Genomic DNA, 144179 nt, shown 5'->3' on the forward strand with positions numbered 1-144179 from the left:
ATATTATTGGGGAGGCATGAATAATGGCAACAGAAGGTCACGTCGAGCAGGATCACGGCATTGGCGCAATTAAGGCCTACGACACAGGCACAGCCTCAGACAGGACCACAGCAACAGCACAACCAAGACCACAATCCAGGTGAACTAGAGGTACAGCATCAGTGCAGCCACAGCACAAGCATGTCCATAGGCGGGAACACAGCATCAGCACAGCCATCACCACGATCCAGGCACAGCCAAAATTGCAGCCAGGATCCGGAAAACTACAAATCAGCTACATCCTTCAGCGAAAATAACCAAAAGTGAGATGCATTTCAAATGAAAGACATTTATTTAGACATTTTTGGCCCATATGAGCCACAAAAGCAAATTAAGAGTTTTATACCAAAAGGAAATATATCTGCGTTAAGCAAAATGCATGTCACCCTCTATAATCTAGATTTTAAAGGTAGTTTCATGGCAGTTATTAAAATGTCATTTTAGAATGCAAATCGTAAAACTGAGTGAAATCATTGCATGGTATTTCAATGCTGAAGATAGAAAATTGCATGGCATGACAGAGTTAACCAGTGAATCTCAAGAGGCACATTTTGGAGTTAATTAGAGCCACTGGCTATATATGCACACTATATGCTGCCGAGTTGTCAGATTTAAGTGTCTGACTTAGGGGGGATGTTTTTAAGTGAGATCTGGATCTATTTTCTCCGATGGTTTACACTTAGCAGGTTCTAAAAAAAAAAAGAATGAAATCTGGTGTTTAATCAGCTCACGTTTACACTGAATATGATAGTCTGACAGGACAAACCAACACAGAAAACACTTAGGAAGGAATGCAGGAGGTTGACATAATACAAGTTTTTATGGTTTGTTTTACATGACTGGCTGCAAGGACACAGATAAAGAAAACAAATCTGCAGAGTGGTTGATTCTAAGTAATAACTGACCATTCACTATACCTGCTTCCCTTAGTTCCTGTTGCTACGCCTGTATCTTACACAGCCATATGTGGTACATGATGGTAATAATACAGAAATTCATGATAACCATTTGACACACTGTGTTCTTGATTTCAGACAGTCCTTAGATTTTAAAAGTAGCTTCCAATTCTTCCAATTGACATGACAACTGTCACTAAATTGTAGCTAACTAGCTCATAAGGCTAAAGTTACCTTAATGAGTTGGTTGACAATGCTGTCTCTAGAAGATTCTTCTTCTGAAACATGCAAGTGATAGCTACATGCATTTAGACTGAGTGCTGACAGACTGAGGCTACAGCTGCTGGTCGCTGCAAATAAGTCACTCACCATTTTTAAAAAAAAAATCTAAAAAAAACAACAGCATTGTTCTTGTATTGTAGTGACACACTTGAAAAATGGAAAATGTAAGATCAGGCTGTTGTTTCTTACTAACATATCGACCCATTCTTAGTCTCAGATTGTTTAACACCTATGATTTGTCAAACCCCTCAGCATCTGATAACGATGGTCACTCTTCAGCATCTTCATGTGAGGCACAGCTTAAATACATTGGAACACCTGGTTAACACATTGTAAGATGGTCATGGTGAGGCTTAGGCAATACAATTACTTGGTTAGGTTTGGAAAAAGATCATATTTTAGGTTAAAATAAGTAGGCCTAGGTTTTTTCTGCAACAACAGTGACAGTGTGTGAACTGTACACAAGTCACTTAACATTACATTAAAACAACGACTTTGTTTTATATGGGACACAAACTTTAGTCTCCTGGGTGAAAGTCCAACTTTGTCTGGTTCATCTACCTCCCCTCCTTGTGGCCTACATGAACTTTTGTGCTCTTTATACCACTGAAGTTGCTCTTTGTGTCAAATTTTGCTGCAAATGGGTTATAAAAATGAGTTGAAAGCCCGTTGCTTGTCATAAGACAGCCAGTGGGTGAATTTGGCATTGATGTCTCACACCAAAAAGCGTAATGAAGAGTCGGCATTTGTCAATCAGGGAGTGAGAACAGGCTGATCTCAACATTGTCATGCTGTGTTTAGCTTTAATACTACAAGGCTAGTTAGCCAAACATGCTATGTTTATAGCTTACATTAGAACAAATAATCCATTCCATACACTTTTCTCTTTGCTCATATGATTTTGGAATGGCAACAAAATGCAACCTCATCCAAACTTTTCACATACAAATCTCACCCCAAGATACATCCTCATGCAGGGTACTTCAGCATGTAGGTTGCTATGACTGGACAATCATTATTTGGGGGAGGGTTTTAGCCAAGGCTCTCAACAACCTTGTACAAAGTTGGCTATCAGCTCATAAGGATACTTTTGTGCTTTGACTTAAACAGCAATTTATTTGATACTTAAAAAAATGAAAACATTTTGTCCATGTTCCTATGTAAGCATCATTCACTAAACTGAATCTTAGCATGAAATGGTTTTAATGACCTCAATTTAGAGTTAAGAGTTACGATATTGAATATTGGCCTGTGAGACTGATATTGAGACAGAGCAAAACAGGCTAGAATCCCTGATTTAATGTCCTGTCAGGAAGCAGGTTAGAAAACAGAAATGAAAAAAGGACTTTCACTTTACATTTGTATGACGCAAAAGCAATACAGAAACCTTCAATCTGCACCATGAACAATGTGCCTCATTCACCAATATCTTTTTTATCAAGATTTTTGTAAATTTCTTAAGAAAGGTCCTAAGATAAGTCCACATCAGATTCAAGATGCGTTCTTACACCGCAGAATTGTTCACGCCTGTGTTATTATTATGATGGATGCCATTATAAATGTAATTTGAATATGTGTGCCATTTGATCCTACTTAACATAGGTAAATTCCCATAAAAGGGCATGAGACTGCAGAGCTGTGTGCACACGAGTGAGAACATGAAGAGGACCAAAAAACAAGATCAAGATCAAGAATGCCCAAATGAAAGACTGAAAAAAAAAGTGTAATAATTCCTGAGCTGGAGTTCAGCTACTTCTGCAGGAGGTGCCAAATGAGCTGTCATATCTTATATAAAATTCACTACTGGATATAAAATGGCACAAAAAATGCATTGAATGCTAACAATATACGTTAATCAACCACCCACACCAGAGGACAGAGACAAGCACCCTAGTGGTCTCTAAGGTGTATTTATGTATGTTAAAAAGAGAGAGGGAGAGAGAGAGATGGAGACAAAGTGGACTATATCATTGATTCTGCAGGTTATTTATAACTTACTCTGAATGCTGCTTCGTCACTTTTTGTCCTGCCCGCCTGAACCACCCGTCATATTTTTGAGCATGACCAATCAGTAACTATTGCTAGTCATGGTTCTCATTAGCATAACTGGTGTGAACTGAAGTGTTCTTACAAATAATAATTAAAAAAAATATAATAGTTATATTACTCCTATAGTATTATACAACTGTAGAATTGGAAAAAAACACAATAAGCAATTATTCTGTACAGACATATTGGCACTCAAATGTATGTAAGAATGCTCTTAAGAGTGTGTAGATTCTGCTCTTAACAAAGAACAAATCCCAAATTAGGAAACAATGGTGAAAGTCAAAATCTTCATGAAAACTGCTTAAGTGGGTTTCAAGAGGAAATTTTCTTCTTAACAATGATTGGTGAACAAGGCCCAGTGTTCAAAACTCATCTTCCTTTCTATGTGGTAAAACTCGAAATACTGAAAAGGGAAAACCAGAATTATTCCATATAGACAGAGCTTACACTGAGTTTGGACACTGGGAAAACAGAAACACAGACACAGAATAATCCACATCTCGTACCATCAATACAACTTCAAGTCATTCCATTCTAACCTCAATGCTGGTACACAGGCTACACTGGCTAACATGGCAGTTCCAAGTGTTTGTTCATGAGTTGATCTCAGATAAACTTTACCTTCCTGCCTCCACCCCAGCTGTCTCTGTGTCCCTCCACTGACATGATGTTGCAAAGCAGTAACACACAAGGCAGGTAACAAAAGTTTGTGACAGAGTGGGTGGTAAATCCCCAAAATATACACCAGCAAGAGTAGAGGAATTACTGATGCTTAGCTGGCAGAGTAAACCACCTTGCCAATAGCAGCAGGATTTCCTCAGAGTTGTGGGTGGTGGCTGGTATATTCTTGCTTCTCTTAACAAGACCAGCAATATAATATGCAAAGGCTTTGGTGCAAACTATGCAGATCAAAATCGGTACTGAGAATAATCTAAATTCATGGAAAATAATGTCTTTTGTGAGTATAAAAAAAAACAGGAGCAGAAAATAGTTTCAAAACCATCATGTGGTTAAGGTGAAGTGAAGCAGTGGGATGTGCTGGTCAGCGGCTAAGAGCACCCAGTTCCCACAAGGCTTTAAGGAGTGAGTGGTCGGTTGGCAGAGGCAGGGTTCCCAACACTGCCGATGACGTTCTGTCCAAGGCTGCCTCAGTCACCCACATCGCTGTCCTGGTCTCCTATGACCCACAGAAAGTGAAAGCTGAGTGCAAGTAGGGCAGTGCCCAACAGGTCACCCAGAGCTGTCAGATAAGGAATGGAAAAACTGTCTGGGTCTTTGCCACTGCGCCACATGGAGTGCACCATCCAGTCTGCTATACACAACAACAGCAACACCTGTAGAGAAACAAAGGATTGACTGCTTTGCTTGTTAAGATACAGCAAGAATCATTTAAAACTATTAATTTTTTTAATTTAGGATCATCATCAGGTAAAGATGTTTAAGACCAACATGTTCTCATCCCGTCAAGTCGTCGAATACCAACAAAATTGTCATACCCCTCTGTCTAATAGCGTGGCATGGGTTGCACAGTTGAACATTGTAACATCATAACAATTGTGTTAAACACCTGTGGTTAGGTTATAATTTTTTTTTTTAATACTATTTTTTGGAGGTTTTCCCTTTATTTTGACAGGACTTGTAGAGTGAAGGAGAGAGAGAGGTAATACAGAAGCAAAAGTATGCATGCACATCCAATCTAAACCTTTAGCAGGGGAACAGAAGGTAAGTTAACAGTCAAAAGGCAAAAAATGGCTTGCACACTGCAGGGCTCTAGAACATTAGGTTGGAATTGAACCTGCAGCTGGAAGGACATAGCCTTTGTACGTGTGGCACCCTGCTCTACCAAATTAGCTACTTAAAAAAAAAAAGATAACGTTTTATGTTAAAAATAAGTATGTTTGTTAGGTGATGTCACATAATAATGTTCGTGAGTAGTGTTTATGTGCACCAACTGTCTGTAAATTGTGTCATGATATGTTATGATTTTACATTTCACACTGGACACAAACTGCTGTCTCTTGGATGAATGTCTGCTTTTGTTTGACTCATTCACCTCCCACCCTGCACGCCTTTCTCGCTCCTTATATCATATCAATTGCCCTCAGTGTCAAGTTTTGCAGAAAACTTTACTTTGAAATTGGTTGAAAGCCAGGTGCATCTCAAAATTACACCAAAAGCTGCCTTTGGTGTCAATGTCACATGCCAAAGGCCGTGAAATGGCATTATATCACACTCTGGGACTGTGAACAGGTTGCTATGAAATGCAAATACCTGCAAAACTAATGACTTTCCCAGCAGCCTCAACTGTGCTTTGTGGCTAAACTGTGAGGGTGAACATGGTAGACATTACACTTGCTAAACATTGGAATGCTAACATTATAACTGTGAGCATGTTGGCATGCTGATGTTGGCATTTAGCTCAAAGCACAACAGTGCTAGCCTCACAGAGCTGCTAGCATAACTGTCTACTCTTTTAAAATATAGTAAAGAATAATTTGGCAAAAGAAAGGATAAGGAGAGGTAGTCTGAGTGCAATTCTTAACCGAAGAATAGAAACAAAAATCAAGATGGAGACAAGAAAAAAGTTTTGTTGGAAAGGCTGGGAGTCCAAAATGCTGTGCACAATTGCATAAACAATTAAACTGTATTGGGAAGATAGAGGAGAGGGAGTATTGGACAGAGCAGCAGACCGAGAGACAATGCATGAAGGGAAAGGTGCCGAGAGAAAAAGATAAGTCTATTATAAGATAGGGGCGAGTCTATAATTTAAGAGGAAATGAGCTGTCCACAGTAGGCAGTGCAAACATTATAAAAACAAGTTTGGCAGTCTGACATGATAAGAATACAAGCAGTGATGATGGTATCAAACTAAATCAGAGATAATTGATTATGATTATATGTAATTTCCTGTCTAGGAAACAAACCAACTGATGTTTGAGTAGTGACTTGTTTTTGAGTGTGGGGGAATTTTTCTGATGGAATGTGTATTCCCATTGAACACCACAGCCTCCGTTTAGTCATGACATGATGAGAGTCTAACAGGTGAACAAGCTTCTAAAGCTGCCTATCCAGAAGCTATGGTGTCACGGCTGTTTTTTAGTCATAATGACAGGGTGGCACAGTTGAACGTAGTAGCATCACTTGCCTCAAACTGTCAACTACAATTTATCATTTACACTATACAGATTAACATAGAGGATATTAGTATTTTTCTCACACAAAAAAGAGGGAGGAAGAGAGAGAGAGAGAGACTTTTGCATAGTTTCAGGCATTCAGCTTTTCAAGGATTAAGACCCATCCAAATTCCACATTTTGGCAAAAAAAAAAAAAAAAATGAAAGAGACAAATGTAATGAAGTGGTGATCCATCATGCAGTCCCTTTCTCATTCTCCATCCTTGTATTTGGCTTCTTAATCATGTCTGAGTGGTGCAAGAGACAAGAGTGTCTACATGATAAAGCAATTTTATACCCTGAGATAGCCTCATTTGCTTGCATTTGCCTTAGTGTCAATTTCTGAGAATTACAAACCACTTACATTGGTGGCTGACATATGCAGCTGAAAATGAGACTACGACTACTGTTCTGTTTGTGGTGGATGCTGGTAGTGCAATAGATTGATTGCAATTCCACTGGCCATCTAATAAACAGTCCTTGACAGAGGCCAGAGCAAATCAGAAGAAACTCTGGTGATTTCACAGAGAATGAGTTGGGGACACTGATAGCAACATGAATTGCAAATCACTTGCAAATGCTATCTGCCCTGTCTCAAGTTCTTATTCACAAAAGATTGCACTAATAACATTACAGTGCTACCACCCATATTATTTTGCAGCTGTGCAATTTGCCCATTTTTAATCAAAATGCAATTGTCCAGGTGGCTAAGTATCAATGTTGACTTTGAGCCAAGAACACAGTAGGCAGTAGGCAGTGAAAAAACTGGACTTGCACTTGTAAATGTCCTTTCTAGTCTTTTGATCACTCAAAGCACTTTGACACTATATGAAAAAATCACAGACTCGTGGCTGAGGCTACCATACACGGTGCCATCTGCTTATCAGTTAAACATTCATACACCAACAGCACAGTCATCAGAAGCAATTTGGGATACAGCCCAAGGATACTTCAACAAGCGGATTTGTGGATGACTCGCTCTACCTCCTGAGCCACAGCCACCCTAGAAAAGTGACATTTTCGGGCAGCAAGCTGCAGGTCTTGTCCAACAAGGTACAGAGGCATTCCTCAAGACTTCAAGCAAGAAACTGAAACAATCTGTTTTTGGGATTCAGTTTGTCATTGCAATTTAGTCACTGTAACTACATTTGGCCATTAGTGCCATGATTTCTGTGAATTAAACTTTTTTTTTTTGCAATAGGTGTTATTTGCATAAAAAGTGGCCAATTGTGTACCAAATGTACACGTTACCTCATTTGTATGTGATATATATGTGTCTGTGTGTGTGTGGATGGGTGTGTGCGCGCGTGTTTGTGTGTGTGTGTGTGTGTGTATGTATGTATGTATATACGTATACATGTATACAGACAGACAGACACACACAGACAGACACACACACACACACACACACACACACACACACACACACACACACACACAGAGGTGTGTGAAATATGTCACATTACAGACACAGCAGAGGTTCTAACTTATGTTTCACAGGACCTTTTATAGCTGTTGGCTGAGTGTTAAGTCACATTTTGTGGTCTTATTCAGTGGATAACGTTTGTTCTTCCATGTCTTTTACATCAAGCTTTTTAAATTCATAGACTTAATAATGAACATATGAGCTGAGTGGAGATACACATGCCCTAAATGTCTGTCTTTTTTATTGTTCTGGGATTTAACCAGGCCAAAACTGTTTTTGCTCTCATGTTTTTATTCAATTCCAGAGAAACACATCAAAGAAATCCAGGTAAAAATTCTGTACATGAGTATATCCACTGAGACTGTTAGAGTGTCTTAAACACTGGTATTGTTGGTTTGTATATGACCATGCACTGACTCCATGACTTTTGGCCTTATTATTAATAAATGTCCCATGAACGTTACATTACCATGGTCATACATATTCATCGATGGTAAACTTTGCATGACCCTTTCACAGATAGAGATTCTTGACTTCCAATTTGCCAATCTACTCTGACTTTCTCTAACACCTCTGAGGCTTAGTGCACTACGCTGCCTTGGTTTATTTTGGGTTTCAGCCTTTTTGTCTGAATATAGTGTATGTTTCTGCTCTTGTTTAGTATGTCCTTAGTTTAACATTAACTATGGATTTGTGCAAAACCATCACCCACTGTATGCTGTAATTGTTGTGGTCTGATATTTGGCTGTGTTTTGTTATGCGGGTGTCTGACTTTTCTCTCCCTGTCTTCGCAGAGTGAGCACTGAGGGGCGGGGCGATCTCCTGGAGCACAGGGCGCCCTGCACACCTGCAGCTTGTTCTGCCCAAATTGGCTGGCTTTATAAGCCACGCTCCCTTTGTCTCCTGTGCCGGATGATTCCCCAGTGTTTCCGCGTCTCGCTCGTGCTTCCTGCGATCTCCTGCCTCTTGCCTCGTGTTCCGCTCCTGCCCTTTGTTAGTGATCGAAAGTTTTGGGTGCATCATCTCCGTTTACTTTGTCGTTTTTTAGGTCTGCTGTTTTTTCCCATCTCGATGGTGATTTTTAGTTCGCTCCTTTTGTTGTTACTTTTCCCTTCGGGTGATTTTTGGTTGATCAGTTTCTCGCATTTTTGTTTCTGTGTACCGCTTCCGGATTTGTAATAAAAGACTTGTTTGTTGATACTCTGCAACTGGGTCCTGGCGTTTGTGACTGACCATAACAGTAATGTGCAGACCTCAGATAAATTTAACTGCGTTCTTCTTTTCCACTCAGGGACTGTACCGTCTCCCATAATTTTTAATGTCTTTCAATGGAACATTATCAAACTACAGCATGTGCAATTCCTGCTTACCATTGCTGTTAAAGAAACAGATGGTTACAATACTTTTTACTTAAATTGAATGACATTATCAAATAATGCCACGGACATCTTTGCCAAATTGTGTCTGACACCATGTTGGGTAAAGAGAGAAAATATAAAGCTATATTGTTGGGATTGCATATTTTACATCAAAAATGGATGTGAAACCATCCTAAGAAATGTTAGGCATTTGAATATTTGAAATTCAGGTCATGTGCAAATTAAACATTTACTGCTTTATCTAGGATTACTGTGGGATGTTTACACCCAACATCAGAACTACTCCAGCATTTCAGAACTTCAGAAGAGGGAACAGGTGGCACGGCGGTATTGTGGTTAGCCCTGTGGCCTCACAGCGAAACGGTTCCAAGTTTGAACCCAGGGTGGGCGGCCCCCCAAGTCAGTGTGGGTTTTCTCAGAGTTCTCCAGCTTCCTTGCCCCAAAAAGGTTATTTGGTAACCCTAAATAGCCCTTACAATGTGAGCATGAAAGTGTGTCTCTTTCTCTGAGTCAGCCCTGTGGTAGTCTGGCATCCTGTCTAGGGTGTACCCTGCCCAGTGTCATCTTCCATGGCTCCTGCCACCCTGAACAGGATAAACGATTACAGCTAATGAAAAAGGGACCTGTAAAAACACTGCTGAAACAGTTAGTTTGTTAGTTTGAAAACTCCAGGGCTGACTTTTTATGTCTGGACAGGCAGAAATGCGTCACAGGCTGCAAAAGCAGGGGCGCCCCCATCGTAAGTGAGGCCACGCTGCCGGACAAGCTAAACACATTCTGACCACAGCAGATGTGAGAAAACTCTTGCTGACAGTGAATATGAACAAGACTGCCGGTCCAGATAACATTCCTGGATGTGTACTAAAAACTTGTGCTGATCAGCTAGTTCATGTTAAAACTGACATTTTTAACATCTCACTCTCTCAAGAGACTGTTCCCTCCACATCAAAGACAACATCCCTGCCAGCCTGGACCCTCACCAGTAGCTTTCAGAACCAACAGATCCACAGAGGATGCCATATCTACTGCTCTTCACTCAGTCTTCACTCACCTGCAGAATAAGAACAGCTTCATCAGGATTCTGTTCATTGACTTCAGCTCAGCATTCAACACAATTTCTCCCATGAAGCTGATTGGAAAACTTAACACTCTGGGCTTCAGTACAACACTCACGCGACTGGATACTGGACTTGCTCACATGCAGACCCCAGAGAGTTCAGATTGGCAGTCACATCTCCGCTACTTTAGTGCTCCACACCGGAGCCCTCCAGGGCTGTGGAACTCCCTCCTGTTCCTCTTGTACACCCATCACTGCACTCCCAGACATCAGGATAACTCTATTATGAAGTATGTGGACAAAGAACAACCTACTGCTCAACCTTAGTAAAATCAAGGAGCTGGTTGTTGAGGCAAAGACACACACCCCTGTCTACATTGCTGGAGCAGCAATGGAGCAGATGAACAGCTATAGGTTCCTCTGAGAACTGAGAACCTATCTGGTCATCACACAGCACCATCCAGGTTAAAAAAGCACAGAAAGGTTCTACTTCCTATAGAAACTTAAGAGGGCTAAATTCCAGAGCAAGATCCTGGTAAACTTCTACAGATGAACAACAGAAATCATACTGACTGGAAACATCACAAACTGGTTCAGACAGGAAGGCTCTACAGCGGGTGATTAAAACTGCCCAGAATATTACTGACCTCGGTGAAGAGAGGTGCCAGCACAGAGCCCAAAGGACACTAACATTGTGTCAAATTTAAAGCTGCTGGCTAAGGCTAAGCCTAAATTTGGTAAGATCGTTATTCACGTCGGCGGCAATGACACCTGGTTACGCCAATCAGAGTCACTAAAATTAACGTCAAGTCAGTGTGTGAGTACGCAAAGATGATGTCGGACACCATAATCTTCTCTGGACCCCTCCCCAATCTGACCAGTGATGACATGTTTAGCCACGTCATAATTCAACTACTCGTTGTCGAGGTGGTGTCCAGCAAATGATATGGGCTTCGTTAATAACTGGCACTCTTTCTGGGGAAAACCTGGTCTTATAAGGAGGGACGGCATCCATCCCATTTTGAATGGAGCCGCTCTCCTCTCTAAGAATCTGGCCTAGTTTATTAGAGGCTCAAAGTCACGACGATCCAAAGTTGACCCGGGGCAATGTCGCAGTCTTACACGCTTATGTGAGCTTCCTCAAGCACAGTCACACACTGATAATGTTATAAAAACTGTCCCCCGACCACTTCATTTGTTTTAATTTAAAATAAACAAAAGGGGAGTTGTACAAGAAAATCTCATAAAAATTAAGACATCTGCTGTTAAAGAGCATCATAACAGGAGAATTAATTGCGGACTTTTGAACATTAGATCCCTATCATCTAAGGCTCTTTTAGTCACTGATTAAATATTGGATAACCACATTGATTAATTTTGCCTCATGGAGACCTGGGGGGTATTCCATGATGCTCACTTAGCATAAAGTCTGACTTAAATCGCCAAGTCCTGCTTATTTTAGTGAGCATTCCGTTCCATCAACGTGGCTCACGTGAGTTCTGAGTAACCATAGCAATTTCTATGGGCGAACAAGTCTGCTCCTGACCAGACTAAAAGTCAAGATAGGCTTAAAGGTCCATCCATCCATTATCTTCCGCTTATCCGAAGTTGGGTTACAAGGGCAGCAGCCTAAGCAGGGAAGCACAGACTTCCCTATCCCGGCCACTTCGTCCAGCTCTTCCCAGGGGATCCCGAGGCAGTCCCAGGTCAGCTGAGAGACATAGTCTCTCCAGCGTGTCCTGGGTCTTCCCCGGGGCCTCATACCGGTGGGACGTGCCCTGAACACCTCACCAGGGAGGTGTCTGGGAGGCATCCTAATTAGATGCCCAAGCCACCTCATCTGGCTCTTCTCAACGCAGAGGAGCAGCGGCTCTACTCCGAGCTCCTCCCGGATGACCGAGCTTCTCACCCTATTTCTAAGGGAGAGCTCAGCCTACGGAAGAAGCTCATTTCAGCCACTTGTATGGGCGATCTTGTTCTTTCAGTCACTACCCAAAGCTCGTGACCATAGGTGAGGGTATGAACGAAGATCGACCGGTAAATCGAGAGCTTTGCCTTTCGGTTCAGCTTCCTCTTCACCATGACAGATCGGTGCAGAAGCTTAAACGTGTATCAAAGAATGTCCGACGGCCAGAAACAGAGACACCCAAAGGACTGTTCCACCAGGTAAATCTCCGTGTATATGTCACTCACTTCATGTAATAAAAATAAAACAAGGTAAGCCAATAAAACTCACAACTCAGGACTCCGAAAAACAGTAAATAAAAACCTTGATCACATTGTAAAGGTCACACATTACATGCAACTACAAGTGAAAATAAGACAAAAAGGATGTCATTACATTACAAATATGTACATGTATATGGCGTTTAACCATTACTAAATTCACAATTAGTTATATGAATCACTTTTAGTAAGTGATCATATAAAGTAATTTATTTCTTGATATAAAGTTACTACACATGGTATCAACTGGAACCAGAGCGATATCTTGCAATATATCCTTGCCTTATTCTTGCTGTCATATAATGAGAAACACTTAGTGTACAAAGAAATAATTTGACATCACACTTTTACCTTGATTACTTTGTAAAAGTCACACATTATATGCAACGACCAATAAATATAAGGCAAAAAGAATATGATTACATTAAAAAGCCCTCTGGCATTTCAGTGTCTGCAGACACAGTGTCCTCGTCAATGGCCCTACATGCACTGGGGCCATCTAACTGTAAAAAAAGAAGCCCTGATGTGATTGAAGCAAGGGAGGACAAGATTTTTATGACATGAACAGTGCTTTTTTTAATACGAAGAAATAGGACCTACTTACACATGACTCAGGTGTGCTGTGGTCAGCTGTGACTGGGGGATCAGGCAGACATATGGTGTCTCCTCTCTCTGACAGGCATACCATTAGTTATTAAAATTGAAAGACACATGGAGGGAAAGTAGTGGACAAAAGCCTATCTTCAACATAATTCTGCCGGTCACCTGGGGGGATAATTTCTGTTGATGCCCCCCCAATCCCTTCAACCTGGGGCCATCCTCAATTGAGGCTCAGTGCCAGCTCCTCTGCTGTGGTGAGCTCCTCAGGTGGGGGCCCCCCACCTGTAGCATGACCTGGGCCTTTTTTTGTGGCTACGAATGCACATATCATTTTTATTTTCTGAGTTATTGTGAGAGTAGTATTTACATTTTACTGAAGGCCACTTACCACTGTGAAAGATATTTTTATATTTTATCTTGACTTATTGCCAGGTTCGCATTTGGCTGCTGAGTTGGCTTCTGTTAAGATGTAATAAGGAAGGATGAATGGTAAAGTCAGGGGTTACTAGGTTAGTGGGGTTCATACACTCACCCAAGATTATTAGTGCAACAAAATTATATACATATACACCTTAATGTGCTTTACGGAGGAGCATAGGATAAATTACAGTCCATTCATTGTCTGTGCCATAACCCTTTGATGGAATACCCCCCTGGCTTTGTCCTGATAAGTATGTTAGCCTAAATGAATGCACTCCTCCTGGTCATATAATAGTCACGTTGCTCGAGACACTGGCTGAGGACGGGGAGTCGCTGCTATTTTTGATTCAAGCTTAGTTATTCACCCTAAAGCTAAGGTAAATTATAGTTCATTTGAAAGCCTTTTCCATCCTGGAAAACTCTACAGCCACTTCTATTTGTTGTAGTTTAAATGGTTGCACCGATGTAATCGTGCTTGACGCAACCCTCTACTGCCTTTAATATGAGCAACGCCTCCACTATCAATATACGCATGGGACTCTTATCAACATGCACAATATAGAGTGCATTTAGTAATTTCACACCTATCGTTAATGTAAAATGACATGTGTCTGTTTCCATTATTGCTGTGCATCTCTCCCCCTCTCTCTTCCCCTCTCTCGTTCTTTTTCCTTTTTGTAATGTTTGTATTTCAGCTGTTATTTACGACATATATTGCTCGTTTGTCTGTTCTGGAAGAGGGATTCCTCATCATCCTCTGTCGCTCTTCCTGAGGTTTCTTCCTTTTTTTTCCCCGTTACAGGGGTTCTTTTTTGGGAGTTTTTCCTTAGGTGATGTGAGGGTCTAAGGGCAGAGGGATGTTGTACGCTGTAAAGCCCTCTGAGGCAAACTGTGTTTTGTGAAAATGGGCTTTATAAAAAAAACTGACTTGACTTGATATAAAACAAAGATAAACACTATATATGTGTTTATATCTAAATATAAGCAGGTGTTTCTATCATATGTAGTCGGGCTGTGAATATATAAAAATATGTGACCTCCTGACTCTTACATGCACACCTTGAAAACAAATTTCCTTTCTGGGACAATAAAGACAATATTTCTGTCTGATATCGCATATCATTGCATACCTAATATGTGTACTATTTTCAACATACTTCTCTCTTGACATATATACGGTGGCCGACAAGGGCAAATGCACTGCATATAGAGAAACAAGCTGTATATACAGAAACAAGTTACATATACAGAAACACGCTGCCTATATTTAAACATATGCAAAAGAAAAACACTACAAATACAGAAACGCGATTCATAAATGAAAACAAATACAAAAAGCTGCATATCCACTCACACAACGTAAGTGCTCCAGCCTTCTAGGAGCGCTGAGCTTCCACCCGAGAGGCAGACAATTCGGTCACACTATCTGCACCTAAAAATCAGTTGGGCATCTACATTGGTTTGTAAGGTAGAGTAGAGAGGGAGTTCATGGTGCATTCAAAGGCACCTTGTAAATTCAGAATTCGGTGACATCGCACGGACACACCAACAAGACAATGCGTGCGCACACACACACACACACACACACACACACACACACACACACACACACACACACACACACACACCAGCTGACAGAAAGGCCGACTCGCTCTCCAATGGGGAGTTCAGTGGCAGTGGGACTACATGTAATCACTCATATTTAGCGGGTTTTACACATTTTTAAAGAACCTGCGTGCACAATTCTTCATATTCCAGACATTAATACAAATCATGGCACACCTGAAAAAGTAAAATAAGTCATTTATAACCCACAAGTCCTTTCTTCATATTATCCTAACTCTGCTAAAACAAAAATGTACACACGTTGAATCCCTCAGGCATTGCCTAAAAACATTATCATCAAGGAATTAACAGGATACATGCACCTCCTTATCCTCCTTCACTACTACAACACATCTGTCACAGAGACTTGTTGATGTTCTCACTAACAAGAAAATAATGTTGTTAAAGTAATGTGTTTCAAAATCATCATGGAAACCAACAGTTCCAAAAAGATACAAAAATGATCTTGCTGAAGGTCATCTTGCATAATCACAGATTATGTTCAGCCTTGCAAGGTTAATGTGAACCAAACCAAATCAATATAATTTCTCCAATCATGGACCATATTCTATCTTCTACAATAGGCATTCTACATAAATATCTGGTGTTTATTCAGTCCGCATACATCTACATCCTTGCTGCCTCTCCCCAACCCCTTCCTGCATGAGCATTTAGCTTTGAGTGAACTATAAATCTTAATATCCTACTTCATCACCCCAGGGGGTGTTTGAGCTTCAAAATGGTCTGTGTTACAAAGTTGTTCCAGAGCAGAACCTAAGTAGAGCCACACTGGCAAACAAAAAAAAAACCTGATGTGAGTGTCTTGACTAAATTAGAAGCATTTATAGCATTGTATAATTGAGTTGTTGACGAAAATCAGAACAGAATCATGCAGCTTTTTTTGAGTATTTACTACCTGAAAGTCATTAGACAGTAACTGGACATGGATAACTACATCCAATAAGACATTTTTGCCCAGAACAGGGCAAGCTAAAAACACAACATTTCAGTATTAGAATTCATTTTATGTTGTTTTTGTGTCTACCTGATGAATGCAAGTAAATACTTCCTCCTCTTTTTTCTTCCACCATGACAGCCATGACACTGAACAAAAACAACTTGCTAAAAGATGCTAAAAAGTCCCGTGGAGCTGAGGGGAGCTGCACAGTCTGGTGATAATTCACCATGAATGACCCTTTTCATGTTATACATACTAATTTGATCCATTTTCAATATCAAGGCATGGATTAGTGCAGCTTCAGTACAGGGTCTACTCTTTTCTCACTCTCTTTTGTTTTGGGCCAAAAATCATCTAGCTTTATAAGAATCTGGAATGTGCTTGAGTACTTTCTCTTGGAATGATGAGCTATAAATGTAAAACATACTATATTAGAATTCTGAACCTTCTACTATATGAAAGCACACTGGCACTACAGTACTCTCATGCTCACCTGCAGCATAGCAGCAGCCAGGTAGACAGACATGAAGATGGGAGTCAGGGTGGTGTGTCCACTTTTCATCAGGTGGATGGTATAGAGGAAGATCAGGTGCCCAGGAATCACCAAAAGGAAAAGCACCTGAGCAGAGCGATGATTGGCTCCTGAGAACACACAAAAAGGATGGGGGAGGTAAGGGTAAAAAGTGAATGTGAGGGAATCCTCTCTCTGCATGAGCAAGTAATCTGTCTAAAATTATGCACACATACAAAATACATCACTGAATTTGTTGACCATTTGTGCTGTCTGAATCCCCCACAAACTGTCTCCAGGATTCAAAGTCCTTCTGATTTTCATTCTAGACTTCTAACAAGAAATTAAGTTACACCTGGGACAGTAGGACATCACTTTCCGATGCCCGGCAGGACAGGGAACTAAAAACCACTGTATCCTTGTGTGTGGAAGCCAAATAAAATGTGTGAAGGCTTATCATCTGTCATTAGCATAGTATTAAAGGTGTACTTCATCCCACAAATGAACTCTGTAAATTACTTACCATGTGATACCTTGAAATTGTGAAGAAAAGAAAAAAAGCAAAAAAAAAAAAAAAAACAGTCTTCATGAACTGAGGTAAAGGGGCCTGCGCTTAACAACAGCAAAACTATCTTCAAACAACTTCCAAGTCTCAATTATCCAGCTGTATGCTCAGTACATTACAAACACCTACAGTTTAACTAAAACATTGCTAGGGATGTCCCCAACTCCAAATTATCTCAGTCAAATCAGATTTGGCTGTTAAACACAAATATTCAATGATTCGTTTTGTTTTTCCATATAAAAACAGGCTAATAGTGCTAACATCAGATCGCAAATGTGCAACAACATATTTTGCCAACACAACATCCAACAAAAGCCAGAGACTGTAGCATATTAAGTTGCTGTGAGCTGGAAATTCACCATTTCTAAGCGGAAGAGAGCAGATAATGTTCAGAGCCTTACAGTGCAGTCTCTTTTCCTCTGTGCCACTGCTGTAGCTGTTATAGTAGTGGATTTATTGATTAATCATTTAAAAAATAAAATGATTTATTATTAACAAATCAATACCAAAATATGTAACTCATAACCTAAAATTATGACTCAGAAAAATATGAATTAGTAAAAAGATGAAGAAGAGTAATGGGACTCAATTTCTGCCATCAGAGACAATGAGTTTTGTATTGAAAAACAAAATATAAAATCTCGGCGCACCACTTATTAAAATAGAAAGGTCAATGGCCAATAAGCCTTATTAATTAATCTAGTCTCATAAAATGAAGGCTGCTACAAAGTTCTTTTTCCTGGTGTACACTGACCTGACATTTATACACACACAGGCCAGAGGAGGAGGGCAATAAGAGCAAAAGCAAAAGACAGAAGACCCAAGACTGAAGACCTGCCACAGACGGCTGCTCCCTTAAGGAAGAGAGGTTAGAGTTGAGAAAGGGGTGGTCCTGGGAAATGGAGTGTCAGGGCTTTGTTGTTGGTGTGGCTTAGCCTTACCATTTAGTTTAATGTGAGCTTGTCTTTGAGCATGTGTTATTGCTGTTTTAAAGTGAGATTAAATGGACTCAACTCAACTCAGTCTCTTCGTCTCGTCATTCTGGCACTACCACAATGAGAGGACTATCAAATACAAAGTTGAGGCGTAAAAACTTGTATGCACATACATGAAATGCATACATCAATGTGAGTCTGTATCAAGAGTCTTTCATCTTCGGTGCTAGGCAACCTGTCAACAAAGAGTTAAGAAAGGGTGTGGAATGTGCTCGTTGGCTGCACAACACAAGCATAAATTGCCAGGTGTCTTCGATGTAGGGATCTCTTAATGTCTTTATGAGTCTTTGCAGGACCTCAGTTGTCAGCTCCCTGCCCTAAATGAGTCGTAAATTAACTCAAAACTGTCCAGTTGGGCAATAAATTCTGTCTCTACAGGATGAAGTCATACGTTCAACAGGGTAATTAGATCTATTAGCTGACCAAGAGGTCAACTAAGGAATTTGTATAAGAAGTTTAAGTCTGAGTTGGGATGTGAATATTTCCTTATGTTCACTAATTGTCCTCATCTTCCACTACACTGCATGACGTCTGCTTCAGCCTCTACCAAAGAGTATCGTGACAGTCACAAGCACTCACTCCGCAGCAAAGTCTGGGGACCAAAACATCACTGCACAGCACACTTACTAGCAAAAAGCCAATAAAACACAAACAAATAAACCTGACTACTGGATTTGAAGCTATCTCAGTCAACTGATGATTCAAATATCCGTCTTTCAAGGGGCAATACTATGCTTCCACATAAACAGTCTCACACACTAACTGGTTGTGTACCTTTGCTGTTTATGTGAAAGCATTTTAAACAGCATTGTTTTAGAGAAAACACATTTGTTTGGAAGTATTAAGCAAACGACTGTATGAATGAGACTTAGATTATGCTGCACACGTTATGTGAAACGTTTTAATATAGACTTTCTCTTGTTAATCTCTTGTCCCCTTTGACTTCAATTCATTCAAGTATTCATCAAGTATTTTTTGGGGATTCTTCTTTCACCGTGCGCAAAAATCAAAGATGTGTTCCTTTACTTAGAGCAAATAATAAATATAGGTGGTTCTCCCTATCATATTAGAGTTGGACAGCTACATATGCGCCGATTTAGCATGCATAACCCCCATCAGTTTTCTAAAACTGCACTAACACAATTAAACTAACTTAATGAGTTGACTGCAAACAAACAATAACAACTCCTAACAGCAAAATACAACTATGATCCAGCCAGCGGTCACTTGTGGCAGTTCTGTTTTGGGATTAGGTTGTACAAAAAAATGAGAAGAGTGAAGGGGAAGCTATTGAATTTTCTTCCAGAAGAAGATAAAGTGGCAACATATACATCAGCAGGAAAAACAAAAAAGGAGTTCAAGGTCAGGAGGCCACATAAACAGCCCTGTCCATGATCCTGAAATGATGGCAATTCTAGAACCTCTCCTGGACTGACAAACAAAATATCTATCAATCAATTTATTACAAATGATAAGCACCACGAAATGCACTGAAATTTAACAATCAATACTAGTGAAATTATTGAGTAAATCACAGGCCAAATGCACAAATCAACACAGACACCCCTGTGGCTGTGAGATACTACTGCTACAAAATGCTTATAAAGACTACTAGAGGTCTGACTGTTAACAAGCCAAACACATTACAAAAGACAAGACCTAAAGCCGTAACACACACACAGCAACCACACAAGCACAAACTGTGAAACACAATCAGTTAACCATCAGCACGTAGACCTACACAACCATTAAATAAAGTGGATTTGCTTTTCACTCACCGAAGCTGATGGGGCACTGCTGGAGGCACTGAAAGAAGTGGAAGTCACACCAAAACAGTAATATTACTCACTGTTTTGGTGTTTTAAAATTGCAAATTTGTCCATTTTGTTGTCTAGCTGAGGCACAATCTCAGGCCCAGGTACACAGGGCCGTAACTAGCTATGAGGCCACAGAGGTCCGAGGAAAAAAAAAGAAGCCCCCAAACAGCATGGTAAACACATAAACCCATCAGACAGCTTTTAATTTGAAAAGACAAGCAGTGCGGGTGACGCAGCAAGTTATCTGATGTATCTGTGACGCAGTCATGCACGGCGGGCCGTGGTAAACAAGAATCTTGACAGGAAAATGACGCGTCAGCATCAACTACACTGAGAGCTGACAGGTGAGGTGAATGACAGATTTTTTATGAGTATTATTTGACTGTCGCAACAACACAGACAAACAGCAAGGAGCACAGGGAGGAGAACAGATTGACAGAACAGATTACAGAGAGAGAAGACACTACACAGAAAAAAGAACAAACTACACGGAGACTTTTTATATCCTTTACTAAATACAAACAGGGTTCGAATTATGGGGGAGTTAGGGGGAGCTTGGCTTTCCTTAAAGGCGCACCAGCTCCACCTAAAGCTTATTTTGAGACATTTAGGGGGAGCCATGTGCATAATCTCCATGGAGGATTGGGAGTCGCGGTTAGACAGATGACTTCTCAATGCCGGTTCAATTTTGTTTTGGAGGCAAGCAATCTCGCATGCGCAAGTGGCACAGGTGCACCCTTCTGCGATCCATATTGGTCACAGACGTGCTCCTCTGTAGTTATTCAGCGAGCTGTCAGCGCCTGGATAGCCACGTGTTTAGTACGGTGTTCAGGTCAGTGATGATGCCCACATGCTCAGAGGGGAATCTTTTTTGATAGATTTATTTACCTTTGTGATGTGCGTGTCTGACTGCTTGAGTGTGATTCCACAGAATTTGCCGTCTTATAAAGCCTGAGTGAATTTTGTCTCCACTTCACTTGGTCTTTTCATCAAGTCCTCCAACTGGTCAGGAATGTGATTTACAATGAGCCATAATGACATATAGCCTTCAAAATTTTCTGTTATTGTCAAAAAAACCCTGTAAATTCAATTAACGCGACCTATGAGAACTGTTTTAGTGTTCAGCCTTCTACAAATGTTGCAAAATGTTGCTCTAACTTTACATATAATTGATCCTAGCCTTTTAGCCGTGCCCTGGTAGGGCCATGGACAGCTCCATCAGCACCATGAAAATTGCTGAGAGAGAGCACATAGGTTCTTTATTCCATTTGTTGCCAATTACATAGGCTATTATTATCCCAAATTCATTTGTAACTTGTACTTAATGATCTTCTACACTAACTTAATTGTTTAAATGCATCTGGTAGAGGTGCGCACCAGAAAATAGGGCTCCCCCAAAAAACAGTGTATACTTCGAGCCCTGAATACAAAGACACTTAAAATTAACACCACATACAGCTAAGTATGTATAACCCATTAAGGCAACCTGTAAATAGCAATTGCTCCTCACGGACTCCCTTAAACACATACACGTTTGCAGGCAGCTTTATTTATAAAAATATTTTTGCCAACAGGTCCCTCTGTATGTCTTTTATTATAGATGAGTCTGTGTTTAGTGTATAGCTAGGGGTGTGTACTTGTGTTTGTAGGTGTCATTTTGGTATGAATTTGGGTCAAACTAATACAAAGGGTCTCTTTACCTATCACCTTAATATATCTGAATGGAAATGGGTTTCTAGAGTCCAGACAATAGAAAATTATCTCCCTTCTCTCTCTCAAAAGAACATTATGGTTTTTCTAAACTTACTACAAAGTAGCCTTCCATAGAAAAACTATAACCTCACCATATAGGATTATTATAGGATTATGAGCAGCCTACTTTAAAGTAACTACTAGCTACTAGCTACAATGGTCCAAACTGATGTTAAAATACATAATTTTTTGTCGAATAATGTGAACATTCAAGGCCGACCTCCACCCCCCCACCCACCCTTAAATTGTAGACCTCACTAATTTCTAAACCCTGGTTATGACCCTGCAGAAATGCTAATAATCATCTGTCAAAAGTGCTTTGGTTCTTTGGTGTGATTGGCTTGTCAGTGGAGTGGGACAAAGTGGAATAAAACCTATACATTGGCCGTCTAACAGTGCTTTCAACTAAATGTCTAAAACTGAGTTGCAGGTAACATCTTGTATGTTGGCCTCAGCCACCAGTGTGTGAATGTGTGCGTGAATAACAGCGCAAATACTGACCTGTACCGCAGAATGTGCGGCAAGGATAGTAGCAGCCCTTGGCCTCGTCAGGAACCTCTCCAGGGGCACAATGGAAATGCAGGTGAGTGGAGATCCTGCTGGCCTGAATAGCAACTAGGTTACCCCCGATTCCTGGAGACAATAGAGTTCATGGGTCATGATTGGAGCAGAACATTCAGTGTTCGGTTGAAGTAAATGAAGAGACCGCGTGAAGGCAGGTAAATATACCCATTTATTATCACTTTTATTTATCGTTGTTTTTGAGGCTGACACCAGTATTACATTTTTAACGTAGTTAAAAGATCTGAGATCTTCACTTAAATTTAGTCATCAAAGAACTGTTACCTAGATATTTACTGAGCATGTCAGTTTATGGTTGAAAACTTAACTTGTTTGTGATGGACAAACTCTGTAATGATGACGCTGTTTATAAGTAACTTCAAACATATTTTTGGCAGCTCTGTACTGTGCATTAGAAATTATTAGTCATGCCCTTTTAATAGTAATGGTCTTAAAAGAATACTTCACCCACAAATTGACCATTTGTATATCAATTACTCAACCACTTACAATCAATTCATGAAGAAAACTTTGCTCTTCTCACATGCTTACACAGTTAATGAAAGATTAAAAACGAGAGAACACTATCACTGAGTATTTAGTGTCCACATATAACAATAGCAAACCTACGCCCAGAATTTGAGTGGAGAATAAGCGTCACCAGCTATTTATCTCAATGAACCAACTCCTAATATTCATGTAACAAACAAGGGACCACCTGTTACTCAGTTTTTAATCATTTATACACAGTTGGAAGCAATCTGGTGTTGAGTGTCTTTTCAAAGGATACTTTGAGCAGCTGGGGATCGATCCACCCAACCTTCCGATTGGAGGACAGCCCGCTCTATCACCTTAGCCATAACTGCCACTGGCTATGACTTCTGAGTTTTCATTACATGTGTTTATATAGTATAATTCTTTTCTATATTCCCCAGAATAGTCTTTCACCAAAATTTCCTTTTCTGTTGGTTCCCCGGGGCAAGCGATTGCAAATCAAACAGTGACCCTGAAGACATTTACAGCAAAGGAAGAAGCAGCGCTAATGCTGTGACTCACCGTTAATAACCGGGGTGTACACTACGATGCCAGCCAGATTTGGGTCAGACACTGTTTTGTCTAGGATGAGCCCCCCAATGCTGCAGAACACAACAAAATTGGATCATTAACTGGTGTTAGCGTGTGTGTGTGTGTGCGTGCGTGCGTGTGTAGAGCATTCTTCATCTAAATTATGTCCACAGTAAATTTGTGTGCTTCTCTATAAAAGGCACTACAACTGCTTCATCAGTGGCAGAACTGGTAAACAGTAGACAGCGACAGAGGTCTTGGAAAACTTGTGCATGTTGTTTTTTGTTTCGGCACCCATGTAATCAAATGAGAGCGTGCACACTGCCTGGCTGAGCAGCGCTTGTCAGGCGCGACTCAGCTGCTTGTCAGCTGTAGCACATCTAGAGAAAGGTGGTTCGCCGTCTTATTACGCGTGACGCGCGTTTGTCAGCTGTCAGTGAATATGATGTTTGAAGAAATACAAAGATGGCTGTTATGGGTTTTACTCGAACTTCCCCGCTTCCCTTTCAAAACAACACCCGGACAGGGTCTCCATGGACAGATCCCCATAAGTTGCTGATACAAGGCACTTTATTTTGAAATATTCACAGGACCGTGTTGTCGGCAATGCTGGAACTTTAAATAACTTCTTAAATGAGCGGAAATTGTGCTTATAAATGTGGAAATACAGTACTAATATCTGCGGGCTGTGACGCAGCAGTAACATAGCAACAACGCTGCATGTGTGAACACCACAAGCATGAAACATGCTGCTGCTTGGCGAGGCTGAAGTCTCACGCCCGGGACACATTGGACGCCGAGAAGCAGAGCCAGTTTCCTTTCGGCGCCTATGTTAACCGATGTGTCGTTCACACCAGAAGCGCCGCGGCGCGCACCTCCTTGGTCGGCTCGCGCCCTGCAGCGATCGTTTCGGCGTCTGGTCTAATTTACGCGCGAGCCGCGAAGTCAATCAAAGAAACAATGCTGGTAATATACACTCCTTGTGTGTACTATAGCCTACGACATTCATTTACGGATAAATACTCATTACTAAGAAGTGGACAAACATGTACAGTTGTCAGGAAAACATGGCGTTATAATTTTATGAGGTTAATTACTTACCCATGATGAAAAAACAGCTCCAAATGTGAGTAGACAACAGCTGAGGAGCAGAAGCGCTTGTCGACCGGCGCGGACAAATGCGCGTCTGTGGTGAACGGGAGGGCTCTGGCTCGCGCGCGATTTTCGTCGCGCGCTGCGACGCATCGCTTCCTCGTCCGGTTTGTTCCTGGCGTGAGCAGCGCCGAACGTGCTGTTTTTTTGTTTCGGCACTCACGTTATCAAATGAGACCATGCACACTGCCTGCCTGAGCAGCGCTTGTCAGGTGTGTCTCAGCTGCGTCAAGCTGTAGCAGATCTACAGAAAGGGTGGCTCGCTTTTTTTTTTTTTTTTTTTTACACGTGACGCGAGCGTTTGTCAGCAAGAATAGATTGTGAATATGGTGTTTTGATGATTATGATGATTCTAGACCACTTTTTACTGCAGTTTAAAAGTCTGTCTCTGTCACAGAGATGAGGAAATACAAAGACTACTCCAACTTCCCTGCCTCCCTTTCAAAACAAAAGCCCTCCGACACAATCCCATCAGTTGCCGATACAAGGCATTTTATTTTGACACATTTACAGGACAGTGTTGTTGGCAATGCAGGAGCTTGTATAACTTCATAAATGCGTGGAAATTGTGCTTGGGAAAATACAGTACTAATATCTGCGGGCTGTGGTGCAGCGGCGGCGTTGCAACAATGCTGCATGTGTCAACTACACACGCTCTCCTGACGTGCACTGTGTAAAACGGGCCTAACCCACTGGGCTAAGCTGTTAAGCATTTTAGAAGCAGACCGTCCTGCCAGCTGATACTGTAGACCATATGAGACTGGGCCTATTTCGTCATTTTCCCTTGATTTTGTGGTCATTTTTCCTTGATTTTAGTGATTCTACCATGGCACTTTGGTGGGCTGCAGCCTGCAGTCCACCCACAGCGAATTAGATCAAAGAATTTCGGCCGTTTTTCAGTCAAAAAACAAAAAGCTCATCTTTATAGCTATCCAGATCAGTAAGAATAAATACAGTTAGGCATGAAAAAGATATTAGATGTGTGGCTTGTTGTTTATTAAAAACATATCAATCTTATCTTATCTCTCTGAGCCAAACAGTAAGGGCTGCGAAGGCTTTGTCCCGCCTCGTGTCCCAATTGGATGAAAATTTCAATGTCCACGTGTGGCTGGTCATTTTCTCCAGCAATCATTAGTTTTGTTGTTTTTTCCGGGAAATTTTAACACTTTTTTTACATGGAAAGATACCCAAAATAACGGAGCAGCAAGACAGAGCTCAGCAAAAAGCAAGACCAAGATGGCAAAATTATGGTGAACAGTTGAAGAGGCACTGCAATCATTTCTGCTGCTCAAGCCTGGATATTTATTCAGTTCAAGTGACGTTAATGTTGTTTTTTTTGTATTTTAAAGGAAACTGGGCAACGTTTCCAAGACTGAGGGAAAAGACATGCCCTTTGACCCAATGCAAGGGTAAGATTTAAAGAAAAAAGCTGAATGCACTTTGCTGAATGAGATCAAAAAGGTCTATATCAGCCATAATATCTGTGTTGTGTAACACCACAGAGCAGTTCTCATTGTACTACATGTGTTTTCAGCTGCTGGAAGCAAGGAGAGCTGTCTTGGCCAAAGAAGAAATGGATGTTTGGAGAGGAATCACAATAGGCATGATATCAGATGAGGGCAATGGCACAGCTGACGGGGAAGCTGCAGACTATGCGGCCACCGTCCTTAAGAAGCCAGGAGCTCTCTGAACTATGTGCTGTTCTTCAGAAGAGACTGGAAAGGAACCCAAAATATGTAGCAACACACCACAAAAGGCTACATATTGGGCCGCCTTTCATTTAGACTTCAGAATTTAGCCATATAGCCTGTTTCTATGGAAGTAAATTTGTCTCATCTGCTTTTTAATTGAAAAAGACATTGAATTTTGAGCACTGAATACATCTAAATTATGTATCTGAATGTTTTACCTTCTACCACATCATGCCACATGTAGACCTCATCTATGCCAGACTTCAGAAGAGGAACATTGATTCGGTCCATATTAATGGCTGCATCCAGTAGTTTCAGCAGGACATTCAAAAAATCCTGTTTTTAATATGATCCATAATTATTTGCTCTCACATTCTTATAGCATTTTTTTAAGTGCAATGATTTTTGTTGTCCACAAAAATTCCCTCCATTCCATGGTTAAGCACAGCAGTGGCCTTCAGCTGGCAAAGAAGCGTCGGACACTCAGTCCAGAGGAACTTGAGAGGATTGCAGCAGAGGTGGGTGCACTGTATTTTGTAGAAATCAGTAATTTGGCATTTTGATAGTGGTAAGATTACTTACAAATATTACTTATAAATAAGTAAAAACATCAGAAGATTGATCAATTGATTTGTCAAGGTGCAGGTGTTTTTTCATGTTATTAAGCAGCGAAATATGAAAACAAGTTTGGCAACCAAGTAGTTTTTGCACAACTTAGATGTTGTGACGTACATAGAGATGCATAATATGGATACAACTACCTTTTTCTTGAACCCCTCCTTCCTTATACAGTATAAAATACGTAATCCTATTAAGACTGCTTTTTTACCTGTAACTTAACTCAACTTTGAAAAGAATTAAAACTTTTCACAGAAACACCATGGCACAGGAGAGACTGAATGCACTGGCCATGCTGTAAATGAAGAAGAGACTGGTGACTGAGATGGCAGACTTCAACCAGAAAGTCATAGACAGGACAGAAGGAAAGAAGGGCAAAATTTATGTTTAAGTAGTGCCAATGGCTGAGGGTTAGACAGCATTAGAAAGCTGTTTTGGTTTTAGATTTGAGGTGTGGTTTATTTTTGCTTTTCTGCTCAACTATGTTCCATTTATTGTTGGCATTTTTAAATATGAAATCCCAGTTTGATATTAGTGAACTATCTTTTGGTTTTATAATGAACTTGTAATTAATGTAAGGATAGTTAGCCTTTATTCAGAAGAAAAAAGGGAATAAACTCTGATTAACTCTACACGCTACATTTTCCTTCTTATTAATGCTGTGATCATGTGGACATTATAGCAGCTGTCAGGTGTGCAGTGCCAGGATAAATTGAGCCACCCCCGAATCCTTTAGCACCAGCCGCCACTTGTGTCAGTTATTGTCTATTACTGAATCCTACACAAACAAAGCACACAAGTGGTTTAAAGAAGAGTTAATATACTCATAGAGGTACCTGGGTTTGCACTGGCTGACATAGAATAACCACAGCCCTTGACTTCTTTTTTGTCCTCTCTGGGGATGAGCTTGAATTTCGGCGTCAGGTGACCAGTGGAGCGTAATGTGATTGGCTAGATGTTAGTTTGACTTGATCTAGAATCAATTGCTTTTCTCTAGGTTCCCAGCTGTTTACACTGAATTTTGTACCAGGTATTTTGGCACCCGAATTTGGCCTATCGAATTTAAGCAACTTGAATTTAGTCAGTCAGTCAGTCATTTTCTGTAACCGCTTGTCCTCGTAAGGGTCGCGTGGGGGCTGGAGCCAATCCCAGCTGCCATCGGGTGGAAGGCGGGGTACACCCTGGACAGGTCGCCAGACTATCGCAGGGCCAACACATATAGACAGACAACCATACACACTCACAGTCACACCTAAGGGCAATTTAGAGTCACCAATCAACCTGAGCTGTATGTCTTTGGACTGTGGGAGGAAGCTGGAGACCCTGGAGAGAACCCACGCAGACACGGGGAGAACATGCAAACTCCGCACAGAAGGGTCCCCGCCCAGACCGAACCTCATTCCAACCGTGTTTCGAACCAGGTTAAATTGAAAATTTGAAATTAACTTGAAAATTAAAGGTGAAATTTAGTTATTGAAAATTTAAAGAGTTAAATTCAGTGGCAAAAAGATTCAGATACATAATTTCAATGTATAAATATCCAGTGCTAAAAATCCAATGGCTTTTTCAATTCAAAATCAAATGAGACAGATTTACTTCCGTCAGGAGTGTGTGACTTCAGCCTTGCCGAAATGCAGCATGTTTCATGCTTGTGGTGTTCACCACAAGATGTGGTGCTGCCCGCAGATAATAGTACTGTATTTTCATATTTATAAGCACAAATTCCACTCAATTATGAAGTCGTGCAAGCTCCTGCACAGCCGACAACATGGTCTTGTAAATGTTTCAATATAAAACGCAGCTGTATAAGCAACTGATGAGATTCTGTCCACAGAGATATCATCAGGACTGTCAGCGCTTTTGTTTTGAAAGGGAAGCAGTGAAGTTGGAGTAAAACAGCCATCTTTGTATTTCCTCATCTCTGTGACAAAGAGAGACTTTTACACTGCAGTAAAAAGTGGTATGAAGTCAGTAATCATCAAAACACCATATTCACTGTCTATTTCTGCTGCCAAACGCATGCGTCAAGCGTAAGGCCCCTTTCACACAGTACGCATCAGGAGCACAAGACGTCAGCCTGGCCTAACTGCTGCATGTTTCGTGTGTGGTGTTCACACATACAGCATCATTGCAACATTGCTGCCCGCTGCTATTAGTACTGTATTTTCATATTAATAAGCACAATTTCCACTCATTTATGAAGTTGTGCAAGCTCCTGCACAGCCAACAACCTGGTCCTGTAAATGTTTCAAAATAAAATGCATTGTATTAACAACTGATGGGATTCTGTCCACAGAGACACTGTCAAAGGGCTTTTGTTTGGATAAGGAAGCAGGGAAGTTGGAGTAAAACAGTCGTATTTATATTTTCTCATCTCTGTGACAGAGAGACTTTTAAACTGCAGAAAAAACTGATATAGAGTCAATACAATAATCAAAACACCATATTCACTTTCTATTTCTGCTGACAAACGCACAGGTCACGAGTAAAAAAAATCGGTGAGCCATTGTTTCTCTAGATTTGCTGCAGCTGAGATGCACCTGACAACCGCTGCTCAGGCGGGGGAGTGTGCACGCTCTAACTTGATAACATGGGTGCCGAAATTAAAAACAACACGCTCAGTGCTGCTCACGCAGTCCTGGCACGCGTTGTGTGAAACGGGCCTAAAAAAAAATCAGCAAGCCACCATTTCTCTAGACGTGCTGCAACTGACACACAGCTCAGACTCACCTGACAAGCACTGCTCAGACGGGCAGTGTGCAAGCTCTAATTTGATAACATGGGCTCTGAATCAAAAAACAACACGCTCAGCGCTACTCACGCTCTCCTGATGTGCGCTGTGTGAAATGGGCCTAAGGAACGGTGGCAGAGACCAGGGGGGCATATGCGCAGATAACAAATATAACCTGTCTACACCTGCATGACTGCATTAATATAAAACAACTGTTCAATCTTTGGCATGTTTTTATTGAAGAACTTTAATGAACAACATGTTCTTCAGTAGTGCAAACAACAGTGCAAATTAGTGCAAACAATAGTATTGTCATCCTTTTGAATAAAAATAAAATAAAACAAATCTTATTAAAGAACTTTCTTTTCAAGGACAATTTTCATAATCTTTTACCATTAGTGAAATATGTGGTAGTTATTCTCTGCCGAATCACCACTTTCAAGGGTTCAGATACAATGGAAGCCAATAGCAGTGGTGAATTGGCAGGAAGTATTTATCATATTTTTCACTAATGGTAAGAGATTATGAAGAAAGAATGACACAATGACTTTTGTATCTAGGCAACAATTTCAACTTCTCCTTGATCAATGAGAAGCGCATTCCAGCCAGAAATAGACAGTGAAAATTGAATTTTCATGATTATATTTACTCTATACCACTTTCTACTGCAGTTTAAAAGTGTCTCTTTTCCACAGAGATGAGGAAATACAAAGATGTCTCTTTTACTCTAACTTCCCTTCTTCCCTTTCAAAACAAAAGCCCACTGACAAATGAGTTGAATTTGTGCTTATAGTTATAAATGTGGAAATATGGTACTCACAGCTGCCGGCAGCAACCTGGCAGCAACCTGGCAGCAACGTGGCAGCAACGCAGCAGCAGGGATGCAGCAGCAGCAATGTTGCAGCAGCGATGTTGCAACAGCGCTGCATGTGTGAACACAACAAGCATGAAACTGCTGCAGATTGACGAGATTGCTGACGTTTGTTGTGTGAATCCAGAGCCCTTTAAGAGAGTGCACTATGTGAAACAAGCCAGAGAGAGAGAGAGACTGTAGCAGCAGCAGCAGCAGCAGCAGCAGCAGCAGCAGCAGCAGTCATATGCAGGTTTGTGGGTTTTTTGTGCAGTGGGAATAAGTCTTTATTGTGTCTACTGCTTGACTATTACCTCATTCCCACCGCAATTAGCAGGTGCACACAGGTTTTCTTAATCACGAATAAACCAGCTAAATATCATAGTGTGTGTGCGTGCGCGTGTGTATGTGCATGTGCGTACGGAGCGACTTCATGGACAGGCAGGAGAATAGGTAAACAGCAGACAGCAGCAGGAACGGAGATCTTTGAAAAATTTTCAGTGGTTTCTTCTTGTCATTTATCTCTTACTTATTAAGTCCGGCTTTCAAACAGATGTGCAGATGTGTTTGTATCAGTGTTTCTACGCTGTATCGGAAGACACAGACCATAATTAGTGATGGCCCAGCTAAAATTACCACATTCACTCGGGTGTTGTGTTCCCATCAATGCCAATTGGAGCCGGAGGTAAAAACTCAAAAAACGATAAAAACTCATGTCTACTACAGTCATTGGACCCGGGTGTGAATGTAGATTGTACACATTCCCACTTCTTTAAAAGCCTGATGTTAGTGGGTGTTATTGGTTTTTTTGTGAAATGGGAATGAGGCTAATGGAAGCCTGAAAAATGTGATATCACCTGCATTGAGCATTGAGAGGGGAGGGACAAAACTGTTTCCCTTCCTACAGGCGGCATAAGTAAGGCTGCCAGGCTCAAGGGGACCCGAGGGTGTATGTACTCAGGTGCTGCAATTTGTTTAGGGGATCAGTCATCAAGTAAAGCAAGTGATGGGAGTTGCAGACACAGAAAAGCAGTTCTTTCCCTTTTAATGACTAAACACACACACACAAAAAGTTCAATACGCAAACACACACACCTGCTGATGACCATGGCAGTGATGACTGGCTCCCATCCAGAGTAAAGCAGGGTGCGGCTGGCTGGGTGCTTGGAGGAGATGACGATCCATAGAGGAGTAAGACACATGAAGAAGGCGCAAACCACTGATGACACATACGGGTAGGTATCTGGGAAGGAAGAGATGCATTCATTCTTCTTTATTCATTTTTATTTTTTAGAGAGCAGTTTTTAGCCAATCCCAGCATGCACTTGGGAACTGGCAGAAAAAAAACCAAGGTACTGTACTGTTCAAGCCTGTTGGTAATCCAACCATGGCTGGGGACACATTTTAGTAGACACTGACAGAAATGTGAATATGCAGCCATATATGGCTCTATATCTCCTGCCAGCAGCTAGAAGTATGCCTCTCTAGGCCACATGTAAGTGAACATGTACAGGGGTTGCTCGGCTGGAATTTAATCAACCAGTGAACTAAAATAACACAAAGGTCTGCACAAAGTAGGGGTGTGCGATATGACAGTATAAGATCATGAAGATTAAGAATGTGTCCAAGATCCGCCATTGTTGATCATTGTATTGTGCTTCAGTGCACATTCGATCTGTTGTAGTTCTATGCTCATACATGCGACGCATCCAGACTTTTTGGCTGGACAGCAGAATGCGTTTTGGCTCTGATGGCAGCCACGGGCAGTGCAGTCTCCGCTCGGACCTGGGGATGAGTGGAGATGCAGAGGGAGGATGTGTTAATGATCAGTGGGTACAGCTGTGTGACTGTGTCTAACGTTATAAGTGTATTGTTCTGCATTTTAACATATTACAGAATTGCCAACTCTCATGCTCCTGGCATGTGACAGACGCTTTCACTGTCAGTTTCACGCTGTCATTACACCAAAGCAAATCTCCCGCCAAAAGTGTTGAACAATCATGTAATGCAGTGAAGGACTGACTATAGAATACAGCTGATTATTTGACAACCGAGGGGCGTGTCATGATAAAGGATCAAACAGCTGATCGCCCGACAGCCCAGCGCAATTAGACAGACAAACAGAGCGGAGCTTCCTTCAAAGCACCAAAGTGTCTGAATGAACACTAGAGTGGAAAGTGACTTCTTTAGACTTCTAAAGACTATTTTGTTTCAGTTTAAGGTTTAGTCAGACTTTGGATGGAAGTATTTAGAGTGCAACACTCCGTGTCTAATCCAGCGGTTTTCACTGAGCTCTCATTATTATTACCAGGGGCAGACGTAGTGATTTGGGGGCCTGGAGCCACAGGTACATTGCCTTATTTTCAACCTTTCTCTTAGTTTAATATGAAATATCCCTAAAATATGTCTTCAGTGTACTCATAGTGGTAAATAAGTCTCTGAAGGAAAAAGGTTGGGAGCCACTGTGCACGGTCTAGCCATATACTAGGTTTTAATCTTGTCTTGTTTTTTCTCAGCTGAAGCACACTATTTGCTAGTACGTTTCATACCTTACCTATAGATACACAGATAAATCAATCATAGCAATCCGTCGAGTCTTGAGTTTCTTTCCTCTCCTTCTTTATTTCACAAGTGGGAAGTCATCGATTAAAACTGAAAAAACAAAGAGTTTGCCCCCCCCCAAAAATTCAACAACGATAATATTTTACCTGACAAAATATATGGTTCCCATCAAAACAGTGGAAAAAAAATTGCACACAGATTAAAATCTGTTCAAAAAGGCACTTTGGCCTACATGTTCTGTTATTCTTTTTTTTTTAGGGCTATATTTTTTAAATTGGGAAATTAGCTTGATTGTACTATGCATTAACATGCATTTTTTTGCTGTAGAAAACCTCTCCAAAGTGTTGGGAATCAGAAAGTGAAAAAATAAACATTAAACCTATTATAGTTAAAAAAAAATCAGATACACTTTTCCAAAAAAAATCCCATCGTTTTTTGTTTTGCAGTTTGTGTATCCCATTATCTGTGCCATTCTGCAAAGCAGCTCCTTTCTGTGATGCTGCAGAGGGTCACATCACACCCCTGACACTTCAGAGAGGGCCCTGATTCTCCTGCCCACTCTGCCTGCAGTAAACACAGAGTTTACATCCTTATGAGGCCCTGCTGCTTGTTAGACTGTCTCCTGATATACCTTTGTCTCATTATTATTATTATTATTATTATTATTATTATTATTATAGGGGCTACCAGGGTTTATTCTAATGCACAAGGCGCTACCAATAACACAAAGTGATAGATACAGTAGGATTAGGTCAATCACAGTGCAGTTTGCTTCAGATGACGTGTGGCAATTAAAAGCAGATACAGAGTCGCACGATCTTCTGATTGGATGGCAAGACCAAAACAAACCTCTGACCTCTCCAAAGGAACTATGGGAAACCAATATGCCGTTTAGCATCAATGCTAATATACTTTTATCACCAAAATATGATTAAAATATGGACGGAAGATCACAATATCGGAGCTGTCATCACAGATTTATTGAACAACGTCCCGTAAAGAGCTACGATGCATCAGAGGCATCCCCCTGAACAGCACAGCCGGCAGCTTTACGCTGCTGAAAAAAGTAAGATGATCCGACCTATAGTCGCAGAGTTGGGACACTTTAGTGGAACACATTTTAGTCGGAGGGTTAACAGATGGCAGCTTTTCTTTGTAACAATTAAAAGCCTACTACTCTATGCTGCAATTCTGCTGCTGCTGTATGTAGCAGATACTTGCCATTTATAATTGTAGCATCCTTGTCCAACTTAGTATTGATTTAAAAAGCAAAACCATGGTGGGGGCGGTGGGCAGGAAATGTCCAAATACTGTGTAGCACCGGTAACACGGACTACAGCAGCATGAGTTGGTTCATCTCTCTTGAACCTGAACATTTACTCTATTAATATTTACAACAGATGCTGCAAATCCACCATCCACCACTCTTTCGTCACAGCTTGAGGTTTTGAGGTTTTTTACTGAAATTATGCTCATCAGGAAAAGAAAATCAATTCACTGATTTGTAAACTCTACCCCTGCTGATTCTGCTACCTGGTGGAGGTTTTCAAATGCAAACATCAGGACAACATCCAGAAAAAAGGTTTAAAAAAAAAAAAAAAAAGCTTAGCTTAAACTAATATGCCAACTGCATGGATAAGCAAGACTATCTCTGCATCTCATGAGGAAAAGAGCCAGTCTGTTTTTGCAACTGGAAAGCAGCACTGCTACAGAGTGAGGCAGGAGGGACCTCTACTGGCTGACTAAAGGAGGTGTCTCACCACAAGGTAAGAAAGTAAATAAAGTAAGTAAAATCCATTCATAGAGCTCTTTTTACAGACTTGGGTCACAAGGTGCTTTACAAGGGCAATATACAACATAAAAGAAAGAAATCAAAGAAGATAAAGTGGCTACCCAAGCCACATAGTTAAAAGTGCAAAAGTATTTGCACAGTATATAATGAAAAAAAATCATAATACACAACAAGAATGCACAAAATATTTTTAAAAAGCCAGAGCTAATGCTATAGGCAACCCAAACACCTCTCTAAACAGGTGCACCTTTAACTGGCCTTTAAAAGAAACCAGAGACAGCAGACTGTAAGGGTGCAGGCAGAGCAAGTAGGTGCTACGGCCTCAAAAGCTTGATCACCACGTGTCTTAAAGGAAGTATCAGAGACAGACAAATTGTTGTATTTGGTCAAAGAGAGCGAGTTGAAAAATATGAGTAAAGTAGTTCAGCCAAAGAAGTGAGAGCCTGACCATGTAGGGCTCTGTACTTGAGAATGAGAATTTTAGACTGGATCCTATATGTGACAGGGAGCCAGTAAGGGGATTTTAGTATAGGGTCAGTGAGGTTTTGTTCTACTTCAATGCAAAGCTTATTATTATTATCATTATTAGGACTAGGACAAAATTATATACCATTTCAGCAACCTCGTGTATGCAGTGTGGTATACTGCAAAAGCAACAACAAAAAAAAAATCCATTCCATCATAGGCCTAAACAAGCGTTGTATTGCAAACCCAGATAATATTAGCAGCGCTGTGCACTTTTTGTTTGCATAAATATAAAAACAAGCCAAAAATGAAAACCCTATGATACTGCAGATGAGATCAAGGGACCAGTAGCACTGCGAGGCTTGCCTGCTGCACATTCACTCTGTAAATGGGGAAACAGCAAAACAAACCCACCTTGAATGCTGCATGCTAGAACTTTGGTTAATGTTGGATAGTATTTACTATAGTATTTGGATAGGCAAGTCTAGACAGCAAAGAGAAATAGAGACGTTAGTTAAGGAAAGGAGACAGTTAAGAAAACAGTGGAAAAAGGCTACAGACGAAGAGAGGGAGGGAATCAGTGTTTTGCAAGAGGAGTTGAGAGACAGGATAGCAGCACTTAGAAGGGCAGAGCATCTTAGGAAAAGAGGAGAAGAAAAAATATGCAAGGACAGCTTTTTTTTTTAAGGACCCTTTTAAATCTGCGAAAGGTTTGTTTAATCAGGAAAAGGGGGGGGCAACTTCTGGCAACGAGGCTAGAGGTTGAAGAATATTTGAGAAAGACTTATTCAGACTTAAAGGAGAATAGGAGTGGAGGTCTTCCACCTGATATGTCTCCATTAGGAGAGATAAGTCAGGAGTTGGATGTTAGGCCACCTAGGTGGAAAGAAGTTCAGGAAGTGGTTAGGCGTGCAAAGGCTTCTTTGGCTCCAGGGCCTAATGGAGTCCCCTGACTAAGTGCCTAAAAGCGCACCTGACATCCTTAAGTTTCTGTGGAAACATCTAAAAGTAGTTTGGGAGAAACAAATTATCCTAAGAGCATGGCAGGGGGTGTCTTCATCCCCAAGGAGAGTCCTCAGATCTTAGCCAGTTCCGGATGATTTCTCTCCTGAATGTAGAGGGGAAGATTTTCTTTAGTGTAGTAGTTTAGAGATTAGCTGGGTACTGAGAAAGGAATGGGTTAATAGACTCAGCGGTGCAGAAGGCGGGGATACCAAGTTTTTCAGGGTGCTTAGAGCATACTAGCATGACCTGGCACCAGATTCAGGCAGCCAAGAGAGAGAAAAGAGACCTGCATGTAGTATTTTTAGATCTGGCTAACGCGTTTGGTTCAGTGCCACATAGCCTCATTTGGAGTGCTTTTGAGTATTTTAGGGTGTTAGGAAAAGTTGTCAACTTAGTGAAAGCATATTTTCAGGACATTAGATTATGTTTAAGTACAGTAGATTTCACAACAGACTGTCAGACGCTAGAGATAGGTATTATGGCAGGATGTACAATTTCGCCATTGGCATTTACAATGGCGATGGAAGAAATTATCAGGGCATCCAAGTGGGTTGTAGGTGGGGAGAGACGTTAAAATGGGATGTGTCTTCCACCAATTAGGGTTTACATGGATGACATGACACTAGTAACTAGAACAGTGCCATGTACAAAGAGGCTCTTAGAGAAGGTAAATAAGAACCAAGTGGGCCAGCATGAAAATCAAGCCAAGTGAGTCTAGAAGTATCTCATTATGTAGAGGGAAATTAAATTATAGGAAATTTATCATAGATGATGGAGAAATTCCAACAATTAGGGAAAAGTCTGTGAAGGTTTGGGCAGGTTTGGGCAATTTAGAAAAGATGTCGCTGAAGGACTGGATAGCATAGATGAGTTAGGTGAAACACTGATGAAAGGAGGTTCCCACCTGGTGACCCCAAAGATGTGTTAGTCTTCACTGCTCTCTGACCTTATATTTAAGCCCTAATAGCCGATTGGTGACCCTAGTTTCTTTAGTGTGTATATTCCTGGAGCACAAGTTTCTTGTGCTCAGCTGAAATCCCCGCTTTCGGCCCGATCCGGCAGGGGTGGTATCAAGTCCATTCAGACCTGCCACCCTGGTTCTGCTTCCTCTTTCTTTCTTTTCTATTATTGCTCTCTGGCATTCATATTTAAGTCGTTATTGCTGATCAGTGATCCTAGGATCCTCACTGAGTGCTTATCCTTTTCTGGAGCACAGGTTTCTTGTGTTTTAGTTGAATACCAAGAATTTTTCATAGTGCTATAATCAAACATGGTTTCCATGAAAGTTAAAATTTACAATGGTAATACTAACCCGTCTGCAATTTTCTTTGTGTTCTTTGTGCATCCAGTAACTGTTTAATCACTAGTTCCAATATATTTTATCTTTCTGATACAGTGGGAACCCCTTGTAGTGATAAGAGTTTTAAATAGTATCAAATGTTCCTATAGTTTCTTTTTTTTCCCCCCATTATGTCATGTATGAAATGACGCAAAATAAACACTCTAAGTGGACTACCGGAATACTCTAGGCAAATTATTTAAAACACCATGTAGAATTGATTCAGTTTAATACATATACAGTAGGTTTGCAGCTGATAACTGCAACCACTTTGGAGCCTCGCTCAGTGTCTCACTCACAGCACTATCTGATGCCAATACCAAGACTGAGGTGCTCCAGTGAGCATGCAAACTCAGAACTGTGTGTCAAACATAAGATAGCAGACGAAGTTGTTCTAAACATCACAATCGCTTGTGCTGTGTTCATAAGATGAGCAACACAGCATGAGGCAACAAGTCATCTACAATGGGAAATGGTGACTGGAAGCAGTGTTTTCCCTACCATTATGGGATAACTTTTATTTTATTCTAGCATCATTCATTTTATTTTATTTTATGAATAGCACAAATTCACAACAGAAGTCATCCAAGGTCACTTTTCACATAAAATAGGTCTAGGCCATGTTTTTTATTGAATAAACTATATGCTTATGTTATTTATCTAATTTATGTTTCAGTCTCTACTGTGTCGCTCTCAATTCTCCTCCGACACGTACACACATTGCTCTTGTGTTCAATTACACTCGGTCAGGTGGAGGCAGCCTCTGTCTACTAAGCGTTGTGGTGTTACGGACCACAAAAGGAAACAAATACCTCATTCCCACTGCAATCAGCGGGTGCACGTGGGTTTATAAACATGGGTAGACCGGGAAATGGCTGTAGTCCTACTGCCACTGAGCTTACCACTGGAGAGTGGGTCTGCCTTTCGGCTCGAGCCGCACATTAATGTCCAAACCCAACTGACTGAGCCCAAGATATTAATCTAACTATTTTCGACCACTTACAGAAACGATAATAATGAAAACAAATAACACACAACGATAGATCACAGCAGGCTGACAGCGCAACGCAGTGACACAGACAAACAGCGTTTTTTCCTTTCAGCGCCACAGCGTCTAAACAGTACAATGTTAAGAAGGGGGACTTCCTCAGACTTCTATAGAAGAGCTGCTCTTAGCTTCCTTTTTTTTCCAATCAATCAATCAATCAATCAATCAATCAATCAATCAATCAATCAATCAATCAATCAACACTAAACAAAGTTGGCCTCAACTTTTCCCAGCACTCCAACAGCAGTGAAGCATCAATCAATCATTTGGTTTACTTTCTAACTGTGACGTTATTTAGCTTAGCTGACTCAACACTAGCTTTATGTGCATTGCGGTGCACACAAAATGGGGTTTAGACATTGATCATAAGCAAAGATATTTTATGACTAAACACAAACTTTTATGTTCAGTCAAGATGCTTTATGGCAAGTAGCCTATGATGATACACCTACATTAATGAACGCTTGAGCAACACTTGAAAAGGGAGTCCACAATACTGGTTACATTGTTGGGTTGCCACTTGATGTGTGAACAAAATTCAGCCCTGACATTTGTTCTGTGTACCATCCCACAACCCCTCCCCTTGTTTTTTTTAATTCATTTTATTCTTCTATACATTGACCTGCGTCCTCACAGAATTTACACAGGTCACACATCACTATTTCGGACCTAAGCTCAGTGCTCCCTCATCCATCAACTCCCACCAGTTGCGGTTTGAGTCTGGCAGGGCGCATCACTGCCAGATCAGCTGGAGTAGCAAAACCGAGGAGTTCCTACAGGAATTACAGAATCAAGCACATTATATCAGTACAGAAAAAGAAGTAATAACTCTATTCACTCCCATAACACCTGTAGACTCCGGCCTGGATTTATTCATTGTGGCATTTTGTTGATGTAGTTAAGTGATATACAATCAGACGCAAACACAGAGTGTTTTATTCTGAAAATTAACTGGATGGTTTGATGTCGTGTCCCTGTTTCATTTCCTGTCTGCTCTGTGTTAAATTCAGCTGAACTGATGAAAAGTGCTCTGGCATCCAGCCAAAATAGGAGCCTTGCAATTAACAACACTTGGGGAGCAAGTTTCTGAGATTGAGCAGAGTCAGTTCCAGTGACGACGACTTACAGGATCCTATCCAACATCCATCTGTGAAGGTTTTTCTGTATGATTATGATGTCCATATTTCCCGTTTTTTGCACATTATATGATTTACCCACTCATACATCCCTAAGAGGCTGCTGCTTACTTGCTGAAAACTCTGCTGCATACATTTTCTCCATGTCTGCATCATGACGATCTGTGATCGACACATGTGGTCTACTCATGACAGCCGTGAACAAGCGTTTATCCAGAATACTTGCACCTGGTTTGACATGATCACACCTTCTCATCCTGGTTTGGCAAACGTACAACAGATTAAGCCAGGAGTCACTGATAAGACTAGGCCAAGGTTAGCTTTTCCATTATGTTGGATTTCTGAATTCTACTTTTGTAGAACGTACAAACATAGAGACTGATCAGACCCCTCTGGTCTGATCAAAGGGACAAAATGTGGGAGAAATACAGGAAACCAAGGATCCTGCCGACTGGGAAAAATATTGATCCCTAAGAAATTTGTGTAAATCAAAAACACACAATGCGAAATCAGACTTCTATAAAAAACATCTCTCAGACAATATGCATAATCCAAAACAGTTCTGGAAAAATATGAACAATATTCTCAGTAGGTCAAATAAAAACAACACTACCCAGATCACATTCAAGAACAATATAATAGAGGACACCTCCATAATCTCACTGAATTTTTATCAAAACTTCTCCTCTATGGGCAGCTTTTGTGCATTCGGCCCTCCTACAGCTTCTGACTCCCCCAGTAGCTCCCTCCCAAGGAGTTCCTTTTCTTTACGAAAAATACTCCCAGTTGGAGTTCAACGTGCAATTGTTCAACTTAAGGATGAATGCATACCTGGACCAGATGGCATTGAGACGAAATGCATCAAGTTAGCTGCCCATATTCTGATGTATCCACTTTGTGACCAATTTAACCTCTCTTTGTCAACTTGCGCTCTCCCTTTCACCTGGAAAAGTGGCATTGTTACTCCACTTCATAAGTGAGGTGACCCTCATGACATACACAACTACCGCCCAATATCTATCATTAACTCTGTAGCCAAAATTTTTGAAAAATTAACTTTCAACCAACTATCACAATACTGCACTGAGTTTAATATTCTGTTTCCATGCCAGTCTGGCATCAGACGCAACTTCAGCTCTGCTAAATTTTACAAATGATGTGTTGACCGCTTATGAGAATGGCAAGCTCACTGGTGCTGTCTTTCTTGATTTAACTAAGGCCTTTGATATTGTTTACCACTTCTTACTCTTGGATAAGCTTTGTTCCACCAGCAGTTTTTGAAATGCTCTACTCTTTATTATCTTATATCTTCATAATAGAAGCCAGTGCATCAGTCTTAACGGTCACCAGTGATTTAATTGTTGAGAGGTGAGTCCCACAAGGCTCATCTCTATCTAGGCCCACTTCTTTTCTCTATATTCCTTAATGACCTCCCTAAAATTTGTTCAGACTGCCAAGTGCATTTTTATAGACACTGCCACTGCTAAATTTTAATGATGGATTTTCATTGGAACAAGTGATTTTTTTTTAAATATCCGTGCCTCTGGATTGATCCAGTGCTGTCTTTCAAAAAACATATTGAATCCATTACGAACAAACTAAGTTGCAGCTTAGGTATCCTGCATCGCTCCATAAATTGCTTAATTTTTCAGATGAGAAAAAGAACTGTCACTCAGCTGTTACTGCCCATACTAGATTATGCTAACGTGGTCTATCAAAACACCTTCAAAACACACCTTCAGCCAATCTATGTTATTTATAATAGTCTCTGTAGATTTATTTTAATATGTCCTTATTAAACTCATCACTGCATCATGTATGACACTTTGAACTGGTTATCCCTCAATACAATAAGATATTTCCATTGGCTCCAGTCCATCTTCAATTGCATCCATTTCAAGAGTTCCACCTACCTAAAACGATATTTTATTACCCTATATAGATCTCCATATCCTCTCAAATAAATTCAGCAACCTTTCTTTTTTGTCCCTTTTACCAGTAAAGAAATTGGCAGACGTGCATGTAAATTTAAAGCTCCCTCAGACTAGAACAATCTACACATTAACACAGGAACAATCAACTCATTCTGCCCCTTTAAGAACTTATTATTTTCATTCCTAAAACCCCTTGCCACTGCTTCTAATGGAAATGCGTTCTTACCCATTTCAATGTTATATGACCTTTAGCCCTCAGTTTTCTCTATCATCATTATAATTATTGTCATTGTTATTATTATCATCATTATTGTAATACTATTATTCTTGTTATCACTGTTCTTATTCAAGACTCACGATGGGCAAAGGTATACAGTATATATATTAACATATGCATGTGTACAGTACATGTATTATTATTACATTTTAATATTATTATTATTACTTTTTCTATTGTTATTATTATTACCATTATTAATGCTGATATATACATGCTTAGTACTTGTGTAGATGTGTAAATATGTATGTATGTGTAAAAGTATACATATATGCACAGTGTGTGGGTCCATGTATGCATATACAAGTATATATAGCAAGATTAGAACGTTGTGGATATTATCATTGTCATTATTATTGTGTACATATATGTACACATATTCTATAATCAGAACATTACAGATACTTTTATTATTACTATACTATCATTACTATTGTCCCCTAGGGCTGGGCGATTAATCAGATTCTAATTTCGATTAAGATTTTGGCTTCCCTCGATTTTCAAAACAAGATTATCAAGATAAAACAATTATGTGCAGCATAATGAATCTAACAATGTTGCTCCCATTTTGTCTATTATTTTGTAAATCAAGCGCACCGCTCCTAAGTCCTCCAAAAGTCCAAAGAGAGGTTTCAGCACAGATTGAAAACACAGAACCACAGCACACTGCCTCTCTGGTTGTTTTGAAACTTCTCAGTTTGTTTCCAGATAGCATGTACAGCGAAAGAGAGCACGAGCGACAACGAGCACGAGCAGGGAGAGTAAACTTGTATGTGCCATGATGCTAATGGAGAAACGTCTGTCTGCTAAGTCTCTCCTGAGTTAATGAACGATTATTGATTATCAATTCAAATTCAATCAATTCAAAATTGATATTATTATTATTGATACAGTACTTGTCATGTATTTTTAAATTATATTAGTTGGGTTAGGTTTTATTATTATGTGAATGTGCGAGATGTGTTAAATAGTCGTGGCTGCACCACAAAGCTTTCATTGTTTTTCAGTTCACTTGTTTTTAAAGTTAAAGACCATCTAGTGTTAAAAATAAACTCCAGAGTTGATGTACATTAACTGCATGATGTTCTAAAGGCCAGTGAGTATTCATGTTAAACAATCATTTAATAATCGTGATTTCAATATCAATCAAAATAATCGCGATTATTATTTTTGCCATAATCGAGCAGCCCTACTATCCCCTGTTCTTCTCCTCATTTTATGTGCGTATAGTGGGCTAATGGAAATAATGTATGGGTAGATGGGTAAATGAAAGCCTTTACCGTATGTATGTGTTTATGATTGTGATTGTTGTATTGTATTGTGTGTTTTATGTTGGACCCCCTCTAAAACAAGGTGTTTCAACTCAAGGGGATATCCAGTAGTAAAGTTTCTAACTTAACTGCAAACTATAAACCACTCAGTCCAGCAGTAATGGGAAATGTGGGTGTCGCAACAATATCAATATCAACTATCAATATCAATATCAACTAAGACACATATTCACCTGCATCTCAACAGGATTTACACAACTCACAGAATACAGCACAAGACATTCACCTGTATGTCATCAACACATGTTTTAGAATGCATGACGCAGGTACACTCAATTCACCCCAACAAGGTATATTAACTACTGACATACAGCATGTTCACCTGCATCATCTGTCCATGTTCCTCTCCTTCTCTTCATTTGGTAATGTGGATTTATCACTGCCACTATCATAAGAAATAATGGCAGCGTCAGCCTCAAGTACTTAATGTTTTTTGTCTATGACCTTTTCTACTCTACTTTTGGGTAGAGTTTTTTTAGCTTCTTTATCCATTTACTTTGTTTATGCATTTCAAATACTGGTCTTTCTGACTTGATTTCATTTATTTACCGCTGAAGGGCTAGGGGAAGAAGACAATGGCTGGTACACCTGACAGTGTAACCACAATCAGATAGGAGGTCCCAACATCTTTTTTCAACAATGTTTTTTTTCCACATTGCTGGTGGTCTGCCCACGAGGTGGACCAGCCTGTCTGGCGTTTGCCAGAATTGCCCTATGGCCAGTTCGGGCCTGTAATGAGGTAATACGTTGTAATGATAACCTGGTGTATTTGTATAGCTTCCCAATCACAACAGCAGTCTTCTAAAGGTAGCAGTTGTTCACCTACCCAGGCACTTGTAGAGGCCCTGGCTTATCCAGGCCAGGATCGCCAAGGTTATGAGGTCACCAAAACTGGCAGCAATGGGTGTGGCTACATTGTCTGGGTTGATACCCGTCTTCTTTGAACCCACAATTACACCCACCATGATGATACCTGAACATGACAGAAAAAGGGTAGAGACTAAGTCATCATATTTCCAGTGACTTTCAAACATAAAAATGACCAGTCTGTCAGAAAGAGTGCTTTTGTTATCCTAACTTTTTTTTTTTAATGCATATGAGATTAGTTACAAAGACTGTCTGGGACGAGGTCAGAGGGAACCCAGCCTGTCCACAGCCACAGTATCAATTGTTTTTCCTGAACTGTTGAACTACTCTGGCTATTACTCTGTGTGTGTGTCTGTGTCTGTGTGTGTTTACCCTGCAGCAGGGAGGCTATGAAGGCCGTAGCCACGCTGCTGGAACACAGCAGCACAGCATGACTCATCTGGAACTTCCCCTCTGGAATCCAACCAAGAACCACGGCTGCTACGGCAGCCAGGAAACCCACCACAGTGGCTTGAACCTGGAGGAGAAATGGAGTGGGATTTACTATTGCACTCCTTTATTAGGTAAAGGAAACAAACACGAGGGCGCTGCTGAGCTTTCAATGGAGTAGGTCGTGAGTTTGGAAGTTTTGGTCCTATCAGTTTAGATTAAAAGTGCATTTTATTTGCGCTTCTTGCTTGTATTTTTAATATCGTCTCACTCCGCTCCACTTTATGACTTGAAATATAACTTTGGTCTACCTTAGAATGCTGGAAAGAATGCAAAAACTCGCAATGCCATTCAGACTCATCTGAGGCTCACTCCACACCCCGCAGCCATGTCTCTAGGTGCTTCACCTGCCCCCGCTATGGCCTCCTCGGTGCTAGCTAATCAGGATGTCGCCACCCTCAAGCTCGAGTTGCTGGCTTCGCTGAGGATGGATATTGCTGACATCTTTAAAAGGGAACCCTAAGAGACTCTCGGGGATGCTTTGTCAACTATCAAGCTCGACCTGAAAGCCCTGAAAACACAGATGGTGAATGATAAAGCTGCAACTGATGCTACTGTGGCTACCCTAAGAGGTATTGTGGGGGAAATGGAGCATGCACTCTCTGAGTGTACCGATGACATCGCTGAGATGAAAACTACTATAGAGTGCCTCACTGCTAACATAGCCAAGCATGAAAATAAATGTGAAGATTTGGAGTCTAGATCACGGCATAATAATATTAAGATAGTGGGAGTTCCAGAGGGCCCTGACTCCTGCACTACGACTGCTGTAGCTGCCTTGCTAAAGGAGGCATCCGATCTCGAAAAAGCACCCACTTGTGGACCAGCCCCACCGGACTGTTCAACCGAAGCCCAAGCCCGGCGAACGACCAAGAGCCATTGTGTGCAGATTACAGTGACTGTGTTGACATCCTCTGCCGTGCAAGAGAGCTTCAACAGATTAATCTTCATTATCTCAGTCTTCCCCGACCACACTGCCAAGATAGCCTGAGTGCAGGCTGTATTCAATGATGTCAGGCGGCAACTTTGTGGCATTGACGGTGCTCAGCATGGACCTTTTCCCCCAGCCTACCCTCCTATCACTTACATCAATGTTGATAAGGACTTTGTTTCAGCGGAGAAAGCCAGCAACTATGTCAAAAATTTGATTTCTGAGTGAGCTGCATTAGCTATCACGGAGCCGACTCAATCGCTTTTCTGTACAATCAGGTTTTCACACACATTGTACTTGCTTGCTGTGAATACTACATTTGCCAATAGGCTCTTTAGCCTTAAATCTGTATTTTCTACATAACGTGGTTTTGTGATTTGTTGCACTAACTAGGTTAGTGTTACTTTTGGTTGTTGAAAACAATATAAAGTACCTTTTTCTCTCATTGGTTATTGTGATATAGTAGACTATATACTGTATTTTCTTTCTTCAAAGATCAGTGGCAAAATTATTATATTCATACTACCTACTCTAGGTACTCTGCCACAGTTTTGCATCGTTAAATGGTTTTCTGTTTTGATACACTAACTAGTTTAGTGTGATTTTTTTGGTTGTTTAGAATAATGTCAGGTGCCTGTTGCTTTATTTTATTGGTTACTGTGATTTGACATATAGCGTCTTTTTGTTCTTAAAACATTAGGGAAATAATATTGTACTTGTACTACCTTTTTCTATCTAAATATAATTTATTTTATTTTATTTTATATATTTATTCTTTGCCACTGTTTTGCCGGTGATCATGTGGAAATTTTGTTTTCATTTTGTTTTTGTCTCTGCCCATTCTGTTGATCAGTTTTGAAACCGGCAGGGGTCTTTTCTCTTGCTTTTGTTTGTTCTGCATTGTCTCTGAGTTGCTCGCACATTAGTGTGGACAACTTTTGGGTAATGTGGGAAACACTGCCGTCTCCTTTGTTTTGTGATTGTATGGAGACTTAAAGTGTATGTTTGATCAGGGGTGTGCTGGGAGGGTGCCTGACTTTTTCTGATTTTATGAGGCAGAATGGTCTTGTCGATCCATCCATTCTTTCTTCTTCTAGATGCATTAGTCATATTCTAGGATTGATTATCCGTATATAGATAGCACTCTTAATTCATGTGTAGTCTCTTCTGATTATTTGGGTATCATAATATATGATCATGAACTATTATTATTAGACATTCAACTACCTGATTATAAGTGTAGCCCTCCACTCTGAAGATTTAATTCCTTACTTTTGGCAAACATTTTGTGATAACTTCATATTCACTGTTATGGGAGACACTTAAATCATTTCTCAGAGAACAAATTATTTCTTCTACAATTCTACAATTTCATTTAGCAGACGCTTTTATCCAAAGCGACGTACAACACAAGCAAGAATTTAGACTTAAGGAAAAAACCCTTAGTAAGTGCAAAAAGTGCTTCAGGTGTGATTGGTCACAGGTATTGCCGTCTAGTGGCAGAAGAAGTGCCGCACCTCCCCCCCCCTTTTTTTTTTTTTGGAAACCAAAGTAATAAATGACAGTCAACATACAACATCACACAACTTTGTCAGTGCTAGATAATCATTAGGTGCTGGGTTTTGGACCTTCTGACTTAATTTACCCCAAAGGGCAAAGCGGAGAAGAGTCAGGTTAAGTGCCTAGGTGTTCTCGGAACAAATGAGTTTTCAATTGTCTCTTAAAAGTAGAAAGGGACTCAGCAGAACGTACAGAGTTTGGAAGTTTGTTCCACCATTTGGGAACAACAGAAGAGAAGAGTCTGGCTAAAGATTTAGAGCCGTGCTGGGCTGGAAGCACCAGGCGTCTTTCGCATGCAGAGCGTAGTGGGCGAGAAGGAGAGTAGACCTGCATCAGGGATTCCAGGTAGCAGTTCTTGTGATTGTTTTGTAAGCCAAGAGAAGTGCTTTGAATTTGATTCTGGCTGCCACTGGAAGCCAGTGAAGAGAAATTAGCAGCGGGGTGACATGTGCGGGGTGACATTTCTTACTCTGCACTTTCTAGTAAAAGGCTTAATTCTAGGCTTATTAAACTTACAAATGCTATTAGTGATCTAAATCAAAGATATGCACTGAACCACATTCCAGAATTGCTTAAGCAGTGTGTTGATTTACAAGCAGATTTTGATGCTACAAATGGAAATTAATGCTACATTCAAGTCTTTTTACCCTTGATTATATAAATCTGAATTTCCTATAGATAGTACTAAAATGAATGATTTTCTTCAAAATCTATCGAACCCTGTCATTGACTCTAATACTGCAGAACAATTGGACTCTCCGCTTTCTCTTGAAGAGTTATTAAATTCAAGCTATGAAATCTAACAAAGCCCATGGCCCAGATGGATTTCCTATTGAATTATTTTAAAAAATTTATTGGAAAATTGGCACCACTACTTCTGTCCATATTCAATGAATCCTTTGAACATGGTTCCTTACCACCTACTTTGACACAAGCCACTATTGCCCTCCTTTTTAAGAAGGAAAAAAGCTGACTTTCTCTGGTTCTTATAGGCCATTATCTCTGCTCAATGCTGATGTGAAGATGTTGGCTAAAATAATTGCATCTCGTTTGGAGAACATGCTTCCCTACATTATATCTGAAGAGCAGAATGGTTTTTATAAAGGGACGTCAATTGTTTTTCAATACCTGTACACTTTTTAATATAATTTACTCTTAACATTCGGCTGAACTCCCTAAATGGTGTGAAGAACCTATTAAAATCCTTGGAATTATTAGGGCCCAAGCACCGAACGGGTGCGAGGACCTTACTGAAATCCAAGGAATTATTATTATTTTTCCTATAAATTAATTGCTGTTTGGAGGGATTTATCATACTCAAAAACTTATAAAACTCTGCAGCCTTATCATGTCTGATGAAATTGATATTTTATGGGTCTTAATGTTCACCCAAGCAACCTCAAATTCACTCATAATACTGCACAGACTTTCATGAGGCCCAGAAAAAAAATTCTGAGTTTTGATCAAACGCTGTTGCCAAAGTTACGCACTATTAGTGGTAAAACAGGAAGCACTTTTTTAAGGGCCAAAGCATGCAACAATACTCACCAAACATGGCACAGCAGCAGCCCCTCAGTACTGTTTAACCTAGAGCTACGAAACTTTAGAAACGTGTATGAGCTCAAGACCTACAAAAAAGCCTCTTGGAGCCATGCCCTAAACCCAAAAGGAAGTCTGCCATTTTCATTAGAATTTTTATATTTTTTGTAATTTTAGCCTGTTTCATGAAACACTTGTTCTACAGATTTCATCTGATCCATTTCACATCCAGACAGCAGTATTTCCTAAAGTTGGTGATGTTGTATTGTGAGCCGTTTCACATTTTATCAAAACACTGTTACCTTTCTGCCGGGTTCTTCACCATAAAACAGGAAGTTGTGTTTGAGGGGCTAAAGATGCTTAAAAACTCACGAAACATGGCATATACATCAATAGTCCTATGATGTGTTATTTGATATGATTTTGTTTTTGCTGTGATGTGCCAAAACGTGCTCTGTAGCACCACCTACAAATTTTAAATGAAGCAGCCCCTGCAAACTGTTTAACCTAGAGCTACGAAACTTAAGAAACTTATGTAAAAGCCCAAGACCTACAATTAAAGCCTTTTGGAGCCATGCCCTAAACCCAAGAGAAAGTCCACCATTTTTCATTTTATTTAAAATTTTGGGCAATTTTTTGCAATTTCTGCTAGAGCCCGACTGATTTTTCAATAGACCTATATTCTCAGCTGATACAAGCATTTTACAGACATAATGGAGCAAATCAGTCTCTGCACATATGTTTTTCCCCAAATGCTCTGAAAGGAAAACTCTGTTCACAGACTATATATTGCAAAAAAATGATGCTGGGGTGGTTTTGAAATGTTTGCATTCTATAGTTTGTCCAGCAGAGTGCGGTCTTACTCCATTGTTTACACGACCTTCAGCACAGTAAAAGCAGCAGATTAGAACACATATGGCCCTGCCCGAAACACACAGGCTGGATCCCTTTTCAAATGTATTACAGCTGCAGCTTTAGCTGACCCCTTCTCTCTCTCTCTCTCTCTCTCTCTCTCTCTCTCTCTCACACACACACACACACACACACACACACACACACACACACACACGACCTACAAAAAACGTTATGGAGTCATGCCCTAAACAGAAAGTCCACCAATTTAAATTTTCTTTAATTTTTTTGGCCAAATTTTTGCCATTTCTGCTAGAGTGTGACTGCTTTTTCAATATACCTATATTATCACCTGATTTGAGCCTATTACAGACATAATAAAGCAAATCAGTCTCTGCACATATTTTTTCCCAAATGCACTGATAGGAAAACTCTGTTCACAGACCATATAAAAGCAGGAAATGATACTGTGGTACTTTTAAAATGGTTGCATTCTATGGTTTGTCCAGCAGAGTTCTCTCTTACTCCACTGTTGATACGACTGTCAGTACTATAAATCACATGCACTACAGAGCAGCAGAACAGAGCAAATTCAGCCAAGGCACAATCACACAGGCTGGCTTCTTCCCTTTTTCACACCTGTCACAGCTGCAGCTCTGCCTCTTTCTCTCTCACACACACAAACAGACAGAGAGAGAATGTCAGAGAGTCACAAACACCTCTTCTAAAGAAATTTAGTTAAGTATCTAACTCCATCACTACATAAGGGACGCACTAATTTACTGCTGCGTGCAGTGTTGCCCTTTCTCAGAGAGACGCGGTCACATAAGTCGTGCGCAGAGGTGTGAGGGCCTGTTCATCACTGCTTGCAGCTTTAATTATTATTATTATTATTTTCCCAAATGAATTGCCTTTTTGAGGGCTTGATCATAATCCAATACTATGATCTTTGCAGACTTATCAGGTCTAGTAAAAATGTGCCATTTATTGGTCTCGTGCATGGGTGGGAGGAAATGTATTAGCGGTGCCAACAAAGAGCAATTTTCAACAAAGCAGCCCCCACAGCACGTATTACCTAGAGCTGTGAAACTTTGGAGGCCTGTGTAACACCACAAGACCTACAAAAAAGTCTCTTGGGGCCATACCGTAAAACCAACAGGAAGTCGGCCATTTTGATTTGAAGTTTGAATTTTGGTGTATTTTTGGTCATTCTCTGGGGCCACATTCTTTTGAACTTCTCCTAGAGCTTTCATCAGATTGACTTCAAATTGTATGGCTACCTGCATAAGACCTTTGACACCAAAAGTCAAATTCATGAGTTTTCATCACACCGTGTGACCATTATGAGGCATCTCATTTGCATGTTCTGCTATGAACCAGGAAGTAAACAGGCGCTACCTATTGGCACAGGAATGGCAAAGTTTTACACTAACACGTCCAGCTCCAAGCAGGTTGACTTGATTGATCTCAAGATGGTCTCAAAAAATCTTTAAGATGTTGATAATGTTTGATGATGAGTTTGGGTTGAAAGGCATTACCGTGGTGGAGTGGACAATTTCAATGTTTCGTAGCAGGTTAACTTAATTGACCTCATATCCAATTAAAATACTGTAAAGACCTTCATGATGCACAGAAATTACACTTTTGCATTTTCATCAAATGCTGTTGCCAAGTTAATTGCCATAAAACTGGAAGCACTTTTTGAGAGGCAAGGCATGCACCAAAACTCACCAAACTTAGCACACACATCAGAAGTCCTAAAATGTGATATTTGATATGATTGTTTTTGCACTAATGTACCAAAATGGCTCTGTAGCGCCCCCTACAGATTTCAACAAAAGAGCCCCTGCATTACATTTCACCCAGAGCTACAAAACTTGGGAGGCATATGTAACAGCCCAAGACCTACAAAAAAAGCATCTTGGACCCATACCCTAAACCGTAACAGGAAGTAGGCCATTTTGAATTGAATGTGCAATTTTGGCGTATTTTTTGCCATTTTCAGGGCTTGCAATTTTTTGATCTTCTCTTACAGATTTCATCCAATTGACTTCAAAATTTAAAAATCCTCTTAGAAGGCCTGGGACATCAAAAGTTATTACATTTGTGAGTTTTCGTCACATCGTATGGTTGTTACTGGGCCAATCATTTCCGGGTCTCACCATTAACCAGGATGTAGTTTATAACTCTGAGGGACATGGTCCAATCTTCACCAAACTTCACATTTGATAACTGTCTTGCCCTTAACACATCTACATGACAACTGTTACCATTACTTTTAGCGCCCCCTACTGGCAACATAAAATGTCATGGAAATTACGTTTTCTTCTTTGATGGAATCCTCCTACAGATTGTATACGATTGACTTCAAATCTGGTGACAAAACCTTTAAGACCTTACTGATGCCTCCCTCTGAAGTATAGGTTTTCCCTGAACGCTGTTGCCATGGAGCCCCAGTGGTGGCTGCCAAAACACAAGTTATTGTAACTTCACTTTACATTGACCAATTGGCCCCAGATTTCACAGTTGGGGTCAGGCTGCAGTCCTTAACACATTAACACCTCGTACAACAAAATATCCTTCGATTTTCATGAAGTTTACATGTTTTGTTCGACAAATGATGAAGACCAAGATGCCACAGACTTTTTGTGTCCAAAGGAAGTAATTCACCATGTGAAATATCTCCCTCAAGGGTCCAAAGTCTCTACGTAATTTTTCCAAGTTTCAACGAAATGGATGATTGCATCACACAGAGTCCCTACAGTAGCCTTGACTTGCGTGGGGGTGTGAAGGCCCGCTCATCGTTGCTTGCAGCTTTAATTACTATTATTTTTCTCTCCAATGGATTGCATTTTTGCAGGTCTGAAAATGCTCAAAAACTAATGAAAGTTGGTATGCTTGTCCGGCCTGGCGAAAAAAAATTGTATTTTAGTGGTTTCTCAAACGGGTGTTGCAAAATGGCTTCACAGCGCCCCCTAATATGTAGCCCCAGTGGCTGCTTTTCATCTACAATTATGAAATTTGGTACACGTATGTACCATGCCCAGACTTGCAAAAAATGCTCTTGGACCCACCCCCAAAACCCAACAGGAAGTCAGCCATTTTGAATTTTGTGCTAATTTTTGGTGATTTTCGACCTTGTCCCACTGGATTCATCCGATCAACCTCAGAATTGGTTTGTACACTCTCAACCCCTTGGTGATGAAAAGTTATCACAGGTCCATGCAAAACTTTTACAGTTTTCCTGTGATGTGGCGTAGAATTTTGATGTCTCGCCATACAACAGGAAATTGTTGTAACTTTGGTGTTGTCTGATCTGCCTGAAACTTCAGAGGTTTGATAAAGGTCCTGTCCTGAACACATTTGTATAACAATATTCACTAGTTGTGATAGCGCCACCTAGTGGTGACGTGTGGTGGTGGGTTTTTTTTCATACTTTTATCAACTTGGCTTTTTCATATTAATTGTTTATTATTTAATTTAATTTAATTATTTAATATTAATGGGATCCAGTTGAAATTGTGTTCATATGACATTAACACCTTTCCAACTGAAAGTTATCAATGGTCCACCGCGCAAAACTTTTACGGTTTTCCTGTTATATGGCATTCAATTTTGATGTCTTGCCATACAACAGGATCCAAACTCTTAGCGTATATTATCAGACTTTCACAGAAATGAATGACCGCTATAGCTGGAGTCCCACTAGTCCCATCGCTGCTCCTTCTCTTCTTTGTTAACAACAGCTTTTAAGTTCTTAAAAATGTTAACTCCAGCTTTGATTTTTTCTCAGTTTCACTTGGTGTCTCCCTCCCACTGGCAACACAGGACCCCCTGTTTATAGTTTGACTGCCCATCTCCACCCAGAGCAACGTCACAGACTCATGCCAGATTTGGGTTCCCACTGTAGGGCTCTAGTACATATCACACACAATGGGTAAATACACAAATTCTATTTTTAGACCATTACTGTTTAACTGTTAACAATAACTGATAACTGATAATAGGACAGCTATGGAATTAAATGTGGGAGAGAGAGGGGGAGTGACACGCAGCATTGCGTTTGACCATTACTGTTTAACTGACAAAGAATTCGTGTAGTGGAGGCTAGTGCTAACGTCAGGACTGGCTGAAGGAGTTTGTCTGTAGAAGCAAGTACTCCCGCCCACTGAAAGTGTTTGTGATAGCAGAGTCCAGACTGACACTGGGAGAGAAACACAGTGTTGCGCTCAAGTCATCAGGATGGTCTTACCAGGCTGATAGCCATGTGGTACTCTCACTACCTGGGGCTCGCGATCACAGAGCCTGGGTCTGTTGAATTGCACTACGCTAATCCTGTTGCCTCTCGGAAACATTCCTGCTCCCTTGTTTCCTAGTTTTGCTGGATCCTGGCCATAACCTTGACTGTGCCTTACCGTGGTGATAGCTATGCTGATGCTGCGACCCTGCCTTTGGTTGTGCTCGTGCTGTGGCTGTACTGATACTATGCCCCCTGCTTGCCCTGATTGTGGTCTGGTCCTGGTTGCGCCAATGTTGTGATCTTGCCTTTGGACACCTCCCTATCAACATATGCATGAGACTGTTATCATCTCCCTCAACATCATCATAGGGTGCAATTAATAATTTCACAACTACCGTTATTGTAATATGTCATGCATCTGTTTCTATTATTGCCGTGCCTCTCTCCCCCTCTCTCCCTCTCTCTCTTTCCTTTTTTGCCATGATTGTATTTCAGTTGTTATTTACGACATCTATTGCTCGTCTGTCCGTCCTGGAAGAGGGATCCCTCATCATCCTCTACCACTCTTCCTGAGGTTTCTTCCTCTTTTTTTTCCCCATTCAGGGGTTCTTTTTCGGGAGTTTTTCCTTGGGTGATGTGAGGGTCTAAGGGCAGAGGGATGTCATACACTGTAAAGCCCTCTGAGGCAAACCATGTTTTGTGATAATGGGCTCTATAAATAAAATTGACTTGACTTGACTTGACTAATAGTCTGTAGGTGAGATTGTGTGCCTATATTTAACATAATTATAGATTTTTTTTATTTTTATATTTTTATAGCCAAATATAGAACAGAAATCTGTAAAGGCACCTCTATGAACAGCATTTAGTTTGATTTTTGTAGCACTGATTCTTAATTTAAAGGCATTACTGGCTGTTTGTGCACATGGATAGCTAAAAGGCAAGATGTATGTAATTACCTGCTTCAGTGCCAGGTTGCCTATGATAAGATTCCACTTCTCTATGGGAGAATCCATCTTGCCGACATTCACCTGTGTTGGGAAACAGGACAGAATAGAGAGAGAGAATAATTATGCCAGTGCTCCCTTATGACCTGAAAAGTTATGTATCGCTATTATACATAGTCCAGCAATTTTAGGATTAAAATTAAGAGGACAAATTGTCATAAACTTGAAGGTACAATCCAGCTTTAAAGTATTACAGTCCCATAAAGAGTTACAAAGTAAAGAACATACTGTCATCAACAGAAGCAGCAGAGGCTGACATATCCTGACTCAGATTCTGGTATGGTTCAAGCTCCCAAAACATCCTACATCCTACATCTTTCAAACTTGGCAGTAGGGCAGGTTAAACTTTCTCCCCCATGTCAAGCACAGACAAACTGGTGTTTTCAAATGCTGGGAGGTCCTCACTTTGACTACTAAATCAACTCATGTACAATCAGTGTACACACAAAATGATTACTTCATCCGTCCATTAATCCATCCATCCAGCCATCCATCCATTATCATCTCTATATCCAAGGCAGCAGGCTGACGAAAGCACTCCAGACATCCCTCTTTTTCAGCTCCTCCTGGGGGACACCAAGGCATTCCCAGGCCAGACGAGATAAGTAATCCCTCTAGCATGTTCTGGGGTCTGCCACAGGGCCTCCTACCAGTTGGACATGCCAAGAACACCTTTATCGGTAGTTGCCCAGGAGGCATCCTTATCAGATGCCCTAGCTACCTCAACGCAGGGCGCAAGAAGGGCTCTATTTCAAGCTCCTCCAGGATGTCTGATCCCCTCACCTTATCTCTAAGGCTAAGCCCAGCCACCCTCCACAGGAAACACATTTTGGCCATTTGTATCCGCAATCTCATTCTTTTAGTCGCTACCCAAAGCTCATAATCATAGATGAGGGTCGAAACATAGATGGACTAGGATGATGGGCTTTGCCATCTGACTCAGTTTCCTCTTCACCTTGACAGTCCAACGCAACTCCCGCACCACTGCGCATGCCGCAATAAAACCACTTGGCCGACTTATGCTCCATTCTACCATCACTCATGAACAAGAGCCTGAGATACTTGAACTCCTTTGCTTGGGACAGCACATTCCACCCCACCCAGGGGGGGCAATCCACCATTTACCGGCAGAGAGCCATGGCCTCAGATTTGGAGGTGCTGACTCACATCCTGACCACTTCACAATCGGCTGCAAACAGCCCCAATGCATGCTAGAGGTCACGGTGTGATGAGGGCAACAGAACCACATTATCTGCAAATAGCAGAGATGCAATTCTGAGGTCCCCAAACCAGACCCCTTCCTTCCCGTCGCCTTAGACCAGAAGGGCAAATGCTCACAACTCCTCTAACAGCCCTGCGAGGGTAAAGAGCTGATCCAACATTCCATGACCAGGACGGAACCCACATTGTTCCTCCTAAATCCAAGGCTTGACAATCGGTCAGAGCCTCCTTTCCATAACCCTGGAGTAAACTTTCCCAGGGAGGCTGAGCAGTGTGATAACCCAAAAATAGGAGCACACACTCCAAACCTTTTTTTTTTTCAAAAATGCAAAGGGCTTCCCCCCAAAAGGCTTCAATTCAATTCAATTTCAAATCAATTTTATCTATAAAGCTGATTATCACAAATCACAATTTGCCTGAGAGGGTTTTAGAGCATACGACATCCATCTGCCCTTAGACCCTCACATTGTCTAAAGAAAAACTCCCCCAAAAAAAACCTGTAACAGGGGGAAAATAATGGTAGAAACCTCAGGAAGAGCAACTGAGGAGGGATCCTCTTTCAGGATGAAAAGAGAAAGAGAGTGGGGAAGAGAGAGGGAGAGAGGGAGAGAGAAGCAAAGCAATTATGGTAACAACAACATATCATATAACAATAGTGATAGACTGAAAATTACTACATACATTCTATGATAGCATGTGATGTTATGTGCAAATATTGTAGTTGTTGTTAAGAGTCCCATGCATATATTAATAGTGGAGGCATGACGTAGTAATGGCAGTAGAAGGTCGCGTCAAGCAGGATCATGGCATCTGCGCAACCAGGGCCCACGACACAGGCACAGCCTCAGACAGGACCACAGCAACAGCACAACCTAGACCCCATTCAAGGCCAGCTGGAAGTACAGTATCAGTGTAGCCACAGCAAGAGCACAGCCAAAGGCAGGCTCACAGCATCAGCACAGCCATCACCACGATCCAGGCACAGCCAAGATTGCAGCCAAGATCAGGGAAAACTACGAAACAAGGGAGCACGAATGCTCCGGAGAGGCAACCTAGTAAGTGAAATGTAGTTAAAAGACAAGAGGAGGATGTAATGGCCGAGTGGAAGTGTTCCTTCCATCCCTAAATAATATCTCCAGTCTGGATCAGCAGTTCTCCCCTGCTAAGCACAGCATGAGACAAGCCCTGCTTCCCCTCCAGAACTTCCTTGAGGCCAGCTGAAAGTCCTTCTCTATAGCCTCCATGGTGTTGTCGGGCCATGGACCCCAGTTGGGCTCAGCCCCAAAAAATGGCATGGCACCGCTACCCTGTGGGCTCACCACCCACAGGGAAAGGAATCAAGGTCAGCTTCCTTGTGTACTGGGCAGCAGGCAGAAGCGGCGACCCGGGTGTTCTGACCCCTTCCACTGTAAACTAGCTTAGGGACATGGAATGTCACCTTGGGGTTGTTCCCTTTTTCCCTTTATTGATCATTTTTTCTGGCTGCATTTGGTTTGGTGTACAATTAAAAAAATATTCTCAACTTTTCAGCACCAGGTGCAGAGCTGCATTCAGAGATACGGCTTTGTCTCTGAAAGACAGCTTACTCTGAACGGGGAGCATGGAACACGTGTGTCGCCTCAACCCCAAGGTGTCAGATGTGTGCCCGTTGTATGTGAGCACTTTGAAGCACTTCTCACAAACTCCAGCTCCTTCTCTTCTTTGTTAATGACAAATTATAAGTTATTAAAAATGTAAACTCCAGCTTTGATTTTCTTCTTAACTTTACTGGTGTCTCCCTCCCACAGGCAACACAGGACCCCCCCCCCTGTTTATTTTTTGACTGCCCATCTCTACCCAGAGCAACGTTACAGACTTATGCCAGATTTGGGTTCCCAATGCAGGGCTCGGGAACACATCACATACAATGGGTAAATATACATAAATTCTATTTTTAGACAATTATTGTTTAACTGATAACAAGAACTGATAACTGATAATAGGACAGCTATAGAATGACAGGAAATGTGGGAGAGAGAGGGTGAGTGAAACGCAGCAAAGGGCCACAAGCTGGAATCGAACTGGGGCCACTGCAAAGGCCTCAGCATATGGGGTGCACACCTTAGCAGGTGAGCTACAGGCCACCCCGGAACATCACCTTTCTGGCAGGGGAGGAACCAGAGCTGGTGCAGGAGATGGAACAGTGCCAGCTAGATAAAGTCAGGCTCATTTCTACATACAGCTCCTGTTCTGGAGCCAAACTCCTGGAGAGGGGCTGGACTCTCTGGGTGCCCTGGGTGAGAGGCTGTTTCAAAAATGTTTGGCTTTAGTCTGGTTGTTGACAGGTGAAATATGTTTATTTGATTTGAGGTGACTGAAATTCTGGTTTGATGATGATGTTGTGATGGGAACCATATCTTTTGTCAGGTAAAATATTATCGATGTTGAATTTTGGGAGGGGTAAACTCCTCTGTGTTTTCATTTTCATCCATGATTTCCCACTTGTGAAATAAAAAGGGGAGGGGAAAAAAGCCAAGACTCGACAGATTGCTATGATTGGTTTATCTGTGTATCTATAGGAAAGGCATACACTAGGTTAAACTTACGTTTATGGCTGGACCGTGTACAGTGGTTCCCAGCCTTTTTCCTTCAGGGACTTATTTCTTATCACTGAATACACTGATGACACATATTAGGGATATTTCATATTTAATTAAGATAAAGATTGAAAATAGGGCAATGTGACTGTGGCCCCAGGCCCCCAAATCACTATGACTGCCCCTGGTAATAATAATGAGAGCTCAGCACGAGCAGCTGGATGAGACATGGAGCGCTGGCTCTAAATACTTCCATCCAAAAATCTGACTAAACCTGAAACTAAGACAAAATAGTCTTTAAAAGTCTAAGGAAATAACTTTCCACCTCTGAATATTTGTCTGTTGGTTCATTCAGACTAGGGCTGGGGCACCATTTCACACAGCACACGTTATGAGAGCGTGAGCAGCGCCAAGCGTGTTGATTTTTGTTTCGGTGCTCATGTTATCAAATAAGAGCTTGTCAGGCACGTCTGAACTGCGTGTCAGCTGCAGCACATCTAGAGAAACAGTGGCTCACTGTTATTGCACGTGTGATGCTCGCGTTTGTTGACTCAATACCAATTTATACTGCAGTTTAAAGTATTCCTCTCTGTCACAAAGATGAGGAAATACTAAAATGTTTGTTTTACCTCAACTTCTTTGTTTCCCTTTCAGAACAAAAGCTATCTGACTGTGTCTCTGTGGACAGGATGCCATCAGTTGCTGAAACAATATTTTGAAACATTTACAGAACGGAGTTGTCAGCTGTGCAGGAGCTTGCACAACTTCGTAAATGAGTGGAATATGTCCTTATACGAAAATACCGCACTTATATCAGCAGGCAGCTATATGCCTCAAGGCTTAGTTAAGGCTGGACTATTTTGATGCAGAAAGAATGTACTAGTCATAATTATTTCTGTTAGTGCAATTTGAATAACACCATAACTTTTCTCTAATTTTACTGTAAGATGATTTGTTGGGCTGCTACATTTGAGATTTGTTACTGTAACAAAGAGTAACTGTTTTGTTACTCCTCCTAAAAGTGACTTGTATTCTACTTTGTTTTATTTATTTTGCTGTCAGACTGCTAAATGTAGATTGCACTACATTTCTTTTATTTGAGTGGAACAAGCTCTTGCATTAATTTTATTTTATCAGACGGAGGAGAGGAATAATGCCCTACAGTGTATGACAAGTTTTAAAATGTTATTTTCAGTAAATTTGTTATTCTATTAATCAAATATTAAAAATTAATAGATCAATAAAAAAAATAATCAATAGATTACTCAATTAATCGAAAAAATAATCAATAGAGTAATCGATTTATCGAAAAAATAATCGTTAGGTGCAGCCCTAATTCAGACACTTTGGTGCTGTGTGGAGAAGCTCCACTCTATTTATCTGTGTCTCTCTGTCACTGGCTGCTGTCGGGCGATCAGCTGTTTGATCCGTGATAATGAAACACCGCTCAACTGTCAAATAATCAGCTGTATTCTACAGTAAGTCCTTAACTGCATTACTTGATTGTACTTCTGCCGTCGCAGTGTTTTGGCATGAGATTCGCCTGGGCAGCATGAGAGCGTTTAAATTGATGGTGAAAGCGTGTCACATGCCAGGAGCGTGAGAGTTGGCAACCTTGAAATATGTCCAAATGCAGAACAACACACTCATGTTAGACACAGTCACACAGCGAAGGGGAGCTGCTTTCTCTGGAGCTCTACCCACTGATCATTAACACATCCTCCCTCTGCAGCTCTGCTCAGACACGGGGACCGCATTCTGCAGTCCAGCCAAAAAGTTTGGATGCGTCGCATGTATGAACATAGAACCACAACAGATAGAATGTGCAACAATCTCTCCATGATGGCAGATCATGGACACATTCTTCACGATCTAAAATCATCATATCGCATAACCCTACTGTAACATGAGTTAAGTGCTGTTTTTTCCTTTGTGAGGCATCACAAATTAGGCAAAATTTCGTGCAATGGCAGACATTACCACAAGTTTTGTGACTTTTTACATGTTCACACGCAAACATCCAGTTACTCTTCCACAAGACTGAGGAACTGCGGCGTCATAATCATGGATGTATAAAGTGAACTGGATACAGTTCTGGAGGTGGGGGCTGGAGTTCATTCCTGTGAAAGTTGCTCAGTTGCCCACAAAGCCAAGTAAGTTTGTCTTTCATTTGTAAAATTACCAGGATCTCCTGCTCTGCTTCCACATCAGGGAAGGCTTAAGAGACTAGAGGCCGGCCGGGCAGCAAACTTGAAGGTTTAGCGCTCTGCGAACTTGCAAGGGGATAAAATAATTTAATGATGCAAGACAAGACAAGACAAGACAAGACAAGACAAGTCACAGTCACACACATATACAATCAAACTACAATTAATACATAGTATCCCCCCAGTCCATACACCCTAGAGCATTGCACAGTGCCTTGAACCCAGGTGTTGCATGGATGCTCTACCGAAGATAAGTACACTTAAGCGCCTTAACTTTAGATTATTGCAAAAATGCCCACATGCACACACACGTTATCTCTTACTGTTAAGTAGTTTGATTGGAAAGCCTGATTTGAAAGTTTCCATATTTTTATTTTTATTTTTATTTCGCCTTTATTTAACCAGGATGGTCCCATTGAAATACAATGACCTCTTTTTCAAGGGAAGCCTGGCCAAGACAGCAGCCTAAGAAATATAAAAGTTGTATAAAAGTTGCAACAATTGAAGACAAACAACACAAACTCACACAACAAAAAAAAAGATACATACTAGTTAGCAAAAGGATTAAGACTCAGGATTTACATTAAAACAAGAACAAGTGCGATATGTAGCCGCTTCAAAGTCTCATATGGTTTTTAAAAGTGCCAAGGGTGATGAGTTCCTTCAAATTCAACGTGTTCTGCAGTAAGTTCCAGGCAGCAGGTGCACAGTGTTTAAAAGAGTGCTTACCAAATTCAGAACGAACTTTGGGCACCATTAATAAGTACAAATCATTGGAACGTAAACAGTAATTGCTCTGAGTTTTTGAAATGTAATCACATAAATAGTGGGGGAGTAGGCCTAAAATTGCTTTATAAATAAAAGTGTACCAATGCGTAAGGCGGTGTGCTGCCAAAGATGGCCTCTCAACTCAAGCATATAAGGTGCAGTGGTGAGTGAGGGCTCTACAGCCTTTGACGAACCTTAAGGCACCGTGATACAGAGACCAGAGATCAGCAGACAATTTGCAGGGGCTTTCATGCATAAAAGCTCGCCATAATCAAGCACAGGGAGGAAGGTGGCAGCAACCACATTTTTCTAGCAGCAGAAGAAAAACAAGACCTGTGACGAAAAAATAATTCCAGCTTCAACCCTAATCTTTTTACCAGGTTTTCTATATGTGATTTAAAAGAAAGCCGATCATCAATTAAGATGCCAAGATACTTGTAACAGGTCAACAGGTTCAATCTCACACCCTTGTAATGACAAAATGCTGGAAGGGGGCTCAGGTACTTTCCTGCCATTGGAAAAAATGATCAGTTTAGTTTTGGCAGCATTTAAAACAAGTCTTAGTTCAATGAGCTGACGTTCCACAAGGTTAAAAGCTATAAATTATAAATCTATAAATTGCCAAGGGCCTCGACAAGGGTGGAACCACAGCAATAAATGACTGTATCATGAGCATAAAAATGAAGTTTGGCATTAGGGACATTTCTGTCCAATGCATCCACATAAATACTGAAAAGAATTGGGCCCGGAACTGAGCCCTGGGGCAAGCCAGTAGAAACATTTAACAATGTGGAGGAGCAGCCTTCAAAATGAACACTTTCGCTTTCTGTCAGACAGATAATTATCAAACTAGCCAACCGCCTACTCAGATAAACCAATATCAAGCAGTCATTGCTTCAAAATGGAGTGGTCCACTGTATTAAAGGCCTTAGAAAGGTCAACAAAGTGGGCTGTACAATTTTTTTGTGATCCAGCAAGAATATTATATCATTGGTGAATTTGAGGGAGGCTGTGATAGTGCTGTGTCATTACCTGAAGCTGGATTAATATGGGGAGAGAATATTGTTAGTATAGAGGAAATCCTTCAACTGATCATTAACTAAACTCTCGAGGCACTTTGACAAAATGGACAACTTGGAGATGGGTCAATAATTATTCAAGCAGACAGGGTCCTCCCCTTTTAAAGGGGGTGGAACATAAGCAATCCTCTAAATTTCAGGAGTACAATTTGTAGTAATAGTGAGTAAGTAAAGATTGTGAAAAAAAGTACTGCTGAACACAGCAGTTGCTGGTCTGTTGCTGGTCGATTCAATTAGTGAGTCAGTTTGTGTTACTGTTTGATTTTGGTGAATCCAAACCAACCACTTTAAATGCTAAAGCTTGCACAATAATACACACAAAAACTGTTTGAGGCAGTGGTAGACCAGCATGTGTTCAGCAATATTAAATTGTAGTTTCTCTCAATGAAGTCTGGCTTTGAAGAGAGCAATACAACAGCATCATTTCACCTTTAGAAATTGCTGTATGATCCTTACCTATTCAGTGCCAGACCTATTATATAATGGAAAGTGGCTTGTGCTAGCTTTTCTGGCCATTTTGAGTCATCTTTCAAGACCCACAGAATATTTTGTACAAGGACTCGGAAAAACCCAGAATAGCTCAAATGAAAGAAGAAACTCTCTTTTCCGTCATGAAAAAAAACGTTTGGTGCACCTTGTTCCATTCTTGATTTATCTGAAGGTGAATAGAGGCTAGTTTCATCAAAAAGACCACTTTTTTTCTAGAAAGCTGAGAAAAATGCATTTTTGTGAAAGGGAGTCTGTCAAGCAAAAAAGTGATTTGAATGTTATAATTTTGCCTTCAATGGCATAAAAGACATCTGAAAATTGTATAGCAAATGTTATTATTGTAAAATAAATACAAAGTGACCGAAAGAACAAGATCGCGGGTACAAGCAGCCGAAATGAGCTTCCTCCGTAGGGTGGCTGGGCTCTTCCTTAGAGATAGGGTGAGGAGCTCGGTCATCCAGGAGGAGCTCGGAGTAGAGCCACAGCTCCTCCGCGTTGAGAAGAGCCAGATCAGTCAAGAGCATGGGGGGGGGGGGGCTAGATCCATGAGAGTTTCCTCCAGCGTCTACTAGCAAAACTGGCCACTTGACCCTCTCCGTTTTTTGGGGGGCATTTTATGCTGATACTGAATTGATGTAGCTTTGTTGCTGTAGTTTAGAATCACCTCTGTACAGATCACTCTCCTCTCTGATCCCGGCTACTCCACTTCATGCTTCGATCTACGTATATATGACGTATATATACGTCAATGGCACTCAAGCGTTGGCTTTTGAATGACGTATATATACGTCAATGGCACTCAATGAGTCAAGGAAAAGCAGTAAAAATGTTTTAGATATCTACAACTTCGTCATCTATTATTGGGAATTTTTGGGTCCAGTACATCAACTCCAAAAGTTTAGGAGAGACGGGAAAGATAGGAGAGTGAGGAGGGAATGACATGCAGCAATGGGCCACAGGCTGGATTTAAACCCAGGCCCCTGCAGAAGCCCCAGCTGCAGAGTTTTTAGACTGAGAACTAATGTTCTATGGGCAAGGTCATGAGGCATCTGTGTGTTATTCCATGATGATCCAGGGACTGAGTAATGGGACTGCGGTATCTCTTAAAAAGACATGGGGAAAAGATCTGTACCAGACGGAGGATTGGGCCAGGATTTGTAAGAATATAAAAAAAAAATGTCAAGGGATGCGAGAGTAAACTTAATTCAAATTAAGATTATGCAATGCTTTTACTGGACTCCATCTAGATTGGTTAGACTTGGGTTAAAAGACACACCAAATTTCTGGAAATGCACCTAATTCACCTTTTATGGTCCTGTGGCAAAGTTCAAGCTTTTTTGGCCAGGATATATGATAACCTTATGAGTTTACAGGGACCCACATTCCTTTTATGTAGTCCCAGAATATTTGTGCTAGGTGACAGGTCAGTCTTAATTGAAGGAAATATTAGAAGCTGGGTCCAAACAAATATTATGATAGGCAGACAGATTATTCTTAGAGGCTAGAAGACTATGGGGGCGCCCTTATTTCATGAATGGACTGCTGAAATGACCCGAGTAGCAGCAATTGAAAAGTTGTCTTATAAACAGATGGAAAGATTACACTTAACAGGTACACTTAAGAACATGGGGCAAATACTAAACCTTTTTGGAGGGCTCATGATTTGGATGTTATTTTGTGGGGAGATGTATCCTCTTTTTTGACACTTAAATTTTATTTTTCCTTTCTTTCATGGAAATTAAACATGAAGAACAACAGTTTTATCATCAGTAGTATAAGCACTCCCAGCAATCTTGTCCCAGTAACACAGCAGCATGTCCACATCAATACTTGAATACAAAAATATTTCAATTACCATCATATCAACACTTTCACTAGTTCAATAACTGTGATAAAAGGGGGAAGTCCTGCCACATATTTTAGTACTGCATAACTCTCCACACTGTGAATCACACTGATTAATCGCTGAGCCTAAGGAGAACATGAACACTAGAACAAATAGTTTCTGGGACAACATAGAGGAGTATCGGCTCACACTGAGCTCTGTTGTCTGTGTTGCAGCATTGTGAATGTGGGACCTGTATGTGGAGAGCGAGGGGCCCAAAGGAAGAGCCAAAAAGCAAACATATTCCTGCTGTTCCTTCTTCAACTTCAGTTTGGTGGAGAAAAATGCAAAGATGCAGATACACTGAGAAATATTTGAAAGGCTCTCTGAGTAAGTGCTTCAATGCACTTGTGAGCAAGATTGTGATTACAAAGGTTTATGACACAGTTTTACTGAATACCACATGCTGCAAATGCATGCAGTTCATTATCAGGCAAGCCTGTTCCCTTCTCACTGCTCCTCCCTTTTTACACTGTTTGCTCTTGGAGGTGTGAAGTGTAGCTGTCTGACTGTTGGGTCATCTTGGTTACAGCCACTTGTCCCACCCTCCTCGACAGGAAATCACCCCTCACTTTGCTACATCAGCACATTCTTACATAAATTCCTTATCTGCAGAGCTCATCCACCTAAAAACATTCAAGATACTTTCAATTTTCCAAAATATTTATGACTTGAATGTAGAAGGGGACCGTGAAAGCAGACACAGCATCAGTATTCCACTGGAGGCTAAGGCCTGTGAGGTTTTGTTTCTCAATTTCACCAGACAGAGTAGAAAATGTTCCAGCTGTAATTACATACTAGAAGATCAGAGATGACCAATGTGAATGCAGAAAGAGGCATAGTCCATGAGACACCACCACAAAAAAATTATGTATTGCCACCAAAACAAACACACCCATACAATGACATCACTCCTACAGTGTACCAACCACAGCAACTAAGAGGACATGTCATGAGGCTGCCTGAAAAATTTCCTCAGGTTGTAACCTAGTTGCTGACTACACTGCAGCATAAAAAAGAGAATCAATACAGCATGATGCTGGACTTGAGCCATCTAATTACAAGTTAACTACAAGTTACAAAGTACAAGTTGTGTCAGAAAATTAAAGAAGTCATCCACAGAAAGAAAACTGGATGACCATGAGTAAGAATTTTTTTAGCTCATTCGATGGTGGAACCAGCAAAAACTGCCTTTGAGAATATACTAGATGTCAATTCTTTAGTCAAACAAACTGACCGTTTGCTACATCACAATTCATGCATTCATTTCCACTGCGCATTTACTGTCCAAATCTTTTTAATGACCAGAGGTTATTCCAACTGAGCATAAAAGCTCTGATTAATTTGTTTCCGCACACCTCATATTCTACATAAAAACACCTCACTGGTAGAGTGTCATTCTGACCACCATGTTCAGAGGGAGCAGGATGTAAGTGTGTTTGTTTGTCTCACCGCTGTGGACAGCCTCGAGGCCAGAGTCATCTCCAGGTTTCCCTTGAGGCCAAGCAGAGCAGGTACCAGGATGAAGATCTCTGTGATGTACTGGAACGCCTCCCAGTGCTACGGATGACACAAGGAGGTATCTAAGGTAAGGTGGTGTCAAGGTATTATGATAACAGGGCATTTAGACATACCCAAGGTATGACTTTACAGACACTCATCTTTCTATAAGAAGGCAGTACATGTAGATGCAGCAGCCAGTAGCTCTTCAAATCCTTGCTACTTTTTTGCTATATTTTTCTATTTTTTCAACACCATGGCCACTTCTGCTGAAGCACGACTTTTCTACAATAGAGAAGCACTTATCAACATCAGGAAAAGTTGTGTGGGTTTTGGACTGAATGCAGCAGACTACAAGAGGATCTTCACCAGTGACGTGCTGAGCGGCAAGTCAGATCAGTGGGGAGAAACTAAACCAAAAGCGAAGGACGAAGAGAGGTAGGAGAGCCAGCATCGAGGCCAGACTGACCCAACTTGGACCCTTCCAAGCCTTCTACTGACTAATGTCCAGTCGCAGGAAAATAAAGTGGTTGAGATGTGATTGTGGCTCGCTCAGCAACGGGAAATCAGAGACTGCTCTGCGCACACCTTCACAAAGACCTGATTAACCCATAACATCCCAGATCAAGCTGTTGCACTAGATGGGTGGACCTTGTTGGGAGCCATAAGGACACAAGACTCAATGCAATGCATGCGATGCAAATTAAAAAAATGCACTGCAGGAATTGAATAATGCCACCAGCAGCAACATGCCCGAGCAACCAGATTGAATTTCCATATAACTAGTGATTTTAATCAACTCATCCTTCAACTCCAAAGATATAGCAGGATCAAGGACAAATGTAAATTTGTTTTTTAAAATTTGTTTTAAAAATGACTGATAAATCTACCTTCTACTTTTTTACCTTCTTCTTCCTTCTATTACACTTATTTGATTGTCATATTGAAGAAATGTATTTATACTGAGCTAAGAAAGATGGCAACTGGTTGTTTGAGGGTCACGTTACAGGAAAGGGAAAAAACGCCTCTGCCCCAGTTTGGAAGTATTGCCGCATATACCTTTATCATGAGATTACTTCTTCAACTACAAAAGGAGTTTATTAGCTACATCATTTTATTCCATATATTCAGCCCACCAATGTGCCAGCATCTGCCATGGAAACAAGTGTCCTTTGGTGATAATTTCCTATCTATTCATTGTTCTATGGGACATGGCAGTAGTATTTGAACCCAGCAAGACTTCTATAGGTAGGATAATTGAAAACAGAAACACAGCATTGCTGGCTAGACAATGACATACATGCTGCAATGGCTTGTATTACCAGTCTCTCAGCTTTTAATTTGTTTTGTATTGTCATATTCTGTATACCCCAGTAAAATGACAGGAGGGTATAAAAGTATGAAAAAACAGTTACTCCCCCAAGCCTAGAGGTAATACATAACATGTCTGACTGTCTAATTACTGCACTTTCACTCAGCCTTATTTGACATTCAAATTAAAATGCTGCACTTTAATTTAGATAAAGAAAAAAATCATCAGTTTTCAGTGATTTCTCTGTCTTGTCAATAATCCTGGCAGAAATTCAGTCAAGGTTTCAAATGTTTAAAACACAGATTACTGCTCACTACCATTTTGTTGCTGAGTGGAGCAAGAAAATACCGAATTTTTTTGGGTGGGTTTCACATGCAGCAACTACTGGACACATGTGACAAACTCTTTTAAACTTCAGTATCCTTCAAAACAAATAACACTGGTGAAGTGGGACACCCAGGTAGCATAACATACATTCATGATGCAAGTTTCCACATAATTCTGCTGAATGACAGTTGGTGCGGGTATTACCCAAATTAACACAGCAATGTGTAAGCAAAGGCAGTAAACACGGGAACAACAAACAAGCAAACATAAGAAAACAAAATATTATAAAACTGGGCTATTCAGACATTGTACAAGGGAGGAAATACATCTGTGTCTGGTAAGAGACACTGAATGTAAACAGAACTTTGTTTGTTTACAGGAAAATACCACAAAGTGGAGGGCTATTGCACAAAACTAGGGTAGTGGATTAAGCCAGGATTCTTGACTCAGTTGCATGAAAGCAGGGGCACATAAATTACCTTGGAGATTTATTCTGTGCAGCTAGCCTGCTACTGACCAAGCTAACATCCAGGCTTGTTTAATTCTAGTGCCCGATTTGTTCTGTCAGCTGTCACTCTGATCTGAAATAAATATGTTCCATAATTACTCTATGGTCTTCTTTGGCTCTTAATTTTTATTCATTTTTATTAGCCTGATTGAGAATACACCTCCACACTGTAATTCATTAGTAGTAGGCCTTAAGTAGGCCTGCTGTTATCATTTTTAGTGTAAGGTTAAAAGTAACGTGCACACTGAGGGAGATTTAAACCACGGCCAAACAGTTAAAAGTCAGCACTCACCTGTCCTCCTGATCATATTACTCTCAGAAGTTCGGTGAATATGTAACATTTATCTGTAGGTTATTATTACATTTGTTGAGATGATTAGAAATGGCTAATGAAGTTGCAAAGGTGGTTTCAGTGAAGTCAGTGATGAAGCTCTCACCCTCCCACATATGCTCTGTGTGGTGTTTGTGGTTGAGTGTGGTGGAGGAAGATAAAAGCATCTGTTAAATACTCATTACCTTAGTAATTGTTAGTAATTAGTCTTCATAGTACATTTGATTAATTATTAATTTCCGCTGCTTACTTTTAAGGCAATGTGTCCAACTGATTTGTGTAAAAAAAAAAAAAAAAAAGTATCTCCGTGCATGGTAATAACGACATGTAAGTGCAGCTGAAGTTAAAGGTAATGAGTAATTAATGTAAATTTTAATCTAAAGAGACAAAGATCACATTGATGCGGGCTCAAACGCGAGACCCAAGTGCAGAAATTAAAATGAAACCTGCTGCACTGCATTATCCATAATTCTTTGACGTACACTGATGTATCCGTCTTATTACTTATGCATCAAGTAAGTCTGCTATCTTCATAACTGTTTTTTCTCTGTTTGATTATAATGTCCATATTTCCCTTTTTCACACATTATATGCTTTACCCGCTTATACATTTCCATGAGAAGCTGATGCTCACCTGCTGGAAACTCTGCTGAACACATTTTCACCATGTCTATATCAGGACGATCTGTGATCGACACATGTGGTCTACTTATGACAGCCGTGAACGCGCACTTATCCAGAATACTTACATTGGGCTTGACATAGTCGCACCTTCTCTTCCAGGCTTGGCAAATTAGCAACGGATTAAGCCAAGCGGCACTCATGAGACTAGATTACGCCTCACTTTTTCCGTTATCCTGGATTTCTAAATTCTACTTTGGCGCAATAGCCCCCAGCTTTAAAACTGCCAGTGCTTGTTTTATTTTGAGCTAGTAGCTTGTGGACACCTGCATTTTAAGAAATAACTCAACTTACACCTTGAGTCTTATTTTTCTAGCTTTGGCCATTATCCATACCACTGATAAGGATATCAGTGGGGGCACCAAGGGCTTTGAGATGATGACCATGTAATCACAGCATCTCTTGTCTGAACCTGTGTTGCCATAACTAGCAAGTGAACATGGCTGTAAACAATGCCAGATCCAAAATACAGGCTGACATCCTGCTTTAACTTTGACCTACTGTAATTAACATAGTTGTGCAGACAACTTTCCTGAGAAATGCAGAATTAACTTGTTTAGTTTTACCTCCAAGTGGTTTAGATAATCTGGATAAATTATTAGATCATTCAAAATCTGTCTGATTTTCTGGCTGATTGTGTATTTTTGCCCCATCAGACTTGTTCTTGAGATGACACCATGTCTCCGCATCTCAGCAATTACTTTGTTAAGTACATTGTCATAACTGAAAGAAACAATGCCCCTAAATATGAAAATAAGACCCAAGACATAATAAACTGGAGTTAGCCTTTTCCCTTTTTGTTGTCTGAATAATAGATGCATTGTGGCTCAGCTTACCTGCACAATATCAAGCACCATTCCAGCTGATACAGTGCCAAATCCAGCTAGAAGGAAAGGGAGCAAAATTTGCAAAGCCATGGCCAGAGGAGACTCCTTGGGCATGTTCTGCACAGCAGATAGTGGCCCTTCCTCCTCATCCCCTTCCACATCTGCCTCCTCCCCAGAGAGCCTCCTCTCAGCCAGCATGGGCTCTGTTTCAGAGTAGCCTCCATCTCCACAGTCAGACAAATTCACAGAGGACCGAGAGGCCCGGTCCAGGAGCCGTCGGCCATCTATGTGTGACGTGTCTTGTCTGAAACCATTTTGGAGTGAGCCAGCCTCAGGTTTAGCCCCAAGGTCCACCATGGCTAGCCGCTCCTCCTGTAGCTTGGTATAACCGGTGGGAACCATGGCCTGGAACAGTGAGGTGATCCACCCAGAAGAAACGGACTTCGGGGAGAGAGCACTCCACCCAACACCTGCTCCACTGATTCGCACCGTCAGGCTAGAGCCCAGGGAATCCCCTATAGCTCCTCCCAGACTCTGGATACTCATGATGTGGTCTAGGGCTGCCGTGTCTCATCTCCTGTCATCCAGTCTGAGAGCAGTATACAATGACATGTAGTAATAGTGGCTTAGATTGCCTCAGGTGCACCAACCATGTTGGAAACTGGCTTTATGGACTCATCTGCCTGAGGAAAATAGGGAAAGATAAACTGGAAGAAAACAGGAAAACACAGCCTCAGGCAATATTTCAGATGACATGACACTGAGATGGAACAACTGAATTACTTCTTATTCTTATGAAGAGGAACAAAACCTCCAGAGGCAGTAACAAGGCTATAGCCAAGGTTCAAAAAACAGAACAGCTGTTTCCTATTGAATGATATTGCAGCTTTAAGTGAAACCCTACAACTCACATCAACATGAGTGACAGAAAGTTAAAATGCCTCCATTTAACAATGGAGGCAGGCTTTGTTACAGGCTTTTAGTATCTTGATGACATTGTATCTATGCTTTTGGTCTCTTGTCATTAGTCATGATCACTATTAAGTGCTAAACAATGTCCGGACACATTCAGGCTTAAAGACAGTAAACAACTGTCCACATTCCACAGAGCTGTTTGCCAAAATGCATTTGCTGGATGTTGTGAAAGTAGTCTAGCCTAAAACTGAAGAGAGGAAACGTATGAGTTAGGTTAAAGATCATGTCAAAGTGAAACCAAAGCAGGAAAGATAATCATAATGATAAAGTCTAAGAACCGAAATCTTCATGTTGATAACGTAGACTGCACATTCTATTATTAGTATCTTGATGACAGAGAGCATAGACGAAAGCAGAAAATATGTCTCTCTGTTAACAAAAAGTGTGCATTTGGTTTCTACCGGTGTCTCTAGTCTTGTGTTGCTGATGCAGTCCGGATCCACCTTCTCATCTGCTTCACATCATTGTTCAGGCCTATCATGTTACCTCTGTCTCTGTCTCAGCTTTTCACATTTCTACTTCATGGCAACGCATTCGTTTAACACATTCTTACGACACTTGCTGGCATTTACTGACAGCCTTGCAAAACGCGGAAATATTATCTAGCTGAAGATATTATTTTACGTTAGCGAACGCTATGCTATGTTAGCTACAGTTAGCTGTGTGGAAATCAAAACCGTATAAAGCACGGCTCCCTGCTTGCTATATGCATTAATCAAGCAAATGCAGTGGCCAATGATAGCTAGTAGATATAGGGATAGCAAAGTACTTCTTCTAGTCGTGCATGTGTTTTATTTCTTTTCCATAAGTTACCTCTCTGCAACGGAAACATGTTATCGAGGAGAAGAGACGCAGTGTTGTCCCCGAGTCTGCCTGCTAGAGAGCATGGATGTAGCTAGAGAGCGGCGTCACAGTTAAAGAGCCAACAAAGCTCGTCTATGTTAACAAAGATGAACTACTCCGTTTGAAATTAGTGGGTGTTATCCGTGTTATCACACTTACCAAAGTTTGAAATACGGGTTGCCTCGATTCACATCAATGCTGTTTATGAATTTTAATGTTTGTAAAATAGCTGGAAACTTACAACAAAAGATGGAGCATGTGCAAAATGCGCTGAATTTTCCCCTCGTGCGTTTTCTGTCTTTAATCATTGGTGATTTATATTTATATTATTGGTTAAAATGTACATAGCATTGATGATGATGATGATGATGATGATGAAGATGATGCTTTATCTGCCATAACAAAAACAAGTGGGAGTTAGATCTCTGGTACACCTACAAGTTTTGAACAACAATTGCGTCAGAGATATTTAGATTGCAGTGCGCAGGAACACGGTACACTTTTTTTCGTTGTTTTTTTGTTTTGTTTTGTTTTTGTTTGTTTGGGGTTTTCTGGGGGCATCATTTTTTTACATAAAAGCTCGTTCACTACCGAAGTGGGGAGAATGTACGTGTTTTAGTGTTTAAGTTGTTTATTAGGGTTCATATTTGTATGTACATGTCAGCGCAAAGTGTACAGCCAGCTTTACTGTCTAATGTCATGAAGTCTTCCCAAACAGCAGAGGGCGCTACATATAATTGCTTAAATATGTATTTTCTTCTCACCCGGATGTTGGTCTCAGCCATAGACTGCATGGTCTCACAAGAACGCATGGGACACTGGTGGATTGAGACATAAAATCCGGATACAGTTGTGTTGCCTCCAAAATGGATTTGGACACCAAAAAACCGAGCTCACAGGCTTTACTCTCATGTGGGAAGAGAGAAGGTTTGAATCTTTTCATTAGCAGTTAGTGTTGGAAGAAAATGCTCCGAGTTTGAATGAGGAAAACCTGTGTTTAGCTGAGATACACTATATGGGACGTGACTGAAAGTGAACTGTTAGCTACGTTACTGTGCGTTCGCACCAAACGCAAAAAATCTCGCTCGTATGTTTATTGTTGGAGCATTTTGAAACTAGCAAAAATTAGTCATCAATAGTTGTGATTATGCTTACTTTAGCTAGGAGAGAAAGCTATCAGCTAACATGGTTTGCAGTGAAATACAGCAGAAAGCTGGATGTAAACCGTCTTCGTGCTCTGAAGCAGAGTGAACCAAGACACACACTCTTCACAGCACATTACACGCCCTCAGTAGCTTACTTTCTGCAATAAAAGCCTTAAGATTTAAAGACTTAACTTACATTACTCAGCGTTTTGCTAAGAAGCAGCTCAACAAAACTAGTTTACACAGACACAGGTGTGTTTTCAGAGCTTATCGCGTAATTTTACAGCTTTGCTCACGGATCTCAGTGCCCTTCAGGTCCTTATTTGCTCTGTCTCTGTAAAGTCCTGATACTGAATGTAGCTCTCGTGTCTCAGTAACATCGGGGGCATATCAACTGGCAGACTATCCTAACACAGCCCTACGCGAAATTTTCGTTCAAGTTGAAAAATTTCAACTTTCGCGAAGTGGCGAAATACGCATTTTCGCATTCACTGAGTCGCATCCCTCGCGTCCATCGCACCAACCGGCCTCCATTCGCACATGTCCGCGTCTTTGCATTGACTTGGAATGGAAACACGCCGCGTGAAGCGCTCGCACCGCGTCCGGTATGAATGCAGTTAGTAATGTTGTTTCAATGAATATGTATTTAACCCTTTAACCCCACTGCCAGCTTAACTGTTTGGTAGAGCATATTTTGAGTTACTATATTTTGATTAAAAACGTGCTGAATTCAACTCAACCTTATTGAGCCTTCTCAACATTTGATTGAGGTATGTTATTCTAAAAAAAATCCACTAGATGTTGCTGTGTCTTTTAACAGTCCGCCTGTACAGTTCACCTCCTACAGGACTCATCAGATCACAGCACACTTTTCCACTTTGCGGTCAGTCCATCTCAGATGAGCTCGGGCCCAGAGAAGCCAGCATCGTTTCCGGCTGTTATTGCTTTCGCTTTGCATGGTAGAGTTTTAACTTGCACTTGTAGATGTTGTGACGAACTGTGTTAACTGACGATGGTTTTCCGAAGTGTTCCTGAGCCCACATGGTCATATCCTTTACAGAATGATGTTGCTTTTTTAATGCAGTGCTGCCTGAGGGATCGAAGGTCACGGGCATTCAGTGTTGGTTTTCAGCCTTGCCGCTTACATGCAGAGATTTCTCCAGATTCTCTGAATCTTTTGATGATTTTATGGACTATTGATGATGAAATCCCTAAATTCATTCCAACTGTACATTGAGCAACTTTGTTCTTAAACTGTTGGACTATTTGCACACGCAGTTGTTCACAAAGTGGTGAACCTCGCCCCATCCTTGCTTGTGAACAACTGAGCCTTTCGGGGATGCGCCTTTTATACCCAATCATGACACTCACCTTTTTCCAGTTAACCTGTTCACCTGTGGAATGTTCCAAACAGGTGTTTTTCCCAGTCTTTTGTTGCCCCTCTCCCAGCTTTTTTGGAATGTGTTGCAGGCATTAAATTCAAAATGAGTGAATATTGGTAAAAAAGTTTATCAGTTTGAACATTAAATATCTTGTCTTTTTAGTGTATTCAATTTAATATAGGTTGAAAAGGATTCACAAATCATTGTATTGTTTTTATTTACATTTTGCATTTTTTACATTTATTTACATTTTGCATTTTTTTCAGTGTAGTTCACAGCAATGTTCTGTACAGTAAGTTATTAATTAAATCAATCTATTCCTTAGTTAGACGGGATCATTCCATATGGGTAATGATATTAACATAATATGTGTATTGGAAATTGATGTCCCACTGCCATGTATTACTTAGAACAGGATTTTGCATGTCAAACAGGGTTTTTGATGACAGCTTGCCCATACTATTTTTTTGCACAGCAAAAACTGGATAATGATAACATGATTGACATGTAATAAATATGTTAAAGCTTATATTCAAGTAACACTTTCAGCCCTAATTAGACATGGTACAGTTGCAGACCTCACATTATTTAGTATTTAAAGGAAAATGTTACTCGTTAATATTCTACATTAGTATGCTTGGCATCTCTACGTCACTCAACATCAATGCTATTTTGGGGAAAAAAATGCTGCCTGGTTGGAAAACTTGTTTGTCTTGTTGAGCATAAATGTCACAGGATGTCACTTTATTGTGAATTACTGTGGCCTTTCTTTAAACTTTGCATCAATTTTCATGTCTTTATTTGATCCTTTTCACAGCATAGACAGATATTATCATCAGTCATTGGGCCTCATGCCAGAAATGATATATAAACAAAATTTTTCTTATGTTCGCTCCTATCCACGATTTGTTCTTATTACGTTAGTATCAATTCTTTTTTTTTGATTCGCCAATGTTTTCTTACTTTTGCTCTTCTCTTAGGCAAGACAACATTTTATGAGTGGTTGAGAGCAATCTTGCCAATTCAAGAGAATATCTTGTTTTTGAAGGCCACAAATTGATGCCCAACGCAAGGAAAAATAACTTTTACAAGTTAGGAACATTTTAAATAATGCATCAATATCATAAAATCAAATTTAGATGACGTTTTAAGAGTAATTACAATAATTGGATTATTACATGTCAGGGCTACTTTACTTGGTTCATTAACCCAATTACTGTAATTTCAGTTACTGTACACCCCTCTTCTGACAAGTGCAGGAATGTAACTGAGTACATTTATTCAAGTAGTGCACTTAAGTGTAAATCTGAGGAACTTTACTGGAGTATTTCAATCTCATGTCACTTTCCACATCTACTCCACTACACCTCAGAGGCAAATATTGTACTTTTTACTCCACTACTATCATTAGACAACTACTTTACACATTAAGATTTTTGCACACAAACAGTATGTAAATATACAAGTGCAGCTGAAACAATTAGTCAATTATTTTGAAAATTAATTGGCAACTATTTTTATCATTGTATAAGTCATTTTTCATGCAAAAAAGCATTTAATCATTCCAGCTTCTCGTGTATACTATATGTAAATTCCTCCCTTTCTTTGAATACTTCTATACTTACTTTTATTACTTAATTTTAATACTTCAGTACATTTCCCTGAAATTGCATTTACTTTGTTTAGGCTTATTTAACAATAGACCTATGTCAATTTCACAAGTGCAGAAGTTCTTTTTTGGTGTCATGTCTGTGCACAAACCTGCCCTTATATAGCCTTAAGGGAGTGTTACCTGTGCTAACAGATGACTGATGATTAGTGGGATTCATCATTGAGCACACCTGGTCAGAGCAGATTTGGATGCTTAAGAACATTTGATGCATCTGTAGTTGACTTCTCTTATATTTTCTCTTACTAGTAAATTAAGAGAAAACATAGGAGAGGGAGAGAGAGATTGTTACTGCATCAGCTTGTTTGTTGTGTGGCTAGGTCTCAGTGAGAAGCTTCTCCTCAAGCCAAAGGCTGGCAGATCCCTGCAGACAGAAAGAGTCCCAAGAAGCAGAGGTGAGACCAAACATCACATCCCTGCATGCTGTTTTCCTTTAAGTTACTGTTTAGTTACATTAGCATTTGCAGTAAAAGTAAGAACAAACACTTTTCAGGAAAGAGCTATGATGATGTGTGATGTTTTGTGGTATGTCAGTGTTGGAGCGGCTGCAGAGCTTCCTGCCTCAGATGGCTGAGGCCAATGAGAAGCTGAAGCAGCAGATTGATGAAGCTCCTGCTGGGCATTTTGACATAGAGAGTGTGGAGGAGGCAGAGGGGGTCATAGAGATGGTGAGTGCCATTCTGCCTCTGTCTGGTAAACTGGAAAATTCCAGAAATGAAATTTACATTTAATAACCCTTTCTTTAGTTTTTTCAATATTATTTGTAGGATTTGTTTGAGTCATGTCATCATTTCTTCCTCTTGTCCTCAGGATGTAGCGCTTGTGGAGCTCAGCAGGTCTGACAGCAACTCTGAAGATGAAGAGCAGACTTTAGACTCTGAGGAGGAATCAGACGCTGGTGTGGAGAGCGGGATCACAGAGCAGAACCTCAGACTACCTGGAGACAAAGGCAAGAAGAACACAGCCAACATCCAGGTTCTCCATCAACAGAGACATTAGAAAATGCAGCAGCACAGACTTTAAGCTGCAAATTGATTTTCTTTGCCATATGAGGTTATGTGGGTTGAACTGACCAATGACAAAACCTCTGCTCCATGTGAGGAGGGATTTAACCTACCTCACAGAGACAGAGAACAGGAAGCTCCTGCATGGTGACGGAGATCCTCCTCATCCCTATGGGAACAATAGTAAACATTAGGAAGACAGCAGGCGCGCTTCTGGTGTCCCTCAAAGCACTGTGCTCATGGAAGGGAATACTTAAAAAAGGCAGGAACTTATAACCAAAAAAATATGGTGTAAAAGAACCAGGTCCAGGCACTCAGGATGGTTTACTCCCTGAAGAAGGTGCAAGCTGATGGTCTATTTTAACGTTTCTAGCCCTGTGAATTATAATGGCCTTTTATCCTTTTCAAACCATCCTGCGTGCCTGGATCTGGATCTTTTACACCACAGATTTCTGGTTTTAAATTCCTGCCCTTTTTTAATGGTAAATATAATCTTGCACGTATAAAGTTCATAGCAGCAGAAGTGCCTTTGGATCCAGTAGAGTTGGGTCACCTTCCAGTATTGCCGGTCCAGTCCTATGTACAAGCTGAAACCAGTTTGGGTTATGCAAACCAGCTGAACTGGCATTTGTCCTTGTGTCACATTATCTCACATTCTGATAATTTTAGAAGTAACCTCAGTCACAGTGCTAAATCCAACTCTAATTGCATTAGTAATAATAATAATAATAATAATAATGAGAATAATAATAATAATAATAATGATAACAATAATAATAATTTGACATATCATATCATATCATGATTAATATAATATCATGTTTGTACACTTAACATATTAATTGAGCAACTATTGTCATAAAAGTCGTGTGTAATTTATTGCCGAGCTGAGGCGGCTAGTGTCGGCCAGTTTCAGCAGAGGGTGGAAACAGCCTGCTGTATTTGTTTACATTTTGGGCTAATGAGATGAGATGACAGTCATTCTCTTAAAAAGACTAAAACTGCACGAATATGGAAACATTTTGTATTTGAAGCCAACAAAAGAGCTGTCCTTACTGACTGAAAGATTTGTTTTGAGCGGAACATTTGTGTGTGTGTTTCTAATTCTATCTGTTACTCGCTGTTTACATGCCTTTTACATGACATGCCTTAAACAGGCAGGCTTCTGCTGTGAAGCAGAGTAAACCAAGACAAACACTCTTCACAGCACATTTCCCCTCTGTGGTTTACTTTCCACAATAAAAGACCATCTTAAATTACTCAAAGCGTTTTGCAAAGAAGCAACTCAACAAAACTAGCTTACACAGACACAGGTGTATTTTCAAAGCTTACCATGTAACTTTATAGCTTTGCTCACTGAACACGAAATCCACGTTCTCACATCCATCACGTCCATCACCCCGCCCAGCCCAAATTCGTGTCTGTCCACGTCTTTGCTTGGAATGGAAAAGCGCTGCATCCAGTGTGGACGCACAGTAAAAGTTTCTGCTGAGGTAAATGACCATTGCTAAAAAGAAGTTAGGCTTAAGTTACATTTTATAATTTTTTAATATAAAATGCATGTTTAATGGATCAGTGTGGACACTGAGCTCTGGTGTTACGTGATGCTACTTTAGATAGTTAGTTGGTACAAGGTGTCATTATGTTCCACTGAGGATTGACTGCTGAATCACGTGGGTTACCTGGTACAATTCTGTAAGCCGGTCCTGTCTGGTGTTTGACTTTATATCAAACTGGTTTGTAATTTTTTTACACCGGCCTAACTAGTAGGTTCCAGAACAAATACTGTGATTACTAATCCAGATTAGCATATGACCTCTCACTGTTCATGATGTGTTTAAGTATAACACTGTGTTGTTTTTGGCCTTGAGCTTGTACACACATCAATTTAGGCTACAAACTATTTGTGCTTTCATCACAGTCGTGATCTTCAAGACAAAGATTGGTCAACTGTAATGCTGTAAAGGCAGTGGAAATAAAACCGGTGTATACATAACATTGCTATATCCAGATGTACTGATTCTTAGATTAATTCAGGCTATTTTTTAGGTATCTGAAACAATCCTTATCATAATTGAATGTTCTTATTAGTTTGAATGTTTTAGTCAGAGTTATCTCATTTGCTCATAATGTTGGCAGCTACACAGACGTAATTTTAGGGGGGGACGCAGGGGACATGTCCCCTGCACTTTTTCAAAACGACGTTTTTGTCCCCTGCAGTTTTTACCGTCCAAAAACAGTGTTACACTATATTAAACTGAGACGCGTCAGGCACTAGGACCAAGCGGAAAACGGCCGCTAAAGCTGAAGCCTGTTTAGACCGCCCACACACTCCTCGATTGGCTCTGCCGTTTCTGTGTGATTGGCCGTCCCCCCCTGTCACTCAATCAGGTTGTAAACCGCCAGGATTTGTACACTGGTTTGCTAGTTGCCGGAGACAGGAGCTCCCGACTTGAGCTTCCCGGTAATCTGCTGCTGCCTGTAGGCTAAGTTGTTGAACATCATGTTGGACGTTTGTTCTGCATGAAGCAGAAACGCCTGAACAATGTGGCAGTTTGTCACATACACCAAGAAAGGGTTGACGCCTTGGACAGGAAAAAACTCTGCCAGGAATTTATCTCTGCCAGTAATAGAAGACAAAATGTGTTTGGAAGCTTTGGATGAGTTGATTATGTTGACCTTTCTGTGGTCTTTGGGCAAATTGACCCTTGTTCACTTTTCATTTGTCAAAAAGAGGATTTAAAGAGGATATAATTGTTGCACTCATTTCAAATAAAATTTATGGTCACTGCTGGATGATGGACATTTTATTCTATTTCCCCCACCTGTGATATTCCTAGGTCAGTTTGACCTGCTCACCACTGGGTGGTGCTATTAAAATGAGATTTGTTTGCCATATATTCCAAAAATAAATGTAAAATTGGTATTACTGAGTTGGAGTGAAGTTGACTAACAATGTCACACACAGAATTTGGTGATAATATTTTGTCACATGCTTTACAACCAGTCAAACCAAAAAATGGTAGCAGTAAACTAAAAAGTAACAATAGAAAACTAGAACTGCTAGAAAACACAGTAAAAGAGTCTGAGTTTTAGTAAAAATACTTGTGTCCCCCCCACCTCTAAAATCAAAATTTCGTCCATGGGCAGCTATATTATATTCAAGCGAAGGCGTCTCATAAACCCATACATTTTCATTTGAGATCATAATTCTATCATTATTTGAAAGCAATTCCTTTCAGAAGATTACTTAATTTTTGGGGTCATTGTGAAAAGTGTTGGCCATGACCCAGATGATTGTAAACAAGCTGTATTTTTGTAGTTTGGATTTAAGAACCTGATGGTCTGACAGCAAAGGGGTGTTATATGAACAAGGCTCACAAAAATAGCTTTCATTGTGAAAGCATGACTTGACCAATCAAATGGAACCAAGATCAGTCTATTTTATAAAGCTCGTTTGGAACTAACTGTGAGCAGACGGTTAAGCTTTATTGTAATTAATGACTTTGCTGCAAGTCATCCCAAGTCTCCTGTTTTATATTTCCTCACTCCTCAATCCTTGCTATAACTGAAAGTTGTTTTAATGCATCATCTTGAAGGATATCTCACAGTTCTTCTTTTGGCTCTTAGGATCAAGTATACACAAGAGCAGCCTTCACTGACGTCTTTCACCAACCGACACACCCCCTGATTGGATACCAGTTATTGACAGGGTGCTGCAGTTGATCAGAGTGATCTGATACATAACAATATCAGAGGAGTTTCATACCAAAGGGAAGGCAGATATAAAATTAAAAAGTATATCACTTCCAAGATTTATATTTGTGGTCTGATTCATCATCTAGTTAAAAATCTGAACAAGAAAAAGGACCAAAAGCAACTTTCTTCATTTATTAGAGAGTGACTTGAATAACAAGGGCTTGTTTGGTATAATCTAACCCCTCAAAGTGAAAAACCTCCGAAAACTACAGTTTATTATTCAGCCACTGATGCTATGACCCTGAAATTGGAATTATTCCCCTCAGTTCTTAGTTTACTTCTTTAACACTACGGAAATAATTTTTCTTGAAAATTAAATATACTGTGTTTGTAGGGCATTAGCAGGCTGTTAAAGCTAGCGCAAAGTCAAACTATATCATATGAATCTAGAGATTGTAATAATTCCATTGATATCAAATATGTTAAGCTAGCTCACTGAAAAATTAGCTAAATATCGCTCCAAAGTTGACTGATTTTACCACGAGGTAATATTTATATATATAATGTCATATGAGACTGTACCTATGATGCTAAGTAATTTAAAATATATAATAAACTTTCATATAGAATGCAAATATGATCCAAGCTAGACTCCTGCTGGCTGACTGCCTTGGAATCTAAATTGCTGGTATTAGCTTAAACCATTCTTAAACTGTGTAAGTTGTGCCCACCTTTCTTTTGAAAGAAAGTTGATGAACGTTGTTTTTCCTCAGCTTGCTTTCTTTGTTTCTCTTTTCTGTCTTTCAATTATTGGTACCCTGATTTAATTTTTTGGGGGGAGACATGGTGCTGCAACCTGCAACATCACTTACTCTTACCCTTGACTGCTGACAGATTAATCCAGTCAACCAGTGCAGGGCGGACTAAACCATTTAGCGCATTTAGTAGGGGTAAGAGACCCCTGGCGATGGTTGCTAACCATATCACAATCACCTGTTTTAAAAAATTGGTGTAATGACTGCTTTTTTTCCAGTTATTTGGAAATGTATTTGTTCTGATTGATAAACTAACAAGATGGGTCAGAGGTGTGAACAGTATAGAGCTGTACTTCTTAATGAATTGCATCGACATTATAAGTGTCCTTTGCTTTAGAATTGGACAATTTTTTAATTACTTCTGCAATATTTGCTTCAGTTACCTCTTGGATGCAAAATGACTTACATGATTCTATTGCCTGTGTTTTGTTTGTGGTTTCTAAATTATCAAAATTTTGTGTTAGTTCCTCAGCTGACTTAATAAAATTCATATTATTCATATTAAATTCATGAGCCATTGTGACCTTTTCAGTGATGACTTTTTCCATTTATTTTCAGTTCTTTGATTTCTTTTTGGCTTTGTGATCTATTGGTTAAATTGTTCAAAGGGAAGCACTGTGGCCTTTGGCATTTCCTGTCAGTTGTGTGTAAAATGAAGATTTTGTATTTTTTTTTTAACTCCTCGACTACTTTATTTGTCAGACTCTTGTAGCGTATATGATCAGTATTAAGTTATATGATAAAGACGTTTTTTTTTTCTTTTCTTTTCTTTTCTTTTCCAGACTGCATAAACAGTTTATTTTTTATTTATTTATTTATTTATTTTGTTGAGATGTCCAAGTTTGGTGGCTTGAACAAAGGTTTTTATTTACGTATCAAGCTTCACCCTCTGTACATACTGTTTGTGTTACAGAAATATTTAAGAAAAAAAAAACAATGAACATCTCGGCAAACAGGCACCTTGATAATACACAATTAAAGGTTCAAAGCACACTACAATGTCAGGTTCAAATAAGATATTAGCAGGCTCCACCTCTTTTCCAACAAGTCAATAGTGAGATTTATCTTTGCCGTTATTTTTTCCATTATATACACCTTCACTATTCTTTCCTTCCACTGACATACTGTGGGAGGTAGCGGTTTATACCATAATACAGTTATTATTTTTTTGGCCACCAGTACAAGTACTTTAAAAAGATACATTTTTTCTTTGCTTAACAAATCGCATGGGAGCACTCCAAAGGTAAGTGGGTTCCACTCAATGTAAATACGTAATATATCAGAAAGTTCCCCCCTGATTCCTTCCCAGAATGTTTTGAGTTTTGGGTAGTCCCAGAAAATATGCGTGTGATCTCTGATTTGTCCACATTGTCTCAACACAAATTCGTTTTAGACCTGTCAAATTTAGAAATAATAAAGGGTGTTTTGAAATATCTAATGTTTACTTTCCAATTAAATTTTTTCCATGTTGGGCTGCTTGTCAATTTGTGATCATTTTCACACTTTCGCTCCCACTCTTGATCTTCAATCACAATATTCTTTTCTAATTCCCACCTTTCCTTTATCCCAAGAGCACCCCGAGAACAGTTAGATTGCAGACACTTGTACAAAAGTGACACCATTTTGTCCCATTTTCTTTCTTTAGCAAACTTTAAAAAAAGCCTCCAAATCTGAAGTTTGAGTTTTAAGTAGTGGCCATTCTTTATGGGACACCAGATAGCTTCTCAGCTGCAAAAACCTAAAAAAGTCTGTTGAAATCAAGCCAAATTGCTCCTGAATCTGACTGAATGATTTTAAAATCTCCCCCCGTCAAACAAATCATTTATGAAAATTAAATCCTTCCTTTCCCAGTCTCGAAACTCCGGATCAAGTTGTCCTGGTAGAAAATCTATAATCTCAGAAATTTTCATAGCTCTAGATATGGCATGAGGAGCATTGATCTTTTTTCTAACGGTACTTAAAACCTTTTGGGTACATTTCATCCAAGAATTTGTGATTTTGTATTTTTTCCATATCTCGTTTGAGCAGAATGCTAAAGCCTGCAGCGAGAATGTAGGGCATGAACTTTGTTCCAAAGTCAACCATGTTTCTTTGCTCTGTTTTAGCCACTCTACTGCACCACGTAGTTGTGCTGCCCAGTAGTATAATTTCAAATTTGACAGGTTAAGGCCTCCACATGCTTTACTACTGGTTAACTGTGTAAACTTGACTCTGGGCTTCTTTTGTTGCCAGATAAAAGAAGAAATCATTTTTTGCATCTTTTTAAAAGTGGTAGCTGGAAACAGATAGGTAGGGAAAAAAATAGATATAACAGTCAGGGGAGAATATTCATCCTGACGGTTTCAATCCTCCCTAATAAAGAAAGCGGTAATATTTCCCATCTTTCTAAATCTTTTTGAATATGATCAATTAATTTTCCATAATTCGCATTATACAACTGAGAAGCCTCTGGGGTAATGGTAATTCCTAAATATCGGAAACCATTAGGTGACCAATTAAATTTAACACTCTTGGATAATTCTGACGGCCAGGTCCCCTTTATCATCATAGCTTCTGATTTTGACTCATTTACCTTATACCCTGAGACAATACTGAAGTCCTTCAAACATTTCAAAAGTTCTGGTATAGAAGTCAGTTGATCACTAATATACAGTATGACATCATCCGCGTATAATGACAACTTGTGGGTCTTAATTTTGTCTGATATACTCAAAATTAACGGATTGTTTCTAATTAATTCTGCTAGCGGCTCTATGCTAATAGCAAATAACATCGGTGACAGGCAGCATCCTTGGCGTGTTCCTCTTTTTAGAGGAAAACATTCTGACAAATGACCATTGACATGCACTCTAGAAGTGGGTCTTGTGTACAGTACTTCAAACCATCCAATAAAACTTTCATCAAAGCCCATTTCATTTAGAACATGCTTCAAGAACACCCAATCCACCGGATCAAATGCCTTCTCTGCGTCAAGGCTGAGAAGCATTGACGGGTGGAGACCATCCCGGGCTGTTGATATAATGTTCAGGGTACGTCTTATATTATTTATTCCAAACCTTCTAAGTATAAACCCTGTCTGATCGGGGTTGATGAGTTTATTAATAATATTTTGGAGCCTTTTAGCTAAAATAGCGCTTAGAATTTTAACATTGTTACACAGTAAACTTATTGGTCTATAGGAGGCACATTGTGTGGGGTCTTTCCCATCTTTATGTATTACCGAAATGATTGCTTCAGCCCATGTTTTTGGCAGTTCTTTGGTGCTAAGGGCGTAATTAAAAACTCTATGTAAAAGAGGAATAAGTTCTGCCTAAAAACATTTTTTAGTTTAGTAAGATTAATTTGTTGAAGAAACTTTTTGATTTTCTCTTTTTTTAAACAAGTGTGTTTATTAATTTTTAGGTTGAGTAAACACATTACAACAACAAGAAGAAAAAAAAATAGATAAATAAAAAAAAAAAAAAAAAATTTACAGGTGCAACACAGAACCATCACAGTAAGGCTCATCTTCAATGAGATAGACATCACAGGGCATTAAGATGTATTATTTTGCACAGTGCAGAAGATACATCATCCTTTACCTTAGAGAAAAGCATTTCAAATAAAACAAAGCGGAAACAAACAGGCGTACAGTAAATACATGGCAATTTCATTTGTTGAAGGTTTACATACAGGGGGAACATGCCTCCAATGCTTTCCTCCCCTCTCAGAACACCATAAAAGATCTCCACATACTGTCAAAGATGGGGTATTTACCCTTTAATGTGAAGGTGAGTTTTTCCAGTGCCAAAGAATCTGATAGTCCTGTAAGTCAGACACTAATACTTGGTTTGGTAGTGGATTTCCAAGATTTGGCTATAGTGTGTTTGGCTTGTAACATGCAAAAAATGATCATAGATTTGTTTGCTTTGCTAAGGTTATGGTTTGTCGGAAAGATACCAAGAATACATATTTTGGGGTCTATTTTTATTTTTATACCTGTAACATGCGAAATTATATCCATCACCTCACTCCAAAATGTCTGAATCTGTGGACAGTCCCATAAGCAGTGGTATAATGTCCCCTTTCTACCACATTTGTAGCACGAGTCAGGGTTATTGGGGTTAAATTTATTCAGTTGAGTTGGTGTAACGTATATTCTCATTATCCACTTGTACTGAAGTAGTTTAAAATGGGTATTTATTGTATGTGTTTGGGATTTTAAGCAAGCTTTCTGCCAGTCCTCAGTGGAGATAACAGAATTCAAATCTTCACACCATGCCAGTCTTTTAATATCTGAAGACACCGATGATCCTTCCGTAATCATTGCATAGAAGCTTGAAGTCAATCCCCTCTTAGAATGTCGATTTGTTGCTATTTCTTCAATGGGACTAAGAGTAGGTAGAGATAAAGACTTCTGTAGCTTAAATATATAGCTTCTTATCTGCAGGTATTTGAAAAAATGTTTTGGTTGTATGTCATATTTTTGTTTCAGATCTTCAAACGACATGAGAATGTTATTGTCAAATAAGTCTGCAATTTTACTAAGGCCTTTGTTTGCCCAGATTTTAAAGCCCATATCTTGCTTGCCAGGTTTAAATTCACTGTTACCCCAGATTGGTGTATACTGAGATAACACAGGTATCTCACCTGTATGTTTGTGAACCTCATGCCATACCAGAATCGTGTTTTTAACAAAGGGATTATGTGTTATTGCCTTTAATTCTTTTAATTTAGCTGAGTATAGATATGAATTGAGTGGTAGAGGGGATGACATACTTCTTTCCATATTCATCCAGGACCATGGCGTTTCTTGTGCAAACCAGCAAGAGGCAGTAGTGAGCTGAGCAGCCCAATAATACCATTGGAGATTTGGGAGTTTCAACCCTCCTCTATCATAGGGAAGATAAAGCAAAGATAAGTGAAGTCTAGCCCTTCTGTTGTTCCAAATGAAATTACAGAACATGCTTTTCATCTTTGAAAAAAAATAATAGGAGGACCCAGAGGAATGGAATGAAAGAGGTAAAGAAATTTTGGAAGAACGTTCATTTTAAGTATATTGATCCGCCCTATCGTGGAAATTGGTAGCGTTGACCATCTATTAATAGATTCTGAAATTGATTCTATCACCGGATTATAATTTGTCTCTCCTAAATCTTTAATTTTAGGGGTGATCCTAATACCAAGATAAGTGAAGCTATCCCTAACTATTTTGAATGGTGTTTGTACGGGAGGATTTATTCTTTCCGAATGTTTAAGGAAAAGTATAGCAGATTTTGATTGGTTAAATGATGATGATTGGGTTTTGATTTTCTCTGCTTTATTTGGAATGGGGTTTGAGTCATATAATTGTTTGTAATATTTAGAAAATGCATTGGCTATTGCTTTGGGGTGTGATACAGAATTTTTAGATATGGGACATGTAACTTTTTGGATAATTCGGCTCGCCTGCATTTTTCTTAGCTGGAAAGCAAGTAATCTACTTGCTTTATTTCCATATTCATAATAATTTTGCGCCCTCTGCTTTGTAGGTTAATACTTCATTCAAGTCTTGTCTATATTTTTTCAATTCTTGAAAAATAGTATCGTTATTTGTTCTTTTGGGATCAATTTCTAATTTTCTAATCTGTTCTTCTAATTGTTTTTGGATCTTCTCACATTCTTTTTTAATTTTGGAAGAAAGGGCTATGATTTTGCCTCTCAGGACTGCCTTTGCTGTGTCCCATAAAGTAGAAGGGGAAACTGTATCTGTATCATTGGTTTCTAAGTAAAATTTTATTCCATCTTTTATATATTGAATCACTTCAGGTTTATTTAAAACACATTCAGTCTCCATGGTTTTAAAGGCTTGTCTTGGTTCAAATTTAAAGACATCGACACTGGCCCATGATCTGAAAGAGTTTGGGATTCAATATGGCAATCCTCCACTCTGTGGGCCTCTTGTTTAGAGTCAATCCTAGAGTGGCTCTTATGAACTTTTGAGAAATGTGTGTAATCTCTAACCCTTGTTTTTTTTTTTACACGCCATATATCTATTATAAATATATGTTTTATTCAGTGCCTTCGATTTGGATAGTTGATATTTTTGTTCAGATGGAAATTTGTCCAAATGATTGTTTACTACGCAATAAAAATCCCCTCCCAGTATTATTATTCCTTTTGAATTTCCTGCTATAATTTGAGCTATCTCTTTAAAGTCCGGATTGTCCTCATTAGCAGCGTAAATGTTCATAATTGTTAGGGTAATTCCACCAATAGAACCTATAACAATAATCCAGCGGCCATTCTTATCCTTGAGAACTTTCTCAGATACAAAACTTAACGATTTATGGCACAGTATGGCTACACCCCTTTTTTTGTAATTTTCATAGGATGCACTAAATACCCATTCCTGTTTTAGTTTAGCATGTTCTTCCTCATTTAAGTGAGTTTCTTGTAGAAGCCCAATTGAGCAGTTCAACCTCTTTAATTGAGTCAGAACCTTTTTCCTCTTTATAACGCGATTTAAACCATTTATATTGTAACTAATAATTTTCAAAGTGGTCATGGTTAAATAAAAATAAAATTAACGAGTGAATCCTTTCTTAATTATCTTGGTACCGTTACAAACAACATTAACAGTTGAACTCAGTTTGCCGAGGAACAAAGAACAATGTGAATAATAGGAACATGACACACATTCTGTAACATTAAGGAACTTCCAGCTGTGCCATGTGTTGCTTAGGCAACACACTCCTGATGTAAATAGGGCAGGGAGAACTAGCTCCCTGGGCAAGATAAACATAATGTGTGAGCAGCGGCAGTCCACTGTCTCCAACTTTGCTGCTTTAGATGCCCAATTCAAGGGTTAAAAAAAAGACTTTCACTCCGACCAACCATTTTTTAAAGATACTGATATTGTCATGCCTGCATGTCCTTGCATCTTAAACTATATAGAACTTACTTCACTGCACACAATGTTTGTGGGGGGCTCATCTCCTTAGTCATCTTCAGGTTGATCCACAGAGTTTATGATGGCTCTGATTTCCCTAGGGGTCAGCTTGTGTCCCTTCCTCTCCCGTCTGTCCTGAGTCTGCCATCTATTCCCTGTAGCAGCTCTCTTTCCAGGATGTCCCACTCCTCTACCTCAACAAATACCCCCAGATCCCTTAGAGTAGGTTGTGCCTCCAAAAGGGAGGGGAAGATTTTGACTCCCGTATCCAAGAACACCTTGAGTTGAGCCGGGTATGGTGATTGTGCCTTGATGTTATGCTCCTTGAGTTTTTTGATTACCTCACGCACTTGCTTTCTTTTCCTTTGCACCTCAGGGGAGTAGTCTTGATCAAAGTAAACTCTTTTTCCCTTAAACATCACAGTTCGCTGTTCCAATGCTTGTTTTAGCACCACTTGTTTCACATTAAAATCCAAAAAGCGAACTATTATGGATCTCGGTGGTGCAGTTGGCTTCGGCTTCGGAGTTACAGCTCTGTGAGCCCTCTCAATGCGAATAACTGTGTCATCGGGCAACTTTAGAGTTTCCTTGAAAAAGTCTATGATAAACGGTATCATCTCTCTTCCCTCTAAATCTTCATCAGTTCTGTATAATCTAATGTTGTTTCTGCGCATCCTGTTCTCCAGCTCGTCTTGTTTTACAGTCAGTTTAGCCTCTTTTTGGAGCATGTAAGCTAGTGCTCTTTCTTGCCGAGTGCCTTGGTCTTCACAGCTACTTACTCTGGTTTCAGCAGTGGTCAGCCTCTCGCGTTTGAGGCTCCATCATGTCTTGCTGTGCATTTCCAGATTCTTCTCGGAACTTACGGAGTTCCGCTAGCATTAGCATTTTGGTCCCGTTGTCATTTTGAGTTAAAGTAGCATCCAGCGTTAACTGCTTTTGTACAGTTTTTGAGTCGTCGCCTTTCACCACTTTGTCTCTTCTTCCCGGTTTTTGGGGGGCACTCATTATTGTAGTCTCTCCTTATTACTTATTGCTTTTCTGGGTGAAGTTTTGTTATTATAGCAGGCAATTTAAGATACGTTGGTCGGGGCGCCCTTTCCAATCGTCTTTACTCGAGCATGTCAGATCCGGAAGTCCGATAAGGAAGTTTTTAAAGCAAGATCTCATTTATTATAAGTTTACATATTTCATTATATAGCCATGGTGGAGTTGCCTTCTTTTGTTTACATTTTATGTTTTTTGAAAACTTTGCTGAGAGTGTAAATATAGCAGTAGTCATGGAGTCACACCACATGTCTAACTTATCATTTTCTATTATCTTATCCCAATTTATATTCCTAAGATTGTGTTCAAATTATGTGCTTTTAGATTTAGGGGTGACCATCTTCACTGTGTCAGGATTACTATTTCCAAAATACTGAAGACGACTTTTTGTTAGTTTTCTAATAGAAAGAGTCATGTTATGGTCAGACAGCCCAGTTATTAAGTTATATGTTTTTGTAATCCAATCTGGTTTGTTGATAAATACCATGTCAATCAGAGTTCTTGTGTTTTTCGTGATTCGCGTAGGTCCTTTATTCATTTGCTTAAGGTTAAACTTTGGCATTATTACTTTCAATTTATTTTTATTGTCTTTCTCTAACCAGTTAATGTTAAAGTCACCATAAAATATTGTTTCAACCTGAGTATCAAATTTCTTCATTAGCATTCAAGAGGAGTGTCTAACTGTATTTCTCTGCATTTAAACATATCTTTGATAGGAGAATAAGAGAATAATGAAAAAATACTAATAAGAAAACTAATAAATAAAGCCCTCTCTTTCTTCTCCTCTCTCTCTTTGTACTGTCAAAGGGCAAATAACAACCAACAATGTGTTTTCTAATAAGAGATATACATCGATATATATTTGATCCAACTTACAATATCATTCTAATAAAATATTTCGTTTTTGTGGGAAATGAAGTCACACCATTTGATCTTACACTCATACCTGAACCTGGCTCTTTTTTTTTTCTAAAAAATGATCTTATGTCCATGATGAGGCTGGCTGCCTGTCTGCACACAAACACACAAAAACACAGAGACACAATAGATGACGTCGAACATTTCAAGCTACTGTTAGCAGAGAAGCTAATGTCCACCAGCAACTAACAGCAGCGTCCACGGGACTATTTTAATTATATCGGTTTATTTATCTATTTTAATTCACCTCTCTCAGGTGGCTCTGATATACCGCTCTCCGTCTCTCAGTGCAAAACCTACCACGACACAGCAGGTGTGCGGGACAATCTGCCGTTTTCAGTATTTCTGATTGGCTGAATTGTAATATCACTCTTTCGTTACAAGTATTATCGGATACTAATTTAAGGGTAATATTAAAAATATATTGAATAACGTAAGGTTTACACGAATTTAAAGAGAAACACTCCTGTAAAGTGATTCACATATAATTTATTTTTCCTTTTTTCTATGTTGTTTCATACATTGAGTGTTACAGTAACAACATAAACAGTGATCTACGATTTGATGCACCAAACATGAGGACTGTTGGTGATGATAATAATGTGTTGTTATTGAAAGGTAGAAGTAAAGAAATGTGGCACATTTCAGCCAGGTTTCAGCCAGGTACTTACACACAATCTCATGCACACTGGAAGTGAATCGGTTCATGCAGATTGAGCTCTTTTGGATATTCGACAGACATTCACTCCTATGCTACATATAAAAAATTAATAACAATTATGATAGTACTCCACTGGCTGCATGAGATACACCTCTTATTTTTACATTTTAAATCTCCAAATAATTTTTATTAATTTTTCATATGTAAATATTAGCATTTTAGCTCAATAGCTCCTGGGTCATGTGATCAATGGACTCAAAATTAGTGTGGGATGATAGTACTCCACTGGCTGCATGAGATACACCTCTTGTTTTTACATTTTACACCTTTTATAATTTTTATTATTTTTTTATATGTAAATATTAGCGTTTTAGCTCAATAGCTCCTTGGTCATTTGATCAATGGACTCAAAATCAGTGTGGGATGATAGCACTCCACTGGCTGCATGAGATACACCTCGTTTTTACATTTTACACCTTTTATAATTTTTATTAGTTTTTTATATGTAAATATTAGCATTTCAGCTCAATAGCTCCCAGGTCATGTGACCAATGGACTCAAAATCAGTGTGGGATGATAGTACTCCACTGGCTGCATGAGATACACCTCTTATTTTTACATTTTAAATCTCCAAATAATTTTAATAAATTTTTTATATGTAAATATTAGCATTTTAGCTCAATAGCTCCTGGGTCATGTGATCAATGGACTCAAAATTAGTGTGGGATGATAGTACTCCACTGGCTGCATGAGATGCACCTCTTGTTTTTACATTTTACATCTTTTATAATTTTTATTAATTTTTTATATGTAAATATTATCATTTCAGCTCAATAGCTCCCAGGTCATGTGACCAATGGACTCAAAATCAGTGTGGGATGATAGTACTCCACTGGCTGCATGAGATACACCTCTTATTTTTACATTTTAAATCTCCACATAATTTTTATTAATTTTTTATATGTAGCATAGGAGCGAATGTCTGTCGAATATCCAACATAAAACTATCTTCACTGCGGTGGAGGGATGGGGTATATCAAACCATTTTCGAGGCAAAGGGGGTGCTACTGTATTTGTGTTGTTAAAATGATACGTTTCAATTATATACTGTATATGGTTTTGACATTTTTTCAGCTTAAACATGGACATACTGTTAAAAAATCTTAAAAAAAAATCTCTCTTGGGTGCTTTGATTCAATTTGGGGGTGCTTGAGCACCCTTTACGCCACCTGCTCATTAAAGGGCCTAATTCAACATGTAAAAGCAAAAACTGTCTCACAACTTCCAACACAGCATGGCACGGGGCACGGGTCAAGTATTTTATTACTCCTGCTGCTCCTGGCTGGTGACATACATCTTAATGCTCCTCTGCAGCACAAGCACCCTATACCTGGCAAGCAGAGGATCTTATACCGCTTGGCGGGCAGGATACTGCGGGGAGGACAAGCGCGTAGTCTGTGCTGGGTGTGTTCGGAGTGGATTGCTACACCTGCTGTTAATGAGGCAGGGTCTGCACCAAGATCAAGAGGTTTTGTTTGCTGGTGATCGCCAGGACATTTATGGACCATATTGACCTTTAACAATTTGTTAACGCCGCAAGCTAACGCTGATACAGGACTCAATAATTCATGTGGATTAGATACTGTAACGGGTGGTTTTAGGAAAACTACTGGCAGCAGGTGAGGAGGAGAAACAGCAGGTCCATGACAGAACCCCCCCTCAAGGGACGGCCCATGACGTCCCAACACAGGTCCACAGAAGCCGGCCAGAAGGAGGGTCAGAATTCCTCCGACACGCTGGAACCCGCGTCGTCATCACCGGAGGGAGGACCATCCACCAGCCAAGATGCAGAAGCCCCCGAGCAGGACCCCAGCCCGGACGTCCCAGGAACAGGAGAAGGGGGAGCAGGAACAAAGGCAGAGGGACACCGTCTCCGGACAACACGGGAGGGCCGATTGGGATTCAGACGGTGGAACTCCTCTATCAACTGGCCATCCAAAATCTGCCGAGCAGGGACCCAGGAACGCTCCTCCGGACCGTATCCCTCCCAGTCCACCAGATACTGCAGACCCCTACCCCGTCGACGGGAGCGAAGCAAGCGCCGCACCATGTAAGCCGGAGCCCCATCAATGAGACGGGGAGGCGGCGGTGGTCGAGAGGCGGGCTGCAGAGGGCTCTCCCTGAGGACTGACGAGTGCAGGAGGCCCATGCAGGACGTTCTGACCCCGACGAGCACCACCATCCCTGATCTGCTCTCTTCTCCTCGCCTGGATGCGTCGGTCTAATCGTGTGGTGAGTTCGATTAGGCCGTCTAGTGAGGAAGGGAGATCGAATGAGACCAGTTCATATTTGATATAGGGAGCTAGTCCATAGAGGAAGGCATCACATTGGGCCGCCGAGTTCCAGTCACTCTGTCGAGCCTTCGTCCTGAACTCGATGGCAAAATCGGCCACCGTCCGGTTCCCCTGCCGCTGACTCAGGAGTCCCCCGGTGGCGTCGGGACCCACAGGAACCGGTCCAAAAACCTTACGAAGCTCCTCAGCGAAAGCAGAAAAAGACACGCAAGCCGGCGTGCCTCTCTCCCACTCCGCTGTTCCCCACAGGCGTGCTCGACCAGTGAGATGGTTGATGGTAAAGGCGACTTTAGCTCCCTCTGTGGCGAATGTGAGCGGTTGCAGTGCGAACAGGATTGAGCAGTTAGTCAGGAATGGATTGCAACCCTCTGGATCCCCGGCGTATCGTTCCGGCGCCCCTACCCGGGGTTCGTGAGCGATGCTTGGGGGTGGCGTAGGAACGGGAGCGGACTGGACTGGACTCGGAGCAGGAGCAGCGCGCTGAGTCAACGAGGTCGCCATCTGTTGAACCTGATTAGCCAGCAGAGTTAGCGCCCGTTCGAGCGCCGAGGCGGACTGGCGAGCCTCCGCCGCGTTGGAAGTTAGTTGAGCCTCATGTTGCTGAAGCATCCCCTCATCACGGGCTAGGCGGGACTGGAGAGCGCTGGAGTCTGCTGGGTCCATGTTTGGCCAGATTGTACTGTAACGGGTGGTTTTAGGACCCAGATGCAGTACACCAAAACGCTCTTTCGGTTGGTAATAACTTTTATTTAAACCAACACAAATAAAGCTCAGCTTACAGGCAGAGAGTTCGTTCTTGGAGCGGACAGCCCTAGCAATGTCTCTGGGTTTCCCACGAAGCTTGTACCCACTGTGGCTGGCGAGGAGGAAACCCCGTAGCTCCACGAGCCGTCAACACGTGCTGGAACGCCGACGGGGATCGAGCAGAGGAATGGTCGGGAGCAGGCAGGGGTTCGGTAACCAGGAAGTCCGTCCGCGGAGGTAACAGCACCGACAGGGATCAGGCAGAAGAAACGTCGAAGCCGAGCGAAGGAGTCTTTACCAGGAGAGCCGTCAGATTTCCGGAACGCCGAAACTGAGCACGTGGTTGAGGACAGAAGGCAGGTAGGTTCACAGGGAGTCAGGCGAGGAGAGCAGGTCAGGAACAGGCAGAGTCGGCAACGGGAGATCTGGTAGGTAAACGCTGGAAAGACATGCATAATGCAGAGGAACAATCTGGCAAAGAGTGAGTGGGCTGGAGTGTCTTTTATACTGTGCTGATTGATGATGAGCTGCAGCTGAGGGGAGAGCTGGCTGCAGCAGTGGGCGTGGCTAGCAGGTAGAGCCGAGCAGAGGGAGGGTGAGTGGAAAACTACTGGCAGCAGGTGAGGAGGAGAAACAGCAGGTCCATGACAGATACAACAGTTTTTAACTTTCGTATCCAAAAGCCGTGGCTGCGTCGTTGCGCACCGCTGACAATGTCACCAAACGGGAATTGGGAAGACAGTGTGCCGCGCATCGCAAAGGCAAAAACAACTGCTGACAGTTTATTAGAAATATTTGAAGTATTATACCAAAAGGAGATCAGATCCACTCTCCACTGTTATCAGACTCAAACTTGGACTATCTTTGCCTTACTGAAACTTGCCTGCATAGTGATATACTGTACCTACCTTTCTCTGACAATAAGATCTGTGACACAAGGAACAATGGCTCATCCTAACGGGAAAACACTACCATGGAGACATTAAGTACAGATACAACAGTCAGAATAAATGATTTCTATGTTTTAAACATTAAGTCAAACCAGTCCATCATCCATGTTGGGTTTGTTACAACATTCCTTTTCAGTTCCTTGGTGAGTGTTACTAGGTCAGTCAGTGTCTTTGTGAATGCACTGTTTGGTGTCAGATTAAAAGGATGAATGTACAGCAGTTTCTGATGCAGCAGGTGAGTCAAAGGCTGTGCTTGAAACTGCCTACTACTCTAGCAGTACGTGCTGATTTGGTCAAAACGTAGTATGCAGTTTGCGAACAAAAGCGAAATCCACAGTATGCCAGAAATACCCCGATGTCATACAAAAAATCCTCAGTATCGTATCGTACTAGTCAGCCTTACTTACTGTTTCCTACAACTCACTGTGCAGAGAGCGCAACTTTTGTTGTTGTGCTACCAGTGGCTCGAGCCCAGCCATTACACACAGGTGGGCAGACCTAAGCCACCAGATGGGGTCCTTAGCTTGCCCTTGTGTTACACTTTATTGATGAGATCTCACCAAAATCATATTTTTATCTTTAAAGGTCATTTACATTACTTTTATCAGGTAAACCACATACCAGTGTATGCTAATGAGAGTACAAGTATACAGAAGACATGAGGGAACATTTTTTTTGTTTTTTAAAGATAATTGCTTTGGAGAGAGTAAACAAGTGTGACACACAGCAAAGGACCGCAAGCCGGGATCGAACCCAGGCTGCACCTTAAAAACACAGCCAACACAGGGCACATGCTCTACTCACTGAGCTAAAGGCTGCCCTGACAAGAATGAATTTTAACCAGCAAACCAGCTTGGGCTTTCACATGAACAAGATATAATCAGAAAGTTTAAAAGGGCACCCTTTATGATTGCTGCAGAATAAACAGGATAATAGTGCATTACCCGAGCAAAGCTAAATTAATACTGGCTGGCATTGACCCAAGTAGACTTTCCTGCTACCTTTACAGCTGTTTCAGTGGGGAGCACCTGGAATGGACGCTAATATTGTCTCTGCTTCCATTGACACGTCCTGTGGTCTTCAATAAGCATCTAATCGCCTGGCTTCAGGTTCTGAAGCACCGCTGTGGCTGCTGGGGGCACTTTTCACCTGAGAATGCAATGCTGACAGAGTAGCAAACAGGTTGGCACAATATCACAGCATTTCATCATTACATGAGGTTAGAATGCTTAACTGGACCTATTTAAATTTGGGGTGGTCTCCAGAACACAATTTTAAACGGAGTGAGACCATGTTTATTTCTTACGCGAGCGCACATTTGAAAAAGCACTGGTGGAAGGTGCTTTAACTCATGACAGTCCGGTTTCATAGCAACCTTTCACCAGTTTTGCCTTGAATTTACAATTTTCACATTCCACAGCACTGGTGCATTGTGGATGATAAGAACAGTGATGATGCATTAAGAGATGATTGTCATGTCAAGAAAGTTATGTTGATTTGTTTTTTATAATGTGTTTATGGTGTCTTGTGATTTCCTGTTTTCTTTTGAAATTCTAACTCTCCTCTCGTTTCAGGTTACTTACTTCCTCCCTTTGTGGGTTTTCCCGCCAGTGTGATTTTCGGCCCATCCTGATTGTCTCCACCTGTTTCACCTTACCTTGTACATATATAATCAGCGTCTCCCTTTGTCCTGTGCCAGTTCGTCTTGTCTTGTTAGTCAGAGAGCTAGCGCCATTTCCATGCTCAAGTCATGTTTTGTTTGTTGCTCGCTCCTTCATATTGATCAGGTCAAGTACCTTGTTTTGTTTGATACTTTGTTGGACTCTTGTTTTCTTTATTCCTCGTCAGAATGATTTTTTGTTGTTACTTTTGCCTCCTTGTCAGAGTGATTTTTTGTTGTAACTTTTGCAACCTCTTCAGAGTGATTTTGATTTTGCCTTTTGTGAAAGACTATTTTCTTTGCCTTTAATAAATTTATATTTTGATACTTTGATCTCGTGTGTCGTGCATTTGGATTGAGCTCCTAGTCCAGTCTTGTCAGTGATGATATATATTGAAGCCTAATAGTGTGACACTAGCGCACATTGCTGGTCAGTCATCACGACTGATTGTTGAAATACACCATGTGGGTATTATTTCAGTAAGCAGTGCCTTTGCCACTGTGCTGGCATCTTGTTCAGATGTGGGAAAAAACTTCAGCCCATTTACTGAACATGTCAACAATAACAAGACAGTATTTCTTTCCTTCACATTGTGTTGGTTCAGTGAAATTCATCATAAAATGGCTAAATGGTTTATGCATTGTTTGCTGCACAAACTCTACACGCATGGACGAAATTTTGATTTTAGAGGTGGGGGGGACACAAGTATTTTTAATAAAACTCAGACTCTTTTACTGTGTTTTCTAGCAGTTCTTCTAGTTTTCTATTGTTACTTTTTAGTTTACTGCTACCATTTTTTGGTTTGACTGGTTGTAAAGCATGTAACAAAATATTATCACCAAATTCTGTGTGTCACATTGTTAGTCAACTTCACTCCAACTCAGTAATATCAATTTTACATTTATTTTTGGAATATATGGTAAACAAATCTCATTTTAATAGTACCACCCAGTGGTGAGCAGGTCAAACTGACCTAGGAATATCACAGGTGGGGGAAATAGAATAAAATGTCCATCATCCAGCAGTGACCATAAATTTTATTTGAAATGAGTGCAACAATTATATCCTCTTTAAATCCTCTTTTTGACAAATGAAAAGTGAACAAGGGTCAATTTGCCCAAAGACCACAGAAAGGTCAACATAATCAACTCATCCAAAGCTTCCAAACACATTTTGTCTTCTATTACTGGCAGAGATAAATTCCTGGCAGAGTTTTTTCCTGTCCAAGGCGTCAACCCTTTCTTGGTGTATGTGACAAACTGCCACATTGTTCAGGCGTTTCTGCTTCATGCAGAACAAACGTCCAACATGATGTTCAACAACTTAGCCTACAGGCAGCAGCAGATTACCGGGAAGCTCAAGTCGGGAGCTCCTGTCTCCGGCAACTAGCAAACCAGTGTACAAATCCTGGCGGTTTACAACCTGATTGAGTGACAGGGGGGGACGGCCAATCACACAGAAACGGCAGAGCCAATCGAGGAGTGTGTGGGCGGTCTAAACAGGCTTCAGCTTTAGCGGCCGTTTTCCGCTTGGTCCTAGTGCCTGACGCGTCTCAGTTTAATATAGTGTAACACTGTTTTTGGACGGTAAAAACTGCAGGGGACAAAAACGTCGTTTTGAAAAAGTGCAGGGGACATGTCCCCTGCGTCCCCCCCTAAAATTACGTCCGTGTCTACAATCATTCCTGTAAAAATCTTGCTCAAAACCTGAAAATCCCTGTGTGTAAAATGCAGAATTAAAAGCAGTATAGATTAAAGTACAGAGTTAATAACAGTTTGTGTCAAAAAGATGTCATGTCACCGTCTTTTAAGTCAACAAAATGAGTAACAGGTCAGTCTCAGTCTGTCATGTGCACTGAGATTTAACCATGAATCATGGAGGAGAGAGGTGCTGAGTGTCTGAGTAATTTGGAAAAAATCGTTTACAGTATGACGTCATACCTTTTTTTTTATGTTTAGTAGTAGGTTTTGAAATTGTTTGGATGGCTGTGATCACATGTCCCCCAAAAGGTCACTTTTTGAACCCATGCAATTTGCTTAAACTAGTTTTGTGACCATTATTTGTCTCACATTATTTGTTTGTATTTGTCTCACAGGCCTCTTTTTAATGGTGAATGAGATCATTGCATCATAAACATATCATAGAAGTGCACTTCCACCAAAGTTAGGCTTTCCAGGTTTCCTTTTAATACATTTTTACAGAAACCCATAACTAAACAGGTGAAGCTAAATGTTGTTGTTGATGTTATCTTTGAAAGAAATCATGAACCAGTACTGGGAATCTTTGTGCATGGGGATACTATTAAAGAAAATGTATGCCAAATCAGTAATGGAAAACTCTGTGGCTTCAGGTGGAATCACTAACAAAATCATGTGTGGATTTTGAAATTCATGATGTACGTGGATGGACAGAGGCATTAACTGCCTGCAAATGCTGGACAATACACCACTGCGTTGGCTGTCTGGTATCATGAATTTTCTTTACCGGAATAATGGGTGATTGCACAGGAGAGTCATGACAAGGAAGAAATGACTCCAGCCTTTAACAATGAATCAAAAATAGATCAAATACATTTGAGCGTCTTGCTTTTAAATGGTTATTGTTTAATGCACTGCCAGAAATCAGACTTTGGGTGAATCACCAGGTCACACCTTTCTTCAGGTCAACATCATGTTAACAATAATTCAGACGGCACCTCAGATAATTCAGCAATGTCAACCATTGTTTTTTGAACCATGGTATGTGTCCTATTTATAATAGGAATGAGCTCAGTTGTTCTCTCTCATCTGAGTGTGGACCCATATTTCCAAATCCTTCCACTGCCATCCAGCAGGCTTGGCCAGTGACACGTGTGGACACGGAGCTCCATACAGCTCATTCTGAAACAGAGATACAGAAACAGCGGCAGCCTCCTTTGTCCAGATAACATGTTGTTAATACAACCTTTCTACTTCCTGTTTTATTTCATACTATACTTTCTCAAACTTTCAAAACTTTCATCTGGTCCCTCAAATACATGTGATGTGCAATGTAATCAGTTTGTCTACATGTAACAGGTTGCTTGGGTGCTGTGTGTGCTTGTGTGCATGTCCTTTTTTTAGACACTCAGTATTCATCTGATGCTGTGAGGACAAGAGATTATTCTAATGTGTGTAGAGGAGTGAGTTTGAACTGCATTTCACCATTTGCATGTTCACAGGCATTCTGGTTACTTGTAACCAGGGTTCTAAATTAAAACCCGCCAACCCACCAAATGCAGGTTAAAATTCATTTTGGCAGGTTTTAATAAAAACTTACTAGCCAGTTTGGCCGGTGATGCATGAGGCATTGCATGCATGATACATAAGGCTGTCAGGGGATATGCTGGCATTGTCCAGCACTTATAGGAGAAGGTATGTTAATTTATAGCCTACTAAAACCAGCAGTGTAGATGGATAATTTAATGTTTGCTTTCTTTTTCTCTTCATCAGTTTTAAATGCTGTCTCATATAATGCAGTTTTTTGTTTGTAGTCCCAAGAGGCCACGAACATCAATGCTGTTCTGAGGGCAAAGGCCAAGGGGTTGACATGACACTATCTATCAACTAAGCAACCTCTCAAAGTCACTGCAGAGGTCAGTGTCAACCCTGGCTGAAGCTCAGAGCTGCCTGTCCTCCACTGAGGCTGTCATAGAAAATACAAGTCAAGGTATGTATCATATATCCTACAATTTATGATTTCATTTTAAATTGTGTTGGTGTGTTTTCACCTCAGTACAAATAAAAATAAATAACAAGATGCCCATATATCTATCTCTGCACAACTGTAGACCTGGGCCTAAGCTGAGAGTAGTGCTGAGAGCAACTTTATATTAATGGTTTCCCTTTTGTTTTTAGATTTTGGTGATGAATATGTAAATAAACTCATCAGTCACTTCCGACCTCTTTTGCTGTCTGCTGGAGTGGATGTGGAGTTGATCCCCAATCAATGGATAATTCTCAAGACTGAACTGCACACAGCAGGATTCAGCCCAAGGTACTTGGAGAATGATGTTTGAGAAAACCAGTAGCATTTTTAAGTGCGTTTTTCATCAAAGCTGCCTCTTTTGCCCACAGTGACTGAGAAACACATCTCTATGCAAGAAACATGTGAAAATGGATTAATATGATAGAAACCGTGTTTTTTTGTCAATAACTGTCATACAGTGAGGATTATGAGCAGATTTTGACTTTACATGTCTTTTGCTGAAAAAGGCCTATTTCGATTCTCTTTCACTTTTTTAATTTGACAATAAAAAATAATGCATTTGGAATGGATTTTAGCAGCTCCAATTTACAATTGTTTCACTCTGTTATGAAATTAGCAACAGAGAATTTTACATTTTCCCCACCCTGTAAATAACTTCTTAATAAATCAAATTCTTATAATTTAAAACAATCATTTGACCAAAAAATGTCTCATGGAAGTGTATAGGTTAAAATTTATATTACAGTCTTACTTTGGCAGTATCTCATGAGAACCACTGGATGGAGACAGAGACCAGGACTTGAAAAAGTCCATCAACTCAGGCTGAAGAGGGATTCTTAAAGGAATTACCTGGAACACAGAAGACAAATTAAAATTAGGGAAAATGATGAAAAAATGAAAAAAAAAAAAAAGGAATAAATTTGAATGAATTTTTACTGAAGATATCTGATTCGCCCGCAGTTATTGAGAAACACATTGATGTGCCAGAAACATGTGAAAATGGATTAATATGATAGAAAAGGTATTTTATGGTCAATAACTGTCATACAGTGAGGATTATGAGCAGATTTTGACTTTACATGTCTTTTGCTGAAAAGGGCCTGTTACCAGCATTTCAGGGCTCTAAGTGCCGAAAGAGTATTTTGAGTGCATTTTTCATCAAAGCTGCCTCTTTTGCCCACAGTGACTGAGAAACACATCTCTATGCAAATCAAAATCATATCAAATCAAACTTTATTTATAAAGCGCTTTTCATACAAAAAATTAACACAAAGTGCTTTACAGATTAAAATCATTTCCATCCTTCCCCACTCCCCGCACAAAAATCACATTCATACCCCACCCCGCTCCCTACGCACACACCCAAGTACACACACACACACACACACACACACACACACACACACATACACGCACACACACACACACACATACACGCCCACACCCCAACAACAACAATAAGATATTGCACACAAGGCTGAATACAGATGAACCCGGCAAGGAAACGCCATCAGAGGAGCCGTCTGCACCGAGAGCAGCTAATCCGCCACGGCCACCAAGAGCACCGACACAGGGCACCCAGAGGAGGCGGGTTAGAAACACCCAACCTCCACCCAGGCACCACAGGACAGCACCCAGGTGGCCACGGCCGACCACCGCTCCCGGCACAGAGGGCTCCCCGGAGGAAACAGTGGGAGAACCTAAAAAATAGTAAAAATAAGTAAAACTTTAACGTGAAACCAAACAATAGGCTAAATAAAATAAGGCTATAAGCAAAAAAAAAAAAAAATAATGGTAAAATATAAATAATCATAAGATGCTAAGCTAAATAAATACAGATAAAATAAATAAATATCAGTTAAAAGCTAAGCTAAAAAGGTGGGTCTTGAGCCTGCTCTTAAAAACATGAACGTTCTCTGCGGCCCTAAGCTCCTCCGGCAGGCCATTCCAGAGGCGAGGGCCGTAGTAGTAAAAGGACGCCTCACCGTGGGTATGTGTCCTGACTTTTGGAATAACTAGGAGGCCACTGCCGGAGGAGCGCAGGGACCGCAAGGGTTCATAGGGTAAAAGCAGTTCTGACAGATAAGAAGGTCCAAGACCATTAACACATTTAAAAACCATTAAAAGAACCTTAAAATCGATCCTGAAACACACGGGGAGCCAATGCAGTGATTCTAAAACCGGTGTGATGTGGGCCCGCCTTCTGGTCTTCGTCAGGACACGAGCTGCGGAATTTTGTAAAAGTTGTAGACCTGAGATACTCTTTTTATGAAGACCAGAAAGCAGGGCATTACAGTAATCGATACGACTGGTAATAAAAGCATGCATCAGCATCTCCGTGTTGGCCCGAGAGAGAATAGGGCAGACTCTGGCTATGTTCTTTAAGTGATAAAATCCTATTTTTGTTATATTCTTAATATGGGGGATAAAAGTCAGCTCAGAGTCTAAAATCACGCCCAGGTTCTTTACTTGTGGAGATGGATTAAAAGACAGTGCTTGTAGTTTAGGTAAAAGTTTCTCTCTCTGGGCCTCAGGACCGAGGACTAAAACCTCAGTTTTGTCCTGGTTAAGCTGGAGAAAGTTTTCTGCCATCCAGGATTTGACATCTAAAATACAGTTAAAAAGTGCATCCATTGGCCTTGTGTCATCAGGAGACATGGAGATGTACAACTGAGTGTCATCAGCGTAGCTGTGAAAGTTGACTCCATGTCTCCTGATGACACTGCCTAGAGGGAGCATGTACAGATTAAAAAGCACTGGGCCTAAAATGGAACCCTGAGGCACACCACATGTGATTTTATGAACCCTAGAGGAGCATGTATCTAAACTTACCATGAATGTTCTGTCTGTGAGATAGGAAGTAAACCATTTGTGAACAGCACCGGACAGGCCGATGTGTTGTAAACGAGTTAAAAGAACAGTGTGATCTACTGTATCGAAGGCTGCGCTCAGATCCAGTAGAATCAACACTGTGAGCCTTTGTGAATCATAATTTAATCTAAAATCATTTAAAATCTTTAAGAGGGCCGTCTCGGTGCTGTGATTTACCCTAAAGCCAGACTGAAATTTCTCTAGGACATTGTGTGAATTAATAAAATCATTCAGCTGAATAAGAACAAGTTTTTCTAAAATTTTGCTTAAAAATGGTAAGTTAGATACTGGTCTAAAATTGTTAAAATCATTAAAATCTAAATTGCTCTTCTTCAGCAGGGGCCTCACCATTGCCACTTTAAAGGCAGCAGGAAAGACCCCCGTCTGAAGAGAGCAATTCATCATGTTTAAAAGCTGATCTCTAAAAGACCCATAAAACAACTTAAAAAACAGGGTTGGGATTGGGTCTAAAAGACATGTGGTGGGCCTCACTGAGGAGAAAACTTTATCAAGACTCTCAGCATTAACCAGGACAAAACTGTCCAGTGTTTCCTCCGGTGAAGACAGACACTCAGACATATTTAAAATCATGTTACCCTGGGAGGATAAAATATTATGTCTGATAGTGTCTATCTTCCCCATGAAGTGGACTGCAAACTCCTCACAAAGGGAGTCAGTGGCATTAAAATGAGGTTTCTTAAAATCCGGGTTGAGTAGATTGTCTGTTGTTGAGAAGAGATCTTTGGTGTTGTTCTTATGGTTATTGATTAGATTTGAAAAGTAGTTGTTGTCTTATTGCTTTATTGTATATTTTTTGTTGTTCAACGTATATTTGATGGTTTATGGTGATCTTGTTTTTCCTCCATCTCCTCTCTGCCACCCTGCAATTTCGTTTTAGTTTCTTCAGTTCATCGTTTCTCCAGGGTGGTATGGTTTTAGTTGGGATGGTCTTGGTTTTAAACGGAGCGAGTGTGTTTAGGGTTGATCGTAACCTGCTATTAAAATCATCAATCATAAAATCACAGGGGGCAGGTAAAACAATGGGGAGACACTTGTCTAAAACCTCTTTAAAATTTGCAGCCACTTCAGGGGTTAGATGACGTTTTATTACAGTTCTCACAGAGGTCTCCCGCCGAATAAAACCAGTGATGTTAAAAAACACGCAGTAGTGGTCTGAGACAGCTAGGTCGACAACAGAGGACACACCAGTGGACAAGCCATACGTGATGACCAGGTCCAGGGTGTGTCCTCTGTTGTGAGTAGGTTCTGAGACGTGTTGGGTAAAATCCATGCAATTAAGAACATTTAAAAACTCATTAGAAACAGGGTCTAAAAGGTTGTCTACGTGAAGGTTAAAATCACCGGTTAAAATGATCATATTGTAAGAATTGTGTAAAATTGTTAAAAACTCTGAAAATTCATTGATAAAAAGACTACACTTTCTAGGTGGACGATAAAGAGTGACACATAAAATCGGAGGGTTGCTAAAAACAACTGCGTGATGTTCAAAGGTGGTGTATTGTTCAAATAAAATCGGTTTGGTGGCAAGAGTATTAGTGCTAATAGAAGCTGTGCCACCTCCCCTTTTACCACTCCTTGTAGAATAAAAATAGTTTAAATTAGGTGGGGAGGCCTCAGTGAGAATAACAGGTGCATCTGTACCCAGCCATGTTTCAGTTAAAAACAAACAGTCTAGTTTCCTATCTAAAATCAGTTCATTGACAATGAAAGACTTGTTCAGCAGAGAGCGGACATTAAAGAGGGCCATGTGTAAGGTAACTGGGGACTGATCTACTGAAGCATGTGGTTGAGCTTTGCGAAGGGGTTTGAGATTATAGATATTAATGATGGATTTGTGAGGAGGGTTATGCTGGGTCCGCTCTCTGCTGATGATGACTGGAATGTGGTGAATTGAGTCCAATGGAGCAACAGGTGATGGTGTGGGGGCGGTGTGTGTGTGGGGGTTGGGAGTGTAGACTGTTCTATCAGTGATAACAGACTGAATAGGAGGATAAGACAGTGAGGCGGGTGCCGAAGGAAGCCAGCAGGGGGAGCTAGCGCTGGCAGCAGTAGCCCGAGGTACAACCGGAGAGGGAGACTCGAGACAGGGGAAGTGGTGCGTAGACAGTCAATCACGTGGAGATGATTGAACAGTGTACTGTATGTTGGCGGCTAGCATTTGGGAGCCCAGTATATTAGGGTGAGCGCCGTCTCTTTTAAAGAAAAATTGGCGGTTCCAGAACAGGTTGAAGTTATCAATGAACTCCACACTATGTGTTCTACATGCGGACAATAGCCAAGTGTGAAGACTAAGGATTCCTGAGAAGCGACCGGAACCGCGACCTAATGTGGGAATGGGACCAGAGATGAACACCGACTTTCCATATTGCTTCAGGAATTCAAAAAGAAATTCGAAGTCAGATTTAGTTTGCTCGGACTGTTGAAAAGCTGTGTCGTTGGTTCCCACATGAACTATAACTCTTTTAATGGATGGCGTGAGTGAAGGCAGTAAACCCTGGAGCTTTTTGGTAAAGTCATGGACTGTGGCGCCAGGGAAACAGTGCGTAACTGCATTGTGGAAGCGCACATTCCTGATTATGGAGTCGCCAACAATCAGCGTAGTAGGGGCGATAAGCGGTCGAAGAGTTGCAGGTTCGGCTCGGCTCGGTGTCCTCTGTGTGTAACACGTTCACCGGCCTGGGATGGATGGACGTAGCCGGGGACTGTTGCAGGAGCTGAGCGGCGTCTTTCCCAACAGAGCAGCCCCTTGCTGGAGAGCAGTTTACAGGGCGAGGGGTAAACTGCACACAGCCAGGTCGTGAAGAGGGGGCGTGACGCCGAGAGCGGAGATCTACAGTAGAGTCAGACCGCTTGGACACAGGCATGGATGGTGGGGGCGACGAAGAGGGGCCATCAGATTCTGGTGACGTAATGTGACGGCCGGGAAGCAGAGGAAAATCATCCTCGTCAAGGATGGAGTATTTGTTGGTCAGCTGGAGGGTCGGTGGTTGATGGGGATGAGCAGGTAGCGATCCAGCATGCCAGCTCTTTCGGGCAACAATCCAAGACTCCTTGTCACTAGGAGTGGAGCTAACCGGAGCCTTGGGCTTAGCTCCCAGCAGGGCCCGGAGGACTACAGGCTGGGCACAGTTGACATCCAGACATGGGACGGTCGAATCCAATTCTCCGGTTGCTGTGGTGGCGACAGCGCGACCCACGGTGACCAGGGAGTCCAGAAACCGTTCATCATCTTTGATCTGGTACAAGATGGATATTCTCTCTTCCAGCTCGGAGATTTTCTGTGACAGGCGGAGGCAGCTGTCACATCCAGATGGTGAGGTGAGTGAAGGCATGGCTTATGATGAGCTCAGTCAGGTGAAACTAGATATGTTAGCAGCTTCTGATAGTGCAGCTCAATTAGCAGTTTGTCAGCACGGTTAGAAGGTAGTTAGCATGTTAGCTCCCTTGCTATCGGTTGTCTGTGTTCTCACGGTGGAGCGGTACTGCTGCCCGGTGACTGACTGTCCAGTGGACCGAGAGCAGCACCGCCTGGTTCGGTCCCGACTGGCACGTTAGCTCACCTGGATCAGGTTGTTATCCAAGCTGATTGAGAGATCTGATGAATGAAGCGATGCCACTTCTTCATTCAGGCCTCGAGCCACTCATTCGAGCCTCTCTCACAGTGGCTTGGTGATACTATTTCTATGCAAGAAATATGTGAAAATGGATTAATATGATAGAAAAGGTGTTTTTTTGTCAATAAATGTCATACAGTGAGGATTATGAGCAGATTTTGACTTTACATGTCTTTTGCTGAAAAGGGCCTGTTACCAGCATTTCAGGGCTCTAAGCGCCGAAAGAGCATTTTGAGTGCATTTTTCATCAAAGCTGCCTCTTTTGCCCACAGTGACTTAGAAACACATTTCTATGCAAGAAACATGAAAAGGGATTAATATGATGGAAAAGGTGTTCTTTGGTCAATAACTGTGATACAGTGAGGATTATGAGCAGATTTTGACTTTACATGTCTTTTGCTGAAAAAGGCCTATTTCGATTCTCTTTCACTTTTTTAATTTGACAATAAAAGATAATGCATTTGGAATGATTTTTAGCAGCGCCAATTTACAATTGTTTCACTCTGTTATGAAATTAGCAACAGAGAATTGTACATTTTCCCCACCCTGTAAATAACTTCTTAATGAATTAAATTCTTATAATTTAAAACAATCATTTGACCAAAAAATGCTCATGGAAGTGTATAGGTTAAAATTTATATTACAGTCTTACTTTGGCAGCATCTCATGAGAACCACTGGATGGAAACAGAGACCAGGACTTGAAAAAGTCCATCAACTCAGGCTAAAGAGGGATTCTTAAAGGAATTACCTGGAATACAGAAGACAAATTAAAATTAGGGAAAATGATGAAAAAATGAAAAAAAATAAATAAATTTGAATGAATTTTTCCTGAAGATATCCGATTCGCCCGCAGTTATTGAGAAACACATTGATGTGCCAGAAACGTGAAAATGGATTAAAATGATGGAAAAGGTGTTCTTTGGTCAATAACTGTCAAACAGTGAGGATTATGAGCAGATTTTGACTTTACATGTCTTTTGCTGAAAAGGGCCTGTTACCAGCATTTCAGGGCTCTAAGTGCCGAAAGAGTATTTTGAGTGCATTTTTCATCAAAGCTGCCTCTTTTGCCCACAGTGACTGAGAAACACATCTCTATGCAAGAAACATGTGAAAATGGATTAATATGGGAGAAAATATGTTTTTTGGTCAATAACTGTCATACAGTGAGGATTATGAGCAGATTTTGACTTTACATGTCTTTTGCTGAAAAAGGCCTATTTCGATTCTCTTTCACTTTTTTAATTTGACAATAAAAAATAATGCATTTGGAATGGTTTTTAGCAATGCCAATTTACAATTGTTTCACTCTGTTATGAAATTAGCAACAGAGAATTTTACATTTTCCCCACCCTGTAAATAACTTCTTATTAAATTAAATTCTTATAATTTAAAACAATCATTTGACCAAAAAATGTCTCATGGAAGTGTATAGGTTAAAATTTATATTACAGTCTTACTTTGGCAGCATCTCATGAGAACCACTGGATGGAGACAGAGACCAGGACTTGAAAAAGTCCATCAACTCAGGCTAAAGAGGGATTCTTAAAGGAATTACCTGGAACACAGAAGACAAATTAAAATTAGGGAAAATGATGAAAAAATGAAAAAAAAAAGAATGAATTTGAATGAATTTTTACTGAAGATATCCGATTCGCCCACAGTTATTGAGAAACACATTGATGTGCCAGAAACATGTGAAAATGGATTAATATGATAGAAAAAGTGTTTTATGGTCAATAACTGTCATACAGTGAGGATTATGAGCAGATTTTGACTTTACATGTCTTTTGCTGAAAAGGGCCTGTTACCAGCATTTCAGGGCTCTAAGCGCCGAAAGAGCATTTTGAGTGCATTTTTCATCAAAGCTGCCTCTTTTGCCCACAGTGACTGAGAAACAAAATCTCTATGCAAGAAACATGTGAAAATGGATTAATATGGGAGAAAATATGTTTTTTGGTCAATAACTGTCATACAGTGAGGATTATGAGCAGATTTTGACTTTACATGTCTTTTGCTGAAAAAGGCCTATTTCGATTCTCTTTCACTTTTTTAATTTAACAATAAAAAATAATGCATTTGGAATGGTTTTTAGCAGTGCCACTTTACAATTGTTTCACTCTGTTATGAAATTAGCAACAGAGAATTTTACATTTTCTCCACCCTGTAAATAACTTCTTAATAAATTAAATTCTTATAATTTAAAACAATCATTTGACCAAAAAATGTCTCATGGAAGTGTATAGGTTAAAATGTATATTACAGTCTTACTTTGGCAGTATCTCATGAGAAGCACTGGATGGAGACAGAGACCAGGACTTGAAAAAGTCCATCAACTCAGGCTGAAGAGGGATTCTTAAAGGAATTACGTGGAACACAGAAGACAAATAAAAATTAGAGAAAATGATGAAAAAATGAAAAAAAAAACCAATAAATTTGAATGAATTTTTACTGAATTTTTACTGAATATATCCTATAATTTTATTATAATTTGTCATTAAAATCAGTTAAAAAAAAAAAAACATTGTAAAGTATATCATAAAATGCAGAAATCTGAAAAAAAAAATTTGCACACTATAAATAAACACTAAAAATCAGAAGAAAAAAACAAAAGGAAAAGTCAAAGTGTAGTATGTCTATAATTTGCAAAAGAGCTCATGGTGTAGTTTGTCTCAAAATGTCATAATATTTAGTATTTCTTGAAAATGCAAAACAAAAAAAGGGGTCTAGTTTATGGGTAATAGAACTATACTATATACTATAGGATATAGGATATTATACAGTTGGAAAAAAGAGTCATAGTTTAGTATGTCCTTAAAATGGAAAAAATGTCAGAAAAAGTCCCAGTCAATTTAAAAAGTCTGTGTAAAGTGTAATGAAAATATAAAAGTTAAAATTATAAAATTAAGTTAAAGTGCGAAAAAAGTCATCATCAAAATCAGAAGGAAATCATACTATTGTACTTGTTAAAAACCAGACAAAAAGTTTAGTCAGAGTGCAGTTTGTCATCAAAATGCAAAAAAAATCACAATAATAATTACAATTACAATTACAATAAAAAAGTCAACATAAAGTATGTCATAAAAACCAGAAAAAAATCATTCTAGTATCTATAGTATATCATAAAAATGCAAAAGGGTCATGGTGTAGTTTGTCTTAAAAAATGCATATTATAGAATGTTAAAAATGCAAAAATCATTAAAATGAAGTCCTATTAGTGTGTCATAAGATTAGAAAAATGTCTGAGACAAGTGTCATGAAAATAGAAATAATTGTGAAACTATAATATGCCATAAAATAGGGGAAAAAAAACCTCACCACCACGTCATCAGATACCGCCACACATACACTTCATTCTATGGGTGTTCTAAAAAAAGTCATAGTATGTCTTTCAAATAAAAATCATAGTATAGTAATAACAGGAACTTAACACTATTAATACTGTATATTATAAACGTGGTATAAAGTATATCAGTAATATGTCAGTAAGTAGTATGTCATCAAAATGCAAAAAGGTGAGGTGCCCAGTAGCTCAGTTGGTAGGGCAGGCACCCCACGTGTAGAGGCTACGTCCTCGCCGCAGCAGCCGAGGGTTCAATTCCAGGGTGGACCCTTTGCTTGCACATCATCCCCTCTCTCTTTCCCTTACACTTAACACTATCATATAAATAAAGACAAAAAGGCAGAAAAAAAATCCTTAAAAAATGCAAAAAGATCATCAAAATCAGAAAAAAAGTCATGATAAAAATAAAAAGTCTGAGTAAAGTGTCATCATAAAAAAAAAAGTTAAAGTAGTAGTAAAAGGGGAAAAATGTCATAATATTGTATGTCATTCAGGAACAAGTCATACTATAGTATATTATAAAAGGAAAAATGCCTCATGGTGTAGTTTTAGTCTGTGATAGAAACATCAGACGGTAGTACAATATTAAAATGGAGAAAACATCATAACATAGTATGTGATCAAAATGCAGAAAAAATATATAGTATTATAGTATAACAATACATAAAAGACAAAATATTTCATGTCATAACAATCAGAAAACATTGTATAGTATATCATAAAAATGCAAAAAATTGGCATATCATATGAAAAAACTTTATGTATGTTATGAAAAAATCATAAAATAGTATATTACAAAAATTGAGAAAAGTAAATCTTAAAAATGCAAAAAGAAACACAAAACCTCATTGTCTAGTACATTATAGAAACATTATAACACAGTAAGAAAGTCATAGTGTACTGTCTTTTTAAAAAAAAAAAAAAAAAAAGTAATATAGCATGTTATCAAAATGCAAAAAAAGCCATTCTAAAGAGTATGCAACAAACATCAGAAAAGAAATTATTGTATAGTATGTAATAAAAGTGCAAAAAATCTGAGAATAATTTGTCATAATAATCTCAAAAAAGTCACAGTATAGTATATGCTGCAAATGCAGAAAAAAGTTCTAATCTAATAGTGATGTAAATACAAAAAAGTCACAGTCAAATATGTAACAGAAACACTATGTGATAGTATGTTTATTTAAAAAAGGTGTGTGCGTGTGTGTGCGTGTGTGTGTGTGGGGGGGGGGGTAAATGTCATCATTATATGGTAGAACCCCACCAATGTCTCAGTTCACCTATATTATCAGCCAATATGAGCCTTTTACAGCAATATCGGAGCATATCAGCATCGGCAGATATATTTTTTCCGAAATGCGCCAATTACACAACTTTTTTGGCAGACCATAAAATGCAGAAAACGATGCTTGGTTTGGTTTCATTATTTAGTTTATCCAGCAAAGTGTGCTCCAACTCCATTGTTTAGTGGTGGAATGTAACAAAGTAAATTTATTCAAGTACAACACTTTAGTACAATTTTGAGGTACTGAGTATTTTCATTTTCTGCTGACTTAAATCTAATTCAGCTTTGTTTTATTCAACTTCATACTTCCACTACATTTTAGAAACTTTACACCCTTGTGTAATAACTAAAAATAATAGCTGGCAGGTTTGATTATAGCAAATCGATTCTCCCTGCTGTTGTGAAAATTGCACAAGAGAGGAAGAGGAAAAGGGTCGAAATGTTAAATGCCACTATGACAGAAAGCACAGACATTTCAAATAGCAATATCCTCAGAATACTTAGGTGAGAACAAAGAATGACACCTATGACACAGCAGGAGATACTGAAGCCTCTCTCCAGCTTGCCTTGGTGTTGGGCAATTACAAAAGTCCTTCTCTGATGCAGAGTTAAGGAGTGTTGAAATAAGATAGTTGAGGCCCTGTTTGAGGGGAAGGAGAGTGTTAGGAGATTTCAGAGACAATCAGCTATAAGCAAGTTTATAAGTTGCTTATCACCAAACAATCTGGACCTTTGGCCTTGAATAGAAATCAGATTCGGAGCTTTGAATATTTAGTTAAAGGAGCCCTGGTATAGTATGTTATCAAAATTCAGAAACAAAGTGGTGGTATAGTATGTCATATAAATAATGACTAAAAGGGGCATCATAAAAGTAGAAATAAAACTTAAAGTGTTGTATGCCAAAAAGGGGGGAAATATGATATTATATGTCATAATCAGGATAATCATAATAATCAGGAAAAAATATCATAATCATACTTTCACAGGCTCATAAAATGCAAACGGTTTCATGTTGTTTGCATTAAAAATGCAAAAAAACAGCATATGATAGTATGTCTTAACATTTTTTGAAAAACAAGTATGTAAGTAGTATGTGATAGAAACATTATACCTTGTATGATATACACATGAAAAAAGGCAGTGTATTATGTCTTAAAATGGGGAAAAAATCATAGTATGTCATCAAAATGATGAATGAAAAAATTCATAGTATTTTATGTCATCACAATACTTGAAAAGACATTGTATAGTATCTCATAAAAGTAAGAAAAAACATCATTGTATAGTATGTCACAAAACAGGAAAAAAATAGAAACAGCATGTCATAAAAATCTGAAAGAAATCATTGTATAGTATGTAATAAAATATCAGACAATAGTATAATACAAAAAAGTATATACTATGCTATATACTAAGTATACTATGTCTTCAAAATGTAAAAAGAGAAAAACATCATAGTATAGAAAGTCATAACACTGCAAAAAGTCTTGCAATAAATAAATAGCATAGTATTTCATCCAAATCCAAAAAAGTCATAGTAACGTTGCTCATAAAAATCTAAAAAAGACATCATTGTATAGTATGTCATGCAAAAAAAAGCACAATAAAGTTTGTATGAAAAAATACAAGAAAATCATAGTATAGTATATAATTAAAACATAATACAAAATAGAAAAAAATCAAAATATGTCTGCAAAAAATGCAAAAAAAAAAAAAAAGAAAGAAAAATAAAGTAAGTCTTTGTATGGAATTGCTTAAAAATGCAACAAAAAAAAAAAACCCTCATAGAAATAAAGACGTCATACTATAGTATAAAATAAAGATGCACGAAAACTTATGTGTGTACTATGTATTAAAAATCCTATATTATTGGGCACCTGGTGGCTCAGTGGATAGAGCAGAACCACATGTACAGAGGCTGTGTTCCTGCCGCAGCAACCGCAGGTGCGAGTCCGGCCTCGGCCCTTTGCTGCATGTCTCCCCCTCTCTCTCCCCCTTTAACACTTTAACACTCACACTGTTCTGTAAAATGTTATATTTTATATATATATATATATATATATATATAGAGAGAGAGAGAGAGAGAGATAGTATGTCAAAAAGTATGTCAACAACATTTAAAAATATTTAAAAAAAACAATTTAAAAAACCCAAAGTATAGAATATCTCAGCGTAGTATGGTAGAGAAATGTTATACTATAGTATAACATGTAAAAAGTCATAGTAAATGATGCCTTAAAAATGCAAACAAAATTTTCAAATAATGATTATGCCATGACAACAAAATGTAAAAATATTTCTAAAAATAGTCAAAGTATAGAATGTCCTTAAATCCACAAGCTGTGTGTGTGTGTGTGTGTGTGTGTGTGTGTGTTTAAGTGTGCAGAGAGCTGTGTGACAGAAGTCAAGGTGCTGAATGACCAGTGGGAGGTGGAGTAAAACGGAGTGGCAGGGTCGCTTTTGAGAGAGCAACACACTTTTATCTTCCATGCAGGAAAATCATATCAATAGTTTTCCCATTAAGACCCATTTGGCATGTCTCCATCTTATGCTGTATCCAAAATGCCTTACCAGTTTTGCAGCACCCCTTTCCCCCTCATAAATAACAAGGACTCCCTACCGTAACCTACAAACACGTACAATATACTTAATCGTCCTCATAGGGAAATTTGTCTTGTTCTCAACGCTGCACAGATAATGGTTCCACAGTTACAATAAAAACAGTTATCATACCATTACATTAAAAACACATAAGTCGAAACAAAAACAACATCAGATGTACCACTTCACATAATCCCAGTTATACCTGACTATTATATATATTATATTGCGCATACACTGCAATATAATATAGTCATTGTTAGAGACCTCAAGCATTGGATATATCAATGTGTTGGTTGCCAGCAGCAGCACTCAGTCAAACTGGCAACCTTAAACTAGCTTTGCTAGAGTTGAGTGTTGATAGAAAAAAATGAAAAAATAGAACCATATGTTGTATTTTAATTATTTTCTGCATCATTGATCACTATAATCTTAAATTATGCTCATCTTTAGTTTACAAATTGGCCCAATAACACTTAAACATATTCTATTGCATTCTATTCTAAAACCCTCTGAGAGTAATGGTGAGTAGGTAGTAGCAAAGGGGCAGAAAAGTTCAGGTAAATTATGAATTGTGAATAATTACCTTAGCCAAACAACTGGAATGGTCTTCAAAATATTTTACAATTGATGAACAGAAAAACATCTTGCAGGAGGCAGAAAAAGCAGCATCAAATTCGAAATAGCTAGCATCATGACAAGATAGCCTCTTAAATGGTCAATGAAATGGTGCTACCATAGCTTACATTTAGCATCTAACTTATCAGTTAGCTATCTACTGTATTTTCATGTGATATTTGCAAGTTAAACATTAATTTCATACATTAAATATATTTATTTATTGATTTATTTACTCAGCTCTATCACCATTGTAAATAAATCGCACTATCGTTTCACTTTAATCCTCACCTGTGTCAGCTTGGGTCCCAAAAAATGTCCACCATCATCAGTGATGGAGGAATGCACAGTGCATGCAGGTGGTGTGGCCTCAATATTCCTGCAGTGAGCAGTGTGCTATGAAATCTGTTTTAGTCAAGATTATACTAAAATATATATTTCCCCAACTATATTTAAAATCCCTGTTAAAGGCCAACCTTCAATTTTTCGAAATTCCAGGTTTATTGTTACCAATTTTGAAAATTCACGGAATCTTGCAACCCTTATTATGAGCATCTGGCATTAGCAATGTTGCCTTTTGGCTCTGTTTTTAATCTAGTTCAAAGGCAATGCTGATACATGGTAACAACATCTTTGCTAACATTAGCCATGCTGAACCTAGGCACCATGTGCTGCTAGTTTACACTGAACAGAACAAATTTAGCATGAACATATAGCTTAGAGGGTGAAAGATTTTCAAGAGGAGCTTTGCAATGCCTCAGTGTTAAATGATCGCTTCTAGTAATTTTAGTTGCTTACCTTGTCATCCTTAATAACAGGAGAAGGAAAAGACCCCGCAGCTCCGCTGTTACAGCACTAGAAGAGAAAACACAGGCCCAAATTCACTTGTGGGTGTGGCACCTTAGGCGCCCATTAAGTGCCCATTAACTATGAAGTGCAAGCAGAATTCACGTGGGCTTTGGCCACAGAAAGGGTAGAAGAAGGTAGAAGGCAGATTTATTTAAGTTTAAAATAATAAGTTACTTTTGTCCTTGTAGCAGGATGCTACATTCGGCTTTCGGTTTAGTCCCCCCTCTCTGGTCTGACTTGCCACTGGGCACAAGCCACTCTGCTAAGTGCAGTCCAAAACTTTTCCTGATGTTGATAAGTGCTTTTCCATCATAGAAAAGTCATGTTTCGGCAGATGGGGGTAAGGTGACGAAAAAAAAGGGAAAAATACAACAAAAAAGTAGCAAGGATTTGAGGAGCTACTGGCTGCTGCATCAACCTGTGCTGCCAACAGGAGATCAAAGCAAGATAGGCGTGGCCAGCGCCCTTTGACAGAGCCAGATGCGTCATCTCCATTCCCTTTGTTTGTTTGTTCTAGTGCACTAGTTGTGGCTGCAGGGGCTTTTCTTCCATCTCCTGTTATTGAGAAGGACAGTGAGCTACTGAGCTATTGAGCTACTTTAACATACTAGAAGCATATTTTAACACTGAGGTGTAGCAGATGTGGAGGCTCTATTTATTTTTGTACGGTTAGGGACTGTTCGTTATTTATGAGGGGGGAGGAGTGCTGCAAAACTGGTAAGGCAGAGAATTTAAATGCCAGAGAAATTATGTTGTTTTTAAAATATTAAATTTGATGTTATTTATTTTAGATTAATTTAATATTAAAACTAACAGCTTAATGATTTTTTTTACTTTAAATAATAATGGAGCTGTAACTGGAGCGTTGTAGTATATAAAACAAAACAGCTCCTTATAAACTATTAAATGTAGTATTGTATTTATAAACAAATACAATTAGAAGAAACAATATCAGAGAAATTTACATCATGAAAAAAGGGGATGTAAGGGCATGTCTATTTAAAATGGTTTAGCTTCCTCAAAATCAGGTGGGTCTTATAGGTCAAATAATCAGTTTACCTACAATGTGGTTTTACCTGCATGAGAGATAAAGTGTGTTGTGCTTTCTCCACAGTGATCCTGCCATTTTTGTTTTGCTGTGGGCCTTCAGCACCTTGAGTTCTGTCACACAGCTGTCTGTACACTTGCTGCGGGGGAGTTCAAACACACACACGCACACACACACACACACACACACACACACACACACACACACACACACACACACACACACAGCTTGTGGATTTTGGGACATTCTATACTTTGACTATTTTGACTGTTAATATATTTTTACATTTTGTTGCCATGGCATTATTATTTATTCATTTATTTTTGCATTTTTTCCATTTTTGTAATAGACTATTGTATGATGTTTTTCATTTTATACCATACTAGGACTTTTTGTATGTATGTTTGACTTACTATACTGTGGTGATTTTTTTTGTTTGTTTTTGCATTAATGAGGCATACTTTAATATGACATTTAATCTTTTCTGTTTTTTTATGAGACTTTTTGCCCTGTATGATTTATTTTTGCATGACTTTTTTCAGTTTTTTGTGGCATACTTTAACTTTTTTTTCTCTATTTTTAATGCCACTTTAGTCTGACTTTTATTTTTGCTGTTATAACACTTTACAAAGAGTATTTTTATTGTTAAAGGTTTTTTTTCTGATTTTGGTGACATACCTTTGCATGCTGTTGACGTACTTTACCATGACCTTTTTAATTTTTTAATTTTTTTTTTTTTTTTTTTTTTACATTTTTTGACATCCTATATGAGGACTTCCATTGAGTTTTTAAAATAGGCTATGTATGATTTCTTTCCCATTTTTACACATTTACATTTGATAATGTTTCTATTACATATGGATGGTGGTCAGCCAGGTAGCTTCTGGCTGACCACCACCACCACCAACAACTTATGACCCAGGGCTTTTGACTGCTCTGGGTTATAAGGTAGAAGAAGAAGTTCAAACAATGTTAAAAAAATGAATATTATGAAATGAAAATGAAATTACAATTATTTATCTGCTGTGCATTTTTTGAACTTGCATCAGAGTTCTGTGTCCAAATAGCCCCCACAAGATCAGTCCATCCAGTGCAACAGCTTGATCTGGGATGTCAGGTATTAACCATTTCTCTGTGAAGATGTGGGTAGAGCAGTCCTAGATCTTCCGTTGCTGAGTGAGCCAAAACCACATCTGATACATTACACTCTCCTGCGATCACTTGACAGAAGAAGGCTTAGTAGAAAATTGTATTTATGTATTTTTACATTTTATTTAGCATTTTTAAGACAAAATACATCATGAGAGTTTTTGCATTTTTTCTTTTACATGTGATACTTTAACTTCTATTTCTATTTTTATGACACTTTACACAGACTTTTTATCCTTTATACTTTTTTCCCTGATTTTGATGACATAATATACTATCTTTTTGCATTTTGATGACATATGATAACATGACTTCTTTTTTTTTTTTACATTAAGACACTATACTATGACTTCTAGATTTTAAAACATTAAAACTATTACTACCATTTTTTTACATTGTTTTATTTGATGACATACCACACTTTGGCTTTTTGTCTGACTTTCATGACATTTGACTGATTTTTAAAATTGAGCTCAGAGGTAAAGTGGTTGTCCTCTAATTGGAATGTCAGCTGTTCGATCCCCAGCTCCTCATGTTCTCATGTCGAAGTATACTTGGGCAAGATACTGAACCTTAATTTGCTCCCAAAGCTGCGTCATCAGCCTCTGCCACTACTGTGTGAATGGGTGAATGTGACGTCCTGTGGAAGCACTTTGAGTAGTCGAAAAGACTAGAAAAGCACTATTCTAGTACAGTCCATTTACCATTGATGACATAATGGCTATGGCTTAAAAAAAAATCTTACAATTACCATGATTTTTCCCCTTTTTTGACACTTTACCACGATGGGGTTTTTTTGTTTGTTTTTTGAAATTGTTGTTGTATTAAATGACATACTTTACTGTGAAATTTCTTTTTGACATACTATAGCTTGTCAGGGCACAAGAATTGAGGAACACCGGCTGTGAAATGGAGGAAAGTGAAAATACTGTAGCGGTTATTAATAACTATGTTAGAATTTGGATTTTGCACTTGTTAAAGTAAAAGGGGTACCATTCTCCATTCAGGAGAAAATTAAATCTTAAATTGTGACAGTGTTAAGACATGTCATTACTTTAATCAATATCATAATCTGTACCGTTTATCCTGTATACATTGATCTTGTTTCTCTCATGAAATAATATCCACAGACAACGACTTGGCGATAAATGAGAATAATTTATTTAGAGTAATAAAATGATGAGTAAATAGAGGAAATACACATACACATATATGACATATAAAAAGACAGTGAACACATGAAAGGGAACCTACGTGATGTATATTCAGGTGATGTAAATAATTAATTATGGATGATAGTGGGGGAAATATGTGACCGTCTAAAGCGTGGATGCACACTGAACGGTGACGTAGAATTTAGAAATTTGGCATTAAAGCTTCGCTCTACGACATCAACTCTGATCACCAGAAAATGTTATTCTGCCTACTTTTGCTGACTTGATTAGACTTCTCTGGGTAGGTCCAGGTCCTCGCGTCACTTCAGGGGAGAGCTGCGGCGCGTCTTCCAGGCGAGGTGACCCGCTGAAAGGCAGCGGCGGCCGGGCAGGTGGAGTCGGTGTGCGGCGGTCTTTAACTGGCCTCGGTGTTCGCCTCAGCGAACCGGTAAAAGTCTTTAAACAAAGTCCTCAATGGCAGGCAACGGATGCTGATAGTTTGTGCAGCAGGTGTTGCTTCTAGATCCGTGGCAGAGTTGATGGCGAATCGCGGAGTGTCCTTCTCAATTAAAACTCGCAGAAATAATCAAAAGTAGTCCCATTGGTCTGAGGGAGTCACTTTAAATTATTAATTTGATTTTACTTAAAACGAATTACCAAAAGTGTCTTTACTGACCAAAAACTGTTATAAAGAAAAGCGTCAAAGAGATTTAAAAAGAAAATGGCTTCAAAAGTTAAAGTTCAGCAAAGCTCTGGTGAGCTGTTGCGGGTCCGCTTATAAAATTTAAGAAAAGAAAAAGTTGCAAGCGCGGATGCATGAGACGCGCCGCGGTAAAAAGGAGCAAAGAAAAACTTCAGAAGAGAGAAGTTGAGAAGCCTTGAGAAGAGTGAAAACTTGAGAAAGGAAAGCTGAGAGGAAAGAGCTTGAGAAGCTCACTCAGTTTTTATCTTTCGATTTGGGGATGCGGATGGAAGGCAGAGTTTGCTAACTTTCGCACATCTGTAATTAGTTTCTAAAAAACCTAATGTAATTTAGGAGACATTTATGTTTCTGAACTTTATGACACAATCTAAACCGTGGTGTATAAATTCACGTATCTCATCACCACTATAGTCTCATCACAGTAACGTCAAATACATGTTAGGAGACCTAAAGGCAATTTATAATGTAACACATGATTCTGAAGATCCTTTGCTCAATTCTGTGAAATGACCACACATAACATAACATTGTACCATGGATCCTAACAAACTTGGTGATTACTTAGATATAGGATTACTTTTTAACATTGTACAATGAATGCAAAATAAGATGTAACTATGAAGTTGGTTACGAGATTAATGATAATTAAGGTCACTTAGATGGCAATAGGGCTCCATCACAAAAAGGGAATAAAACATGCTTTTACCTAAATCATTCAAATTAAATGATAAAAGAATGGGAGTTGGTCCTACTTCTTTATCAAAGTACATAGACAAACTCTTACCTACAAAGAGAAGGATTAGAGAATTAAGTTAAACTTTAACTCACAACCTAGGTCCAAGCGATTCTATCAGATGTTAATCTCAACACAAGGATTTATAATGACTTTACAACATGTTCTGCCTTTTGTCATCTCAGTAGGGGGCAATGAATGATTGTTGCTTCATGTGCCTGAGTGACCCCAGGAGGTCATTCAGATGTCTTACATCCTGTGGTATGCTGGATGTGGCCTCAAGAATGCCTATCTCCCACGCATCTTGTGATGGAAAGGGCCAAGTACTTATACAAGTACTGACACTTTCTGTGGCTTAAAAGCAGAATGTGTTTGCAGATGCCTACATGGAGTATCAGTTAAGTTAATTAACAACCCTCTGTTGGATGTTTTGGGTTGTAAAACAGTGTCTCTTGACGTGTCCCCCACTTGCCCAGGGGACGTTGAGCTCTGGAATTCCTCAGAGGAAAAATGTAATGACCACGCCAAGGCAGTCCACTACAATACTAAAGCTGGACCAGTACACAGTAGGTTTCATCAGAAAATTTCTTGACACATTGAATATGATCCTTACACTTAACAGAAAAGTGTTTTTTTCCAGGGGTTGACCAATTTGCCATTTGACAGATACCTTTATTGAAAACAGTCAAAATTGATAGTGATATGGGCACTGGTAGTAGTCATGTTTGTTGATTCATGTATCTAAAACATGAACTAGTCCATACATTTGACAGCGCCCGCTGGCGAATGACATTATCGGGTATTCCCCTCTGAGTCCTGGGGTTGCCTTCTGTCTGTGGCGGGTCCCTCTTTCCATGCGTCCTTGCCAGCCAATGGGCTCTCATTGAGCACCCGTCCAATTGTGTTGTTTCAGAAAACCTGTGAAAGTCCTGTGTGAATTTTCCAGAGTGCGCCTGTGATTTGATGTGAACAGTCTGCCTCTGTTCTGTGTTCTGGGTCTCTTGTATGTTATTGTGTGTTAACCCCTTTATCTCATGTTAACTTGTAAAAGAGGAACTCGTTTGTTTGTATGGGAGCCGGCACTTTAGTTTAGAATGATTGTTTCTGTTTACCACGCGCGTTACCATTTTGCACCACACAATAGTTGTTTAAGCACACTGGCCTTATGGGTGGCTGTTTCAATTTTTTTATTTAGGTAAACAAGAATAGAAAAGTTGTTTTTCTTTTTTCTGTCTCTTTGCCGATTTCAGGTTTGGCAGTGGGTTGTGTTTGGCTAACCATAAGTTTGTGTGTGAAACGGGTGTGTGTTGAACCCAGATGCAGTACACCACAGCTCAGGGATTGTTGGTAATGACTTTTATGAATACCAACACTCACGAAAAGCAACTCACAGTTATTCAGTTCGTTCTTCGGGCCGTGAGCCCAAACACAGTCTCTGGGTATCCCACGAGGAGAAGACACGAAGCTTGAATCTACCGTGGCTGGGGAGCTGGAAACCCCGTAGCTCGACGAGCCGACAACACGTGTGTGAGCGTCGTCGGGGAGGGTTAGAACTCCTCAGAACCCTCCGACCCAACGTCGACACCGTTGCCACCGCCGTCACCGTCGTCACCGTCGTCACCGTCGTCATCGCTGTCATCGTCGCCACCGTCGTCATCGGAAGATGAAGCGTCCCCCAGGTGGGAGGCAGAGCCCCCAGGCGAGGAACCCACACCCGACGGTCCAGGAACCGGAGAAGGAGGACGAGCGGAGGCGGAGGACCCCCGTCCAGGGATGGCACGGGAGGGCTGATCCGGATGGAGACGATGGAAGTCCTCAACGAGCTGGCCGTCCAGGATCTGCCGGGCCGGGACCCAGGACCGCTCCTCCGGACCGTAACCTTCCCAATCCACGAGGTACTGGAGTCCCCTGCCGCGGCGCCTGGAATGCAGGAGTCGACGCACCGTGTAAGCAGGAGCGCCCTCGATGAGACGAGGAGGTGGGGGAGGTCGAGAGGCCGGCTGCAGAGGGCACTCCCGAACCGGCTTGACCCTGGAGACGTGGAACGTGGAGTGGACCCTCATGGAGCGGGGCAGTTTCAGCCGGACTGCCACAGGGTTGACGACCTTCTCCACGGGGAACGGACCGATGAACTTAGGAGCCAGCTTCCGGGACTCCACCCTCAGCGGGAGGTCCCTCGTTGACAACCAGACCCTTTGGCCCACCTGGTAGGAGGGAGCCCGGGAACGGCGACGGTTGGCCGTGGAGGTGTACCGACCGGCCGCCCGTAGGAGAGTCGCTCTGGCCCGGGACCAGGTCTGCCGGCAGTGACGAATGTAGACCTCCACCGAAGGGTAGGCCGTCTCCTTCTCTTGAGCAGGAAACAGCGGAGGCTGGAAACCATATGCGCACTGGAACGGGGATAATCCAGTGGCGGAACTGACGAGGGTGTTATGAGCAAACTCTACCCATAATAGCTGAGATGACCAGGAAGCTGGCTGGTTGGAGGCCATACATCGCAGCGCGGTCTCCATCTCCTGGTTCATGCGTTCGGTCTGGCCGTTGGACTGGGGGTGATATCCCGAGGACAGGCTGGTAGACGCCCCCAGGAGCCGGCAGAACTCCCTCCAGAATGCAGAAGTGAACTGAGGTTCGCGATCAGAGACCACATCGGAAGGGATGCCATGAAGCCGGACCACATGCTCCAATAGTAACCCCGCGGTCTCTTTGGCGGAGGGAAGCTTGGGTAGAGGCACGAAATGTGCCATTTTGCTGAACCGGTCTACCACTGTCAGGACTGTTGTGTTGCCATCCGACAGTGGTAGACCAGTAACGAAGTCCAGCGAGATGTGGGACCAGGGGCGATGAGGCACTGGGAGTGGGTGCAGGAGGCCGGCAGGAGCTTGGCATGGCGTCTTACTTTGGTTACATACCAGACAGGCATTAACAAAGTCTTTAGTGTCTTCGGCCAGGGTGGGCCACCAAAACCGTCGCTGCAGAACCTCCCTGGTGCGAGTGATCCCCGGGTGACAGGTGAGGCGCGAGGCGTGGGCCCACTGGAGAACCTCCGACCTGAACTCATCGGGAACGAACAGGCGGTTCTGTGGGCAGGAGCTGGGACCTGGCTGCTCCTCCAATGCTGACAAGATGCGTTCTTCAATCTCCCAGGTGAGGGCAGCTAGGAGACGGGGAGCAGGGAGAATGTTGTCAGGACGGGATGTGGCCTCTGTGGACAGAGCGTCGGGCTTGACGTTGCGGGAACCGGGTCGATAGGAGAGGGTGAAGGAGAAGCGGGTGAAGAACAGGGCCCAACGGGCCTGGCGAGAGTTCAGTCTTTTGGCGGAGCGGATGTACTCGAGGTTTTTGTGATCCGTCCAGACCAGGAAGGGAATCTTGGTGCCCTCCAGCCAATGGCGCCACTCCTCCAATGCCAACTTTACCGCCAGTAACTCCCGATTGCCAATGTCGTAGTTCCTCTCCGCTGGTGACAGCCGCCGAGAGAAGAATGCACATGGGTGCAACTTTTCATCCACAGCCGAACGTTGGGAAAGGACAGCTCCCACCCCCACATCCGAGGCGTCGACCTCCACCACGAACTGTCTGTCTGGGTCAGGAATGAGGAGTATGGGGGCAGAGCAGAAGCGTTCCTTGAGGTGTTGGAAGGCGTCGGCGGCGGCAGGATACCAGCGGAACAGAACCTTGGATGAGGTGAGAGCCGTGAGGGGAGCTGCCACCGTGCTGTATCCATGAATAAACCGTCTGTAAAAGTTGGCAAATCCCAGGAAACGTTGCAACTGTTTGCGTGAGTCCGGAACGGGCCAGGAGGTCACCGCTGAGACCTTGTCAGGGTCCATCTCCATGCGGTTGTGACCCACGATGTACCCCAGGAAAGAAACAGAGGATGCGTGGAAGTGACACTTCTCCGCCTTTACGAACAGAGAGTTTTTGAGAAGAAGCTGCAGGACCGACTGGACGTGATGGATGTGTTCCTGTCTGGACCGAGAGAAAATCAGGATGTCGTCCAAATACACAAACACAAACTTATTCAGGTAGTCTCTGAGGACGTCGTTGACGAGGGCCTGGAAAACGGCCGGGGCATTAGTGAGACCGAACGGCATCACTAGATACTCATAATGTCCAGTGGGGGTATTAAAGGCCGTCTTCCACTCATCCCCCTCTCTGATGCGGACCAGGTGGTAGGCGTTACGAAGGTCCAGCTTAGTGAAGATGGTGGCCCCTTGTAGCAGTTCAAACGCTGAGGCGATGAGGGGGAGAGGGTAACGGTTCTTCACGGTAATGTCATTCAGCCCCCTATAGTTGATGCATGGTCGTAAAGAACCGTCTTTCTTCCCCACGAAGAAAAATCCGGCTCCGGCAGGAGATGAGGAGGGGCGGATTATGCCGCTAGCCAAAGAGTCATTTATGTAGGTCTCCATGGCCTCCCTCTCGGGAGCAGAGAGGGAGTAGAGACGACCCTTAGGAGGTGCTGACCCGGGTAGGAGATCAATGGCGCAGTCATAGGGCCGGTGAGGAGGCAGAGAAGTGGCCCTTGACTTGTTGAACACTTCCCTGAAGTCGTTGTATTCGGGCGGCACTCCGGAGAGATCTGGAACGGACCCGGTCCTGGAGATGGGTCTAGCTGCGTCTGACTGTTGGAGGCAGATCTGTTGGCATGCTGACCCCCACGCCAGGATTGACCCGGTGGACCAGTCTATGTGCGGATTGTGACGACGGAGCCAGGGGTATCCGAGGATCAGGGGTAAGTTGGGAGACTTCAGGACGTGGAACTGGATGGTCTCGTGGTGTTTCCCCGACAGGAGCATGGAAATGGGGGTGGTCTGATGAGTGACCGTTCCCAGGAGGTGACCATCCAGTGCGCTGGCCGGTAACGGGCGTGGAAGAAGAACCAGCTCAATATCCAACTGCAACGCGAGGTCCTCATCGATCAGGTTTACGTCGGCCCCAGAGTCAATGAACGTGGAGAGGGTGTGTGAACCCTCTTTCAACAGGAACTGGACGTGGAATAGGGGACGAAGACTAGGGGCAGAGTTCTGGGAACGGCTCAGCAGGATGCCCCCTTCTACCGCTGAGCCTGCCCTTTTACCGGACAGCCGGAGATGAAATGACCGGCCTGACCACAGTAAAGGCAGAGATTAGCCCGACGTCGCCTCTCTCGCTCCTCTGGAGATAGCCTGGTGCGACCCACCTGCATGGGCTCCGTTCCACCCGGAACTGAGTTTGGGGAACTGCTGGCGGTTGCAGAAGGACCATGACGATGAACAGGAACCCGCTGAGCGCCTCCCTCTAGTCGCTGCTCCCTCCTCCTTGCCTGAATTCGCCTATCCAGTCTGGTGGTCAGTTCAATGAGGCCATCCAGGGAGTGGGGAAGATCAAACGAGATCAGCTCATCCTTTATGTAAGGAGCTAACCCGTTGAGGAAAGCGTCACATTGGGCCGCCGAATTCCAGTCACTCTGCCGGGCTCGGGTCCGGAAGTCGATAGCTAAGTCAGCCACGGTCCGATCGCCCTGTCGCTGGTTCAGGAGACCTCCAGTGGCATCGGGACCCAGGGGAACAGCCCCAAAAACCTTTCGTAGCTCCTCAGCGAAAGCGTGGAATGACGAACAGGCTGGAGTGCCTCTCTCCCACTCGGCCGTTCCCCACAGGCGTGCTCGGCCCGTGAGGTGGTTAATAGCAAAAGCCACTCTGGCTCCCTCTGTGGCGAACGTGTGTGGCTGCAGAGCAAACAAGATGGAACAGTTCGTCAAGAACGGGTTGCATCCCTCAGGATCTCCGGCATATCGTTCTGGCGCGCCCACCCGGGGTTCTGGAGCGGAGCTGGGCGATGGAGTGGAACTGGGAGCCGGTTGAGCGGAACTTGCAGCTGGGGCGGCGTGCTGTGTCAGCGTGGTTGCCATCTGTTGGACTTGATTAGCCAACAGGGTGAGAGCTCTTTCCAAGGCAGAGGCAGACTGACGAGCCTCAGCCGCGTTGGAGGAGAGCTGAGCCTCGTGCTGCTGCAACATTCCCTCGACGCGTGCGAGGCGACTCTGGAGAGCGCTGGTGTCTGCTGGGTCCATTTCTGGCCAGATTGTACTGAAACGGGTGTGTGTTGAACCCAGATGCAGTACACCACCACAGCTCAGGGATTGTTGGTAATGACTTTTATTAATACCAACACTCACGAAAAGCAACTCACAGTTATTCAGTTCGTTCTTCGGGCCGTGAGCCCAAACACAGTCTCTGGGTATCCCACGAGGAGAAGACACGAAGCTTGAATCTACCGTGGCTGGGGAGCTGGAAACCCCGTAGCTCGACGAGCCGACAACACGTGTGTGAGCGTCGTCGGGGATTGCGCTGAATCGTGGTCGGGGACAGGCAGTGGATCCGAAGCCGGGAAAACAGTCCGAGAGAACAACGGTACCGTCGAGGAGCAGGCAGGAGGATCGTCGTGGTCGAGCGGGGAGGTCTTTGCCAGTGAAGCCGTCAGATTTCCGGAACGCCGAAACGAAGCACGTGGTCGGGGACAGAAGGCAGGTAGGTACACGGGGAGTCAGGCACGGAGAGCTGGTCGGGAACAGGCTGGGTCGGCAACGGTAAATCTGGCAGGAAAACGCTGGAGAGTTGTGCATAATGCAGAGGAACAATCTGGCAGTGAGTGAATGTGTGGGAGTGTCTTAAATACCGGCCTGATTGGCGATGAGCTGCAGCTGTGAGAGAGGAGGCTGCAGCAGTGGGTGTGGCTTGTCTGGAGAGCAGGTCAGGGGAAGGTGAGTGGAAGAATACAGGCGGTGAGGAGGAGGGGGAGGAAGTGGGAACCATGACAGTGTGTTTATTGTTTTATGAATGTTTTATCATAGTTTTCTGTGTGTTCTAATCCAGTCTATCTGCCTGAATTAAAAACATATTTCTATGCCAGAAACTTTTAGAAATGGATCGAAATGATTGAAAACTTTTGCTTTGAACAGTTTTTGCACTTAAAGACACTTGACATTGATCCAAATACACAGGAAAACACACCGAAAGTGAAAATCTGCTCAGAATAGAAACATTAATTTAAGTTACATACTTAGAGTCACATTTTCCTTCATATTAACCCATTTTCACATGTTGGTGGCATAAAAATGTGTTTCCAACTAATTCTGGGCAAATAAGACAGCTCTACTCCTGACACTGGTAGGTGGAGTAGGTTGAGTAGGTTGAGTAGGTGGCGTATGTCAATTTGTTGGGTGGAGTAGGTCATTCCACCCAGCAAGGTGGATTAAGTCATTCTGATAAATGGATTCAGCCATTCTGATAGGTGGAGTAAGTCATTTTGAGGGGTGGAGTAGGTTGTTCTGATAGGTGGAGCAGGTCATTCTGAGGGGTGGAGTAGGTCATTCTAAGGTTATTCTTTTAGCTACTGTAGGTCATTCTGTCAGCTACAAATGTCTATCAGAATGGACAACTTCCTGAGGTAATTCTGATAGGTGGCATAGATCATTCTTGGCAAATAGAACTTTGCTTTCCGTAAAAGCAAGTCACAATCCACTTTTTCGGCTGAAAGAGAACTTAACTGATCCAAATACACGTTTTGCAACAAAAGACATGCAAAGTCAAATTCTGTTCATAATACAAGCTTTATTTTGTTATAGTTATACACTCAAAACCAAGTTTTTCATCATAATAATCGATTTTCACATGTATCTGGCATTCAAATAACTAATTGATTCTGGGCAAACAGGAAAGCTTTCAGTGAAAAGTCGCTCAAAATCCTCCTAGGCTGATCCAAATACATGTTTTGTAGCAAAAGACCTGTAATGTGAAAATCCGCTCATGATGCAAAATGTATCACATTAAATATACTCAAAAACACGCTTCTCATCATATTAATCCATTTTCACATGTTTCTGGCATATAAATCTATTTCTAACAGACTCTGGGAAAATAGAACAGCTTTCAGTAAAAAGCCAGTCAAAATACACTTTTTGTGCTGAGAGACACCTGGTTTCAAAAGCAAAAAAAAAATCATGTAAAGTAAAAATCTGCTCATAATACAAACTTTATTTAAGTAAGTCTGGGACCCACAGGGAAAGTACTGTCGCAATTTTGAGTGCTACCATCAACAATCGTTTGTTTTAAGTCTGCAGGGATAGAATATTCTTACGTAGTATTTTCACTAACAAAAAAAAAGTGAGAGATTGGTAAAAGTAACAGTAAATTAAAGTTAAAAGTAAACTTTAAGGTTGAAAGAAAAGTCGAGTAATTAAAGAGGTGATAATTACAGTTGAAAAAAAAGCTTAATTATTAAATCTAAGGTCCCTACAAATCCACCTCCAGAGAAAAAAACAGCTTAAATTCTAAAGCAATTTTTTTTCCTTTTTTTTTTTTTGTTCCTTTTCAACGATGGGATCCAAAGGAAGTAAGAATAAAGAATTTCTGGATAATTATAATGCATCTATGATGAATTCTACTAATATTCGGTTTATGATCAACAAGTATGACAACTGAAGTATTGGCCAACTTTAAATCTGGGTTTAGGAGTGTTGTTTCCCATGTACTGGCAGTTCGAGCCTAACTCAATTAGAAACCAATTAATAGAGAAGGGAAAGCTCAGCCAGGCCAAAGAAAAGAAAAAAGGAAATATGTTTAAAGCAGATTGGGAAGCATATGCATGTTGGCTTACTGAAGGGACAGAAAACAAAAGGCAGGGAAAGCACCACTAACCTCTGTATCTCTGTGCCTCAAACTAGACCCTGATCTTGACGCGGCTCCCCCCATGGGACAGCCAGCACCAGCAGCAGCTCAAGGACAAACAACTAGTGCTCCAGAGACAACCACTGCCACAGAGAGCCCAGCCACACTGTCGTCAACACCATCACCAACACCATCACCACCTGTGAAACGACATCCTCCCCTGAGGGAGGAAGAGAAAAAGACCTTCACCATATGCTACCAAATACCATGCACTGCACACCCCCTGCACACAAAACACGACAAGGCACCACCTTCAAGTCACTTTATTAGCACCAATGGTTGAAGTTTATGAAACATTTCACTAGACTCACAGAGGTCCACCACTCAAGATCACCACTCAAAATCCAATTTCTGTGAGGAAAGACACCAAAGCTGATACAAATACATGTTTTGCGGCAAAAGACATCTAAAGCGAAAATTGGCTCATAATTCAAAATTGATCACAGTCATATACTCAAAACCAAGCTTTCCATCATTCTGGAATATAAATGTTTCAAAATCTAGTTTATGCGTTTAAGGACACCTAAACTGATCTAAATACACATGAGAGAGAAAATCTGCTCAGAAACACATTTCTATGCCAGAAACATTTGAAAATGGATTAATATGATGGAGCACATATGTAGCACATGTATAGAACGTTATTGAATTTTGTATTATAAATTATTCCTTGGTAAACAGGACAGCTTACTTAATTAAAAAGCTTCTCAAAATCCACTTTTTGCCTTTAAATAGTAATCAGTGATCAAATAGTTTTGATCAATCAATTTTTGATCAATAGTGATCAAAAAAAATGATCAAAGTTAAAAACATGTTTTTCATCATAGTAAATCAATTTAGAAACCTTTGTTATTATTGACATGGCGAATGTAATATAAATAATAATGCTATGAGAGGCTGGAGGAGCTTTCGTGAAGCCAGAGGTTGTAAACTTGATTAGTCGCTTACTGGCATCCATCAACACCTGTGTCCCTGTGCACTGCACTGTCCCTGTGCACTATCCCTGTGCACAGGCACAGTGCACAGTGCAGATGTGACGAATGGAATAATGTGCCAGGGGGGTCAGCTGGGAGTGACGTTTGGTTTTTCATATTGATATTCTAATATTTGAGTAGTTATGTAAATACAGCATGGAGGTCAGTTGCAGTTAGTTAGAACACAATATTTTGTGTTTTCATATGCTTTTATGATCAAGAAGTCATTCTATTAGCAGAATTAGTCGTTACCAGAGGGATCCAGCAGAGGGCGTGTATTGTTTTGAGCAAAATTAAGGGACACCATTCAGTCATTACAATCTGAATGAAGTTTGTCTTCTTTCTCCTTTCACTCAAATATTCCTTTTCAGGTATGAGTCCCTCATAACAATGGCTAATTCAGTGTGTTAGGTGAATGTGTATATCTGATCAGGGAACTATTTGTTATATGGTATGTTTGTGTATCCTGACGTAATGAAGTTGTTTACGTGAAGACGATAAACCTGATGCTGGCGTCATTAACGTGTAATGCTAACCCGACGTTGTCCGTGGATTAGTAACGTTAGTATTTTGTGGCCGTGGGAAAACTGCTGGATAGTGTTGTGGTGTGTAGGTTATTGTATATTGTAATATGATTTAACGGACCCAAACAGTGACACTGTTAAGTCAGCAGGAACTAGGCTAATGGTCAATCACCTATCAGTGAAACAGATTTTCATGATTCAGTCATGTTTATGTTAATTTTTATAAGATTTTTTATTACTACAGAATCATTTTTTCTGTCATATCTGTAAATTGTTACATTTGGTTGTTTCTAAAGGCTACATATGAAATGGAGAGAGAGGAAGACGCCTTCGTGCAGTTTCTGCGGGACCGTTGAATTCAAGAAGAAATCATAAAAAAACTAAAAAATGACAAGGTGAGCCCCAGATTTTGGAACGATATTGTTAAGAATGTCCTGCCCATAATGTTGTTCACAGCCAGGAAAAAAATGAGCCACACAGCAAAGAATAGTTTGTTGTAAAACATGAAATAGTCAGAGAGAGAGAGAGAGAGAGAGGGAGTAAAATACATTTCATACCCCACAACAAGAATCTGTAGAAATAGACTGATTGTCATGTGAAGCTTTTTGAGCTCTTTAATTTTAAAATATATGACTGCCATAGAATTAAAGATTGCCGTAACACATGGTGGTATAGTCAAGAGGAAAGGTTTGCTGGTGTTGCTGAAGTTTTGTACAAAAATAAAAAATCAGTCTGAACTAAGCCTGTGCACTCAAGGATAGTCTAATTTAAATCATTATTTGTGTAGAATTTATTGGTGCTGGTACAAAATAATTTCTGAGTCTTTCTTTGCATTTTTTGGAGGAATAGAACAACCTTCACATGTTTTTCTGTGATGATTAAATTTGCTAAATAATTTGACCCCCAAGTTGAAAACAAAAATGTTGATGTCTCTTTTGCAGATTGATTCTTCAGTAATTCCACTGATGTCCGAACAGGATCTGTCAAAGTACATCCCGCTTTATGGAGACAGATTGGCAGCTATTGCCTTCTGTCGCAAAACTCATAGTTCAGATCAAGGAACATCCAGGAGAGGTCAGCTGCTTGAAAGAATAAGGGCAAAGATCTGTGTTCCAGATAGCAAGGCTGTTAAAAGAGCAGAGTCTTCAGAGAAATTAAAAGGGAATAAAAATGCAAAAAGACAGGCAAGAAGGCTAGAAATTGGATGGATGAACTTCAGCGAAAAAGAAAATGACTTCAAACAGGTACGAGCTGTGAAGGGAGGTGGAACCAGGCATGTCAGTGTTGACAGATACACTACAGTTAGAGAGATCCAGGAAATGGCAGAATCACTTTTTTTCCCCAAATGGGGCCTTCAAGTCGCTGAAGCTAGAGGATCATGTTTGGTACATTTGTGACTTTTCACAAAATGAGATTGACCAAGACTGCACAGTGGAGGACCTGTATGAGAAAAACAAAGTAAAAATACTGAGATTGTACCTCTACACCAAATACACCAAGAAAGATGCTCAAGACGAGGGCAACTCGACTGATCCTCCCCCAGCAACAACCTCAGAAGTCACAGGAAATGTTGCCCAGGATCTTAGCCAAGTTCAGGCATCAGAGCCAGAGGTCATAACTATTGATTTATCTTTACTACAGGAATCTGATGTCATACTGTTGGATGAAGATATATCAAATATGCAGATGCTTCATGACCATATCAGAGATGAAGTCGAGGAACAAGGAAGAGGACTGCATGCTAAAGAGATAAGACCAGACCAAGGAATCCCAGAAATGACAACAGAGTCTAACAGTATAGGACAAGAAGACCCAGGTGCTTATGTAACAGATGTTATTCCTGAGACCCAAGCTGGAGAGATGCTGCTTAACAATTCCAATGATAGTGAAGTGACACCCGGTGATCCTTTTGAACCGGATGACACTTTGCCTTGGGAGGGATCAAAACCAAAGGTCGTTGTTGTCGTGCGCAGGGGTAACTGCCTTGCTGACCTCTTGGCAGCCTTTATTGACCCAGATATCATGAACAAAGATGTGCACATCAAAAGAAAACTCCCCAATGGGAAACTGGAAGAGGGGGAAGGCTCCGGTGTTTTATGTGATTGCCTCTCAGAATTCTGGGGAGAATTCTACAGCAAATGCACAGTAGGTACCGAAGTGAAAACACCTTACCTTAGGCATGAATATATATATATATATATATATATATATATATATATATATATATATATATATATATATATATATAATAGAAGGCAGTTACAAGGTTTCTTGTTATGGGTTGGACAACTGTCAGGTATTTTCCACTGCTTCTCCCTCTTCCATTTTTGGAAGAAGCTCTCTATGGTACAAGTTACAGCAGTGTGACAGATGGCTTCCTGCAGTATGTCTCAAAAGAAGAGAGCAAAATTCTTGAACTTGCACTGGAATCATTTGTGTCTGTTGACAAAGATGACCTGATGGATGTGCTGGATGCACATGACTGCCACTACCTTGCCTCTGATGACACAATAGCCGGATTAATATCACAGTTAGGACACAAAACCCTAATCCAGACTCCAATGTTTGTTATTGAATGCTGGAAGCCCATCTTGAAAACTTTGGCAGATACTTTATATCCACAGAGGCTTGTTGAGATAATGGAGGAACGTGTACCAACACCAAAACGTGTTAAGGAACTTCTGAAATTCCCAGAACAGATGACTGCACTTCAGAACACTGGCGACATTTTAAGAGGTACGTAGATTCTGCTTGGACATCCCATCACTGTTCAGTTATTAGAGACTTACACATTCCAGTGTCAGTGACTTCAGTCTTGTGCTAAGAATTACCTGTTATCCAGCTTAATGACATGTATTTTCATACCAGTATTACAATGTTCAACTTTAGCTTATCTTTTACTGGTCCAAAACAAAATCTGTCTTTATATCTGTTGAAATAAAAACACTGAAAAGTATTGTGTTAAGACCATTTATTATACAATACCACTATATTTGCTGGTATACTTTAATACAAACTACATAGAGAATAGTGAGTGAGGGAACAGTTTAAAACAAAGTGTTTAATTATCTTTATGGATATAAGCTATTTGCTCAGAGCAACTGTGCCGATGTAGCCACTGGTAACATGAGTTTGGAATTTCTGTGGCTGAACCTGTTTTGTCGTGGTGAAACTGGAAATGTCTCACTGTGTTTTTATTCTCTGAATTGAATGAGCGGCTGGTGTCAATCAGTCAGCCTCCAGCAATGTTTAAAACTTAAAAGCACTGGCCCCACTCCAGCTGGGGCCTTCTAAAGAATTGATGCTGTTTATAGTGTAGCCTGTTGAAGAAATGGACTAAAAAGTCAATATTTTGAGTGTTTCAGGCCAAAGGTTAGTATGGAGAAAAATGCCATACTATAGCTCAGGGAAAAATGGTCAAAAAAGTGATCCTTTGAAATGCTGCAGAAAGTCATGGAATAGCATGTTGATGCTGTTTATCGTATAGTCTGTTGAAAAAAAAAATGGTCTAAAAAGTCAATATTTTGAGCGTTTCAGGCCAAAGTTTAGTATGGAGAAAACCGCCCAGGGAAAAATGGTCAAAAAAGTGATCTCTCCAGATACTGAAAACAGTCATTGAACAGTTTGTTGAGGCTGTTTATAGTAGAGCCTGTTGAAGAAATGGTCTAAAAATAAGTCAAAAGTCAATATTTTGAGAGTTTTAGGCCAAAGTGTAGTTAAAGTTGGATAAAAAGCCATACTGCAGCTCAGGGAAAAATGGTCAAAAAGGTGATCCTTTAAAACGCTGAAAAAAGTCATAGCAAAACATGCTCAGGGTTTTAATATTACATCCTGATAAAAAAATGGCCAAAAAAGTCAGTATTTTGAGCGTTTTAGGCCAAAGTTTAGTATGGAGAAAAACCTATACTATAGCTCAGGGAAAAAAGCTCAAAAAAGTGATCTTTCGTAACGCTGAAAAAAGTCATACAACAGAATGTTCGGGCTGTTTATAGTGTAATCTGTTGAAAAAATGTTCCAAAACTGTCAATATTTTGAGCGTTTTAGGACAAAGTTTAGTATGGAGAAAAATTCCATACTATAGCTCAGGGAAAAAAGGTCAAACAAGTGATCTTTCCAGACGCTGAAAAAAGTCATAGAACAGCATATTCGGGCTGTTTATAGTGTAATCTGTGGAAAAAATGGTCTAAAAAGTCAATATTTTGAGTGTTTTAGGCCAAAGTTTAGTATGGAGAAAAACGCCGTGCTATAGCTCAGGGAAAAATGGTCAAAAAAGTGATCTTTCGAAACGCTGAAAAAAGTCACTGAACAGCATGTTGAGGCTGTTCATAGTATAGCCTGTTGAAAAAATGTTCCAAAACTGTCAATATTTTGAGTGTTTTAGGCCAAAGTTTAGTATGGAGAAAAACGCCGTACTATAGCTCAGGGAAAAGAGGTCAAAAAAGTGATCTTTCGAAACGCTGAAAAAAGTCACAGAACAGCATGTTGATGCTGTTCATAGTTTAGTCTGTTGAAAAAATGATCTAAAAAGTCAACATTTTGAGCGCTTTAGGACAAAGTTTAGTATGGAGAAAAATTACATACTATAGCTCAGGGAAAAATGGTCAAAAAAGTAATGTCTCTAAATACTGAAACAAGTCAAAGAACAGTATGTTCACGGTTTTAACATTACAGCGTGATAAAAAAGAATGGCCTAAAAAGTCAATATTTTGAGCGTTTTAGGCCAAAGTTTAGTATGGAGAAAAATGCCATACTATAGCTCAGGGAAAAATGGTCAAAAAACTGATCTCTCCAAATACTGAAAAAAGTCAAAGAACAGAATGTTCAGGCTGTTTATAGCATAGCCTGTTGAAGAAATGGCCTAAAAAGTCAGTATTTTGAGTGTTTTAGGCCAAAGTTTAGTATGGAGAAAAACGCCATACTATAGCTCAGGGAAAAATGGTCAAAAAAGTGATCCTTCGAAACGCTGCAGAAAGTCATGGAATAGCATGTTGATGCTGTTCATAGTATAGCCTGTTGAAAAAATGGTCTAAAAAGTCAATATTTTGAGAATTTTAGGCCAAAGTTTAGTATGGAGAAAAACGCCATACTATAGCTCAGGGAAAAATGGTCAAAAAAGTGATCTCTCCAAATACTGGAAAAAGTCATAGAACAGCATGTTCAGGCTGTTTATAGTATAGCCTGTTGAAGAAATGGACCAAAAAGTCAATATTTTGAGTGTTTCAGGCCAAAGTTTAGTATGCCAAAAAGCCATACTATAGCTCAGGGAAAAATGGTCGAAAAAGTGATCCCTCCAAATACTGAAAAAAGTCATTGAACAGTATATTGAGGCTGTTTATAGTATAGCCTGTTGAAGAAATGGTCTAAAAAGTCAGTTTTGAGTGTTTCAGGGCAAAGTTTAGTATGGAGAAAAACGCCATATTATAAGTCAGGGAAAAATGGTCAAAAAAGTCATGCTTCGAAACGCTGAAAAAAAATTATGGAACAGCATGTTGATGCTGTTTATTGTATGGTCTGTTGAAAAAAAATGGTCTAAAAAGTCAATATGTTGAGTGTTTCAGGTCAAAGTTTAGTATGGAGAAAACCGCCATACTATAGCCCAGGGAAAAATGTTCAAAAAAGTGATCTCTCCAGATACTGAAAACAGTCATTGAACAGTTTGTTGAGGCTGTATATAGTATAGCCTGTTGAAGAAATTACAGTTTTTTTTTTTAGTTGAGAGTTTTAGGCCAAAGTTTAGTTTGGATAAAAAGCCATACTGCAGCACAGGGAAAATGGTCAAAAAGGTGATCCTTTAAAACGCTGAAAAAAGTCATAGCAAATCCTGCTCAGGGTTTTAATATTACATCCTGATAAAAAAATGGCCTAAAAAGTCAATATTTTGAGCATTTTGGGCCAAAGTTTAGTATAGAGAAAAACGCCATATTATAGCTCAGGGAAAAATCGTCAAAAAAATGATCTGATGAGAAAATGATGATGAAATGATGAGAAAAACACCACACTCAGGGAAAATGGTCAAAAAAGTGATCATTTGAAACGCTGAAAAAAGTCATAGAAAAGTATGTTGATGCTGCTTATACTGTAGTCTGTTGAAAAAATCATCTAAAAAGTCAATATTTTAAGCGTTTTAGGCCAAAGTTTTGTATGGTGAAAAACGCCATACTATAGCTCAGGGAAAAATGGTCAAAAAGGTGATCTCTCCAAATACTGAAAAAAGTCATTGGACAGTATGTTAAGGCTGTTTATAGTGTAGTCGGTTGAAAAAATGGTCTAAAAAGTCAATATTTTGAGTGTTTTAGGCCAAAGTTTAATATGGAGAAAAACACCACACTTAGGGAAAATGGTCAAAAAAGTGATCATTTGAAACGCTGAAAAAAGTCATAGAAAAGTATGTTGATGCTGCTTATACTGTAGTCTGTTGAAAAAATCATCTAAAAAGTCAATCTTTTAAGCGTTTTAGGCCAAAGTTTTGTATGGTGAAAAACGCCATACTATAGCTCAGGGAAAAATGGTCAAAAAGGTGATCTCTCCAAATACTGAAAAAAGTCAAAGAACAGCATGTTGAGGCTGTTCATAGTATAGCCTGTTGAAAAAATGGCCTAAAAAGTCAATATTTTGAGTGTTTTAGGCCCAACAAATCAAGATGGCGCCGCGGATGGCTGCCATCTTGATGTAATGTTTTGTCTTGTTTTGTTTGTTAATTCTGTGTTTTGCCAGTTTTCTGAGAGCTCCTACACCAGAGAAGAGCTCATGAACATCAGGGCCTCAACCCCTGATGATTTATTCCCGGAGTTTATTGCGCCTTCCGTGGATTTATTGGACATTCTGGTCAAAGGTGCACTCACTTTGGCTCATGCAGTGAAGCGCCGGAGGAGAGGGAGACGCGCCGGTGCGCTTGTGTGTCTCCGTAAGCGCGGACATCGCACACCTTTACCTGGGATATTTCTCTCCAACGTGCGCTCACTGGGAAATAAACTGGACGAACTTCAGCTACTGTTGGGGAAGAACAGAGACTTCTCTTCATCTTCTGTTCTGTGCTTCACGGAGACGTGGCTGTGGAACGACACCGGACTCTGCACTGCAGCTGGCAGGATTCCAACTCCTCAGAGCGGATCGCTACATGGAGCTGTCTGGCAAGATGAAAGGTGGAGGTATCTGTTTTTATACGAACAATGGCTGGTGTAACGACGTGACAGTGATCCTTCAGCACTGCTCTCCTTATCTGGAATCTTTTATTATCAACTGCAAACCTTTTTATTCCCCCCGTGAGTTCGCTTCATTCATTCTGGTTGGTGTTTACATACCACCGTCAGCTAACGTGCAGGACGCACAACGCACGCTCGCTGACCAGATTCTCTGTGTGGAGCGGACCTACCCGGACTCTTTTGTCATTGTGCTTGGTGACTTTAATAAAGGTAACCTCTCACATGAACTCCCTAAATACAGACAGTTAATTAAATGTCCGACCAGAGAGGAGAACATTTTGGATCACTGTTACACCACATTAAGCGGTGCCTATCACGCCGTCCCCCGTGCTGCACTGGGACTCTCAGACCACGTGATGGTCCATCTGATTCCTGCATACAGGCAGAAACTGAAGCTCTGTAAACCTGTTGTGAGGGAATCAAAACAGTGGAGCAGTGGAGAATCTCCAGGCGTGTTTGGACTGCACTGACTGGGATGTTTTCAGGACTGCTACCAAAACTCTGGATGAGTTTACAGATGCTGTGACGTCCCACATCAGCTTCTGTGAGGACAGCTGTATACCAACACGGACCAGGGTGAGTTATAACAATGACAAGCCCTGGTTCACAGCAAAACTCAGACAGCTCAGGTCAGACAAAGAGGCAGCTTTCAGGAGTGGGAACAGAGACGGTTTCAGAGAGGCAAAGTATGCGTTTAGCAAGGAGGTGAGAAGAGCTAAACGTTTGTACTCTGAGCAACTCCAATGCCAGTTCTCAGCCGGTGACACTACCTCTGTGTGGAGGGGGCTCCGGCAGATAACCAACTACAAACCCAGAGCCCCACAAGCTGCCAATGACTTGCGTCTGGCCAACAGCCTGAATGAGTTTTACTGTAGATTTTAAAGACAATGGGACAGTCCTGACTCCATCCCCCATCACACCTCTGACCAGCCACAACCCTCCACCTGCACCTCCCCCATCTCAGCAGGAGCTTCACCACAGCTGCCCACCTCAGAAGCTCCCAACTCATCCTCCCCCTCCCCCCCCAGTGACACCTTTCTCCATCCAGGAGAAGGATGTCAACAGACTGTTCAAGAGGCAGAACCCCCGCAAAGCAAGTGGGCCGGACTCTGTCTCTCCATCCACCCTGAAGCACTGTGCTGATCAGCTGTCTCCAGTGTTCACAGACATTTTCAACACCTCACTGGAGACATGCCACGTACCGGCCTGCTTCAAGGCCTCCACAATCATCCCTGTTCCCAAGAAGCTGAGGACAACGGGTCTCAATGACTACAGACCCGTCGCCTTGACCTCTGTGGTTATGAAGTCATTTGAGCGCCTCATGCTTCCACACATCAAAGACATTACTGACTCACACCTGGACCCCCTACAGTTTGCCTACAGAGCCAACAGGTCTGTAGATGATGCAGTTAACCTGGCCTTGCATTTCATCCTCCAGCACCTGGACTCCCCAGGATCCTATGCCAGGATCCTGTTTGTGGATTTCAGCTCTGCCTTTAACACAATCATCCCAGCTCTCCTGCAGGACAAGCTCTCCCAGCTGAACGTGCCAGACTCCACTTGCAGGTGGATCACAGACTTCCTGTCTGACAGGAGGCAGCATGTAAAGCTGGGAAAACACATCTCTGACTCCCGGACTATCAGCACTGGATCCCCTCAGAGCTGTGTTCTTTCCCCTCTGCTATTCTCCCTGTACACCAACAGCTGCACCTCCAGTCACCAGTCTGTCAAGCTCCTGAAGTTCATGGACGACCACGACCCTCATTGGGCTCATCTCTGATGGAGATGAGTCCGCCTACAGGAGGGAGACAGACCGTCTGGTGTCCTGGTGCAGCTTGAACAATCTGGAGCTCAACGCTCTAAAGACAGTGGAGATGATTGTAGACTTCAGAAGGAACACAGCCCCACTCACCCCCATTACCCTGAGAGACTCTCCAGTGGTCACGGTGGAGTCCTTCTGCTTCCTGGGCACCATCATCACCCAGGACCTCAAGTGGGAGCTGAACATCAGCTCTCTTACCAAAAAAGCCCAACAGAGGATGTACTTCCTGCGGCAGCTGAGGAAGTTCAACCTGCCAGTGAAGATGATGGTGCACTTCTACACCTCCATCATCGAGTCCATCCTCACCTCCTCCATCACCATCTGGTACACTGCAGCTACTGCCAAGGACAAGCGCAGGCTGCAGCGTATCATCCGCTCTGCTGAGAAGGTCATCGGCTGCAGTCTGCCTTCCCTCCAGGACCTGTACGCCTCCAGGACTCTGAGGCGTGCAGGTAAGATTGTGGCCGATCCCTCCCACCCTGGACACAAACTCTTTCAATCACTCCCCTCTGGCAGGAGGCTTCGGTCCATCAAGACCAGAACCTCACGCCACAAGAACAGTTTCTTCCCGTCTGCCACCGGCCTCATAAACAAGGCCCAGGTCCCCCACTGACGCACTCTCCTCATAGACTGTACGTTACATTAACGTGTTCATTAATGCACATCACCAGCACTGCTGCTGGTCATCCACACCATAAAGTTGCACTCAAACCTGTATAAATGTGAATTTCAATGTTAATATCAATATATATCTTGCACTCCAACCATTCTTGTATGCACTGTTACACTGTTACTTGTGTTACTTGTTTTGTTTTGCACTGCTAGACTCGTACTTTTTATATTTTATATTTTATATTTGTATCTTCTGTTTTATCTGTTTTTTTTTCTATATTTATGTTGCACCAACCCACCAGAACAAATTCCTCTTATTGTGTTAACTATACCTGGCAATAAATCTTTTTCTGATTCTGATTCTGATTCTGATTCTGAAAGTTTCGGATGGAGAAAAACGCCATACTATAGCTCAGGGAAAAATGGTCAAAAAAGTGATTTCTCCAAACACTGAAAAAAGTCAAAAACAGCATGTTCAGGCTGTTTATAGCATAGCCTGTTGAAGAAATGGCCTAAAAAGTCAATATTTTGAGTGTTTTAGGCCAAAGATTAGTATGGAGAGAAACGCCATACTATAGCTCAGGGAAAAATGGTCAAAAAAGTGATCCTTTGAAACGATGAAAAAAGTCATAGAACAGCATGTTGATGCTGTTCCTAGTGTAGTCCGTTGAAAAATTGATCTAAAAAGTCAATATTTTGAGCGTTTTAGGCCAAAGTTTAGTATGGAGAAAAACGCCATATTATACTTCAAGGAAAAAATGTCAAAGAAGTGGTCTTTCGAAACGTCGAAAAAAACTCATAGAAAAGCACGTTTGGGCTGTTTATAGTTTAATCTGTTGAAAAAATGGTCTAAAAAGTCAATATTTTGAGCGTTTTAGGCCAAAGTTTCGTATGGAGAAAAACGCCATACTACAGCTCAGGGAAAAAAGGTCAAAAAAGTGATCTTTCAAAATGCTGAAAAAAGTCATAGAACAGCATGTTCGGGCTGTTTATAGTGTAATCTGTTGAAAAAATTGTTAAAAAGGCAATATTTTGAGTGTTTTAGGCCAAAATTTCAAAAAAGTGATCACTCCAAATACTGAAAAAAAGTCACAGAACTGCATGTTGAGGCTGTTTATAGTATAACCTGTTCAAAAAACAGTCTAAAAAGTCAATATTGAACAGCATGTTCAGGCTTTTTATAGTGTAGCCTGTTGAAAAAAAACGGTCTAAAAAGTCAATATTTTGAGCATTTCAGGCCAAAGTTTAGTAAGGAGAAAAACGCCATGCTATAGCTCAGGGAAAAAATGCTCAAAAAAGTGATCTCTCCAAATACTGAAAAAAGTCATGGAACAGTATGGTGATGCTATTTATACTGTAGTCTGTTGAAAAAAATCATCTAAAAAGTCAATATTTTAAGCGTTTTAGGCCAAAGTTTAGTATGGAGAAAAACACCATTCTATAGCTCAGGGAAAAAAGGTCAAAAAAGTGATCTTTCGAAACGCTGAAAAAAGTCACAGAACAGCATGTTCGGGCTGTCTATAGTGTAATCTTTTGAAAAAAAGGTCTAAAAAGTCAATATTTTGAGTGTTTTAGGCCAAAGTTTCGTATGGAGAAAAACGCCATACTATAGCTCAGGGAAAAATGCTCAAAAAAGTCATCCTTTGAAACGCTTAAAAAAGTCATAGAACAGCATGTTCAGGCTGTTTATAGTATAGCCTGTTGAAAAAATTGTCTAAAAAGTCAATATTTTGAGCGTTTCAGGCCAAAGTTTAGTATGGAGAAAAACGCCACACTATAGCTCAGGGAAAAATGGTTAAAAAGTGATCTCTCCAAATACTGAAGAAAGTCATTGAACAGCATGTTCAGGCTGTTTTTAGTATAGCCTGTTGAAAAAATGGTCTACAAAGTCAATAATTTGAGCGTTTCAGGCCAAAGTTTAGTATGGAGAAAGTGATCTTTCGAAACGCTGAAAAAAGTCACAGAACAGCATTTTTGGGCTGTTTATAGTGTAATCTGTTGAAAAATGGTTTAAAAAGTCAATATTTTGAGTGTTTTAGGCCACAATTTAGTATGGAAAAAACGCCATACTATAGCTCAGGGAAAAATGTTCAAAAAAGTGATCTCTCCAAAGACTAAAAAAAGTAATTGAACAGCATGTCCAGGCTGTTTATAGTATAGCCTGTTGAAAAAACGGTCTAAAAAGTCAATATTTTGAGCATTTCAGGCCAAAGTTTAGTATGGAGAAAAACACCATACTATAGCTCAGGGAAAAATGCTCAAAAAAGTGATCTCTCCAAATACTGAAAAAAGTCATGGAACAGCATGGTGATGCTATTTATACTGTAGTCTGTTGAAAAAATCATCTAAAAAGTCAATATTTTGAGCGTTTCAGGCCAAAGTTTAGTATGGAGAAAAACACCATACTATAGCTCAGGGAAAAATGTTCATAAAAGCGATCTTTTGAAACGCTGAAAAAGGTCACAGAACAGCATTTTTGGGCTGTTTATAATGTAATCTATTGAAAAAAATCATCTAAAAAGTCAATATTTTGAGCATTTCAGGCCAAAGTTTAGTACGGAGAAAAACGCTATACTATAGCTCAGGGAAAAATTCTCAAAAAAGTGATCTTTTGAAACGCTGAAAAAAGTCACAGAACAGCATGTTGAGGCTGTTTATGGTATAGCCTGTTGAAAAAAAAGGTCTAAAAAGTCAATATTTTGAGCGTTTCAGGCCAAAGTTTAGTAAAGAGAAAAACGCCATACTATAGCTCAGGGAAAAATGATCAAAAAAGTCATCCTTTGAAACGCTGAAAAAAGTCATAGAACAGCATGTTGAGGCTATTAGTATGTCACTGTGTGACAGTTCTTCACCAAAAAACACCTTTTCTATCATATTAATCCATTTTGACACCTTTCTTGCATAGAGATTTGTGTCTCAGTCACTGTGGGCAAAAGAGGCAGCTCTGATGAAAAACGCTCTCATGATCGCGTTCTGGGCGCTTACAGAGCCCTGAGGCGCTGGGAAAAGGCAGTTTTCAGCAAAAGACATGTACAGTGAAAATCTGCTCGTCGACCTCACTGCGTGACAGTTCCTCACCAAAAAACACCTTTTCTATCATATTAATCCATTTTCACACCTTTCTTGCATAAAGATTTGTGTCTCAGTCACTGTGGGCAAAAGAGGCAGCTCTGATGAAAAACGCTCTCATGATCGCGTTCTGGGCGCTTACAGAGCCCTGAGGCGCTGGGAAAAGGCAGTTTTCAGCAAAAAACATGTACAGTGTAAATCTGCTGGTCGCCCTCACTGCGTGACAGTTCTTCACCAAAAAAACCCTTTTTTTAAATATTAATCCATTTTCA

At 40.5% G+C, this 144179-nt stretch overlaps 2 protein-coding genes across 7 annotated transcripts; one reads left to right on the forward strand and one right to left on the reverse strand.

The window, feature by feature from the left end:
- Nucleotides 1–312: 312 nt before the first annotated feature.
- slc41a2b (solute carrier family 41 member 2b) lies at nucleotides 313–72427 on the reverse strand. 5 transcript variants are annotated; one of them, XM_088072915.1, is made up of 13 exons: nucleotides 72291–72427; nucleotides 70512–71185; nucleotides 66469–66576; nucleotides 54744–54815; nucleotides 44546–44690; nucleotides 44133–44279; nucleotides 32116–32202; nucleotides 31513–31660; nucleotides 23367–23446; nucleotides 22251–22382; nucleotides 19959–19986; nucleotides 16603–16751; nucleotides 313–4600 (listed from the first exon to the last, which is right to left on the reverse strand). In XM_088072915.1, the coding sequence occupies exons 2-13, from the start codon at nucleotides 71046–71048 to the stop codon at nucleotides 4497–4499; spliced, it is 1737 nt and encodes a 578-aa protein (XP_087929041.1). In that variant the 5' UTR covers nucleotides 71049–71185; nucleotides 72291–72427; the 3' UTR covers nucleotides 313–4496. The 5 variants fall into 5 exon arrangements, with proteins under 5 accessions (XP_087929041.1, XP_087929039.1, XP_087929040.1 ...); XM_088072913.1 differs by lacking the exon at nucleotides 19959–19986; XM_088072914.1 differs by lacking the exon at nucleotides 19959–19986 and having other exon boundaries at nucleotides 70512–71209; nucleotides 72291–72381.
- A 657-nt stretch (nucleotides 72428–73084) lies between these two features.
- On the forward strand, nucleotides 73085–80314 carry nopchap1 (NOP protein chaperone 1). Of its 2 annotated transcripts, none has more exons than XM_042511415.2 (4): nucleotides 73085–73247; nucleotides 76837–76911; nucleotides 77051–77184; nucleotides 77327–80314. In XM_042511415.2, exons 1-4 carry the CDS (start codon nucleotides 73187–73189, stop codon nucleotides 77513–77515), a joined length of 459 nt encoding a protein of 152 aa, XP_042367349.1. In that variant the 5' UTR covers nucleotides 73085–73186; the 3' UTR covers nucleotides 77516–80314. The 2 variants fall into 2 exon arrangements, with proteins under 2 accessions (XP_042367349.1, XP_087929043.1); XM_088072917.1 differs by lacking the exon at nucleotides 73085–73247 and adding an exon at nucleotides 73264–74424.
- Nucleotides 80315–144179: the final 63865 nt, after the last annotated feature.

The sequence above is a fragment of the Plectropomus leopardus genome, chromosome 22 (assembly GCF_026936395.1).
Source record: "Plectropomus leopardus strain MGB_pleo_1.0 chromosome 22, ASM2693639v1, whole genome shotgun sequence".
Lineage (NCBI taxonomy): Eukaryota > Metazoa > Chordata > Actinopteri > Perciformes > Serranidae > Plectropomus > Plectropomus leopardus.

Bases quoted from the DNA above. Each gene is read 5' to 3' on its own strand.
- slc41a2b (XM_088072913.1), bottom strand. From the start codon at position 71,048: ATGAGTATCCAGAGTCTGGGAGGAGCTATAGGGGATTCCCTGGGCTCT. The intron at 66,577-70,511 runs GTAAGCTGAGCC...TGTCATCCGTAG, and splicing joins TGGTGCTTGATATTGTGCAG to CACTGGGAGGCGTTCCAGTA. The intron at 32,203-44,132 runs GTAGGTGAACAA...ACTCATCCCCAG, and splicing joins GGGCCTCTACAAGTGCCTGG to GTCCGAGCGGAGACTGCACT.
- nopchap1 (XM_042511415.2), top strand. From the start codon at position 73,187: ATGGATTTGGACACCAAAAAACCGAGCTCACAGGCTTTACTCTCATGT. The intron at 76,912-77,050 runs GTGAGACCAAAC...GTGGTATGTCAG, and splicing joins AAGAGTCCCAAGAAGCAGAG to TGTTGGAGCGGCTGCAGAGC. The intron at 77,185-77,326 runs GTGAGTGCCATT...TCTTGTCCTCAG, and splicing joins CAGAGGGGGTCATAGAGATG to GATGTAGCGCTTGTGGAGCT.